Source organism: Chanodichthys erythropterus, chromosome 1 (assembly GCF_024489055.1).
Source record: "Chanodichthys erythropterus isolate Z2021 chromosome 1, ASM2448905v1, whole genome shotgun sequence".
NCBI lineage: Eukaryota > Metazoa > Chordata > Actinopteri > Cypriniformes > Xenocyprididae > Chanodichthys > Chanodichthys erythropterus.
This window is the reverse complement of record NC_090221.1, coordinates 2,202,781-2,305,992: the sequence shown is the minus strand read 5'-3', so window position 1 is coordinate 2,305,992 and position 103,212 is coordinate 2,202,781. Positions and strand designations below refer to the sequence as shown.

Sequence of the window (103,212 nt, the reverse complement as noted above, 5' to 3'; positions counted from 1 at the left end):
AACTCACAATTAAATTACATATTTGAAATCAGCAACTAAATCTGACATGAACTGACCCATAAATGTTGTTTCTTATGCTCAAATAGCGTTAATAAAAAGCTTATTTGGTGGACAACATGACGCCGCTTCCTTCCATTGTAATGAACTGAATGTAAAACGTTCGATGATGGGCGTTGACATGTTACGCAGAAACGTCAGTTTGGAGCCGGGGCATGTGCAGAAGAAATCGTCAGTGGAGCCGGAGGCGGAGTCGCGGTATCAAACTTCCGCCCAGACGACTGCGTCATCATTGATGTATTTTAAATAGGCTATATAATTATACACAATTTAAAATTCTACCTATAAAATAATAAGCTATTCTATTTCTAGACCAATAATATTTTTTAAACTCAAAAATTCAGTAGATAAACTCAATATTATATGCCACTAAACAATTCTAAAATGTCAGAAACGGTCCTGCCATTTTAAATAAAGTTAAACTAACGTACTAACGTAACTTATTTTGTCAGTGTGAAATAACATAGAAATAGAAAATTAATAGTTAGTTATATCTCCTCTCGAAGCTCCGACAGTCCTCAGAGAAGCTGTCAATCACAACTGTCAATCATGACGACACGCCCCGTTTCTATAACATCAAATTGCTGGCTAAAATCAAACTTATCACAAAAACGAACAATTGAATATATATCAGCGTGATAACAACTACCTAAAATGACCAAAACCATCTTTCGGAAAATTTTATTTGAAGCATAATTTTTTTGTTTTGACTCAAGTCCCATTCGTTTGCATGGAGAGGGCAAGTTTTATGACCTGTACTGCATCCAGCCACCAGGGGGCGATCAAAGAGCCCACAGCTTCACTTTTCAGGACGTATGAGGCAAACCCTGGTGCAGTCCTAAGCGGGAATCTCAGGTTTCTAAAGGCAGCTGCAGTGACGCAACGACTTTATCAATCTGCGATTGGCTCTTTTACTTAGAAGGCGGGACGTATTCCGCCATATTACGCGTTGCAGTTCTTTATTTCAAAGACTATAGAATAACACAAGACGCATCGCTCAAATTGTTTTGAATGTGAGAAAGTGCAACGCGCAAAATGGCGGAATAAGTCCCGCCTTCTAAATAAGAACCAATCACCGATTGGTAAAGTCATCGCGTCACTGCAGCGGCCGTTAGAAGCTCCGGTTTCTATAGAAACAGTCAGACGCGCGCCTCCGAAATGAGGTACAAGAGACGCGCATTTAGGACTGCGCATGCGCATTAGCTTGATCCAGCCTGAAAAATACAGTTTTTTGTCACGATTTGAGCGTTTAGAAACAAAATGTATGAGACAGTTGTCAGATTTCATTGGTGATTTCAAATATGAAATTGAATCGAAAGCTTTGCAAACAGCTTTCAAAGATGGCCGCCGAGTGAAATGACTCGTCTTAAAGGAACACAAAATAGGCTTATTTTCCAACTCCCCTAGAGTTTTACCGTTTTCGAATCCATTCAGCCAATCTCTGGGTCTAGCGGTAGCACTTTTAGCATAGCTTAGCATAGTTTATTGAATCTGATTAGACCATTAGCATCTCGTTCAAAAATGACTAAAGCGTTTCGATATTTTTCACATTTAAAATGACTCTTCTGTACTTCGCATCATGTACTAAGACCGACGGAAAATTAAAAGTTGCAATTTTCTATGCGCTACGTAATATCATTGCGCCTGCTGCACTCATGGTACGGCAGCAAAGCTCCTTGATTATTACGCCGGAATGAGAGTATAGTTCCTAGCCATATCGGCCTAGAAAATTGCAACTTCCGTCGGTCTTAGTACACGATGTAACTACAGAAGAGTCAAGTTTTAAATTTGAAATATATCAAAACTCTTTGGTCATTTTTGAGCAGGATGCTAACGGTCTAATTGGATTCAATCAACTATGCTAAGCTATGCTAAAAGTGGTACCGCCAGACCCGGAGATCAGCTGAATGAATCGAAAACGGTAAAACTCAACTGTTTAACTCTAGGGGAGTTGAGCCTATTTTCAAAAAAAAGTGGAGTGTTCCTTTAAAGGGACTTTGTTTAGATATCTAGTCTATTTTGCTTTTCCTAACCACTATTTAAATAGATTTATTGCCAGAGCAATATAAAGTTTTATAAATGCACATAAACAATAAAGTAATGTCAACATAATTACATAAGCCTTTATATTTAAACACCTACACAAACACATACACCGACTGCCTCTATTATTCCCAACCGTTCCCAACATATTTGTTTACCTCCTCTCCCATACACTAGATGTCGCACTTGATCAGTGCTGCCACAGCGTTCCGCTGCAGAAGAAGACACTGAGAGATATTGCCAGAATGTATGAGAAATATATCCAGCTTCTGCACTGTTATTGCGACTGATGTTTGTTTTCATGAGAGGCCTCTGAGACGAGCAGTATGTCAGTGCACTTCGAGGAGAGGAGTGGCGTGATCCCGTGTGAAACCGCTTGGGGCTCCTGGTATCAGACTATGGAGGAGGTTTTCATCGAAGTCAATGTTCCTCCTGGAACTTCAGCCAAAGAGATCAAGTGTAACATCGAGAGCAAACACATAGAGCTTCGTGTAAAAGATCAACAGATCTTCAAGGTATGGATATGAGCATCGAGTCCTACTGGGAAGTCCGTATTTACGAGTTGGGAAGTCGTGTTTACGACGTCAGGTGCGTTCAGGATGGCGGTGTACATTTTAATTAACTACACAAAAATACAGAAAGGTGTTTGAAATCTAGAAAAAATGAAAAACAAATAATGTGCATCAGGTGTGTTTTGCTTTTTAAAGGGTTAGTTCACCAAAAATGAAAATAATGTCATTAATTGCTCACCCTCATGCCGTTTTACATCCGTTAATCTTCGGAACGCAAATTAAGATATTTTTGATGAAATCCGATGGCTCAGTGAGGCCTGCATAGGCAGCGATGACATTTCATCTCCCAAGAACCATTAATGTACCAAAAACATATTTAAATCATTTAAATATTAATATTATAAAGTGACGAGAATATTTTTGGTGCGCCAAAAAAACAAAATAACGACTTATATAGTGATAGCCGATTTCAAAACACTGCTTCAGGAAGCTTCGGGAGCGTTATGAATCTTTTGTGTTGAATCATGATTCGGATCGCGTGTCAAACCGCCAAACTACTGAAATCACGTGACTTTGGCGCTCCGAACAGCTGATTCGACACGCTGATTCATAACGCTCCGAAGCTTTATATTTGGCCGATAAATCTAAATCAAAACTTTTATATCATTTTTGAGAGCCTGATTACAAAAACAAAAGTCTCACCATTAAAAGCCATGTCCCAAACACACGATTACAATGTTCTCATTATAATATTATGTAGCTTATATGGCAGACTGTATTTTCCTTTTTTAAGTGATTGCAATCATATCTCAAGCAATTCAGAGCCATCATGGTGAACAGTGCACATCTGAAGGAAACATCCATTATTTATCAGCATTAATATATCAGCCAAATTTTCTTATCTGGCCGATAACATTAAAGATGAACATATATCGGCCAATACCAATATGGTGGCCGATATATCGTGCATCATTAGTGGTTTTGATAGTCAAACAGCCAAATGGTTTCTCAGAGAATGCAGCAAAAATCAAATGTGCTCTGTGAAATTAAAATGAAATTGGGATTAAAATCATTTTTAAAAATCTGTAATCGCAAACAACTGGAAAGGCATTGAAATAGTCATGGAAATTCATTGTTTCAGAATATGTGGTCCTGCCATAGGTAACTTGATTGGAGTGTAGGAGTATAGTTGTTTGTAAACTCTATGACTAGAAGGAATATTTTGTCGTTGGACGACTTCCTGTCATGTAAACACAATGCATTATCACATTTCAGCCTGGATAAGAAACATCCCACTGAGGTACAAGTTGCTAGTGATGCTGATGGAAACTGTCAGCTACTTCTAAATTTTAAATTCAGTTTTCTGTCGTCTCACAGGGGAAGCTGTTTGGATCTACAGTCAGCGATGAAGCAACGTGGACGTTAGGTAAGACTAAAAGCCATTTACATATTCATGTTAGAGTAAATAGTGCATGTATCTTACTTTAACTTAAAAAATATATCTCTGGAAAAATTTTGCCTTTGTTGTGCCATTCAGAGGACAAAAAATTGATCCAGATAGTTCTTATGAAGACGAACCGAGAGGCTGGGAACTGCTGGCAGTCTCTTCTGGAGGGAGAGTACGCGGCTGACCTATGGGTGCAGGATCAGATGCAGAGGAAGCTCACGCTGGAGAGGTTCCAGAGAGAGGTGCGGCACTATTTCACTGCACCCTGCTGGGCGCACACTTCAGTCATGTGTACTTGAAGGTCAACCTCCTGAATTAAAACATTTAAAAAAAAAGTCAAACTACATTTCAAAAGTTTGGTGTCGGTAAGATTTTAGAGAAAAAAAAGGTTCTTAGGGGCCGTTTACACGACACCGTTTCCAACACATTTTATATGTCTTGGCCATTCATTTTCTTGACAACGGTGTTTTGGGGTAGCCTGGTAATACCAGACTCTGCTACTTCACTTTGCTTCGTAGACAGAGTCTGGAATGGCATAATAGAGAAGTGTTTTCTCTCTCGCCAGTAAGCCAATCAGATACGTTTAGTTATGACGTATGTTATGTGCCTGTACAGCCGCATCGAAGCACAGACATCATGCATCGAACTCAAATCTATGATTGAACTTCCACTGTAAACCTGTTGTAAACACATGATAAAACAAATGTTTATCAAACACTCTTCTTGTTCTGGCTTCAGTTTGAAAAAGAGTTGAATGTTCTCCATAACAGAGCGAATTGCATCCCGTGTCTCGTTTCCCATTTCCGCGGTCGGAATGTAAAACTCGGCGCTTAGCATCTACGTCACGACTCTCAGCCCGCCCTCTGTTCGTTGATTGGCCCGGCTGTTTCCAGACCGGTGGTAAACAGAAAGCTCTGACGCTGTCTCAGACTGAGTACAGAAGCGAAATGAAATTGAGCGGAAGTAGGAAGTCTGACGTAGTCAGGCTAGTTTTGGGGGCCTGAAAATGCAAACTTTTGAAAGTGGGTTTCGAAGTGCAAGTAATTGAAAACTATACCGTTGTCTCCATGTAAACTACGAAAACACAAAACGGTGACGCCACGCGCATGTGTGTTATGTGTTCAGTCTATAAGTGTTTCTTTACAAAGTGACATCGCCATCTACTGGCCTGGCGTGAATAATGCAGCGTTTTTAAATGTTTTGAGGATCCATGTGGACAGAGATCGTTTTGACAATGTTTTTATCTGTACGTGAAAAACAAAGGAAAATGTTTAAGTTTTTAGTACATCTTTGTTGCATAAACGCACCTTTATCTTCACTAAAAATGTAATCTTTTGAAAATGGGTTTTGAAGTGCAAGTTTTTGAAAACTATACTGTTGTTGTCTCCGCGTAAACTACAAAAACACAAAGCGGTGACACCACGCGCATGCGTGTTACATGTTAAGTCTATAGGCGCATAGTGTTTCTTTACAAAGTGACATCGCCATCTACTGGCCTGGTGTGAGTAGACTTGTGCCGATATTCGGTAATGCAATAAATTGGGATAATGAATATGCACGATATTGTAATCGTCGGCACTTCAGAATACTGTAAATAATAATTTATTACCAATTATTATTTTTTTTATAAGGCATTTAAGAATACTTTACCCATCAATCGTATAAAATGCTTAACCACGCTGTATTCTGCGTCAAAAGGACACGCGCTCAGATGTAAACAATCCCAACGTGCACGAGAAGCACATGGCGGAACCAGTGAAGGAGACGAGCTGAATGAAAGTGCGTGTTCACTCTCTGACAGCAGAGGGCGCTGATGGAACAGCAGAAATGCAGCGGTTACCACGGAAACCGTGCAAACAAGTTAACTGCGCTAGTGAAGATTTTAAAATGCTTCAAACAGCCATTCATTTCAGTGTTGTTCAACACAGCACCAAATACTGAATACTTAAAAAAGACTTAAAAGAATATTTATTTTCAAACCTAAACATTTTTATATTTTAATCAAATGTTCTGATTATTTGTTATTGTTCAGTAAAACTTTGAAAACATACAGCTTCATTAGTTAACATGTTACTTCATTATCACTAAACTGAAAATAAAAATACTTATAAAGTATTAATTATTATTAATTAATGTTAATTTCTTAGTTACTATTTAATAACATTAGTAAAATCAAAATAACTTATTTAATGGACCTGAGATAAAACTAACAATGATCAGTTGTGTTTCTAAATTAAAATTAACAAAAAAAAAAAACACTTTCTGTAACAAATGTAGCTATTGCTCTTAGTTAATGCATTAAATAGAGTAAAGTGTATCTGTTGTTCTTTATAGCCTAATTCTTTTGCATTTTAATCTGTTTGAAAATTTCAGTTGTTTTTGTTTTATTACAAAAAGAGTTCTTAAACCTGTTAAAATATGACAAAAATAGTTTTGCAACTTATTTTAATATCGTGATAATACCGTATACCGTGATAAAAGCTTCATCAATTAATCGCAACATGAAAATTTGATACCGTCACATGCTTAGGTGTGAGTAATACAGCATTTTTAAATGTTTTTGCGGATACGTGTGGACGGAGATTGTTTTGGCAATGTTTTTGTCTCTATGCGAAAAACAGAAAGGAATATGTTTAAGTTTTTTAGTACATCTTTGTTGCGTAAACGTACCCTTATGTTCACGGTTCACCAAAAACAAACGTTTGAAAATGGTTTTCGAAATGCACGTTTTTCATAATGATACCATTATCATCTCAGTGTAAACTACAAAAACGTGAATTTGTGAAAACCATGACGCCATGTGCATGCGTGTTACTCGTTCAGTCTATCCACCTGTTTCCGCGGGGCGCTACTGTAAAAGAGAACATGGGTACAACTTCCAGTGAGGCGGCGGAAGCAGCATACCAATGGTATTTTGTGTGTTAATTAGCGAAGAGGCTAAGTGTTTTTTGGATCATTGTTTACTTTGTAAAGTTGCAAATCTTTATGAGAGATGTCGTTACGGTGCTCAGGGACAACATGTCAGTTTACTACATTAATATCACAATACAATAAACAGTTTTCGTGCCCTTAATTGCTCTTTACTTTACTGACCTTCCACAAAAGTGCTGCTGCATGACTAAAGCATCCTGACCCTGCAATACACGAACAACCCGCTGTCTGTACTTCACCGGTCACTGATGCACCAAAGCCTAACGTGTCGTGCGTGCCAGAGCCAGTCGCGTTTCCACAGTATGCGATGCTAAAGGCTACTTATGTTAACCATTGCAATAAATACACACGTTTATGGAAAATATCAGAGACTGCTTGAGGAAAGAAGACAATTCTTATATGATTATAATCGTGTATTTATTTGGTTTAATGTTTTATCTGTCATTGTTCAAATATTGATGCCGGAATCTTAAATCTTTAAGTAAAAAACAAACGTTCGCAATTTTGGATCGTTAAATCTTGAATGACTGTTAACTGTTGAATGAGTGTCACGTCCAGCTTGTTTACTTCGACCCGGAAGACGCTCCCACGTTTGACGCAAGGCCTCATGGGGCGTAGGAAACTTGTGGATAGGTGCGTAGTGTTTCTTTACAAAAATGACATCGCCATCTACTGGTCTGGTGTGAATAATACAGCGTTTTAAAATGTTTTTGCGTATACATGTGAACGGAGATCGTTAAAACACAAAGGAAAAACATTTGCATTTTTTTAGTACATTTTTGTTGTGTAAATTAATGTACCCTTATGCTAACCAAAAACGCAAACTTTTGAAAATGGGTTTCGAAATGCATGTTTTTGATTACGCAGAGATAACGTATCGATAACTACAAAAACGGAAATTTGTGAAAATGGTGATACCACGCGTACGTGTTCAATCTATAGATGCGTAGTGTTTCTTTACAAAGTGACATCGCCATCTACTGGCCTGGCGTGAAGAATGCAGCGTTTTAAAATGTTTTTGCAGATCCGTGTGAACGGAGATCATTTTGACGTTTTCTTCTGTATGCAAAAAACACAAAGGAAAAACATTTGCATTTTTTAGTACATTTTTGTTGTGTACATGTACCCTTATGCTAACCAAAACTGCAAACTTTTGAAAATGGGTTTCGAAATGCACATTTGATAACGATGCCATCATCTCAGTGTAAATTGTGAAAATGGTGATGCCATGTGTATTCAGTATATAGGTGCTTAGTGGTCCTTTACAAAGTGACATCGCCATCTACTGGCCTGGCATGAATAATGTTTGTTGCAGAAAAGATATACATTTTTGTGGAAACTGATGCATTTCTTTTGGATTATTTGCTGCATAAAGTCCAAAAGAAACAACATCTTTCTAAAAATACCTAACTTTGGATTAATTTAATGCATCTTTGCTGAAACGTTTGAACAGTAGCATATATCCATTTTATAATTTTCTTTCCCATCTGTTTCAAACAGAACCCTGGATTTGACTTCAGCGGGGCAGAGATCTCTGGGAATTTTCATGGTGGTGGACCAGATTTCTCCAACTTGAAATAAAAGGACTATTTGTTACTGCATTTGATGTGGTCTTACCAAATTGCATCAGTGAATTCCCCTCATGGAGAACATGTTCTCTTTTTTTTCCCTTTGGAGATATAGGGAGCATATCCCAACAATGTCCATCAATTGATAGAAAGCCATAGTCTAATCACAAGCAGCCTTTATGGTGGTTTTAATTTACAAATGCCAAGTTTTGTAATTGCCACCACAGTGGTTTTAGAAGACTGTTGACTCAGTTATCCTTTGAATTTCAATAAATAATGTTCAAGCACTTATTAAATGCCTCAAACACCACAAAACAAGCAAGGGTATTTCACATTTCAATACGTTTTTATTGAAAGGTTCAACTACATAAATTCTGCAAAATGCTGCTCTTGACTTCCAGATTAGAGCCAAAACAAAAGGAGCCACTTGCATTCAATTCAATCCATTTCAACAGTTTTATTTGTACCACTCAATTTGTTAAGTGTAACTTATACCAGGTATAAAACAAATGGTCATGGTTACATAAGTTTGTAGTATTAACCAAATGTAAAATAAGCTTCAGCCTGGTCAGTTAGTAATTAGTAGTTTTCTTCCTATTACAGGCATGTTATATAAAGTTAAAACCTGCATTTCCATCAACATCCAGATTTCATCATGCCACATTAGAAAGCAGAATGCCAAAAATAAAGAAAAAAAACCAAAAAAAAAAAAATCTCGTTTATCACCTTGGGTAGGAGTGTGCATTACAACAGCGGACAACCTAGGGTGGGAGTTAAGGGTTTTGGGCCTGATCTCTTGGTTCTGATGTTGTCGTGAATCTCAAAACCCTTCTCCCTCCTCTTCCACACAGTGGACTGAGGACCTAGGCGGTTCTATACTTCATTGCTTTAAACAACCAGCGATTCTTGCGCCGATTCAAATGAACATACTGTACATGTGCAAGCCTTACCAGTGAAACCCATCTGATAGACTTGCTCAAACCCACCCTTGACTAGTAATCAAGATTGAGCCAGTGCGGATGTGAAATAAATACAATCATTGCAGGTGTTAAAGAGAAACAAAGACTGAGGAAGGAATTAAAGTTAGCACAATTAGTGTTGGGTGCCCATAGCATAAATATTGAACCATTCACACGGTTTTCCATAGGACTGAATTAAGTTGTTCGGTTATGGGCGCACAACACTAACTGTCTTAACAAGCATATTCAGGAATCGTGGGTAGATGGGCAATCTTGTAGTAACTATGCTTGAGTTGTCTGGCGGTTCTACCCGAAATCATCCAACGCAGTCTCTGGCCATTTGGCTTCAGGCACTTGGTGGTGGCGTATTCAGCCAGGCATTTAGCAACAAGCTCCCTCACGCAAACCAGGTCTCCAGATTTAACCTGAAATGCAAAAGTCACAAAACCACCATTTACCTCCTAATGTTTAATTGAGATTTAAAAAAAAAAAAACAGACTTTTCTCTGGTGACATATGCAGGACTTCTCCAATCTTTTGCCTCCGCTTAATAACTTTTGTAATTTTAAGCATTAAATGGTTCAGTCAAGAACAGTGGGTGATTTTCAGTCTTTTGTTCTTTGATTAACATGACCGACAGCAGCAGGTTTATTAGGCTACTGTCACTTTAAGAGCTTAGGCAGGGATCAAATATACCGTTACACAACATGCGTTCTCTCAACTATTTACATTCCAAAACTGACCGCATTTACCTCAATACTCGCCAAGATGGGCATTTTGACAATTCTGTGTGTATTTGATTGTTTAAGCTCAATAAGCAACAAAAAGGAGCTCAATTTGGTACGAGATGCAGCTTTATGAGAGCGACACTTCTATAGATCAGCGGTTCGCATGTTTGGTGTGAGTGCGACACCTGTGGGAATGACTAAAATTATGCACAACACAAGCACTATACAACCAGAGCGAATGAGTGTGAGGCGGGTGTGTCAATTCATCGGAGAGAAGAGAGCGAATGCACAGTTGATACTGCAGAATAGTATTGGAGCAGTTTCAGATATTTCAGTATCAATGCATATTGAAATAATATTTTTGACAACACAACATCAGCCTGAATTTGGCACCATCCATTTGACGTAGGGTGTCGTGGCGATTCGTAAAGAATCGGCGTCTGGAAGAAAGAATCAGGAATCGTAGCGGACGACAACAGACACCGCGTATGCAATGCTTCATGACAGAAAAACTAGCATGTTTCATTTTGTTTTTCCCTTCATGGCGGGTTCTGTCACATCTGTGACATGGATCAATCGAGCACAGAATCTCTTCATTAGCGCATTTACAGAAGTCAGTCACTAGTTTCTCCTTATCAAATGACATCACGCTTGTCGTTAAAGGCGACAAGCAATGATTGGTCGGGACGCAGTGTGTAGTCCAACAGGTTTCTTGTCCATGACACAGATTTAGAAGTCCAACTGCATAATCTGACAGTGACCATCTTAACAGACTAAAATATTGTGTAGTCTGAACCTAGCATAACTGGTTGCGCAAAAACTCGCCCATTTCTCCACCCATTTTCCCAACCAAGTAAACCCTTTAAAGGATTGGTTCACTTCAGAATTAATTTCCTGATAATTTACTCCATGTCATCCAAGATGTTTATGCCTTTCTTCAGTCGAAAAACGAAGGTTTTTGAGGAAAACATTCCAGGATTTTTCTCCATATAGTGGACTTCACTGGGGTTCAACGGGTTGAAGGTCCAAATGTCAGTTTCAGTGCAGCTTCAAAGAGCTCTACATGATCCCAGACGAGGAATAAGAGTCTGATGTAGAGAAACCGCTCATTTTCTAGAATATAATTTATATACTTTAACCACAAATGCTTGTCTTGCACTGCTCTGATGCTCAAACATGCTTTCCAACATGATTACGTCATGCGTGGAGCATCACAGAGCAGTGCAAGACGAGCATTTGTGGTTAAAGTATATAAATTATATTTGTTTTTTAGAAAATGAGCGATGGTTTCTCTAGATAAGACTCTTATTCCTCGTCTGGTATCATTTAAAACCCTTTGAAGCTGCACTGAAACTGTAATTTTGAACTTCAACCATTTGGTGCCCATTGAAGTCCACTATAAAGGAGAATCCTCCTGTAATGTTTTCCTCAAAAACCTTCATTTCTTTTCAACTGAAGAAAGAAAAACATCTTGGATGACATGAGGGTGAGAAAAATCATCATGAAATTTTAATTCTGAACTGAACTAATCCTTTAAGCACAAGCCGTTTGTTGAAATCAGTAAATCTGCTTTAATCCAAGTAAACTCACAGACAAACTCTCCTGTAGTCCATCCAGAGCCTCTTTCAGAGCCGGAACTGGCTCACACTCGTGCCGATCCTCGATCTCCAGGGCCAGAAGGGACAAAGCAAGCAGTGAAGGCTGCAGGAACAGAATTATAGTCAAACTCCAAACATACTTCGTTTCGAAATCAAACTGCAGAACGGTCCAAAACCGCTTACCTTCATTTTAGTGAAAGTAAAGGAGCAATGGCAAGCCTTCAACTGAGCCTCAAGCCTCTCAATGTTCAGAATCCTCTTACTGAAAAGAAAGATTGGATTATTAAATGTATTAAATAATCAATCCTAAACTTTTGAATAGTAGTATACATAAAAAGTTGTGCCGCTCACCTTTCTGTGTCCACCTTCTCTTGAATGCAAGAGTGAAAGAATCTGAGGAAGTGAAGGGCAGTTGGAGCCTTGACCTTCCAATAGAGCTTTTCCAGAACGATCTTCTCCATCCTCATCATGTCATGCACCGTGAAGCGATTCTGACTGATCCTGATGAGGTCACTGGCCAAAGGAACATTCTTCTCTTCTTCTGAAGTCTTCACAGCGATGTAGAAGCAGCAGAGACCGACGCAGGACAGATGCTTGGGTTGAATCTGAAGAAAAATCACTCATCAGGGACTCATATTCAGAAGGTCAAATACGAAGATGCTATAATAAATTAGTCTGAAAAGCTCACACACCTTCACCACAGCCAGGAATCGATCGAGAAGGTTCACAGCGAGGGAGAAAGTCTCCGCACAGAAGCCAAAGAATCGTGTCAGGGAGAGAAGTTCTCGCACTTGAAAGTCTCTCAACTTGACGGTCATTCTTAGACCGTTATCCTGAGCAGACTCGATGACACGGAGTCCACTGAGTTTGGGCTGATATCTGGCCTCTTGGTCCAGAAGAGCTTTGAGCTGGACTGCGAAAGGCAAAGCCCCTGCTCCGGTAACCTGGTCAATCATCTGAAATTATAACACAAGGGTCAATGATGCAACAGGTCATTTTTTTGTCCAAAGGCCTTAATAATAATAATAATAAAACGAAGATATGACATCCAAAGTGTAAGGTAGTACAACTAGATCTCGTTTATTGAATCCAAAAGATTTTAAATTATATTTTCCTACAGATAAAAAGGTATTTTAAAAGATTTTGAAGTGTTAAAAAGGCCAATACAGCCATTTCATTTGTGATTAAAATATCTTAAAATGTAATAAATGTATATAATTTTTATTCTGGCATGATTTTATAACATCATATATCAACATAGTGCAAAATGGTGTTAAAATTATGTGTAGAAGTCGTTATTTTATTATGAGAAGATGTCCAGAAAAATGAATTTCATTGATGTCATTTGGAGTAACCAATATAAAGAGACAGTTTTGGATTGAGTCATGCGGTCAGTATCATGTGACAGGATGTGACATCATTCAGACACCTACAAAGGACCACATGGTCATGAAGCAAAGTAACGAACTCTCTCAACTATTTGAAAAATTCACGTTTTCACTTGATCATACGCATGTCCCGAAACATCAGGTCATTCGGTGCAACCGCTATAAAACATGGAAAATGTTGTAATATTTTAAAAACTTGTACTAAAGAAAATGTTTGATTGTCCTTTTGCTAGATATCAGCCCGTTAGTATTGTTTGAAAATATTGTCATTCAGTAAAACCAAAATTTTGGTTAAACTGAATGACTTTCTTGGGAACAAATTGTCGATCTTGTAAAAAAAAAAAAAAAAAGACAAAAAGCAGTGTTAATTGATTATAAAAACCACAATCTCATTGTCAACACTTAACTTCAAAAATCATTTAATCTCCATTATGTTTCTTTTTACCCCTTTAAAAACCTTATTTGTCAATGACCCATATTAAACTAAAGAACTATTAAAGGGTTAGTTCACGGAAAAGCAAAAACATTGTTAAAATAGTCATGTGACTGCAGTGGTTCAACCTTAATGTTATGAAGCGATGAGAATACTTTGTGCGCAAAAAGGAAAAAATACTTTATTCAACAAATTTGTCTGTCATTCTGCTATTCCGTTTTCATTGCAGTGCTTCCAGGTTCTGGACGTTGATCACGTGTGCAGTGTGACGCGGCGTTCGAACGTAAACACGGAAGCGCTGAACTGCGTTCACTACCGCAACTGCGTACGAGACGATTTTGCTTAAATTGCGCACAAAAGTATTCTTGTCACTTCATAACATTACGGTTAAACCACTGCGGTCACGTTGACGAGGTTACTACTTTTCTAGACCTTGAATGTGGTAATTTCGTTGTTTTCCTTTGAAGATTAAAAAAAAATATATATATTGATTTCATCAAATATATCTTAATTTCTGTTCCGAAGATGAACGAACATTTTAAGGGTTTGAAACGACATGAGGTAATTACAGAAAATTTATTTTTTGGGCCAACTAACACTTTAAAAGACAGCGAAATTGTTCAATGATTTTCCATATAACGTTAGACAAATTAACTATGGATGCAAACACACATGACCTTTGCACTACGATAAAGTGAATTATGTAATCAAGATACACCTTTTAGAGCATATGTAACAAGTGTTCCCAAAATCTCTAATTTCAGATTATTAAAATAAATGATTTCACACTGTTTTAAGGACACCAAGTGATAGTTAAGCTAAAACAAGTGTCCATCTTGAAAACGAGGGTCTGAATACATGCCCGGGCATGTCCCAGCTTATGAAACTGTCAAATCACTTCAATATATACACATAAACAACATACCCCAATCAATATTGCTCATGTTTACAATGTTTTCTTTATTTGCGTAGCGCAAATGGTGAAGAGCTCGAGACTAACGTACAGATTCATGGGTTTATTGTGCACGAGCAGCTGGTCATGTCCGGGCATGTCCGCTAACAAGCGCGTTCACGATGTTTACTCTCCATTGAAGCTTTTTAACAGTATTTGGCTGTTTCATTTGACTTTAGATTACACTTTAAATCAAAATATTAAACCGAACTTCATATATTTTACGTTTAGCGTACGAACATGGAGTATATTTTGTTGTTTTCGGGTGGTGGAGAACATTTGTAGGCCTGATCAACCATCAGCTCAAAAGAAACATCTAGAGCTTAACATTGAGAGTGATAATTACAAAACACAATCTGAAATATTAATAAATTAATTTATTGCTTACCTTTTGTTGTTTTGATGATCCGATTAAAAAAAAAAGTATATAAATCTTTGATTTTATGAAATAAAACACAAAATAAAGTTACTAAAAATAAAAGAAAGTTTAAAGTATGTAAGTTTAAAGCAAGATTACTTCTGCGCCTTGCACACCCCAACCCTTGGCGTCAGGCAGTGACGCGCACGCGTCTTCCATCTTATATACGCTGAGAAAGTCCATATCCAAACATAGGATCACCTTATTGGGCAGTGCTGACACAGAGCTCCGTCTTTCTGAATGCCTATTGGTCCGGGTTTGTCTGTGCGCTTTGACCACGCCCCCACAGACTGACAGAGGCGGGGTTTAGTCGCTTGTGAACTCATTGTGCTGCTGTGACTTGCAAAGCTCTAAAAACACACAGAATAGCGTTAAAGCGTTGAGAAAAAGACAAAAAATGTATTTAAAGTATTAAATCACCATCATAACTGCATGAAAAACCCTCAAAACATCAACATGAGCGCATTCATTCTTATTCAATAAATAAAAAATGAATGGATGATTAAAAACACATTAAGAAAAATACTGCTAAATAAAATTAAAGAATGATTACATTTGGTTTCATGAAAACACACACACACATATAGTCAGAAGTTTGGAAACATTACTATTTTTAATGTTTTTGAACAATATTATTTCATAATAAATACAGAAAAAGCAATAATATTGTGAAATATTATTGCAATTTAAAATGATGGTTTTCTATTTTAATATTCTTTAAAAAGCTGAATTTTCAGCAGCATTACTCCAGTCTTCAGTGTCACATGATCCTTCAGAAATCATTCTAATATGATGATTTATTATCAGTGTTGGAAACAGTTAATATTAACCTGTGATACTTTTTCCGGATTATTTGATGAATAAAAAGTTTAAAAATATCAGCATTTATTTAAAATAGAAATCTTTTGTAACAATATACACTACCGTTCAAAAGTTTGGGGTCGGTAATTTTTTTCTTTCTGTTTTTTTTTTAAAGAAATTAATACTTTTATTCAGCACGGATGTGTTAAATTGATAAAAAGTGATAGTAAAGATTTATATTGTTAGAAAAGATTTATATTTTGAATAAATGCTGTTCTTTTTAACCTTTTATTCATCAATGAATCCTAAAAAAAAGTATCACAGGTTCCAAAAAAAATTGTTTTCAACATTTATAATAACTGAGTATCAAATCAGCATATCAGAATGATTTCTGAAGGATCATGTGACACTGAAGACTGGAGTAATGATGCTGAAAATTCAGCTTTGATCACAGAAATAAATTACATTTAAGAGTGTTTTAAAATAGAAAACCATAATTTTAAATTGTAATAATATTTCACAATATTATTGTTTTTCTGTATTTATTATGATATAAATGCAGCCTTAATGAGACTTTGTTCAAAAACATTAAAAATAGTAATGTTTCCAAACTTTTGACTGGTATATATATATATATATATATATATATAAAGGCCTATATTATATTCAAACAAAACCCACCAAATTTGTCAATTCAATACCTCTTTCTATTCCTATTGTCTTTGAGACTTTTCACATCCTAGAATGTTCTAGAAGGTTCCAGGGGTTACAACATAAAACAACAACAACAACAACATAAAACAACAACAGTTAGCCAAAACAAACAAAACATCTGAACATAAATATGCACTGTGACTCTAATTGTCAAGCAAACAATCAAATACATAATAAAAGAAACACAAGTTACATAAACATAGTCTTAATTTATAAACACATGCTCCAAATTCACAGACAAAATATTCATATAAGATAAGTCAGCTGAAAAAGAAAACAAGAAATATGTGAATTAATTCATATCTGTATTGATATAAAATAAATTTACTAACTTGTATTGCTTAATGTTTCAGTACCAGAAGATGGCGCCAAACATAACTGCAAAAACCCTCACACCAAAAGCCAAGGATGAAATCGACATTTTCTGCATTTATATGCATCATACAAGCATGCTAAGATGTTTTAAAGCATTTCTTATAAACATGGATAATCCGACTGCCTCTTAACCCTCCTCACAGCTATTTCTAGAATTAGATGACATGACAGTCTGACAGCTCTGACAGCACTCGATTTATTCCCAGAGAGATCCCCCAGAGCCAAGGGTTAGACCGGCCTTTTTCACAAGCTTTCCCTAGAGATCCTTTTAACCCAGTGCCTAGTTACAAAACCAAGCTTTAGCGAGAAGGAGGGGTTTGTTGTCATTGTATGTGATGTGGAAGTCGGTCTAGCTTGTGGAGGAAAACGGCATTTGCTTTCTATCTCTTCACCTCGACAAACATTTTCATGCATATACGTACACCGATCAGGCATAACGTTATCTTAATATTGTGTTGATCCCCCTTTTGCTGACCCGTCGAGGCATGGACTCCTCTAGACCCCTGAAGGTGTGCATCTGTAGATGTTAGCAGCAGATCCTTTAAATCCTGTAAGTTGTGAGGTGGATCCTCCATGGATCGGACTTGTTTGTGATTGATTGGATTGAGATCTGGGGAATTTGGAGGCCAAGTCAACACCTCAAACTCAATATTGTGCTCCTCAAACCATTCCTGAAACATTTTTGCATAATTATTAGGGCTGGATACTGACACAATTTTCACAATTCGATTCAATTTGATTATTTTGGATGTAGTATTTCAGTTTCAGCACATGGCAAATTTTCTAGAGGAAAAAAATTTCTCAACTAATGCTGTAATCTACACATGAGAGTCAGCTGGTGCTACTATAATAATATTGAAGATTAAATTAACTTATTTATACAAACACTTAAATTACACTCAATGATGTTTTTATTATAGATAAAGTTTAGAATTACATAATCATATTTCTACTCCAATTCGTTTTTTTAAATATAAACATTTAAATCGCGGCTGATTTATTCAAACATGCATTAAATATTGAAGAACATTAAAAATTATAATGAATATGTAACGGTGCATAGCTATATTTCTCTTTCTAGAGTTCACTTTTCTAGCTGACTAATGAGTTTATGGTCACTGAATGTGTTTTTCTGAGGTAAATGTGACGTCACGTGACATTGAAGCTGTTTTATTGAGGTTGAAGCACTGATTGAGCGATTACACGAGACATGATACAGATTTCAGTAAGTTGTACTGTATATTTTAACATACCTTCAGATGTTCATGTTTATTTCGCTGTAACTGGTATTAAAGCGGAGGAGAGGATGATCACATGCTTCTCTTTAACTGAGGCGCTAAAGCGATCCGTCACGCCACATTAAACAGCGCCAAAACGACATTTATTTTTTGAATCTCATAATAAGATGGACGTCATTTGAAATCTGAGACTTTGCTTCATATCAAAAGTAACAAAGATTATTGCGATTTATTGGATGGGAGGAGCTACATATTCTGCTCATTCATCAACTGAAAACAGACTAGACTAATCGATTCTTGAGATTTAAGAATCGATATCAGTTCGTAAAAATGAGAATCGATTAAAATCGAGAAATCAATATTTTTTACCCAGCCCTAATAATTATAGGATCCTACTGTATTCTGCTCTTGGCTCGGTGTACTGTATCCTGCAGAGCACGGCTGATCAATATGCTTATCGGATGAAGGGCTGATTTGAGAATGCTTAATTGTTTCCTGCTGATTGAATATTCAGATATTTAAATAATCCTCTACTATAAAATGGGGCAGCACACTTTAAGCCCCCTGTTGCCTTGTTTGGGTGGCAAAGCAAGCATACTCACAGTCACAGCTTGAACAGGAGACCATACGAGAATCCTGCTGTTTGGAGCACATGGCTCATTATTGAGATTCATCTGTAGCCCTCTTTCTGCTGGAAAGCTTGGCAAAATGACATTAAGACTCCAGGCCATGGCTGAACTGAAAGTGCTTGACATAAACATGGCTGATCTGATTGCACCTGACAGTGTACATAGTGAGGGAAGCTAAGCAGGTACACCTGAGTGATTCTGGCCTTCCCAGCTGACAAGGAACGGCCTCAGAACTTTAGGTAATGCAAAGATATTTTCTTTTAAAGAATTTTCTGCAATAAACGGCTGGTAGGGACTACAACGAGATTCTTCCCAGGTTTGTGACATCACAAACCCTACAATTTACATAAACCACGCCCCCCACAACACACAACAAAGGGGGCGGGGCCATGTTGGGCTGCTTTAGAGAAGAGGAAGAGTTGTTGTAGAAGAGTGTTGTTGTCATACCGTCATTTTACGCCAAACTAGGGTCAATTCAACACAAAAGATGAACATGACGGCACATGCTAGTGGATGAGTTGAATCAACTCCACAGCAACTACATCAATTTATCCACTAACCATTCAGAAACGTCTAAAAGTTGTAACTTCTTCCTGAGTCTCTCCATCAGTGTCGACTCCGGTTTGAACAATGTAAGGCTGAACACTTTCCTCATTTTGGCTGCGTGAGATTCTCCAGCTTTGTTGTTGTTGAGCTGTTAAAGCTCCGCCCTCTTCTGGAGCAGCAGCTCATTTGCATTTAAAGGGACACACAAAATGGAGTGTTTTTGCTCACACCCAAATAGGGGCAAATTTAACAAGCTATAATAAATGATCTGTGGGGGATTTTGAGCTGAAACTTCACACACACATTCTGGAGACACCAGAGACTTATAGTACATCTGGTGAAAGGGGCGTTATTTAACAATGTTCTCAAAACGTTAGCACAAAAAATGTTAATATCCTTAATCATCCAATCAGATCAGACACTTTTAGAGTTGTAAATATGCACCACACTCCATGTCCAAATGTAAGGAAAGAGCCCTTTATAAATGCCCTAATTTCTTTTCGATGCACTTGGCTCCTAGATGACATTTAGAATATGGCATCATACTGTGAAGGATTTCCGAACATTTTCCGCTGATGTTGTTGCCATCCTGCAGCCGGAACGGAAGTCTAGCAGCACTCCTTTTTTCCAAAAGGGTGACAGGCCCCCCCGAGTGGAGTGTCATAGAGGCCGGCTCTGATCCGCACAGCAGGCAGTGCCAGCCATTCGCCAAGTGAAGGTCTGCTGTGTCAGCCTCAATCTGTCTCTCTGTCCTCGGCCGTGCCAACACACTGTCTGCCAGGTGCCATAATGCTACAGTATTGGAGCACACTTACTCCAGGCATCAGAGACAAACAGGAGCAGCCGACGAGAGCAAATAATAGGACTCACAAAGATTCACATGTCAATAGAATGAGAGAGAATGACACATATTGGCCCATATACAGTACATAAACAGAGACTAATACAGATGGGCTCGGACAAGAAGGATTTTTGTCTTTTTTGAAGCTGTGCACAGTATATTTATATATATATACACATACAGTGGGTACGGAAAGTATTCAGACCCCCTTAAATTTTTCACTCTTTGTTATATTGCAGCCATTTGCTAAAATCATTTAAGTTCATTTTTTTCCTCATTAATGTACACACAGCACCCCATATTGACAGAAAAACTGAATTGTTGACATTTTTGCAGATTTATTAAAAAAGAAAAACTGAAATATCACATGGTCCTAAGTATTCAGACCCTTTGCTCAGTATTTAGCAGAAGCACCCTTTTGATCTAATACAACCATGAGTCTTTTTGGGAAAGATGCAACAAGTTTTTCACACCTGGATTTGGGGATCCTCTGCCATTTCTCCTTGCAGATCCTCTCCAGTTCTGTCAGGTTGGATGGTAAACGTTGGTGGACAGCCATTTTTAGGTCTCTCCAGAGATGCTCAATTGGGTTTAAGTCAGGGCTCTGGCTGGGCCATTCAAGAACAGTCACGGAGTTGATGTGAAGCCACTCCTTCATTATTTTAGCTGTGTGCTTAGGGTCATTGTCTTGTTGGAAGGTAAACCTTCGGCCCAGTCTGAGGTCCTGAGCGCTCTGGAGAAGGATTTCGTCCTGGATATCCCTGTACTTGGCCGCATTCATCTTTCCCTCGATTGCAACCAGTCGTCCTGTCCCTGCAGCTGAAAAACACCCCCACAGCATGATGCTGCCGCCACCATGCTTCACTGTTGGGACTGTACTGGACAGGTGATGAGCAGTGCCTGGTTTTCTCCACATATACCGCTTACAATTAAGGCCAAAAAGTTCTATCTTGGTCTCATCAGACCAGAGAATCTTAATTCTCACCATCTTAGCAAACTCCACACGGGCTTTCATGTGTCTTGCACTGAGGAGAGGCTTCTGTCGGGCCACTCTGCCATAAAGCCCCGACTGGTGGAGGGCTGCAGTGATGGTTGACTTTCTACAACTTTCTCCCATGTCCCGACTGCATCTCTGGAGCTCAGCCACAGTGATCTTTGGGTTCTTCTTTACCTCTCTCACCAAGGCTCTTCTCTTCTCCAAGGTTTTTCTGTCAATATGGGGTGCTGTGTGAACATTAATGAGGGAAACTTAAATGATTTTAGCAAATGGCTGCAATATAACAAAGAGTGAAAAATTTAAGGGGGTCTGAATACTTTCCGTACCCACTGTATATATATATATATATATATATATATATATATATATATATATATATATATATACATACATACATATATGTCTAAAAACACTGAGTTACACAAAAACTACCCAAACACTGGGTTGTTACGTCTGACCCAGGATCTGGGTAACACAAAAACTACCCAAACGCTGGGTTGTTACGTCTGACCCAGGATCTGGGTAACACAAAAACTACCCAAACGCTGGGTTGTTACGTCTGACCCAGGATCTGGGCAACACAAAAACTACCCAAACGCTGGGTTGTTACGTCTGACCCAGGATCTGGGTAACACAAAAACTACCCAAACGCTGGGTTGTTACGTCTGACCCAGGATCTGGGTAACACAAAAACTACCCAAACGCTGGGTTGTTACGTCTGACCCAGGATCTGGGCAACACAAAAACTACCCAAACGCTGGGTTGTTACGTCTGACCCAGGATCTGGGTAACACAAAAACTACCCAAACGCTGGGTTGTTACGTCTGACCCAGGATCTGGGCAACACAAAAACTACCCAAACGCTGGGTTGTTACGTCTGACCCAGGATCTGGGTAACACAAAAACTACCCAAACGCTGGGTTGTTACGTCTGACCCAGGATCTGGGCAACACAAAAACTACCCAAACGCTGGGTTGTTACGTCTGACCCAGGATCTGGGTAACACAAAAACTACCCAAACACTGGGTTGTTACGTCTGACCCAGGATCTGGGTAACACAAAAACTACCCAAACGCTGGGTTGTTACGTCTGACCCAGGATCTGGGTAACACAAAAACTACCCAAACGCTGGGTTGTTACGTCTGACCCAGGATCTGGGTAACACAAAAACTACCCAAACGCTGGGTTGTTACGTCTGACCCAGGATCTGGGTAACACAAAAACTACCCAAACGCTGGGTTGTTACGTCTGACCCAGGATCTGGGTAACACAAAAACTACCCAAACGCTGGGTTGTTACGTCTGACCCAGGATCTGGGTAACACAAAAACTACCCAAACACTGGGTTGTTACGTCTGACCCAGGATCTGGGTAACACAAAAACTACCCAAACGCTGGGTTGTTACGTCTGACCCAGGATCTGGCTAACACAAAAACTACCCAAACGCTGGGTTGTTACGTCTGACCCAGGATCTGGCTAACACAAAAACTACCCAAACGCTGGGTTGTTACGTCTGACCCAGGATCTGGCTAACACAAAAACTACCCAAACGCTGGGTTGTTACGTCTGACCCAGGATCTGGGTAACGCAAAAACTACCCAAACACTGGCATGAAACTCAGCACCAGTCATTTCATCACATACCAAAAACATGTCTAATTATTTTTCAAGGTTAATAAAGATGCCGTTTGTAAGCACTAGAGCTTTGATTGTGTTATCAACATTAAAGTTCATCACTGAAATCTTCTTAAATGAATTTCTGTTGATTGGATTTGCTGCTCAATTAAAACGGACAGTTCACCCAAAAATTCATATTGGGTTTTGAAAAACGCGAGTATGAATAAATGATGACAGCATGTTCATTTTCGGGGTAATATCAGTATGAATAACTAATGCTCGCACAAACATGATTTACTCAGCAGTTTTAAAACTTTCAACCTCAAAGGCAAATGTAGCATAAAATAAAGTATAAAAGACTCTGAGTCAGGAGTGTTCAACCAAGCCCAAGAACTCCTTGGTGGATTGAGAGATGAATCAAGGACGTGCTGTTTGTAAAACTGACACTTGCATTTTATACCTGGCCTCTAAAATGCATATAATCTTCATGCATTTACATAGTTTATAATGCTGACATCATATAATCAGGGACAGAATGAAATATTTAGATTTTTATTGGTGGAAGTTTGTTTAAAGCCTAATATTTTTTTTAGATCAAACGTAATTGCCAACTCCCCTGCAATACCACCCTAACTTAAGAGTTTAAAAATGATTTGTGAACTAAAATGAAAGTCGCAGTCAAGATTAACAGGAAAAGTGAGACATTTAGATATGTTGCACTGTTCAGTTCATCTGTTCAGACAGCGAACATTATGTGTTGAGTTCATGATACTGAGTAATTAATTTTCAGCTCTGTGTCTTATTTGTCTTTTTTGCTCTCTGGTTCCTCCTCCTCCTCCTCCTCCTCATGTGGGCCAACTGGCTCCTCTTCTTCAGGAACCTCCTGCAGGAGTGTCTTTAGTTCCTCAGGCTTCTCTCCCTTCTTGAGTTTCTTGCATTTTTGGAATATCTCATTTAGATTGAACTCTTGAATGATACTTTCCTGTAAAACACACAAAAACGAACATCTCAGAGAGGAACAACCAATTGAGAGCTTGAGAGCGTTTTAGACTTTTTACCTCAGTGAAATTCCACCCAATGGCCCTTCCCTTCTTGTCCACTAGAGGGCGTCGTATGAATTCCCGACCACCCTGCAACAGTAAAAGGGAAGGCAGCTGCTTGCAGAGAGGGGAGGGGTTTATCTTATACCTGTAATGAGAGCACAGTGCTGTCATTCAACAAATTTAAAGGGGTGATTGATTATGATTTCACTTTTTTAACTTTTAACACTTTTTTAAACAGTTAGTGTGTAATGTTGCTGTTTGAGTCATGTTACACCGGACTGCTTCACAAATGAGGATCAATTCCACACTGGATTTGCACAAAAGATGAACATGACGGCATAAGTTTATCCACTAACCATTCAGAAACGTCTAAAAGTTGTAACTTCTCCCTGAGTCTCTCCATCAGTGTCGACTCCGGTTTGAACAATGTAATGGTGCGTTCACACCAGACGCGAATGAAGCGTTAAGCTTGAGTGATTTACATGTTAATCAATGCAAAGACGTGAATAGACGTAAAAAAAAGATGGACGACGCGACGCCGCTTCCTTCCATTGTATTGAACTGAAGCCAAAATGGGCTGATGAATGGGCGCTGACACGTTACGCAATACGTCAAAAAAAAAAAGCCTGGGCATGCGCAGAAGGAATCGTCAGTTGAGCCGGAGGCGGAGTCGCGATATCAAACTTCCGCCCAGACGACTGCGTCATCATTCATGTATTTTAAATAGACTATAAAAATTATACACAATTTAAAAGTCTACCTATAAAATAATAGGCTATTCTGTTTCTAGAGCAATAATATTTTTGAAACAGCAAATTCAGTAGATAAAATCAATATAATATGCCACTAGAAACAACTCTAAATCGTCAGAAACGGTCCTGCCATTTTAAATCAAGTTCAACTAACGTTACAGGAGATCGATTGCGGTAATTAGAGTAAGCTATCATTAGTTTTGTCCTGCTAATTATTATTTTATACCCATAAAAATAATAAGTAACTGCCAGATAACGATCACCTGCTTTTTCCCGACATGGTTAACATTAGGTGTGTTATCTTAACTAATAACATTTATTAATTAGCTTATAACACCCACATTTAATGTTACAGAAAAAGGTTCAGTGATCCGTCAGATCCTGTAGGTCGGTTAGTACAGTTTACTGCTGAACAACTCATTTTGTTGGTGTTAAATAATAAAGAAATCGAAAATTAACAGTTAGTTAATACATCTTCAATCTCCCCTCGAAGCTCCGACAGTCCTCAGACAACCTGTCAATCAACTTCGAATCATTACGACACGCCCCGTTTCTATAGCATCAAATTGCTAGCTAAAATCTAAATCATCACAAAAACGAACAATTGAATATATATCAGCGTGACAACAACTACCTTAAATGACCAAAACCATCTTTCAGAAAGTTTTATTTGAAGCAGAATTTATTTTTAAGTTTTCACTGAAGTCTCATTCGACTGCATTGAGAGGGCGGGGTTTATGACCTGTACTGCATCCAGCCTCCAGGGGGCGATCAAAGAGCCTGTGGCTTCACTTTTCAGAACGTATGAGACACACCCGGAATAGACATCCTGCGCAAATGAAGCGGCGCGAATGACGCGATTCACGCGAATGATTCACATGTTAAGTCAATGGAATAGACAGCCTGCAGCATGAATTGAGCGTTTCGGGCGTTTGAAATTGAAAAATCTGAATTTTGGTGAACATTTGCGTGAAAAAATATATTTATTTATATATTTGGTGAAAAAAAATATATTTATTCGCTCAAGTTGCGTCTTGTGTGAACACCCCATTAAAGGCAGGGTAGGAAAAAAATTTTGTTCCAAATTTGTTTAAACTTTCTATATATATCCATGCATAATTAAAATGTAAGAACTCTGATAAAAAGAGTATAAAAATCGAGTGACTCTAGACCGTTTAATCTGTATTAAACACAGCTCATTATTTCCATCCGGGACGAAACATAGGATTGGCTGAGGCGGCTGTCACTCTCTCGCAACCATGGCAACCACCCTTTTGACACACATGACCTGCCCACTTGCGCGCGCACGTTTGATTTGGGGAATTCAAGAGGCATGGATCCTAGGAATACCAAAACAATGGCAGAGAAACAGCAAGCAAAATTCACAGTACCGGCCTATGCAGTTAGTGAAGGCAAACCAGGCAAAAAAAGGAAGACAGTAACAGTACACGAAAAGGCAATGAACAAAAAGTCTTTGGATAAACAAAGAAATAAAACGCGAGTTAATATAGGCGTGGCTTTCCAGCGATGGCGAGAACTGAGAGCAGGATTGTGCACAGTTTGCACGCATGCATCAATCGGCATTTATCATATATGCATCATATAACAGTGGCAGGTCCCGAGGCAGGCGCGCATAACCGTGGCAGGTCCAGTGGCAGCTCCCCCTGCCACGCAAAGATTTTACTCCCTCTCAACTGAGGGAACTCAAGGGGCTGAAAAGTGACTCCTTGATGGCTTTATTTCTACTGGACAGGTCAATCTTTTCTTTTTGTATTTTGATCATACATATTTTTTTGTTTATTTTTTCATGAAGCATGTGTCATTAGCACATGTAGCTGCGTAATATAGCTAACATAACATTACTTAGCGAGCCGTAGTAGAGACGATAAATAATCTATAGGCCTAGCTCAAGATGATAGCTATAGTGTTGAATTGTGCATAATTTTGCTTTAGATAACTAAATACATGTTTAACAGATAGTAGGCCTAACGTTACTCCGCATCTAGGAACTTTTCTTAGAACTATATTTACCCTCTGTCTAACTCTTTTACCATGTTCACCTGTAAGTTTACCTGCACGTTTTTTTCGCCTTTGTTTTGTTTTTATATTCTCTACCTATGTTTACTGATGTCTTTATCTTGTATCTGTGTGTGTCGTACACACTTTGTTGTATGTGTGTGTTATTATTTTGTGTCTGCAATGCAGTTGTGAGTTGATATTTGAGTGTATGTTACTCTGTTTATCTGTAGAACAACGTATATGTTATGAATCTTACACGAAATTCATCTTCATCACAGTGTAAATGATGGTAATGGAAAAACGTGTATCATGCAACCTGTTTTTAGCTTTGCCTTATAGATAACTAGCTCATTAGCGAATCAAAAAATTTATATTTTAAACTTTACCAATATCAGCTAGCTTGATAGTGAGTACTAAAATACATCTTGTTTGTTTATCTTCATAATTATAAAGTTATTTTTATTACATGTGATTCTGACATGATGTCACTACATGCACTGTGCTCCTTCCTCTCCGCTCGTCTCAGGTAAATAATGCGTCTTCCAGCTCAGTGGTCGGAGTCGCGCGTTCATGCGTTTTGGGGGCGTGGCTTTGGAAGGAGCCCAGAAGGGAGGGGGTGGAGTGAATGGAAATAATGAGCTGTCTTTAAAACAGTCGTGAGAGGTCTACAGACACTCGATTTTTATACTTTATTTTTCAGAGTACTTACATTTTAATTATGTATTGATATATAAATAAAGTTTAAACAAATTTTGAAAAAAAAATTTTTTATACATTTTTTACCTACCCTGCCTTTAAGCATTTTGGGCATTTGACGTGCGTAATGCATGATTTGCGCGAATCGCGCAAGTTGAAAAATCAGAATTTTGGCGAAAATTGAAAATTCGCACCGCGTTAACCAATCAGGAGCTTGCTCTAGTAGTGACGTGATTACGAGCAAAGGCAAAATCATCGTCGCTGTACGATACATCTTCATACTTTTATAGAAACAGGAATAAAAAGGATCTTGCTAGGAAGAAAGTGAGTGAGGAGGACAGACAATCTGGTAAGTTGTAAAAAACGCTCTTTACTCAATTTGAGCTATATATATACATATTGCAACTACAAGCTAGCTAAAGCTGGCAAATTGAGCTTATTCGTCGTATTTTACAACTACTTTCCCACTGACGAGTTGTTTATTCAGAGGAAGAGTGCAGAAACGAGACTGGAGCCGCCTGGCAGAAGCCCCTGTCATGACGCAAATTTGCGTCTGTTGTGAAGTGAATTTTACGCACGAATGAAGTGAGTAAACTCAAAATGTTCAAGCGTCCAACTACACGCGAATAGCGTGATTTATTTGCGCAAGTCACGTCTGGTGTGAGCACGCCATAAGGCTGAACACTTTCCTCATTTTGGCTGCGTGAGATTCTCCAGCTTTGTTGTTGTTGAGCTGTTAAAGCTCCACCCTCTTCTGGAAAGGGGGCGGGAGCAGCAGCTCATTTGCATTCACACCCAAATAGGGGCAAATTTGACAAGCGATAATAAATGATCTGTGGGGTATTTTGAGCTGAAACTTCACATACACATTCTGGAGACACCAGAGACTTATATTACATCCTGTCACTCACATGAGATCCACCAATAGCAAACCACAACCATCCAATCAATTCCCCACAGACAAAGTCAATCCCTGTCATTCATTTGTTCTCTTTTGAGAAGCTTGAATATACGTCACAATAGGGTAGAAAATTCTGTTTCATTGGCTTTACCTCTCAGCAACTGCTCCATATTGTCCAATATCCACTTTTCCAAATTTGAGGCCTAAACAGCTATACCTGGTAAACACAGTCAAAGTTATTAAGTGTGAGAGTAAATGTAGAGTAGATGTTGGTAGTGTGACTTACTTAAGTGACAGGTCAGCAAAAATGGGGGCAAATGACTGACACTCTGGAGACCAGTTGGCATAAAACTCAACAATCCATGTCACACGACCGTCCCTCTGCAGTTCATCCTGACATTGTGTAGAATAATGTGACATTAGTTTCGGTTCATGACATTAAATAATGTGAAATAAATATAACATAGTTCATAATACAATGTATTGTAAGATGACACATCTATCCACAAAAGTCTGAATTTCACCCACATCTATAGTTGAGTCACTGAAGTATGTGATGTACTCAGGGCCCATGTGGATTGGTGGTTTACATGTGATCAAAAACACTGTATAGAGAAGGCACAGTATTATACATCACAGAATTATGTAGTGTTTTTATTTCCCAAGTGGATCACGTGTTCATTTATTTACCCACACACAGCGTGAGATAGAGAAGGCCGAGTCTCAGGTCCACTCGAAAGAACAGCACCACGTTCGCCGCCTTACTGAAGAGAAATATATTCCCTACGTGCTGCTCCAGTGTTACTGAGAGACACAGAGATCAAATACAGCACCATCGATGTACATATTATTCATGAATATCTAGTTTGATGATGTGTGTAATCTGATGAGACATTTAAACTTACTGGCTCTGCGGTTCTTCATCATGACAATGGCACTGAGAAACATTAAAATCTCCACCTCCCTCTATACGGAGCAATTATACAGGTTATACACATAACGAAACACATTTTAGAAACACATATTTTATATATATGGGTCAAAAATACAGAAAAAAAACAATTTAAAGTAATGGTTTTCTATTTTAATATACATTAAAATATAATTTATTGCCGTGATGCAAAGCTGAATTACTCCAGTCTTCAGTGTCACATGATCCTTCAGAAATCAATGTTGGAAACCGTTGTGCTGCTTAATATTATTTTGGGAACCATTTCAGGATTCTTTGAATAAAAAGAACAGCATTTGTTTAACTCGTTCAAAAGTATTTTGTTCTTTTTTGAAATAAATTAATACTTTTATTCAGCAAGGATGTGTTAAATTAATAAAAAGTGATAGTAAAGACTTCTATTGTTAAAAAAGATTTATATATTAAGCAGCACAATTGTTTCCAACATTGATAATAAATCAGCATATTAGAATGATTTCTGAAGGATCATGTGACACCGATTGGAGTCATGGTGATCAGCTTTGCATCACAGAAATAAATTATGTTTTAAAGTATTTTCTAATTAAAATAGAAAACCATTATTTTAAATTGTAATAATATATCACAATATTACTGTTTTTTCTATATTTTTGATCAAATAAATGCAGACTTCAGATGTCTTTCAAAAACAGTGACTTTTGACCGGAACTGTATAACAAGAATACACTTAAATATTTTGTTTTATTTTATTTACAGGATCAGGAATCTATGCAAGCCCGTTTCCGCCACTAAATAAAAAAATAAAAAGAGTAATTGCGACTTTTTATCTCAGACTTCTGACTTTTTATCTCGCAATTCTGAATTTTTTTTCTTGCAATTGCGAGTTTATAACACATAATTCTGACTTTGGGCAATTCCAGCGTTATGGACGTGACATTTGGAGTCAAAACTTGAAATATAAACGCTCAAAGAATGCATTTAATAGTAACATATTGAACCGTCTATTTATATATTCATAATCCCTTACTAAAGGAGTCCAGACATTAGAAAAATGTCAGTCTATTCAACTGTTTTATATTTTAGATGAGGGAAATATACAGCGTTACGGACGTGACAAAAAAAGTCACTAAGATTTGGGTGACAACATATTTTTTAAGAATTCTGTGAATTACATTGAGCAAACCAAAAGTAATACTGCCCACTGAATGAAGAAGGGTTGGCTCTCCACAGAGCATAAAATAATAATTTTATTTAATTTTTCATGTTCGCATTAATGAGGAAAAAACAATGTTACGGATGTGACAGTTTTCCGTTACGGATGTGACCGGTCTGAAAGCGGCACAAAAGACTTGGTTTAAAACTGCTTTAAAACTTTCACAGAGACCTCAAGCAAGCATTTAAACCACCAAATACTGAAATCTGGGATACCAGTATGGTAAGACTCCACAATTTATCAAGTTTTTACTAAACTTTATACAAATGTAACGTTATACTCTGTAGTGCAAAAGGTTATGGATTAGACCTATTTCTCATGTTGACCAGCATGTGCGTTGTTCAAGAATCAATTTAGAGACCATGATTTTCCTTCTTACAGAACTGCTTGCTAAAATACATTGACAAATATTTATGTTTATCATAAAGCAGTTTAAAATCGCATGTTTTCCCCACAGTCAGGTGAACCGATTGACACTATTGCCAATCGCAATCATGTCAGTTTTATGTTTTGTGTCTAAATGACCACACGGTTTTTCGTCTAGTTTTCAGAGTTTAAAGCGGAGTCTTGAGTCAAAATGATCAAACTTTATTTCAAGTCAAAATTATTGCAATCTTATTATTTTCATTTTGTCAGCTTGATCGCGCGGATTGTGATCAATATAGGCTAGGCTATTCATTTTTAACCAACCGGTAACGCGACATCCCAATTCTCGAGGGAAGTGTCCTATGAGACACAATGCTCTTCTATAAGTTGTACTGTATCATATAGGCCTACCTTTTGATGTTCATATTTCGTTCTCTGGCAAGAGGAAGAGAAGATCGGTTCATGTGCACCTGATCCGCCGCTTACAGGCGCTGCAGTAGCTAATCTGTCACGCGCCGTAGGCTATTAAAGAGCGACATCTATTGTTTAAATTTTGTTATAAAATCGACTGAATTTGAAAGTTAAACCTTTTTCATATTAAAACTAACAAAGCACAAAGAGTATTGCGATTATTGGATATGTTCTGATATGGTAAGCCTGAAACAGATGATAGCAATATAAAGAAGCAAACTCATAGGATTTAATATGAAGCGTCCGTAACGGTCACGTCCGTAACGCTTATTATGGTTGTTCAGAGCAACGTAGTGAAATGAATTGTTGATCCTAATAAGCATAAACATAATTTAGCTTTGCATATAAAGTTTCAAGTTATTTGCATTTATAATTGTTATATGACATAAACTTAATCTTTAAAACGTTACGGACGTGACAGAGTTCTGAAGCGTCCTGACCTCTTTATTCTAGCTCTTATAAATTCATCAGGCAGTGCTGTTATGACTAAATGAGTGTATTTATTTCTCAGGCATGCCTCCATCTTTCTACACAATGCTTACTGCTAAAATAAAGTTTAAAAAATGGGGTCTTTGATCCCTTTTTTGAAAGCATGAAATATGGTTGGTTGAAAATTTAATTTAAGCATTGTTGCTTACCACATATATTGTGGATAAACAAGGCAATTTTCTTAAAATTTCTGTTAGAGCACATTAATACAGTATATTACAGACCTAAATGGACAATTTAAAAAGGGTTTTGTTCTTTTGGTTAAAACTTTTTTTTTTCATGGTAAAGATGACCTTTGCGTGGAATTGCCCCTTTATAACTCGCAATTGTGAGAAAAAAAGTCAGAATTGCCAGAAAAGTCAGAATTGTGACTTTATATCACACAATTGTGACAAAAAAGTCAGAATTGTGAGGAAAAAAGGTCAGAATTCTAAGATATAGTCGCAATTGCGAGAAAAAACAGTCAGAATTGCGAGAAAAATAGTCAGAATTCTGAGATACAAAGTCAGAATTACGAAAATTCAGAATTGCGAGAAAAAAAGTCAGAATTGTGACTTTATATCACGCAATTGCGACTTTATATCTCAGAATTGTGATTTTATATCTCAGAATTGTGAATTCGCAATTGTGAGAAAAAAAAGTCAGAATTGCAAGAAAAATAGTCCAAATTCTGAGATATAGTCGCAATTGCAAAAAAAGTCAGAATTGCGAGAAAATACAGTCAGAATTCTGAGACATAAAGTTGCAATTGTGAGGAAAAAGTCACAATTGCGAAAAAAATGTCCGAATTGCGACTTTATATCACGCAATTGTGACTATATCTCAGAATTGTGATTTTATAACTCGCAATTGCGAGAGAAAAAAGTCAGAATTGCGAGAAAAATAGTCTGAATTGTGAGATATAAAGTCGCAATTGTGAGAAAAAAGTCACAATTGCGAAAAAATTTCCGAATTGCGAGAAAAAAAGTCCGAATTGTGACTGTATATCACGCAATTGTGAGTTTATATCTCAGAATTGTGACTTTATAACTCGCAATTGTGAGATAAAAAGTCGCAATTACTCTTTTTATTGATTTATTTAGTGGCGGAAACGGCCTTCCATAGGAAAAACATGTCAGTCTCATGCTACTTTTCTACTAGTGCAAGTATAAAGTGTTATTAAGCTGCAATAAAGTTAGGTTATAGTAAAATAATTCATAAGAGCATTTTCCAGGTGAGTTTGTGTGAGCTGCACTGACCCAGTCGAAGGCGCATGAGTCAGCGTCTTCTCTCTGAGACGGTAAATTCTCGCACAGTCCCGGGCAATTGCGCACGAGCGGAAACGCCAGAGTCATCAGCAGAGACAGCAGATAATAGGGCCGATAAAACCATTTATAAATCTTAGGAATATGGTATAGAGTAGAAACAAGCCCTCTAATTAAACTCATTGCTGCAGACGTAGTAGAAACCCAGTCCCATGTGGTGAAGGAAAGAGAAGGGAGGGTAGAAATAGATCAGACAGCTGAGGGTCAGTGCGGTAATATGAACCGATAAACGCGTTTCCAGAAAACCACTTGAACTAGCAGCTGCTCGCTTTCCGTAGCGTGACGCGCTTCTTTTGGCGGGCACTTTTGTAAACATCAACATCAACATGGAGGAGTCCGAATCCGTTTCTGCGAAGAATAATGCGGATAAAGTCGATGTTTCCTCCCGTCAATCCTCTCAGACTAAACCGAGACTCAAACTCTTTAATAAGGTGATGGAGAAGAGTCTACAGTGGCTGCTGGACAACGCCAGGTAACTCAATAAAATACTGTTTTTCACTGAATTCGCGTTAAAACGAGTGGTTTTTGTTGTCTGTTACTAAATAGCGTCACTTTTTAAGTTTAGTTGCACTCTTTATGTCAGTTTCGACAGGTTTTCTCACTATTTCCAGCCACTGTCAAAGCAAAACCCTCAACTGACTGAAGCCATGCACAAACAGTTCATCAGCCAACTGCAGACTTTAGTACAGGTAAAGTATATTACATATCATCATTATTATTATTATTATTATTATTATTATTATATATAAGGGTCAATGATGCCACGTGACGGGTATTTGTTTGTCTTAATAATAATAAAAAGCAAAGATATGACATCCAAAGTATGTAAGGTAGTACAACTAGATTTATTTTATTGAATCCAAAAGGTTTTAATTATATTTTGATACATTATTATTTTAAAGATTTTGAAGCGTCAAAAGGTCATTCGGTTTAACCGTCCATTTGTGATTAAAATATCTTAAAATGTAATAAATGTATATATTTTTTATTCTGGCATGATTTTATAACATCATATATCAACATGATGATGATGCAAAATGGTGTTAAAATTATGTGTAGTAGTCGTTGCTTTGTTATGAGAAAGAATGTCCGGAAAAATGAATTTCATTAGTGTCATTCGGAGTAACCGATATAAAGGGACCGTTTTGGATCAAGTCATGTGATCAATATCATGTGACATCATTCAGACACGTGCAAAGGACCACATGGTCTTGAAGCAAAGTAACTAACTCTCTTAACTATTTGATAAATTCATGTTTTCACTTGATCATACGCATGTCCCGAAACATCAGGTCATTCGGTGCAACCGCTATAAAACATGGAAAATGTTGTAATATTTTAAAAACTTGTACTAAATATAAAATGTTTGATTGTCCTTTTGCTAGATATCAGCCTGTTAGCATTGATTGAAAATATCATCATTCAGTAAAACCGAAATTTTAGATAAACTGAATGACTTTTTTAGTGACAAATTTTGTCCATCTTGTAAAAAATAACAAAATCAGTTGTAAAATATTATAAAAACACAATCTCATTGTTAACACTTAATAAAACTTCAAAATTAGTTATATTTCCATTGTTTTTGTTACACTTTTTGTCAAAAACCCATCTATTTTTTTTCTTCAGTACATTACAATGGGTTTCTTTATTTGTCATGAAAATAAAATTAAATCTTAATGGTCCTAAAATTGGCTTAATTTTGTACTTTCTTCAAGCAAAATCTGACTTAATCGCCCCGACACATTCTTGACAGTCTGAAAGGGTTAGTTCACCCAAAAATGAAAATAATGTCATTAATTACTCACCCTCATGCCGTTCCACACCCTTTGTTAATCTTCAGAACGCAAATTAAGATATTTTTGATGAAATCTGCATAGCCAGCAATGACATTTCCTCTCTCAAGATCCATTAATGTACTAAAAACATATTTAAATCGACCATCACTATATAAGTCGTTATTTTGTTTTTTTGGTGCACCAAAAATATTCTTGTGGCTTTATAATATTAATATTGAACCACTGTACTCACATGAACTGATTTAAATATGTTTTTAGTACATTAATGGATCTTGAGAGAGGAAATGTCATTGCTGGCTATGCAGATTTCATCAAAAATATCTCAATTTGTGTTCTGAAGATTAACAGAGGAGGTGGAACGACATGAGGGTGAGTAATTAATGACATTAATTTTTGGGTGAACTAACCCTTTAAGTCACATTATCTCACAACAGACACTCAAACTACACGTGGGTAATGCGATGGATTGAGCCGTGTAACGTTCATCAGTTTAGATGATCACAATGTTGTTGTTTTATCTGTTTTAGTAGTGTTCATTCTGATCATATGTTTTGTGGTGGTGATGATGATGTGTTTAGAAGGAAATTGCGACTGTGATTGAGGAGGGCGATCTGCAGGTGAGGCTTGAAGAGTTGGACAAACTGCAGGAGCTCGCTAAAGACACGCCACACGCTGCATGGTGAGGTCACATGACGCTCTCCTGACTCCATTGTTTTTACAATACATACAATTAGGGATGAATGATATATCGGCTACAATATCGGTATCAGCCGATATATGTTCATTTTCAATGTTAATGTTATCGGCCAGATAAGAAAATTTGGCTGATATATTAACGCTGATAAATAATGGATTATTTCCTTCAGATGTGCACTGTTCACCATGATGATTTTAAATCCCTGGAAATATTATTGAAATCACTTCAAAATTTAAAAATACATTTAAGTTCAACATGTACAGCTCATAAGCTACATAATATTATAATAAGAACATTATAATTGTGTGTTTGGGACATGGATTTTTATGCTGAAACTTTTTTTTTGTAATCAGGCTCTAAAAAATGCTGTAAACATTTGGATTTAGATTTATCAGCTAATATATCGGTTATCGGCTTTCAAATATAAAGAATTATCGGTATCGGCCAAAATGTTCATATCAGTGCATCCCTACATACAATAAAACGGTAACATTAATATTACCTCATGTACAGTGTACAGATATGCATAATGTATAAAAATGGAGGAAACAATACCTACATTTCTTTAACAGCAACTATGTAAAACACAATATGTGGAGCTAATTCCTTATAACTCTTAACCAAACAAACTTTTTTTTTTTGGTCCAGAAATCCTACACTGCAAAAAATGCTGTTCTTACTTAGAGCTTTTGTCTTGTGTCCAGTCCAAATATCTAAAAATTATTAAATCAAGAAGCATTTTCTTGACAAGTAAAAATTATTTTCTTGTTTTCAGGAAAAATAAGTCAAAATTAAGTGAGTTTTTCCTTAAAACAATAAAAATAATCTTAATCCAAACTGAAAACAAGATTATATCTTATTTTTGGTTTGAAATGAGATTATTTTGCTTGCCCCATTGGCAGATTATTTTGCTTGTTTTAAGGAAAAACTTTTTAATTTTGACTTATTTTTCCTGAAAACAAGAAAATAATTTTCACTTTTCAAGAAAATGCTTCTTGATTTAAGAACTTTAAGATACTAAGATACAAAAACTAAGAACAGCATTTTTTTGCAGTGTATATCAGTCTATTATGATAAAATATTCTTTTAAATTTATGCAGAATTTAAATATTTATTTACCTCTAAATTATTGAATTTTATTTTAAATAAGCATATTTTTGTACATTGTTTCACAAGCGACTCATTCCAGTCCAATCCTAGTGAAAGCCTCTTAAAATATAAAATCATGCATTCAGTCATGTGTGTCTCTGCTGACCTCTTGTGGGAAAAAGATGACATTAATCTGTATTTTATGATAACTGCCACCAGAGGGAGCTATAGTTTCTCTATGGAGGTTCTATATAGAGAAAATAAACTGGAATAGGAGAACAAAAGTCCAAACTGAAACTTGAATTTGCTTTTGTGCGTTCAGATATATATCTAGAAATAAAAAATTAAATTAATTTAAATGTTTCTGCATTGGGGATATTCTATAGTCTCATCCCTTCATTATTCTGGATTGTGCCACATTTTTAAAAAAAATTGAAACTGAACAGTTTTTGCTTTGTTTTGACCCTGTATATCGCAGGCGTCCGACTGGTGTTCCGGAGCAGGATGTGTGCAGTGATCTAGTGTCGTATTATAAGAAGCAGGAGGAGTACATGCGGATACAGCTGAAGAAGCTCCAGAAGGAGAACGCTGGTCTGGCTCAGAAGGTGCAGGCCGGCCGAGAGAACATCACACACACGGAGCAGCGCATCGCCTCAGGAGTGGAAGAATGGAGGGTACGAGAGAAACAGTTCATTGAGATTGACATTTTCATTACCATGTTACCTCAAATTCAGCTTGACCTCTTGTTCTCCACCTGCAGGCCTCTCTTGAAGATCTGGAAGCATTTGTTTCGACTCTTTCCCCATCTGAGAACTTCGAGTCTCTCTAAAATCCATCCATCTTTTTTTGTTGTTGTTGATTAAGTGAAGCTTGAATATGATCTTATTGTGCATCTGTTCATTGTGTGTTATAATAATGTCATTAGTATGTGTGCTCTATTCATTAAACATTCCTTGCACTTAGTCTGTTTAAAGAATAAATAAATGAAAAAGACTAATTTTGCTGTTTCTGTAGCACTCGAAGCATCATATTAACTAGTTATTGTTGCTATTGTAATATCAAAATATATTAATACAGGACCTCCTTTCACATTATAAGAAGCATCTGATTTTTTTATTTAATTTTGTTTTATTAATATTAATGTATTTATAAAGAGCTGTAATATTTACCATGATATATTTGTGCAAGGGAAACTTATGAAACTGCTTATTATTTAATAATGCAGACCTTATAAACATGATACAGTCTTTAAAAATAAATACATTTGAAGCTTGTATTTTTGTTTTAACAAACAAGGGTTTTTCTTTTTATAAGTTTTTATAAGTCATCTTCCTGCCAAATTCAACAAGTTATACCAAAGTGAAGACATATCGATCTTCTGATCAGGTCAGAGGACTTCATCAAACTCGGACTTTGGATCACAGCAATCTAGCTATCTGACAATATAACAAATAATGCAATTATAAATGCTAAACAAGATGCAAAATAAAGCATGTAACAAAAATAAGCAATCAATCTAAGTATATTTATCATTTTGACAATTAACAATGTAACAATCTGCAATAATCAGCAAACTACAGGCTATAACATGTGACAAATTGCCTGTAGTTAAACAGATGCAGGTTGGACATCTTATAAAGAGACGCCCCCTTTACCTAATGTCATATATATATATATATATATATATATATATATATATATATATATATATATATATATATATAGGATAAAGACGTGCTCCTCAAATTTATACAATTGTAACTATAAACTAGATAAAAAAGTTTGAGGACAAACTTTAAGTTGGCTTGAAAAAGCATAGCCAGAAAGTTTGAAGAAGTTTTAAAAGTTTGAAGTTTGAAAGTTTAAGTTTTATTAGATAGATAGATAGATAGATAGATAGATTGGTAATTGTCACAGATGGATACTATGGAGTTTTTATAGAGTTATTAGCATGTTCTTAGCCCACTTTAGCACTTAGCTAATCACTATTAGCATGTAGCTATTCACTGCTAGCATGTTGAAGTCCAGATTGCTAGCATGAGTCAAAAGAGCCAACCGCCATGTCTCTACGATGTACTGATGCAGAGATATAGATTTTGCAAAACGGTTGCTAGGGTACTCTGTTTGGTTGCTAGGGAGTGGCTTGGCAGCTACCAGTGATGATACTCCAAAGGCTGCTTGACAATATAAACCAACCCCCATGTCTGGAAGATGTTCTGATGCAGAGATACAGATTTTGCAAAATGGTTACTAGGGTACTGTTTGGTTGCTAGGGAGTGACTTGGCAGCTACCAGTGATGATACTCCAAAGGCTGCTTGACAATATAAACCAACCCCCATGTCTGTACGATGTTCTGATGCAGAGATATAGATTTTGCAAATTGGTTGCTAGGGCACTCTGTTTGGTTGCTATGGTGTTGCTATGCAGTTGCTAGGGTACTCGGGGTGGTTGCTAAGGTGTTGCTATGCGGTTGCTAGGGTACTCGGGGTGGTTGCTAGGGTGTTGCTATGCGGTTGCTAGGGTACTCGGGTGGTTGTTAAGGTGTTGCTATGCGGTTGCTAGGATACTCGGGGTGGTTGCTAGGGTGTTGCTATGCGGTTGCTATGGTACTCGGGGTGGATGCTAAGGTGTTGCTATGCGGTTGCTAGGGTACTCGGGGTGGTTGCTAGGGTGTTGCTATGCAGTTGCTAGGGTACTCGGGGTGGTTGCTATGCGGTTGCTAGGGTACTCGGGGTGGTTGCTAGGGTGTTGCTATGCGGTTGCTAGGGTACTCGGGGTGGTTGCTAGGGTGTTGCTATGCGGTTGCTAGGGTACTCGGGGTGGTTGCTAGGGTGTTGCTATGCGGTTGCTAGGGTACTCGGGGTGGTTGCCATGGTGTTGCTATGCGGTTGCTATTGTATCCAGGCTGGTTGCTAGGATGATGCCAGGGTGATTTGTGTGGTTGCTATGCAGTTGCCATGGTGTTCTGGGTGGTTGCTAGGTTGTTTTGGGTGGTTGCTAGGTTGTTTTGGGTGGTTGCTATGAGAGTTGATCATAGATAGATAGATAGAGTTTATGAATTTGAATGAGTTGATAGATAGATGATAGATAGAGAGATAGATGAGAAGTGATAGATGAGAAGAGAGATAGATGAGAAGTGATAGATGAGAAGATAGATAGATTGATAGATGAGAAGTGATAGATAGATAGAGAAATAGCTAGATTTAGTTTGATAGATAGATAGATTAGAAAGAGAAATAGATAGATTTAGTTTGATATAGATTAGAAAAAGAAATAGATAGATAGATAGATTTAGTTTGATAGATAGATAGATTAGAAAGAGAAATAGATAGATAGATTTAGTTTGATAGATAGATAGATAGATTTAGTTTGATAGATAGATAGATAGATTTAGTTTGATAGATAGATAGATAGATAGATAGATAGATAGATAGATAGATAGATAAGACATATTAGATAGAATGGAAGTTTGAATGAGTCTCAATGGATTAGAAATAGTACATAGAATGGCAGCTAATGGAGTCTGATGAGCCTCTCCAACTGTCAAAATTTGAATTTTGACAGTTGGAGTTTGAATAGTCTTGGCTCATTTGAACATTCCGTCAATGAAAGTCAATGGGATTTTTCCAAGTTTTGATCAGCTTTTTTAGGAAAACCGTAAGTCTGATCAGTCTGAAAAGATATAGCACACTAAGTCAGAATAGTCTGAAGGTCTGGTCCGAGTTTGGTGGTTGTAGCTTGAACAGTCTAGGAGGAGATGCATTTAGAAATTTAGTCTAAGAAGAATAATAATAACTAGATAAAAAAGTTTGAGGACAAACTTTAAGTTGGCTTGAAAAAGCATAGCCAGAAAGTTTGAGAAGTTTTAAAAGTTTGAAGTTTGAAAGTTTAAGTTTTATTAGATAGATAGATAGTCACAGATGGATACTATGGAGTTTTTATAGAGTTATTAGCATGTTCTTAGCCCACTTTAGCACTTAGCTAATCACTATTAGCATTCACTGCTAGCATGTTGGAAGTCCAGATTGCTAGCATGAGTCAAAAAGCCAACCCCCATGTCTCTACGATGTACTGATGCAGAGATATAGATTTTGCAAAACGGTTGCTAGGGTACTCTGTTTGGTTGCTAGGGAGTGGCTTGGCAGCTACCAGTGATGATACTCCAAAGGCTGCTTGACAATATAAACCAACCCCCATGTCTGTACGATGTTCTGATGCAGAGATATAGATTTTGCAAAACGGTTGCTAGGGTACTCTGTTTGGTTGCTAGGGAGTGGCTTGCCAGCTACCAGTGATGATACTCCAAAGGCTGCTTGACAATATAAACCAACCCCCATGTCTGGACGATGTTCTGATGCAGAGATACAGATTTTGCAAAACGGTTACTAGGGTACTGTTTGGTTGCTAGGAATTGACTTGCCAGCTACCAATGATGATACTGCAAAGGCTGCTTGACAATATAAACCAACCCCCATGTCTGGACGATGTTCTGATGCAGAGATACAGATTTTGCAAAACGGTTACTAGGGTACTGTTTGGTTGCTAGGAATTGACTTGCCAGCTACCAATGATGATACTCCAAAGGCTGCTTGACAATATAAACCAACCCCCATGTCTGTACGATGTTCTGATGCAGAGATATAGATTTTGCAAAATGGTTGCTAGGGTACTCTGTTTGGTTACTACGGTGTTGCTATGTGGTTGCTAGGGTACTCGGGGTGGTTGCTAAGGTGTTGCTATGCGGTTGCTAGGGTACTCGGGGTGGTTGCTAGGGTGTTGCTATGCGGTTGCTAGGGTACTCGGGTGGTTGTTAAGGTGTTGCTATGCGGTTGCTAGGGTACTCGGGGTGGTTGCTAGGGTGTTGCTATGCGGTTGCTAGGGTACTCGGGGTGGTTGCTAGGGTGTTGCTATGCGGTTGCTAGGGTACTCGGGGTGGTTGCTAGGGTGTTGCTATGCGGTTGCTAGGGTACTCGGGGTGGTTGCCATGGTGTTGCTATGCGGTTGCTAGGGTACTCGGGGTGGTTGCCATGGTGTTGCTATGCGGTTGCTATTGTATCCAGGCTGGTTGCTAGGATGATGCCAGGGTGATTTGTGTGGTTGCTATGCAGTTGCCATGGTGTTCTGGGTGGTTGCTAGGTTGTTTTGGGTGGTTGCTAGGTTGTTTTGGGTGGTTGCTATGAGAGTTGATCATAGATAGATAGATAGAGTTTATGAATTTGAATGAGTTGATAGATAGATGATAGATAGAGAGATAGATGAGAAGTGATAGATGAGAAGAGAGATAGATGAGAAGTGATAGATGAGAAGATAGATAGATTGATAGATGAGAAGTGATAGATAGATAGAGAAATAGCTAGATTTAGTTTGATAGATAGATAGATTAGAAAGAGAAATAGATAGATTTAGTTTGATATAGATTAGAAAAAGAAATAGATAGATAGATAGATTTAGTTTGATAGATAGATAGATTAGAAAGAGAAATAGATAGATAGATTTAGTTTGATAGATAGATAGATAGATTTAGTTTGATAGATAGATAGATAGATTTAGTTTGATAGATAGATAGATTTAGTTTGATAGATAGATAGATAGATAGATAGATAGATAGATAAGACATATTAGATAGAATGGAAGTTTGAATGAGTCTCAATGGATTAGAAATAGTACATAGAATGGCAGCTAATGGAGTCTGATGAGCCTCTCCAACTGTCAAAATTTGAATTTTGACAGTTGGAGTTTGAATAGTCTTGGCTCATTTGAACATTCCGTCAATGAAAGTCAATGGGATTTTTCCAAGTTTTGATCAGCTTTTTTAGGAAAACCGTAAGTCTGATCAGTCTGAAAAGATATAGCACACTAAGTCAGAATAGTCTGAAGGTCTGGTCCGAGTTTGGTGGTTGTAGCTTGAACAGTCTAGGAGGAGATGCATTTAGAAATTTAGTCTAAGAAGAATAATAATAATAATAACCTTAAGTAGTAGATCAGTAAGTTGGCTTTTTCAAGCCAACTTAACTAGATAAAAAAGTTTGAGGACAAACTTTAAGTTGGCTTGAAAAAGCATAGCCAGAAAGTTTGAAGAAGTTTTAAAAGTTTGAAGTTTGAAAGTTTAAGTTTTATTAGATAGATAGATAGATAGATAGATAGATAGATAGATTGGTAATTGTCACAGATGGATACTATGGAGTTTTTATAGAGTTATTAGCATGTTCTTAGCCCACTTTAGCACTTAGCTAATCACTATTAGCATGTAGCTATTCACTGCTAGCATGTTGAAGTCCAGATTGCTAGCATGAGTCAAAAGAGCCAACCGCCATGTCTCTACGATGTACTGATGCAGAGATATAGATTTTGCAAAACGGTTGCTAGGGTACTCTGTTTGGTTGCTAGGGAGTGGCTTGGCAGCTACCAGTGATGATACTCCAAAGGCTGCTTGACAATATAAACCAACCCCCATGTCTGGAAGATGTTCTGATGCAGAGATACAGATTTTGCAAAATGGTTACTAGGGTACTGTTTGGTTGCTAGGGAGTGACTTGGCAGCTACCAGTGATGATACTCCAAAGGCTGCTTGACAATATAAACCAATCCCCATGTCTGTACGATGTTCTGATGCAGAGATATAGATTTTGCAAATTGGTTGCTAGGGCACTCTGTTTGGTTGCTATGGTGTTGCTATGCAGTTGCTAGGGTACTCGGGGTGGTTGCTAAGGTGTTGCTATGCGGTTGCTAGGGTACTCGGGGTGGTTGCTAGGGTGTTGCTATGCGGTTGCTAGGGTACTCGGGTGGTTGTTAAGGTGTTGCTATGCGGTTGCTAGGATACTCGGGGTGGTTGCTAGGGTGTTGCTATGCGGTTGCTATGGTACTCGGGGTGGATGCTAAGGTGTTGCTATGCGGTTGCTAGGGTACTCGGGGTGGTTGCTAGGGTGTTGCTATGCAGTTGCTAGGGTACTCGGGGTGGTTGCTATGGTGTTGCTATGCGGTTGCTAGGGTACTCGGGGTGGTTGCTAGGGTGTTGCTATGCGGTTGCTAGGGTACTCGGGGTGGTTGCTAGGGTGTTGCTATGCGGTTGCTAGGGTACTCGGGGTGGTTGCTAGGGTGTTGCTATGCGGTTGCTAGGGTACTCGGGGTGGTTGCCATGGTGTTGCTATGCGGTTGCTATTGTATCCAGGCTGGTTGCTAGGATGATGCCAGGGTGATTTGTGTGGTCGCTATGCAGTTGCCATGGTGTTCTGGGTGGTTGCTAGGTTGTTTTGGGTGGTTGCTAGGTTGTTTTGGGTGGTTGCTATGAGAGTTGATCATAGATAGATAGATAGAGTTTATGAATTTGAATGAGTTGATAGATAGATGATAGATAGAGAGATAGATGAGAAGTGATAGATGAGAAGAGAGATAGATGAGAAGTGATAGATGAGAAGATAGATAGATTGATAGATGAGAAGTGATAGATAGATAGAGAAATAGCTAGATTTAGTTTGATAGATAGATTAGAAAGAGAAATAGATAGATTTAGTTTGATATAGATTAGAAAAAGAAATAGATAGATAGATAGATTTAGTTTGATAGATAGATAGATTAGAAAGAGAAATAGATAGATAGATTTAGTTTGATAGATAGATAGATAGATTTAGTTTGATAGATAGATAGATAGATTTAGTTTGATAGATAGATAGATAGATAGATAAGACATATTAGATAGAATGGAAGTTTGAATGAGTCTCAATGGATTAGAAATAGTACATAGAATGGCAGCTAATGGAGTCTGATGAGCCTCTCCAACTGTCAAAATTTGAATTTTGACAGTTGGAGTTTGAATAGTCTTGGCTCATTTGAACATTCCGTCAATGAAAGTCAATGGGATTTTTCCAAGTTTTGATCAGCTTTTTTAGGAAAACCGTAAGTCTGATCAGTCTGAAAAGATATAGCACACTAAGTCAGAATAGTCTGAAGGTCTGGTCCGAGTTTGGTGGTTGTAGCTTGAACAGTCTAGGAGGAGATGCATTTAGAAATTTAGTCTAAGAAGAATAATAATAATAACTAGATAAAAAAGTTTGAAGACAAACTTTAAGTTGGCTTGAAAAAGCCAGTCCAGAAAGTTTTAAATAGTTTTAAAAGTTTTCAGTTTGAAGTTTTCAGTTTGAAGTTTTCAGTTTGAAGTTTGAAACTTTGAAGTTTGAAAGTTTAAGTTTAGTAGTTTAGATAGATAGATAGATAGATAGATAGTTGTCACAGATGGTTACTATGGAGTTTTATAGAGTTATTAGCATGTTCTTAGCCTACTTTAGCACTTAGCTAATAGATGTTAGCATGTAGCTATTCACTGCTAGCATGTGTAGCATGTTGGAAGTAGAGATTGCTAGCATGAGTCAAAAGAGCCAACCGCCATGTCTCTACAATGTTCTGATGCAGAGATATAGATCTTACAAAACGGTTGCTAGGGTACTGTTTGGTTGCTAGGGAGTGGCATGGCAGCTACCAATGATAATACTCCAAAGATTGCTTGACAATATAAACCAAACCCCATGTCTCTACGATGTTTTGATGCAGAGATATAAATCTTGCAAAACGGTTGCTAGGGTACAGTTTGGTTGCTAGGGAGTGGCTTGGCAGCTACCAATGATAATACTCCAAAAACTGCTTGACAATATAAACCAAACCCCATGTCTCTACGATGTTTTGATGCAGAGATATAGATCTTGCAAAACGGTTGCTAGGGTACTCTGTTTGGTTGCTAGGGAGTGGCTCGGCAGCTACCAATGATGATACTCCAAAGGCTACTTGACAATATAAACCAACCCCCATGTCTGTACGATGTTCTGATGCAGAGATATAGATCTTGCAAAACGGTTGCTAGGGTACTGTTTGGTTGCTAGGGAGTGGCTTGGCAGCTACCAATGATGATACTCCAAAGGCTGCTTGACAATATAAACCAACCCCCATGTCTGTACGATGTTCTGATGCAGAGATATAGATCTTGCAAAACGGTTGTTAGGGTACTGTTTGGTTGCTAGGGAGTGGCTCGGCAGCTACCAATGATGATACTCCAAAGGCTGCTTGACAATATAAACCAACCCCCATGTCTTTACAATGTTCTGATGCAGAGATATAGATCTTGCAAAACGGTTGCTAGGGTACTGTTTGGTTGCTAGGCACTGGCTTGGCAGCTACCAGTGATGCTACTCCAAAGGCTGCTTGACAATATAAAACAACCCCCATGTCTGTACGATGTTCTGATGCAGAGATATAGATCTTGCAAAACGGTTGCTAGGGTACTTTGTTTGGTTGCTAGGGAGTGGCTTGTCGGCTACCAATGATGATACTCCAAAGGCTGCTTGACAATATAAACCAACCCCCATGTCTGTACGATGTTCTGATGCAGAGATATAGATCTTGCAAAACGGTTGCTAGGGTACTCTGTTTGGTTGCTAGGGAGTGGCTTGGCAGCTACCAATGATGATACTCCAAAGGCTGCTTGACAATATAAACCAACCCCCATGTCTCTACGATGTTCTGATGCAGAGATATAGAATTTGCATAATGGTTGCTAGGTACTCTGTTTGGTTGCTAGGGAGTGGCTTGGCAGCTACCAATGATGATACTCCAAAGGCTGCTTGACAATATAAACCAACCCTCATGTCTGTATGATGTTCTGATGCAGAGATATATATCTTGCAAAACGGTTGCTAGGGTACTGTTTGGTTGCTAGGGAGTGGCTTGGCGGCTACCAATGATGATACTCCAAAGGCTGCTTGACAATATAAACCAACCCCCATGTCTGTACGATGTTCTGATGCAGAGATATAGATCTTGCAAAACGGTTGCTAGGGTACTCTGTTTGGTTGCTAGGGAGTGACTTGGCGGCTACCAATGATGATACTCCAAAGGCTGCTTGACAATATAAACCAACCCCCATGTCTGTACGATGTTCTGATGCAGAGATATAGATCTTGCAAAACGGTTGCTAGGGTACTCTGTTTGGTTGCTAGGGAGTGGCTTGGCAGCTACCAATGATGATACTCCAAAGGCTGTTTGACAATATAAACCAATCCCCATGTCTGTACGATGTTCTGATTTGAAGATAGATAGATAGATAGATAGATAGATAGATAGATAGATAGATAGATAGATAGATAGATAGATAGATAGATAGATTTAGTTTGATAGATAGATAGATAGATCGATAGATAGATGAGTTTGAATGAGTTAGATAGATAGATAGATAGATAGATAGATAGATATATAGATAGATAGATAGATAGAGTTTGATAGATAGATAGATAGATAGATTTAGTTTGATAGATAGATAGATAGATGAGTTTGAATGAGTTAGATAGATAGATAGATAGATAGATAGATATATAGATAGATAGATAGATAGATTTAGTTTGATAGATAGATTGATTGATGAGTTTTAATGAGATAGATAGATAGATAGATAGATAGATATATAGATAGATAGATAGATAGAGTTTGATAGATAGATAGATAGATAGATTTAGTTTGATAGATAGATAGATAGATGAGTTTGAATGAGTTAGATAGATAGATAGATAGATAGATAGATAGATGAGTTTGAATGAGTTAGACAGACAGATAGATAGATAGATAGATAGATAGATAGATAGATAGATAGATAGATAGATAGATAGATAGAGTTTAATGAGTTTCAATGGATTAGAAATAGTACATAGAATGGCACTTGAGTCTAATTGAGTTTTTGAGTCTAATGGGCTTCCGTAGTTTGAATTTGAATTTTGACAGTTGGAATTTGAAAGTCTTGGCTCATTTGAACATTCCGTCAATGAAAGTCAATGGGATTTTTCCGAGCTTTAATTGTCATTTTTAGGAAAACCGTAAGTCGGATCAGTTAGAAAAGATATAGCACACCAAGTCAGAACAGTCTGAAGGTCTGACCCGAGTTTGGAGTTTGTGGAGTTAAAGCTCTAGGAGGAGTTAGTCTTGGAAATTCAAGTAAGAAGAAGAATAATAATAATAATAATAATAAGTTTAAATAGGATTACAGTAAGTTGGCTTTTTCAAGCCAACTTAATAAGCTTAAGTAGTAGATCAGTAAGTTGGCTTTTTCAAGCCAACTTAATAATAAGCTTAAGTAGTAGATCAGTAAGTTGGCTTTTTCAAGCCAACTTAATAAATTTGCCTACCTTTGATGTCGCTGATGGTGAGGCAGAAGCATTCACTCATAGAACACTCCCAACTTTTACTAATAAAGCACCGATTGCTCGTGACGTCACAGTAGCGACAGCACTGCGCCAGAATTCCTGAGCATGTCACTAAAACTATGATAAACCTAAAACATTTCAATACTTCATTGAAAATGATTTCTATCAATTGTTTTATTTACACCAGACTGCACAGTAATAAAGCATCTGATAATGTTTAATCAAAGGTTAGTGCTTCCCAAAGAGAACAGTTTCAGTAAAGGAAATGCTTGAAATGAAACAAGGTGAAATATGATGTGAAGAAAACAGTAAATTAAAAAAAAAAAAAAGGTAAAATTCACGTTTAAAGATATGTTTATTCTGTATCTTTCCATCAATTATACAGGCTAAAACCCCCAAAATATTATTTGTATTTAATATTAGTGATCGACCGATGTATCGGTTTACCGATATTTTTCCCGATATTTAAGCATTTTTCCATAATCGGGTATCGGTTTTGTAATATCGGATTCGCCGATTTACGGCGCCATCTTGTGGCCGTTTTGAGACTTCCTCCGTCTGAGGAGATCAGTCAACAACAACTCAGTGCACAGGTAAAGTATATGTTCTACTTGGTTTGCTTTAATTAATCAACTTTATTTAACATAACAGACATGCACAAATGAGATCGACATAAATTCCTGATGTAGTTAATTTATGCAGCTTGTTTCTAAACAATTGAGACGAACTCATTGAGTCACGTAGTGTAATTCGTCATGTCCTGCCCCAATAAAGACGTAACTTTACATGACTTAAATAAAACAGACGTGAATGAGTGCATGTTGAAAATAAAAGCGCTGAATTTAATTCTCTATCTGTTGTATTTGCTCACCATTAGTCTAGAAGAAAAAGTTTGTTCATATTGCTTAGCAACTGACGGATGATCAGGAGGCTTAAGCACGGCCACTGAATAAACAAGATAATCTTGTCAAAAGTTTTAAACACCCTAGATTATATTATCATTTACTACATAACAATTATTTCGCTAATACACATAAATATAGCCTACCGCTTTGTGGAAATTAATTATTTATTATCTCCATGCGCGATCGCGGTTGATTAAGTTATAGTCAAACAGCACTTTGTCAGTTGGCATTTCATGATTTAACGTTAGATTAAATTTAGATCATATGCCAACTGACAAGTGCTGTTTAACTTTATTAGATTATATAATCATTTGATTTACTACATAACCATTATTTAGTTAATACAAATCTAAATAAATGCAGCTCTGTGGAAATTATTTAGTATCTCCACACGCGATCGCGGTTGAGTAGCCCAATTTATAGTTTTGTGTAAATGCATAGATAAGTTACAGCACTTTGTCAGAAAGCATTTCATGATCTAGACCGACAAAACATAATAATTAATAACACTAGTTGGAAAATGCAATGATGTATGCTGTTTTGTTTACTTTCCTGAAAATGTTATATATTCCAGCTAATATTATTCAGTAAAGTTTTTTTTTTTTTTTGTATTTTGTATGCAAGGAGGGAGTGATTGTTATAAATAAAATGCTTGTTCAGCTCATTTGTGTTGTAATAATTGTCAAAAACAGAAGTATAACAGTAAATAAAGCGGTTCTGCTTATCGGTTATCGGGTACATAAACATGCAAATAATCGGTATCAGTTATAAAAAAAAAAAAAATCAATATCGGTCGATCACTATTTAATATTATAAAATATTGTTTGTATACACATTAGCCTTGTATACACCTCATTCTGAAAATGTTTAAAATGTCTTGACCCCAATTATAAAATATGTTCGCCCAACTAGTTTCATAGTTCATTCAACTGAAATATTCTATTTATTCCAACATGTACAGCACTTTGTTCAACCTTGTTTTTATATGTGCTTTATAAATAACTAACATTTAGAAATCTAATGTGAAGATTGTCAATTACAACTTTATAGTTGTCATATGACATGGAATAAATTTAATAATTGTGGAATTACATAGTAAATTATATACTGAGGCTGCTAACAAAGTTTCTTGAGGGAACTGAAAATGTTTTGTGAGAACGCAAAGTTTCTTGGTGGAACTGAAAACATTTTGCAATAAAATTAAGTTTGGCGAACGAAAAACCTTTTGCAAGAGAATGCAAAGTTTCTTTGGCGAACGGAAAACGTTTTGCGAGAGAACGTAGAGTTTTGTGGGGGAATAAACATTTTGCGAGAGAACGAAGTTTCTTTGGCGAACGGAAAACATTTTGTGAGAAAGTTTCTTTAGCGAATGGAAAACATTTTGCGAGAGAACGTAGTTTCGTGGGGGAATAGAAAACGTTTTGCGAGAGAATAAAGTTTCTTTAGCGAACAGAAAATGTTCTGCGAGAGAACGAAGTTTCTTTAGCGAACGGAAAACGTTCTGCGAGAGAACGCAAAGTTTCGTGGGGGAATAGCAAGCGTTTTGCAAGAGAACGCAAAGTTTCTTTGGTGAACCGAAAACGTTCTTCGAGAGAACGAAGTTTCTTTGGCGAACGGAAAACATTTTGCGAGAGAACGCAAAGTTTCTTTGCTGGACGGAAAACATTTTGCGAGAGAACGCAAAGTTTCTTTGGCGAACGGAAAACGTTTTGTGAGAGAATGCAAAGTTTCGTGGGGGAATAGAAAACGTTTTGCGAGAGAACGAAGTTTCTTTAGCGAACGGAAAACGTTCTGCGAGAGAACGAAGTTTCTTTGGCGAACGGAAAACATTTTGCGAGAGAACGCAAAATTTCTTTGGCGAACGGAAAACATTTTGCAAGAGAACGCAAAGTTTCTTTGGCAAACGGAAAACGTTTTGTGAGAGAACGCAAAGTTTAGTGGGGGAATAGAAAACGTTTTGCGAGAGAATGAAGTTTCTTTAGCGAACGGAAAACGGTTTGCGAGAGAACGCAAAAGCTTCTTTGGCGAACGGAAAACATTTTGCGAGAGAACGCAAAGTTACTTGGGGGAATGGAAAATGTTTTGCAGGAGAATGAAGTTTCTTTAGCGAACAGAAAACATTTTGCGAGAGAATGAAGTTTCTTTGGTGAACAGAAAATGTTCTGCAAGAGAACGTAAAGTTTCTTGGGGAAACGGAAAACGTTTTGTGAAAGAATGCAAAATCAATTGCATATAATTTTGTACTCCCGTCTCACTTTTTTCCCCCCATCACCACATTCCTTTAGAGGCTCCGTAATAAAAAGGCTGCTGCCCTTCTAGCCCAATGTGAATGATCTCAGACAGGCCACACAACCCAAGTGTAGAAACATCTTTAGCATTTCTTTATTGAACTAAACTGAATACAGCGATCAAATTTACAATGGGTGCACATCACAGTTCAGTCAGCAACAGCGTAACAGCAATATAGATCACAATAACCAGTATGTTACTATTGTTAGTTCCATTATGCGTTGGCTCCTAAAAGGAACGGAAGAACAAACGAAAAACAAAGTATGTGCAACTCTCTTCAAGGTTTGCCACTTCTCTTTATTTCAGTTTATGTAAAGAGCCTTGCAGAATCGACACTGACAGAGCATAAATAAAACGCGTTAATAGGAAGACAGTGTACAAAACCACATACTTACCTACACCTTTCCTGGTAAAACCATAAAAAAAAAATAAAGAAAAATCAGGAGTCAACACTTGAGCAGTTTGCAGGCCATTTGTCAGTGTGTAATAAGACACTCCTCTGTTTAGCGTGTTCACATAGCATGTTTTCAAAAACAAAGAGGAATTATTTTCTATTGACAGCATACGGAAACAACGTTGGCATTCGTTTGGGATGATCCGAGGTATGCATCCGTCACCCAGGTTTAGGTCATGACAGAAAGCTAAAATAGGTCAAAAAGCACATAACCTAACTAAAAAAAAAGACCCTATCTGTGCTGATTATTTTACGGTTACATTTTCTGGATTATTTCCTTGTCGTTTCGCATTTTAGACCCCGTTATCCACCTTTTCAGAAAGTCCACTTCAATAACAGGAAAGTCTTATAGAAGCAGAAAAACAAACAAAACAAAATCAGTGTAGCCAACAAACATCAAATCCGTCAGACGATGGGAAAGGGGGCAGCTTTGTGTCCAGCCGTCCACTCCGGCTCATGGGATCATAGTGACGGTGCTCACCTGTAGGCTCCATAGAGTCTCTGTGACTGACACATGAGGGGGAGGGGGGGGCATGCAATGACGAGCCCAACTTAGGAGCTCTCGCTGCTCTCCAGAGACTGCACTTTGACCAGGTGGTCAGGTTTGCCTCCAGCAGCGTGATGCTCCCACATCTGCAGGTAGAGTCTCTCCAGGTCCGTGGTGTACTGTTTGGTGTTGAAGAGCGGGCTGCAGATGCGCTGCTTCCAGACGCGGGAGCGGACCTTCTTCAGGCTGTGCGGGATGAAGGAAGAGCGTGTTTTAATCTTAAACAGGTCTAGTTTTGAAAGTGGATATTGACGAAAGGAGCTTACAATTCCATATCAGTGCCAAGCTTCACAGCAACATCTTCATACTCCTGACGGCTCTGGGCGATGAGTTCAGGACAGCCGAGACAGGTCAGCTGAGAGGCGGCCACACGTGAAGCCAGCGTCTCTCCTGCAGGAAACAAGCATTTTAGGTAAACATTTAAATGGTGGCCATCATAATCATGGCATCATGGCCTTTAAATGCAAAGGAGCTCTGCTTTCCAGAAGAGGGCGGAGCTTTAACAGCTCAACAACAACAAAGCTGGAGAATCTCACGCAGCCAAAATGAGGAAAGTGTTCAGTCTTACATTGTTCAAACCGGAGTCAACACTGATGGAGAGACTCAGGAAGAAGTTACAACTTTTAGACGTTTCTGAATGGTTAGTGGATAAATTGATGTAGTTGCTGTGGAGTTGATTCAACTCATCCACTAGCATGTGCCGTCATGCTCATCTTTTGTGTTGAATTGACCCTCGTTTGGCGTAAAATGACAGCATGACAAAAACACTACTACAACAACTCTTCCTCTTCTCTGAAGCAGCCCAACATGGCCCCGCCCCCTTTGTTATGTGTTCTCGGGGGCGGGTTTATGTTAATTTTAGAGTTATTGATGTCTGTGACCAGACATTTGTTGTAGTCCTTAAAGTGATTTCTGTAAAAGAAAATATCTCCTTTGCATTGAACTTTGAGTGTCGTAACTTTGCAGATGTTGTTTATGATCAAACAGCAACATTACACACTAACTAAAGTTAAAAAAGTGAAATCACAATCAACCACCCCTTTAAAAATGAATGAAATTAATATTTAGCAAAATGCTTCTCCCTAGAGTTAATTTTTCTAGCTGACTTTCAGCAGTTGAAACACTGATTGTGCGATTACACGAGATATGATTCAGATTTCAGCAAGTTGTACTTTTAACATACCTTCAGTTTTCAGAAGTTTTTTTTGCACTGTAACTAGTATTAAAGCGGAGGAGATGATAAGTTCACGTTGAGGTGAGGTGCTGCAGCGGTCGGTCACGCCACATTAAACAGCCCCAAAGTGGTTTATTTTTTGAGTTTCATAATAAAATGGGCAGAATTAGAAATCTGAGACTTTGTTTCATATGAAAAGTAACAAAGCTCACTGCAATTTATTGGATGGGAAGTGCGCTACATGTTCCATCCATTCAACAACTAAAAACAGGATAGACTAACTTATTCTTAGGATTTAAGAATCAATATCAGTTCGTAAAAATGAGAATCTTTTAAAATCGAGAAATCAATATTTTTTTTACCCATTTTTTATCATGTGCTCCAAGCTTGTATTACCTGGCATCGTAACCATGGGTGTCCCAGCCCACAGCACATCCATGCCCGTGGTGTGGCCGTTACAGAGCGGGGTGTCCAGGCACACGTCAGCCAACTGTCCACGTCGTACATGCTCCTCCTTTGGAGCCACCGGCGAGAAGATGATGCGAGAGGCGGGCAGGCCTAGGTTCTGAGCGTACTGCTGGATGTTGGGCTCGCCCACGGCCGGGAAGCGCAGCAGCCAGAGCACGCTGTTAGGCACACGCTTCAGGATCTACACAATGGAGAGCACAGTGAGTAGAGCTGCCAGAGAGTCAGTTTTATAATGAGCACATACTGTTCAAAACATGATGATTTCAAGTTACTTTGATTTGAGTCATTGGTCTAAACATGTTCACAGAAGTCTCTGTAGCTGTGTTTCCATCCAAAGTTGTGACATTAACTGGGAATATGGCATGAAACATTTGCAAATAAAGCAGCGTTTCCATCGCATGTGTTCAAGAGATCGAAATCATCAATTCCTGGGAAAATGGCGCAAAATATCAGTAATAAAAATAGGCTCTTTTTTCCTCCATCATAAATGAGTTGGTCTCAGAACGTCAGACGAAACACAATAAACGCTGTCATGTGATCTTGCGTTCGTGTGAGATGCTTCTGGAGGAATTAAACCAAATCATTCTGATGACAGACTTTGACTCAGACGTTTCAGAACCAACATTTGAGATGCTGCGATGTGATTGGTCCGCTGGTTAATCCAGTTTCCCAATCACAGCCTCTGCTGAGGCAAACCTGAGGGTTTTTGTTGCACATCAAGGGATTTATTCAGTAAATGTGTTTCCATCGTAGTTTATGTCTTTTTAATGGACAAAGTTATCCGCCTCAATCGAGCGCTTAAATTTGTTTCCATCTACCATTTTTTTATGCAATATACCAAAATTGTGTGTCATCCAACTCTAGCGCTTTAGATAAAACTACAGTTTGAACTTCTGCAGTGTTGTATTCTTGCCCGTGGACAGTTGGAGACATATGGACAGCACCAAAATCAAAAGTGCTTTATAAGAGTTTTTGTCAAAAGGGAACGCCACAGCTCTGTCTATTTTCTCTAGTCATGTAGCATCAATTCCCTTCTTTGTGTGTGTTTCTACTACGAAGGCAGCCAAGTGTTCCCATCTTTCAGCAGTGAATCCCCACTTTAAATCTTACATTGGCCCACATCTGCAGGGTGGGAGGGTCAATCTTATAGAGCTGGTTGAAGTTGCAATAGACAATGGAGTCTTCAGGGAGGCCATATTGAGAGCGGGTGGTCACCACAATCGTTCTGGGAACTTCTTCTCCTGTTGCCGCCTTGTTGTTAATCTAAACAGAAAGGTTAAAGAACACATGAGTTACAAGTTTAGGTACTGAAAAGACAAGCATGTTCCCTAAAAGTGTCGCCCATCCCTACAAGCTGTTCAACTTCTCCGCCACCATGTTTGTGCCACCTACAGCAGTGGTGTGAAGGCCCAAGTGAAGGGAAAAATGCCTATTGCACATCCTGTCTCAAAGCGTGCTATTCTCAGCCAGCTCGAGTGTGCCATACCTGCAAGGCTACAGTCCCAGATACTACAACCTCCTCCAATGTAAAAATCTGAAAAACAACAACATGAGGTAATATTCCGTCTCTGGCTACTTTTAGCCAGATCTTCTCTTATAGGAGGAGTCAATCAGGAGATGATCGAAGGAGGAAACTGATCTGAGATGATTCGAATCATTTCATCACCAATCTGAGTGAAATCAAGGCGAATACAAATGCAACCGTGTTTGATAAGAACACCTCCACGCTGCTTAATCGCCATAATGAATTACACACCAACAATGTGGGCTTGACTGAGGTGTCAGCAACCATGTTTACAATTACATACAAAGCAACATTCAGAATTGTATCATTTTATATTCCGATTGTGAGGATGATTTACAATTTAATTACACAAAATACAAGAGGTGAGAATTGTGTCACCATATTCGACCACATTCGATTATAACCACGCTCGTCCAAACAAAATGAAAAGAAAGAATGGAATCCCTCTTCATGAAGGATTTACAAGAAAAAATTATGTGCATATAAACGTGGTCAATTATCCACAGATCAGTCATGCTGAGAATGAAGGACAGAACTAAATCAGCAAGCCAGGACCCTCACAGCCAGGAAGAAGCAGTGAAATCAGTGTTGAGATCAACACTGCGGGCCGTACCTGAGTGGTGGCCAGGCCGTTGCTGACGGTAAAGCCGTTGATGGTGACCTGGATCTGGCCTTGGTTGATCATGTTAATGATGGCCTCAGCAGCCGTGTTCATAGGGATGACGGGCATGGAGAGGGCGCCGTTACTGTCCGCCACCTCTTGACCGTCACATTCCATCTGAAAGCAGGAAACATTAGCATGTCTGTTTAACAGGTTAATGGAATGAGAGGTATATTTCAAGCAGCAATTTCTTCACTAACCTTCACAACTTTGACATCCGGCAGGCTTTCCAGAAAGGCTTTCAGATCGATGCCATTCAGCACAATGCGATTGTCAAAAATGTGGCCATTTGACTTGAAGTCTATCACTGCCTTTTTCTATTGGGTAAAAAGGAAAACATGAACCTTTTCTGTAATAGATAAAAAATAAAATCATGCGATTAGAGACTGAATCTTACTTTGAGGTGAGGGAACATGTTAGCATGATCTCCAATGAAGAAAGTGTTGGGCATGTAGGCCAGTTTCTCAGAGTATTGCTCAGCAACCTCAATGGGCGACGTCTCCTTATCGCTGATGATGTAGTCCATGAACGGAGCTCCACTGGTGCCTGGGTATCCAAGCCACATGGCCTAAGGACGGATTGGAAAAAATACAATTATTATTTAACTACATATTTATATATTATCTGATATATACTATACAGTTCAAAAGTTTGGGTCAGTAAGATTTTTTTTTTGTTTGTTTATTTTTAAGAAATACTTTTATTCTGTAAGGACACATTTAATTGATCAAGAGTGTCAGTAAAGACATTGATAATGTTACCAAAGATTTCAAATAAATGCTGTTTCTATTCAATCAGAAATGTTTCTTGAGCATCAAATCAGCATATTAGGATCATGTGACACTGAAGAATGGAGTAATACCCCTTTTCCATTCCCGATACTGATTCCGATACCTAAGCTTAGGGTATCGGCCAATACCGAGTACCGATCCGATACCTGGGTGTGTGTATATATATATATATATATACACACACACACACACACACACACTACTAGCCCTGTATGAATTGATAGAATTATTTATGGTGTGCTTCAGACTTATCCCTTAATAAAACAAGAACAAAAACATACAGTGAACTAGAGTATTTTTATTATCTGACATACATTTGTCAGTTATATTATTTATTTATTTTAAGTGAAAAAGAACTTCAAATGCAGCCACAAATTTAACACTGTAAACTGAAAAAGGTATATTAGTTTTACAATATAACTATAAAAACAGTGCAACAAATAAATCTAGGAATATAATTAGGCTATATAAGAAAATAATCTCTTTAAAACTTGAAGTCCAGAAAAAATTTTGTTAAATAAGAATCTCACGTTTTCGACAACTGACAGCAGCTGGTCATCCAGAACAATAAACCCGACAATTTTGTCGGTTATCTTTATTTGTCTTTTGAAAACTTTTCTCTTTGTTTGAATGAAGCTGGCACACCTCATCCTTCTCCATCTTAAGCGCGTCAAACGCCCGAATCGCTCAATTCGCACCGCGTCATTCACGCGAATCACGCCGCAGAGAGTCAATTTGCGTCTTTGCATTGACTTAACATGTAAATCACTCGCGCTTATCGCTTCATTCGCGTCTGGTGTGAACGCAGCATTAGCCTTTATGTAACCATCGTGTTGCGCGGGGTGACGCGTCGTCAAATGCTTTATTAAGTTATTTGTGTTAAAGTTGCTAATACTTGTGCCACTCGAAATTGCAGCACTGCATATGAGACATGTCGCCGTTTTACTGGTCTGAAATACTGCCAAACAGCAGACATACTGCTAGCGCGTTTTCACTTCTCCGCTGCTCTAAACAGTGGTTGCTTGTGGCAACACAGCACAACTTCCTGTGTTTGCATTCTGAGCCGCGAAGAAGAATTGATTTCCGATTTGCTGCGTTAAGCAAAGATAGCGGGCACAACTAGGTATTGTTTAAGAAAATGATATCGGATCGGTACGTGAGTTTAAATACTCGCCGATACCGTTGCCAGAAATTTTTGTGGTATCGGTGGTATTTCCGATACTATTATCGGAATCGGAACAACCCTAGAAAATTCAGCTTTGATCACAGGAATAAATTACATTTTTACATATATTCCGATAAAAACAGCTATTGTAATGGTAATGGTACAATGATGTGATGGGTCATTTTTTGTCCAAAGGCCTTAATAATAATAATAATAATAAAAAACTAAGTGATGACATCCAAAGTATGTAAGGTAGTACAACCAGATCTCTTTTATTGAATCCAAAGGTTTTAATTATATTTTTCTACATATAAAGGTATTTTAAAGATTTTGAAGTGTCAAAAGGTCATTTGGTTTAACCGTCCAAAGGCCAATACAGTCATTTAATTTGTGATTAAAATATCTTAAAATGTAATAAATGTATATATTTTTTATTCTGGCATGATTTTATAACATCATATATCAACATGATGATGATGCAAAATGGTGTTAAAATTATGTGTAGAAGTCGTTGCTTTGTTATGAGAAAGAATGTCCGGAAAAATGAATTTCATTGATGTCATTCGGAGTAACTGATATAAAGGGACCATTTTGGATCAAGTCATGTGATCAATATCATGTGACATCATTCAGACACCTGCAAAGGACCACATGGTCGTGAAGTAAAGTAACTAACTCTCTCTTAACTATTTGATAAATTCATGTTTTCACTTGATCATACGCATGTCCCGAAACATCAGGTCATTCGGTGCAACCGCTATAAAACATGGAAAATGTTGTAATATTTTAAAAACTTGTACTAAATATAAAATATTTGATTGTCCTTTTGCTAGATATCAGCCTGTTAGCATTGTTTGGAAATACCGTCATTCAGTATAACCAAAAGTGTAATTCGGTAAAACTGAAATTTTGGTTAAACCGAATGATTTTTTTGGGTGAAATTTTTTGTCCATCTTATAAAAAAAATTACAAAAGTAGTGTTAATTGATTATAAAAACACAATCTCATTGTTAACACTTAATAAAACTTCAAAATTAATTATATCTCCATTATGTTATTTAAAAAAAAACACAAACATGCTAATTGTTCTGGCTGCCTCAATGATTTTCTGAACCAAGATAATGTTTATTATAATTTTAAGAAAATTATCACCAAGTTTTTTTTTTTAATTTAAGGAATTTGTTGCAAATGGCTGCTCTAAATATGATCCAGGTCTCTCCATCAATGCAAGTCTATTCCTGTCCAATCGCATATGCACACATTATATTAACGTAACAAAATTAACACAGATGACATTCTGTAAGCTGAACTCTCAAATGCCAACCTGAATGGGTGCTGGGCGCAAAGCGAACAGCTCATTGCGTGCTCCTTTAGTATAACCATTCATGTTGACCAGGATGTGGACTCCATCTTGATGGATCCTGTCTGCTGCTTTTCCATTACAGGGGATCTATGGAGACAACAAGATGAAATCAAAACATACCCCCTGAAAGGAAGATGATGTACCTTGAATAAGCCCTCGATACGAATACTCACCTGTGAGAGGTCGATGAAGTGATGAGTCTCTGCCATGACTTTAACTCTGAAGTTGGTGCTGTCATCAGGGCTGAGAGCATAGCAGAACACCTGCACAAAATACAACAGTATGAGATCGCCAGAACATGCTCAACAGAAAGATCTATCCTGTGTTACAGACTCTTCACCTCGAACTTCTCAGAGTTGTGCATGCCAGGGATTGACTGCATCAGGTGAGAAGTGGGATGGTTGCCGAAATCTGAGCTGACGTAACCCACACGCAAACGTCCTGCACTGGCCTTCAGGTCCTTTGGATGCTCATAGGCAGGTTTGTGAAGAGCATTGATCTATAAAACACGAAGTGCATTACATTGAAACTACACGTGATAAATCAAAAAATATAGCAGAATAAATACTGTCAGTGTGATATACGCACCTTATCCAGACACAAGTTGCCATGTCTCTCTGCGATGGCCTTGCGGAAACCGTGAGAGAGAGGGTACAGCATGCTGTGATGGGGATGAACGGACGGCAGGCGGTTCTTCTCCAGCTGATCAGCCACAATGCTCACCAGCTTCTTCATGCGCTCATCATAGTCGGTCCAGTCACATACAATCTGAAGTACAACACGGCGTCATTTAAATACTCCCACCTGAGTCCGGATGTACACATTAGTGTTCTTTACACACCTGTAGACAGTGAGCCAGATTACAATAAGCATCAGGGAAGTCAGGCTTGAGTTTCAGGGCAGTGCGATAAGATGCAATCGCCTCCGGAATGTTCCCAGAATCCTTTAAAAGGGGAGAAGGTTGCCATTTGAATTCAAAATAACATTGAAAACATGTGTATTATTCTTCTTCATGGCCATAGATTCATACCTTGTGTATGGAAGCCAAGTTACTGTGAGCATCTGCAAAAGCAGGGTTGATTTGAATGGCTCGAGTGTAGCACTGCAGCGCCCCCTGAACGTCCTGCATCTCTTTAAGAGTGTTGCCCATGTTGGAGTATGCATCCGCAAATGTGGGGCTGATTCTGTTCATTGAGTACAAACACAGAATGAGACTTTGAAAGACACCAATACTAAACAACATAAGCGTGTAGCTTAAACAAGAACATGCCTGATGGCCTCCTTATAGTGCATGAGAGCTTCTTGAAGTTTCCCCTGCTGCTGCAGGACACTGGCCAGGTTTGAATGGGCAGCGGCAAATTCAGGGAAAACCTTTGCAACAAAGGAAACCAAGACATGTGATTCAAACTCTATCACTTTAAAGGATTTTTTTAAACACATAATAATAGATGCATGTTTTCATTGGACCTTATTGGTCCCTCACCTCCAGCGCTTTCCTGTAGAGCTGCACAGCCTCCTCAATGTTGCCCTGCTCACGCTTGATGTTGGCCAGGTTGTTGAGGGAGTCAGCATGAGTCGGGCATAGACGCAGAGCAGTGTTGTAACACTCCTCAGCTTCAGAAACCTAACAGGAAGCATGCAAGTTAGCGATTGACTGTAAAGGCACGGTCATATGTACCGCTGTTCGTCAAACTTTCATGCTCAAAATCATTTCAAGAGGAGTCTGTGCATTTGGGAATTTTGGGATTTACCCTTACAGATTTTAATATGCAAACAAAACTGGCTTAATGTTAAGCAAGAAGTCTTATTTTCCTGCAGTCTGCCATTTTTGGCCTTTTGTCTGAAAACATTTCTTGTTAAAAAGGTATAGTTCACCCAAAAATGAAAATTTTGTCATTTACTCACCCTCAAGGAGTTCAAAAACTTTAAAAATGTCTTTGTTCTGCTGAACACGAATATGGGTAGCCAAACAGTTGGAAAAAAATACTATGGAAGTCAATGGGGTCCTTCAACTGTTTGGTTACTAACATTCTTCAAAATATCTTCCTTTGTATTCAGAAGAAGAAAGAAAGGTTTGGAACAACTTGAGGGTGAGTAATTGATGACAGTTTTCATTTTTGGGTGAGCTATTGCTTTAAGGTTTGTATTTTGTTTGCCCTGTATGGAACATTTTCTTCCTTTGTCAGTCACATGCCTGTTTAAAGGGTTAGTTCACCCAAAAATGAAATTACTCACCCTCGTGTCATTCCATAAGACCTTTGTTCATCTTCGGAACACAAATTAAGATATTTTTTGATGAAATCCGTGAGCTTTCTGGCCTGATAGACTGCAATGTTATTATGACTTTCAAGGCCCAGAAATGTAATAAAGACATTGTTAAAATAGTCCATGTGACTCCAGTGGTTCAACCTTAATGTTATTAAGCGACGAGAATACTTTTTGTGCACACAAAACAATCAACAGTCAACCAGAGGTCAGAAAGCTCTCAGATTTCAAAAATATCTTAATTTGTGTTCTGAAGATGAACGAAGGTCTTACGGGTTTGGAATGACATGAGGGCGAGTAATTTTATTTTTGGGGTGAACTAACCCTTTAAGTGATGAACTGCACTATATGTGGTTGTTTTCAGAGATGGTAACAGATGTTTATACTTGCGCTACACTTGTGTGGCCTGTGTTACAAAACTTTCAACCTCTGTAGCACCAGTGTTATGTGCGAAAAAAAGTAACGTACAGCCCTGGTGTAGGTTCTTACATTGCCCTTCTCCTTCAGTGCATTAGCGAGATTACAGTATGCATCAGGAAAGTGTGGCTGCAGCTCAATGGCACGACGGTAGGTGTCAATGGCCAGGTCGATCAAACCCTGCTCGTAGTACACACAAGCCAAGTTTCCGTGGACAACAGCATGGTTAGGGCTCAAGCTGAGGGCACGCAGATAACCAGCAACAGCTCTGTAGGTGGGAGAAAAAAAAAAAGATGTATAAGATTGGCTGAAAAGGGCTGAGGCAAACTGTAATGACAGAGGAAGTGACCGTTTACCTGTCAAAGATACGAGCCTCTTTCAGAACGTTGCCCAAGTTGATGTAAGCATCCAAAAAGTTTGGGTCCAGGGTCACCGCCTGTAAAGCCATTCAACAGCCCATGTGAAAATTATGTTCATGCTTGGAGTACCCCCTGAAGGGGCAATCAGGAAAGATGCCCCTTTAATTTAGGGGACAATATTTGCCCCCTAAATCGATTTTCCAGTGCATTTTTCCTTTTACCTTTATGAATAACTTTATAAAAATTAATAATGTTTTAAATAAAAAATGTTCAATAGAGAAATATGCAATGATGGTAAAACTAAGTAAATTATTAAACTAAAACCGCCAGTAGGTGGCAGCAAGTCAGTTTTTATGAGCGAGTCATTGAATCATTCATTCAGTAACGAAGCAAGTGGCTGTGAATGAATCATTGAATCATTGACTCACGATTCGTTCAAGGCCGCAGAATTGTTCGCGAAACACAGATGTGTGTTGAAGTTCTGCTGTGGTTTTTGTTAGAAATATTATGTAATTGCAAAATAGGTCAAAAAATAAAACGTACATTTTAAACACAGTACTGTCAGTATTTACTCTGTCACATTTGCAGTCATGTGGATGTTTGGGAACAATTGCGTTCTTGCTCGTTATCATCATTAAATACAAGAACTCACACAAGGTATGTTTTTGTATCGGAGAAAGTTTGATTCGTAAATCGAAATTAATCCATTATCTTTGTCTATATTTGTTCTTCATGCGAGTAAGTGCCAAATCCCCACTTTTACAAAGGTGCATTGTCGAGAACTACAGTAATTTAGCACGATTTAAGGCAGCAGATTCTGCACGCAATCTATCATATGAATGCTGCTTGTGTGGATAGTCATTTCTGACTGCAAATGAAGAGGTAATTTGATTACATGTACTGGATTTACGACATTTTGGCAGTTAGAAATACATGCTCGATTGTAATATTATTTTAAGGTAGAATTAAATGAACTACTCAGCATTTTGTTTGTGTACCCTCTAGGGCTGTCAAAAAAAAAAAAAAAAAAAAAAAAACGAATTTCGAATATTCGTCGAATTAAAAAAAAAAAAAAAAGGCACATTCGAATGTAAAACCCGTGCATTCGAATTTTTGCATAGCAGACAATAAAGTACTTTTTTCCTCTAACATTAAGTAATGCCTTTAGAATTCTAATTTTGCAAATATTTCAGAAAGAATTTCGAATTTAGCTTTTCAGACATTTTGACCAAAGAGGGACTTTCAAACACAACCAACCTTCTCAAAATGATGAATGGCCAGCCAGATCTCTCCCTGGGCGTTGAACACGCAGCCCAGGTTACTCCATGCCACGGCGAAGTTTGGCTGCGTTTCAATTGCTTTCAGGTAACAAGCCTTGAACAGGTTAACAGTAAAAAAACAGGAGGAAGAGGAGGTAGAGAGGGGAGGGGTTGTAAAAGAAAAAATAAACCAAAAGATCAAATAAAAAGGAAGAAAAAACAAAAAGGGCAGACAGAAAGAGAGTTAGTATCTATTCCCACAAAAAGCAAAAAGTGAGTCTACAGCATGGGCTCGCGTGCGCGAAATTCTGCCGCGCTAAGCTGCACACTTTTCCTACGCTGCGCAAATCCAACCAACACCTATACTCCGACTTACATTCTTCAGTTATGCAGTTTCAAATTAACTTTATAATTATGCACTTAAGACTACGAAACACACACACTGAGTGCAGAAATGGCATTACATAATCTCCATAAATTCCACAACCTTAAATGCAAGTGCGGTGTGCAGGTAGAGGTCCCTGTAATGCAAGCGCAAAAAGCCACGCGGGCAACCCGCACTGTGATTGCCGCTTGCGCCGTTTCCGCTAGCGCCCGCATTCGCCTGCGCTAACGCCAGCTCAGGGTGAAGACTGCAGACCTGGAGCGATCTGACCAGACTGGCACACGAAACTATGAAACTCTTTACCCTTTGGGGCGTTCAGCTGGAGTTAGTTCCCACGGCCAAATCCATTAATACCTTAGTTTGAGAGTAATGATCATTGCTGACAGAGTCATGTTTAGGGCTGTGAAGCCACCAGGTGCCATGCTAGCAGGGAGGGCGTGCAGATCTGCAACCCGCAAGCCGGGGGTCGAGGGAAGGGGGAGTGCGGTTCAAGCGCGCGCCTTTTGGTCGCGGTTTTGTCGCTGCGCAGCCCTTGCGCCGCTGCAGACTCACAGCGCTTCATCTGCTCAGCAGAACGCTGCAACTCCAAATAAAAGGAGAAAAAATAAATCATAATCCAAATGAACAGGAAAAAAATAATCAACAAGTAAGAGAGTTAGAGGGTTCTTACTGTGCTTTTGTTTTGCTTACAGCATCCAATCAATTTTCTCTTTAATAAAACTTGGGCATTACGCTTTTTTCTTTTTGCTTTCATTTACTGTGGTTTTATTTTTCCTTGTTTTTGTTCTTCAAAGGAAGCCACAAGACAGAAGAACTCAGGCATTGGAGTAAGGTGTTTTTCTTTCTGTTTTGTTACAAACCCGTTACCATATTTTTGGACTTTGTCTGGGGGGGGCGGCCGCAGCTGGAAGAGGAGAAGACTGATGCTGCCCTAGTGTTCCTGTCCACCGGACCGCACCTACGCAGGAATAGTGTCACCCACCTGAAACCTTCTAAATAACAATATCAGTGGTGGAAAACCAAAAGAGACAAAATAAGAAAACAAGAGCGTTAGTAAAAGTTTGACATTTCATATCGATATCAAAACTTGTATTGACAAAGCAAAACAAGTAAGACAAAAAAGGAGAAAAAGAAATATAAAAATGACCTGACATCAGTTTAAAACCCATGCAATGAAAAGGATTTTACACTTTCAGAAACAGGAATATGTTCGCAAGGGGTCGAGAGTGAAGAAAGGCTTCGAGTTGAGATTTACACACAGACTCAAACTTTTCATTACCGTGTCACATTTTCAAATACAGGTAAAAGAGGGAAGCGAACTGGCTTGATCTTACCCAAATGAACTGATCACATTGCTCTGGGAATATTATTAATAATCAGAACATACAAGGGGGAAGAAATATAGTCCATGATATTTTTCTTTTCCTTTGTTGTTTTGTTTGTTTTCATGGTTTAATACCTTGTTTGCTTTATCCTTTCCTGCCTTCTTGACTCCTGGCCAATGGATAAGGAAAAAAGCCTGGGGTTTAAGAACTTCATAATCATCTAGAAGCCTCCACAGCTCTGAAATAAAGAGGTCATCGCTTGTGTCGCGCGTGTATAATTCTCTCTCTCTATCATGGTATCTGACGCGTGCAGTGGAGTGCAAATAGCGATCTGTCTGCCTGGCACAGCCCAGGGCTGGCACACAGCGTTGTTGGGAACACATAAACCCTCCCGAACCCAGTTAGCCATATTTTAAGGGGGTCGTGATGTAGTATTGGGGGGAAAACGAGGGCCGAAAGCATACAAATGCACTGTGGAGCCCTTGAGGAGCATCTGATGGCTTGACTGAGGGGTCAGGCAGACAGTTCAAAGCGCGCACGCTCCACGGGCCCTAAGCGAGCGCGCGGGGGGTTAGGAGCGACAGAGCAGGTGGGGGGCCGCTGGCGCCCTCGTACTCTTCCCCACTCCGCCCCCCTGAGGCACCAAATAAGAGGGCTTCTAACCAACAGGAGGAGAACTCTCTCTACAACATCAAGTCAAACTCCCAAAGACCCACCGACCGAAACCACAAACGGCCACGCTGCCTCAAAGAAAGCGTAATGCTGGAGAAGCAAATCTGCTCTTCGACTTTTTAAGGCAGTGATTGGTTTTGAATAGCGCAAATTACTAGAATTACATGCTTTAGGGTTAGAAGCCATCTTATTTTTTGCACAGCAAAGATCACTACCTTCATCAGTCCATTTATTTCCCCAAGACCGAGCCAGCGAAATCCCTCTGAGAGACTACAGGGAAGAAAAGCATGCCAAAACTGCAGCATGTGTTTTAGGACCCCCATTTGGTGAGACACAGAAGAGCCCAGCCTTTCTTCCTTTGTGTGGGGGCGAGTGGGGGCTGAAGCAGTGTTTAGACTGAGAAAAGCATTGGAGTGAGAGAGGGCAAAAAGAAGGGGTGGACAGAGGGGGCGTCTCTAATCTAGCCATCCAAATGAACAATGAAACAAAACAAAAAACAAGTGAGAAGAGGGTAAAGGGGTCTTAACCTTGTTGAATAATAAAAAAGAAAAAAAGAAAGAAATAGTTTTTTTGACTATGTTGGTGAGATGCAGGTGACTTTGGTACACTCTGCTCTACTCGAATGCTGAGGCTAGGCCTGTAGGATGGTAAAGAGTGCTGACGTGGGGAAATTAAATGAGCAGCACACTCTTAAATGCGCTGACAAGAACTTATTGGAGGAAAAAAGAAAAAAAAAAGCCTTGCACTCACTCCCAAAGTACAAGAACGGCTAGGTGTCTGACAGGGGATTATGGTCTAGAGCTATGAGTTCATAATAAGAAAACAAAACAAAACCTTATGTAAACGTGCAAGGGCCGACATATTTAAACATACCTTTGCCTCTTCAAGGCGCCCGAGCGCCTTAAGCAGGTTACCCAAGTCACTGCGTACACAATACAGATCCTGTAATAAGAGAGATAAATAAATCAATCAACTAATACATACAAAACACATTAGGGCTGGACGATATATAGAATATTTACGATGTATTTTTCTTATAATGAAGCAACTGTGTGAACACTTTGATAATTTTAGTGCTCCTTTTACTGTTCAATTTGAAACTTGGCAAACTACCTTAAATGTTTTAAAATATTTTATAATAATAATAATAATAATAATAATAATTAGAGATGCACCGATATATCGGCCAATAATTGGTATCGGTTGATACATTTTCACACTATCAGCTATCGACCAAGTTTAAAAACAGCCGATAGTCCGGGATATATCTTGTCAATCAGAAGAGGGCAGGAAAATGCACTGAATTTGTGCTTTGTGTAAAGAAAATGCTAAGAAACCAGTTTGAAGTTCAATATTATTAGCTATTATATGAATTAATAACATTCAGAAAGTTAATTTAATCTTCAGAATTTAGTTAATGTGTGTTAATATTAGTTTGAGTAATGTGTTTTTTTATAACTGATACCAGTTACTCTGAAACAAGTTGATGAAATGAATAGAAGTTTTTAATTTGCATTTCTTTCAAGATTTAATGATTATTAATTATAAGGTATAAAAGGAAGAACCCCCAAAATATCGGTATCGGCAGATATCACTGAATAATTGCCTACTGTATTGGTGGAGAAATTTAATATCAGTGCATCTCTAATAATATATAAGTGATAGTGAAATGGTTCAATATCATTCTTTGTTTATTCAGTGAAAAACAGATGACTATAATTTTAATTAAAGGTGCACTAGAACCAGTTTTCACAAGATGTAATATAAGTCTAAGGTGTCCCTGAATGTGTCTGTGATGTTTCAGCTCAAAATACCACATAGATTTTTTTTAATAAATTTTTTTAACTGCCTATTTTGGGGCATCATTAACTATGCACCGATTCAGTGTGCTTCCCCTTTAAATCGTGCACTCCCTGCTCCTTGAGCTCTCGACTATAAAACACACAGCTAATATAACCCTCAAATGGATCTTTACAAGAGGTTCGTCATGCATACTGCATACATGTGTCGGATCATGTGAGTATAGTATTTATTTTGATGTTTACATTTGAATCTGAATGAGTTTGATAGTGCTCCGTGGCTAAAGCTAACATTACACACTGTTGGAGAGATTTATAAAGAATGAAGTTGTGTTTATGAATTATACAGACTGCAAATGTTTAAAAATGAAAATAGCGACGGCTCTTGTCTCCGTGAATACAGTAAGAAATGATGGTAACTTTAACCACATTTAACAGTACATTAGCAACATGCAAAACATTTATAAAGACAATTTATAAATATCACTAAAAATATCATGATATCATGGATCATGTCAGTTATTATTGCTCCATCTGACATTTTTCACTGTTGTTCTTGCTTGCTTACCTAGTCTGATGATTCAGCTGTGCACAGATCCAGACGTTAATACTGGCTGCCCTTGTCTAATGCTTGAACATGGGCTGGCATATGCAAATATTGGGGGCGAACATATTAATGATCCCGACTGTTACGTAACAGTCGGTGTTATGCTGGGATTCGCCTGTTCTTCGGAGGTCTTTTAAACAAATGAGATTTATATAAGGAGGAGGAAACAATGGAGTTTGAGACTCACTGTGTGTCATTTCCATGTAATGAACTCTTGTTATTCAACTATGCCAAGGTAAATTCAATTTTTGATTCTAGGGCACCTTTAAGACTAAGGATCAAGGTTAGTTTTTAGGTTTCTCTCATTTAACATGCATTTTGAAATGGGGGTTACACTATAAAATGTGGAGACTGCGTATCATCAAAAGGCTGAAAACACAGAGATAATTTCTAGCTACATCACTCAGTCTGAACTCACAGGGTTGTACTGGAGAGCGGAGACATATGCTTGAACTGCTCCCTCCATGTCCCCTGCTGCCACCAAAGCTGCTGCCAGGTTGATGTATCCATCGATGAAGTCCGGTTTGAGACGGAGTGCGTGGCGGTAGTGCTCGATGGCCTCCTGTAATTGACCCCGTTCCTTATAAACATTGCCCAGGTTAGAGTAAGCTTCAGCCAGCATTGGGTTCTGCTTGATGGCCAGAGTGCTAAAGTGGGCCGACCTGCAGACCGAGCCAAAATTAAGAGAATGAGACTGGACATATTCCAATTATGTCCAAAAAAAACAAATCCCCCTACACTGTTCTCTTAAAGAACCGTTCCAGGTTATTTCTGGACACGTTATCAATTACAGCTCTTTAAAGAGTGGAAAGTGGGTCATATTTACAGATTTTAAACAGTTTTTCACAACGCTGCCCACTTGTTTCTACTGCAAATGTTACTTCAAATGCACTGTATCCTGTTAATACCTTTCTGGACCTCAAAGGGTGCAATGACGTTGCTGCCTATGTGTGGTTCAGAAACCTCTCTATCTTAATTTGTGTTCTGAAGATGAACGAAGGTCTCACGGGTTTGAAATGACATGAGGGTGAGTAATAAATGACTTAGGTGAACTAACACAAGTATGGAAATGCAAAGATCGTGCTTTTCCACAACTTGGGACTGCGAAACGTCTTGTAATTCTCAGAAGCATCTCTATCATTTTGTTGCCGATTAATCCTGTGTTTGCGTCGGTCTCATATTTACTACTATATGACATGCACGAATCGGTGGGCAGGGCTAAAGAGGCGATGGCACTGATCTTCTTCTGCAGAGGCCGTCTTTCGTCGCAGTATGACATAATAATCGGACAAAATCCAAAACTAGTTGTTTGAAGAGCTTGGTTTCAATAAAAGAAGTGATGACGAGTTCTGAAACTTACAGGATATTGTTATAGTACAATGACCTCCTATATGTGAAAAGATCAAGGACAATTTGATTTCTCAATTCATGACCCCTTTAAAACCCCAATCAATAGACCTCTACCACCACACCTCCACCATTCCTTCTTCCCAAAGAGAAGCCGTGAAGACCCACAGACCGAGCTCCATGAAGACAGAGCAAAGACGCCCATCTCACCTGTCAAGCCTGCGACACTGGAAGTGGATGGAGGAGAGCAGCAGCAGTACACCAGTATTATCTGGCTCCTGCCTCCACAGCTGCATACAGTGGCGCTCTGCCGCCTCAAAATCTCCCGACTGATATTCCCGGTGCGCCAACTCTGCCAACCCTTGGAAGGAAAGCATACGTTTGGTTGGTTCTGGAGCACCAACGCAACCCAGAGGAGGGGGAAACAACATGTTAGAAGAAATGGAAATGAGGTCAAATTAAAAAAAAATAATAAAAAAAAGATAAGAACAGTGGTGCTGTTTTAAAAAAATAAAATAACACTATAGTGTGGAACCATTTTTATGCTGTGTTTTGTGCATAAAACTGCAAATTTTCTAAAACTTGCATTGATGGTTCCTGTAATGATGAAAGCACTTTTAATGTACTGCCATCAAAAAAATAAATAAAAAAAATAAAAATCAAAGACAAATTATCAAAGAAACTCAGCGACTAAAAATAATGATTTAATTATGTTTTTTAAATCATTAATGAAATTAATAACTGAAATAAAAGTCATATGTAATTCATATATAAAAGGACTAAAAAGGAATGAATTGGGATGAAAATGAAAAACAGATGAGGTTTGGTAATGAAGGAGTATGATGTGATATGAACGTGCAAAGGACAGATTAACATATGGGTGTGATCAAGAGTTGGGCAAACTGGCTTCCTTTCAATTCATTAGTGTGACAGAAAGAGGATCTTCCTTACAGTTTAAACTAAATCAACAATCACAAACTGAGAAATTTCATTAACCCAAAAAATTTTATTTTGATGCAATTATTCTTTGGTATGTATATGTTTGGCTCCTTTTAAAATGAAGGCATTCTGAGAAACGAGGTATGCACCATGGCCCATAAAATTAAACTTTAAATATATTATTATTTTAAATGTATTATACAAATATATTTATATTTAAAGGGTTAGTTCACCTAAAAATGAAAAGTCTGTCATTAATTACTCACCCTCATGTCGTTCCACACCCGTAAGACCTTCGTTCATCTTCAGAACACAAATTAAGATATTTTTGATGAAATCCGATGGCTCAGTGAGGCCTGCATAGCCAGCAATGACATTTCCTCTCTCAAGATCCATTAATGTACTAAAAACATATTTAAATCAGTTCATGTGAGTACAGTGGTTCAATATTAATATTATAAAGCCACGAGAATATTTTTGGTGCGCCAAAAAAACAAAATAACGACTTATATAGTGATGGCCGATTTCAAAACACTGCTTCAGGAAGCTTCGGACCGTTATGAATCAGTGTGTCGAATCATGATTCAGATCGATGGTCAAACTGCTCAAATCACATGACTTTGGCACTCCGAATCGCTGATTCGACGCACTCTGAATCTTCCTGAAACAGTGTTTTGAAATCGGCCATCACTATATAAGTCGTTATTTTGTTTTTTTGGCGCACCAAACATATTCTCGTGGCTTTATAATATTAATATTGAACCACTGTACTCACATGAACTGATTTAAATGTTTTTAGTACATTAATGGATCTTGAGAGGAAATGTCATTGCTCAGGCCTCACTGAGGCACCGGATTTCATCAAAAATATCTTAATTTGTGTTCTGAAGATTAACGAAGGTCTTACGGGTGTGAAACGACATGAGGCTGAGTTATAAATTACATTTTTAGGTGAACTTACCTTTTAAATATAATTAAAAATATACACAAGAGGAACAAAAATGTTCCATTTCAAACACTAAATATTAACATTTAATGTTTCTAAATGTTGTATATTGTAACATCTTTAAGGGTTTTCACTAGAGATGCACCGATACGAAATTTCTCCACCGATACCGATAGTTTGGGGGTTCTGCCTTTTATACCTTCTTTTAAATGAATAATAATTTCATTATAATTAATAATTATATTCTAAAAAGAAATGCAAATAAAAACTGGTATCAGTTATAAACAAACACATTACTCAAATTAATATTAACACACATTAACTAAATTCTGAAGATTAAATTAACTTTCTACATATATAATTACTATTAATACTGAACATCAAACTGGTTTCTTAGCATTTTCTTTACACAAAGCACAAATTCAGTGCATTTCCCTGCCCTCTTGATTGACAAGAAATATCGGCCCTGACTATCAGCTGTTTAAATAGTCTGAAAAGTTGCTTTTATCAGCCAATTCCGATTATTGGCCGATATATTGGCGCATCTCTAGTTCACACACTGAAAAATGAAATACTTATAACTACAATACACTTAGAGTAGTTGCATCAATTTCTTTCCATTTCAATGATTTATTAACTCCAATCTATTGTCCTATTTTCTAACCTCTATTTACATTTTGGAGTCATTTTCAATTTCTAATGAAACAATACTGGTTTACTCACTGCAAATACTGAATATTAGGGATTCACAATATATCGGCCACCATATCGGCTGATATGTGTTCATTTTTAATGTCATCGCTTTCAGCCCAATAAGAAAATTTGTCCAACATATTATTAAAGCCAATAAATAATGGACTATTTTACACTTCAGATGCTCACTGTTCACCATGATGATTTTAAATCCCTGTAAATATGACTGAAACCACTTTAAAAAGAAAAATACAGTTAAGTACAATATGTGCAGTCTTTGTAAGCTACATAATATTATAATGAGAACATGCTTAAGACATATTTTAATGCTAAAACTTTTGTTTTTGTAATCAGGCTCTCAAAAATTATATAAAAATTAGGATTTAGATTTATTGGCCAATATATCGGTTATTACAAAATTTCGGTGCATCCCGACTATTATCAAATGTTATTACTAAAAAAAAAACAGTACAGGAGATGGAGGAGGCAGGAGCTGGACATTCAATGACACCTGATTATAATGAGTTAGTTGGCTGTTTTGCCCAACTACGTTAATCTTAATGAGGAAAGAAAACACTAATTTCACTAATGCTGCTGAAATAATTTAAAACTAACGTTACCATTCATATCACACATTAATCTATTTTGACAAACTACGTTACTTGACAGTTTAATCATGGCACGCATGCAAAGAGGTCAGTATTACAGAGTTATTAAACAAACAAGTCTTCAAAAATGAATAAAAGCGACCGATTATTATCATCATCACGAGGCAAACGGCCGTTATTGTCATGGTTACCTGTGCTATCAGCCACGTTCCCCACCGAGCTCGCCATCTCTCCTTCACTCTTCACCGGATCCTGTGCAGCGGCGGACAGTGTCGCGATTTAATAGAGGATGTAAAATATTAAAGGTCTCGAATTAATTTAATATTTTTAAAAACTAGATTCAGATTCTATAGTGAAACCTTCGATAAACAGCCTGCGGTCTTCTTGCTGCTAAGCTAACACACTAAACCGGACAAATTCACGGAATCTGATGCGCACAGCGAACGGCTTAAATCGTTTTTCTCGACGGTACTTGTTGTATGAACATATATCTATTAATCTAAGACCTCAATTATAGTAGGCTGGTTAAATAGGCGAGTTTATGTTCGATACTTTCACCATGGCGAAATTTCTAGATAACAATGGCTTTCCAGTCTCCAGCGAAATGGCGGATGTGACCGGAACTTATTTTTCGAGGAGGAGGGGCGTGAATATGAGAAAAGTAGAGCCATTGCGCGCGATTCTAACAGAACTAACATGAAAGTAAATAACAATAATTATGCGTTAGCACATGTAACAGATATAGAAGACTAATATGATTAATCATCTGTATCCGATTTTTACTATTTGTTTATGTGAAAATGTACTGCACTTTGTATCATTGCGTGCGCAGCACTACAGGTCAAATAGCGGTGGATTAAAAATGGCCGCACTCAAACAAGGGTGTGGGTGAACAACACCGTTTAGGCGGGAATTGTTTCCCTCACACAATGTTTGTTCATATTGAAGCAAGGTGAATAAGGTAAACATTTAAATGATAGATATTACCATACTTCCCCAGTTGATTAATCACACTTATAGGGCCTTTGGGGTCTTTTTGGACCCTAAACGACGTTTGCTACAATAAAAAAAATGTTCTCTTTGTCCAAATGACATGAAACTTTGTAGTAGTTTCTAGATCTACAAATAAAAAATGGAGTGATGTCTTGTTTTTATGTTAGTGTAAAAAATAAAAAAAATCATACTCACTCACTTTGGAGTCTCCAGAGACCCCAGGCAACAAAATAATTGTTTTTTAAAACAAATGTAATTTTTAGGGCTGGGTATTGACACAATTTTCACTATTCGATTCGATTAATATTCACATGCTTTCGATTTGATTACGATTTCGATTCAATTATTTTGGATGTAGTATTTCAGTTACAGTACATGGCAAATATACTAGAGGAAAAAATCAACTAATGAGAGTCAGCTGGTACTACTATAATAATATTGAAGGTTAAATTAACTTATTTATATACAAACACTTAAATTACACTCAATTATGTTTTAATTATAAATAAAATTTAGAATTACATTATCATATTTCTACTCCAATTCGTTTTTTTGAAATATAAACATTTAAATTACGGCTGTCATAACTGATTTATTCAAACATGAGAGATTTATTTAATTTGTATTATTTATCTATTTAATTATTTGATTTAGGATCTGTTTTAAAATTTCCATTTAGTTTTGTTAAAAAGATTTTGTAATTTCACAAAGAAATATGCAGCATTTTGTCTGAGAAATAATTTAAAAAAAAAAATTATTTAAAAAAAAAAAAAAATTGTGAGAAAAATCTAATCGTGAAACCAGTATCGTGAATCATATGAAATCGTGAGTGAATCGTTACATCCTTAGAATTACCAAAACAAATTAATTCAAGTACTTTACTTTAGCATGGTTCAAAAACATAAATTACTATAGTATTTTTGCATTTTTCAATGTTTGGGTGAACTATCCCTTTAATATTCAGCAATGTTATTGATTTGACTGAACTCAACTTAGCTGGGCGATGACATTACAATTTTGCAGAGCTCAACTGAACTCATTTTCATAATTGATAAACTTTACAGTTACTGAAACTGAATTAAACCAACACTGAACTGATTTCAACTAAATAATGACTGTTTACTATTGTCTTTTTAGAGCTGCTTTACTGCATCATTGAATTGTTATTTCACTGTTTATACCAAAGCTGCTTTGAAACAATCTTTATTGTATAAAGCGCTATATAAATAAAGGTGACTTAACTTGACAGTACACTGTTAAGTTTTCTGAAATGTTATGCAAATGAGGCATTGCTTAATTAAATATACACTAGTTTGCATTAATTTCCAGAACAGAAAGCAAGCCAGGTTCAAAATTCTTGTTTCATTTTATTGACATATATAGTTTTTTTACAGAGGGGATTTCTCTTCATAGATCAGGAACTGGACCAGTTTAACTGGTGTGGCAACTGTCATCCTGAGAAAAAGCATTTGGTTAAATAGACGGAAAAGTTTAAAAGACAAACTTTATGCTTTTTAGTTTGTTTTAACGATAATGACCCTGGGCCGCATCCAGACTTTCACACCTCTGTTAAAAACTCAAACATTGTTTGCAAACTGATCATTTCGGCATTTATTTGATTCAGCGTTTTTTTACACTTAAACTTGATGCACTAAAACTTGTGTTTGACTTTTGAAAGGTCAGAGACATTTAGAAGGTGTTGATTTGTTTAATATAGAGTTTCTTGACTTGGTGAACTTGATTTTGACATTTGATTTACATTTAATTATTTTTAAAAACAGTAGATGATTTCAATAGCCTCACATATTCATGGACACAATTGTGGATGTCAGGCTAAAAATCAAGAACTATTGTTTGGTGCCACAACAAAGTAATTTTTATATAATCACAAACGATGAGTAGAAGTTGGTAATTCGCCAATCTAAACTTGTTTACCTGTCTCAAAGGTAAATTCTGAGGGCCAGTAATAATGGCAACAGTCAGCAGAGGGCACTGATGTACACACAAGTTCATCTGCATACAGAGCAGAAAGCTTTGTGCAGGCAGGGTCAATTTGATCAGATCTTATTTTAAACGTTTTTCAGTCAATCTACCATGTTGCTTTGCCCCTATACATTTTGTGTGGGTAAGTTGACCCAGTGCCCATGTCGCTCACAAAGCTTTATATCTTCCAAAAGCAAGGGAAGTAAACATAGCCCAATCAATGCCGCCTTACATCCTGCCCCAGCCTCTCTGACTGATTGACGTGTCTAAAGGGCCGAGCCTGTGATGTGAGGCTCATTAACTTTTCTCTCTCAAGAGTCTGTATGGGAAAGGGTTGACATCATTGCTCGACAGGCTGCTTCAGAGCGTGTTGAGCGTTCAGTGTGCGAGTTTGCCCCATTTACCCTGCCATAGCGCTTGGCTGTTGCCTTGGGAAAAGCTGCCGCGCTCGAGTGATGTCATGGCCGTGTTTTCGGCGATTGCATCTGACATCTTTTATCTTTGTGCATGACCAGCTCTGGCCGAGGCAGGTTAGATCTCCTGTTAAAGGGTCCGGTGTCATTTATCCACAGGCTTTCACACAGCCTCTTGCTATTTTAGGCAACACGTGAATGAAAGAGGGTCACTCGTGAGTCGTCTATCAAAGCAGCTCACCGAAAGCGGAGTTTTGGGAAAGCAGCAAGCCGTTTTGCAGCATTTGTTTTGCCTTGGTCTTCTCTCAGATCAGGCGACCCACATATTTCAGGTCGTATCAGCTCAATGTGCCCATAAAACAATGACCATGTCTATTTCAGTTCTGGACTTTTAAACAAGCCCCCACTTTTTATTGTGCTTTAGTGGGGTGAGGTAAACTGTTGATTTAGTTTGATATTTGCATTGTCATGGTTACTACTGTGTGAGCAGAGCAAATGTGTGCTACCAAAACAGACCGTTTCTCACCCTTATATCTCCAGACCTCAGCTTAAACTACTGTGTGCTTTAGCTCTTCTTGCATAATGCTGCACATGTTTGCATAGCCTACACTGTGAAACATTTTTCTGTAAAATAACGGTAAAATACTGGCAGCAGAGATGCCAGCAATATACTGTAATTCTACGATATAATACTGTGAAATTGCTTTACAGCATGTTACGGTAAAAAGTAAATTTTTGTAAGTATTTTCTGTATTTTTCAATTTACAGTAAAACACTTGCAGCAGAGACACAGCAATACTGTAAATCTATGGAATTAATACTGTGAAATTACAGATGTTTACTGTAAAAAAATATATGCAGTACATTTCTGTGATATTTTAATTAGCAGTAAATGTTTGTAAAGTAATGTCTGTAAAAATTTCTGCCAGTATTTTACTGTAAATTGAAAAATACAGAAAATACTGTAATTCTATGTTATGAATGCTGTGAAATTGCTTTACAGCATGTTACGGTAAAAACTAAATACAGTATTTTCTGTATTTTTCAATTTACAGTAAAATATTGGCAGCAGAGACAGCAATATACTGTAATTCTACATTATTAATACTGTGAAATTATTTAGAGACGTTTACTGTAAAAAAAAACTAACGTATTTTCTGTATTTTTCAGTTTACAGTAAAATACTGGCAGCAGAGACACAGCAATATACTGTAAGTCTATGGTATTAATACTGTGAAATTATTTTACAGACATTTACTGTAAAAAAAACTAACTACAGTATTTTCTGAATTTTTCAATTTACAGTAAAATACTGGCAGCAGAGACACAACAATATACTGTAATTCTACATTATTGATACTGTGAAATTACGTTTCAGATTTTTACTGTAAAAACTGTATTTTTACAGTATTTTCTGTATTGTTTTAATTTACAGTAAAATACTGGCAGCAGAGACACAACAATTTACTGTAATTATACTTTATTAATACTGTGAAATTACTTTTTTACTGTAAACAAAATATGCAGTTTATTTCTTTGATTATTTCGATTTCAAATTACAGTAAATGACTGTAAAGTGTAAATACTGCTGCCAGTTTTTTACTGTAAATTGAAAAATACAGAAAATACTGTAATTCTACAGTATGAATACTGTGAAATTGCTTTTCAGCATGTTACCATAAAAAAAATGCAGTATTTTCTGTATTTTTCAGTTTACAGTAAAATATTGGCAGCAGACACACAGCAATATACTGTAATTCTACAGTATTAATACTGTGAAATTACTTTACAGACGTTTACTGTAAAAAATATATGCAGTACATTTCTGTGATTATTTCAATTTACAGTACACTGGCTCAAGAGGGCAACCTAAAAAAGGTTAGAAATAAAAATCAAACAGAGAATTACAGTAAAAACACATGGTAATATGCTAATAAAAAGGTGAACATTTATTTATATGCAAGAACACACAAAAATATATGCAAAAGTAAAAACAACATAAACATTTGTGAGTAAGAAAAAAGTGCAGAAATGAATGAAAACTCAAAAGTTATACTGCAGTATTAAAGGTTTAATATGTTTAAGAACACATTTAACTAGTTATTTTGTGTATTTTTCTCGTAATGTTTAATCAGAATGTCACAGCTGGATCTTCCGGTTAAGCTTCAGACTTCTCTCTGGTGATGTATGCAGGTTTTCTCCAATCACCTTCAGCCTCCACTGTAGAGAGCCATGCCTACATTTCAACATCCAATCAACAACCAACACACAGAACCAAGACCTGCCCTACATTTTTTTTTTTTCAATAATGAATGATGACATGAATAATACGTTGAATCATTTGGTTTGTTCAGTTGAGATGTGCTATTATTTTTAAGTGACCGGACTTGATTTTCACCTGACATGCAATAAAATGGGTGAAAAAATCTTTAGAGTTCAGAGAAAATGTCAAAATCTAGTATGATATTAGGTATCTCTGGTTATTCTGAAGATCCTCTGATTCAGCTGTTTGCAGTGGCGTCTACTGAACGAAACCTGTTATTAAAGAGCGTTCCATTCCTTGCATGCATTTTTGGTTTTGGCACCAACTGGACTATTGAACAGACCCATAATAATCCTTTGTTCCCCAACCGAATCTACAGTCTCAATGAAATCTATTATAGTGTACCACAATAATTCTGCTGTGGGCATTTTACAAAATAGCATATGGATCTGTTAACAAACTGTTTAACCCCAAACACTTATTTATGCAGTTATCTACTAGCCTTAGTCAAGTTCACATCAGGACATTGTGGTCTCTAGATCATATGACTCAAAGTAAATTTTGCAAACGAAGGCATGAATGGTACTGAGATTGGAGTCTGTTCAAACCCCACTAATAAAACGTTTCCGTATGACTTCATGCTGAAGTGATGTTACTCTCAGAGTCTTGGGAATGTGTCCCCCTCCCAACAGGCTCTTTCATACTGTCCTTATAATGGATAACCATCAAGAAACCAGATGGAAGGATTATACTTAACAGTGTAAAACCATTTCGCCTATCATTACAACCATTTCATTGTGTAAAAATCTCAGCTTCAACATTGATTATATGGAAAGCACAATGGCCTGTTCTCTTCTCATTATGGTAATGTTTACACCACAGACAACTTGAACTTGTTCATTAGCGCGACTCGCAGTCAGCTAAAGGTCATAGTTATAATTCAGCCATCATGCTTTGACTTGACACATCACATTATATCTGCGCTCACTGTGCCAAACAGTTACTGGAGGAGGAAGAAATTAAGCAAAACCACAGCAGCTGCCAGCTGTGAGCTCTTAAATATCAGGTGCTCTGTGTTTGATTCATGCCTGTGGCCTCTAGTTAATGTACTTGTCAGGCGGTCTACTCGTTTTATAGCCTTATATTTTGTGGTCGGATTTTGTTTGCCCGAACAGCACAAGTATGTGGAAAAGGCAACCTTTTAAATTCAAGCTTCTCTGAAGCCCCCATACTTTTGGGAATGGGAAACTGTGTGATGTTTCTCTTGGATTCACAGGTTGTAATATACATTTGCCTCAAGCAGTTGTTCAAGCATTTATGTGTGTCTAGACTCTAGATGTCTTTTTAGGTGAACCTCTGCTCCAATAGGACTGATTAGTGTAAGAACGATCAAATGTCTGTTCACCAACATGATTTGGACCCTTGATACTGCTTTGCATGAAGTCAAGTAAATAAGCTCAGTCCATTTTCTCTATTTTTACTCAAACTGTAGTGTTCATTGCATTTATAAAAGCTCAACTCTGTTACCAATGTTACTGCAAGAAAAATAACCAAAGATGGAAAAAAGCATAAATATAACTGCAAGCAGCAATTATTGGGGTTCAAGCTCTTTAAAAGCATTAAACGTTATGATGTTTTATTTAGGAAGCCTGTAACCATCTAGATCATAGATGGGCAATTTACCATTAACAGGCAATTTACTAAGGAAATATTTGTTTTTTAAAGCAGTTATAGCGCCACCTATGGTCCGATCTCCATAAAATTTGGCATGCTTGTTTAGAATCATATGTCGCATGTTTTCACCAAATGTCATGAAGTTTTGAGTTTTCATTTAGGATTTATAGGCTTTTGGGTATATTTGCCCACACCCATTTTCTAAATGAGCCTGTTAATGGTATCCGAAGGGAAAAGTTCAATACTTTTTTGATGCTTATTGACCTTGAGAGTCCAGAGAATTGTACTGCAGTGGTTTTATTGAGGTTAAGTGAAAAACCTTGGTATAGTTCACAAAAGTAGGTTTTTTAAATATTCTCTAATATTTAATGAACGGCTTGATTGACAGCAGTAGTTCTTGAGGCAAAGTTGTTCAGAATGAGGAGATCTAACATACGATATGAATATCATGTGTATTTGCTAAACGTTGCATGATATATAAGGCGTAAAACGTGATATCGCCCCCCGGTGGCCGGTCATGTGGCCAGTCGCTGTGTCCTTTTTCATACGTCCATAGACTGAGCCCATACATAGGTGTACCAAGTTTGATAAAAATGATCTCATTACATTCAAGAGTGATAGCCATTTTAGTAAAACTGACCACGCCCACTTCAAACGTTTTAGAGTCCCATCAAAGATGTGGATCGAAATTTTGTCTTTTTTTCAATAATTATTGACAATCAGACTCCAGGGAATCTTTCTGCACACGTTTGGTTCCGATCAGGTGAAAAACATAAAACATAAGTTTTTCAAAAAATCCAAAATATCCGAAAATTTTGGTCAAATGAGGATCGAATCCGAGATGTGCATTTTGTTCGTCTTGAGCCAAGGATTACAACTTAGCCTACGACTAAGTTATGAGTTATGAGCGATTTAGGAGTTATGAGTGATTTCGTACTTTTGATGACTGTAGCGCCACCATCAGGTCGATTGGGGTGAGTCTTGGTGACGTTGTAGACGGGGTGGTATTACTACTAAGTTTCAGGTGTCTATGACTTACAGTTTAGTCTGACCGATCACTTATATGTCAGAATGCTGATCTTTGAAAATCCTAACAATTACAATAAGGTTTAATTTTAATATTTAGTTTATTATGAGTTTTGAGTGCTTTTTTGTACTTTTTTGTGGAAAGTATCCAAGCTGAAAACACTTCAGCGATTGCCAGAAGTAAAAGATTCTCAGTCATCTCCTAACTGACCCTCTGATCCTCCTTCATTACACCTTGCACCCGTGGACAAAACTTATCAAGGTGTCAGAGATGTAGGGTGTTTACTCTCCGAGTTACATAACCCATCTCCACCCTATCGTAATGGCTTCATTGCAATCATAGATGTATTCGCCACTCCTCTACCTCAGGGAAAACTGTTAGGGCATCGAATTTGTCAGGTTTAGATAGGAACATAATGTTTATGCCAAAGATCTCCACAATTGCAGAGTTGCATAACAAATCATTAAAACACTAATCTTTCTATTTAATTTCAGTCAGGTAAAGACTGTAATATGCACTGCAAGTTTTCTCCTCCCGCTCTTTTTGTCTGCATCTCTGTTGTTTTTGTGAGAAGCTTTGTGAGATATTTGTCTTTCTGTGAGGTTGAGAAATACTGTCTGTTTCACCTGACGTGTTTTCAAATGAAAAACTCCTCTGATCCTGGCTTCGCCACGTCTCATTTGAAGCGGCGTGACGGGTGAACTGCAGTGAAAGCACAGAGAGATGTGAAGTCTGTTCAGACAGGATTACAAGTGCTGACTAGAGCTTTCAGCGTTTCTACTGACACCTCCGTAGACATTTCCTGAATGATCAATACTGTTTCATTATAGTCCTAAATCATTTCAGGTAAAGTTTTAAGAAGAGACTGGGCAAAAGGTTCTTTTAGAAATAAAAATGACCAGTTTACTCTTGCTGTTAAATCTGCTGTTTTGAAAGAAGGTAAATATTGTTGGTCACACTTTAGTTTAGGGTCCAATTCCCACTATTAACTATGACTTTTGCCTCAATAATTACTGCTTATTAATAGTTAGTAAGGTAGTTAAGTTTAGGTATTGGGTGTAGAATATGGTCATGCAGAATAAGGCATTAATATGTGCTTTAGTATCAGCCAATATCCTAGTAATATTCATGTTAATAAGCAACTAGTTAATAGTGAGAATTGGACCTTAAACTAAAGTGTTACCATATTGTAACCCCACATGTGTTTGGCTGATTTTCTCCACCTATACCACTAATAATTATGTATATATATTATGTCTTCAAAAATGATTTCAGAACATGTGGCACCATATTGGCTGTTATAATCACAAGTGTATTCTGTTTCCTCCACCAGCAGGAGTCATGGCATATTTGAGCCATGTCCAATTCTGGGCAAACAAGTCAATGGTGTGCCTCATTCCCATCAGAAAGTCATTCACTTTGCCCCTCTTCCAGAAAAAATGGAGCAGTACCCTTGTCCTCGGCCCCCCTCTTCAATGCAGTTACATAACCAGCCCACCTTGAAAGGCAGGAGCAGTTGAACAATGTGTTCAGTCAGCGGCTCATCCCAATACCGCCTGAGTGCAGAAATCACCCTGTTTATTTGCCCAAAGACAATACTGTGCTGTTCAGTCTGTTCAGGCGCTAATTATCTCCACTTATCACATCATTTGGTAGCAGTTTTGGAGTGTTGCAAGAACTGTAAGAGATGCCCTACTACTTACTTCAGTAGCCCCCTTTGAAAACTTTGTAAACTTTGTTGTTGTGACTGTCATGCTCACGATGGCTTTCTCTGTTTCTGAACGTGGCGACTGACATGTTGATTTAGTTTGCAGTTGATGTAAGTTATTATGGCCCAAGCCCTGAAAGGGCGAATTGTTTTTTCCTTTGATTCTTCTTCTTCTTCCAATTATTCTTTTTGGTCAAGGTTTTGGGGGATTTTGGGGCCCATAAGATGCTCAAAAATTTGCACACAGGTCAGAATCCGCGGCCATTAGGGCTGGGCCAAAACCGGTACACAGGTGTGGCAGGGGGGCTCTACGGCGCCCCCTAGAATGGAATACAATCTTGGATACATACTAGCACATATTTGTATGAAACTCAGTACACATATAGATCTCATCTGGATGAATTCTATACTTTGTAACAAAAACGTATGCTCTGGAATTTGATATACTCCGAGGGGATTCATCCAATCTTTTTTTTTTTTTTTTTTTTTTAAGTTATATTTATGGACATTGGTGCCGCAGAGAGGAAAGCACTAGACAGAGAAAAGGGGCAGGATCGGCAAAGGACCTCGAGACTGGAATCGAACTCAGGTCGCCGTGAACGCATTTGCACCATATGTCGGCGCACTAACCACTAGGCTATCGGCACCAACGGATTCATCCAATCTTGACCAAACTAGGTCAGCATGAAGTCAAGACGTTGAGGATGCTAAATTGTGAGCAGATTTTTGAAATCTTGAACGGTTTGCCACCAACTGGCAGCAGGAAGTGTCACTTTTCAAAATGCTTAAAATCACCCTCGTATTTTTACCCTTCAAACTTCATCTGTATAATGACAAAACACGGCAGATGTAAACTGTGAAAGTACTCTTGATATCTTAAATACTGTTGGCATGGCAACATATCAAATTTTTATAATCTTTTTGGGTGTTGTTGAGATTCTTAGCATGCTTCAAATTACATGAAACTCGACACACCCATCAGAGATGTCATCCAGTAGACATGGGCAAAGCCTTATAAACGGCAAGGGAGGATGGGCTCTATAGCGCCACCTTTTGACAAAAGTGGGAAGGGGGTTACTTATGTCTACAGTCACCAAACTCGTTACACATACTGATCTCATCGAGTTGGACAACTTTCTAATTTACAGTCATTAACTAATGTTCGTTGGAACTATAGTTTCGGAAAATGCAAATTGAATGTTGTTAGGGTTACGGTAGACCATAGTTGGCTGCTTTTGGCAAATGCATCCCAGAACACCATTGGCAATGCCCACAACAACCAAGCAACAACTCTTGCACAAGCAAGCTCCACAAAATGTTTATTTAAAGAGTAAAAATTAAGTTGAGTGCATCTAATATTTTTTCATGTAATGCATGTTTAAATCCAATGTCAAGGATGATATAGTTTACCTTAGGGTCCAACCCTTTTCCTCCATAGGTATCCTGTTTATGTTCCTCAACACTGTAGAAATATCAGGAAATAGCATCAGATTTACAACAGCCAATACAGGCAGTAACCTATTGTCAGCAGATGGAACACTAATAGACCAAGTCCATTTTAATTATGGGTAAAGAAATTAAAACACAGAGCTTTTAACCACAACAGTGTGACCAGTGGCATAGAAATCTCGTTCCCGTCCACTACTCCACTGAATGGGACCAGTATCAGTTTCCTTCTGAGGATGGTTCTTGAGTCTGTGTGGCATCTGACTGATGTTCTCTGTGTATTGTCTAGATTCACAGCACAACTGTGGCCTGGTTTCAGGAGCCTATGAGAACAGAAGAAAGAGGAAATCGGGTTGGCTGAAGGCAACCGTGGAAGTGCCTGGAAAGGAAGCCAAAGGAAAGGGCGTTATAACAGCTCCATCACAGAATACAATTAAACCCCCAGGCAGGTTCATATTCCCTCATAAATCTGCCAAACATCGATCTTTAGTCTTTAGTACAGACATATGACTTAGACTGTGTAATACAACAAAATCTTGTTGTGCATAACATCTGTTATACAGTGGCTTCAAATGTGGCTCATTCATTCAGATTTTAGAATGAGAACTATTTGTTTGATAGATAGATAGATAGATAGATAGATAGATAGATAGATAGATAGATAGATAGATAGATAGATAGATAGATAGATAGATAGATAGATAGATAGATAGATAGATAGATAGCAAATGCACTCGTGCCCATCTGTTCGCCCATGGACGTGCTGGTCTGAAAACATGGTGTGTTCAGATGCATTGTTGGCGTGTTGCTATTTTGAGGAAACTGAAAACGACTGCGCCATTGACCAACAAAAACCTGCTCTAAAGTCAATGGCGCAAATTTTTTTTGTTATTTAAAGAGCACATTAGTGATACGTGCCTATAGCCGGATGCACAATGCATGTACACTCTGCTTTGCCGTATATTTTTTCTGTCTTTAAACCAGCAAAATTCACCCCTGTACAGTAGAGGGCGCAGCTCAAACAAACCTTTCAGCTGTGCTGCCGTTCTTCGCAGAAGAACTTGCATTACTTGTTTGAAAAAGTAACTCAGATAATTTGTTGTAAATTTAAAAGTAATGCATTACTTTAATCGTTACTTGAAAAAAAGTAATCTGATTACTTAACTTGTGTTACCACAATAGTGTACACTCTAAAAAATGCTGGGTTAAAAACAACCCAAGTTGGGTTGAAAATGGACAAACCGAGTGATTAGGTTGTCTTAACCCAGCTGTTGGGTTAAATGCTTGACCTAACCTGCTGGGTAGTTTCATTTAACCCAACTATTTTTTAAAAATTACTATATTGCTCGCTTAAAATGAATCCAAAATAGGTTGGAAATTAACATTTATTAATAAGTTTAATGAATAATACACTCAAAAAAAATGCTGGATTAAAAACAAGCCAAGTTGGGTTGAAAATGGACAAACCCAGCAGTTGGGTTGTTTTAACCCAGTGGTAGAGTTAAATGTTTGCCCAACCTGCTGGGTAGTTTTATTTAACTCAACTATTGTTTAACAATTACTGTATTGCTTAATTAAAATGTTGGAAATGAACATTTATTAATGAATAATTATTAAAAAATAAACATTTATTAAATTGCTAATTAATAAAAATTTACATTAATAAACTATTAAACTATTAAATTTATATTAATAAAATATTAAAGCTTATTAATAAACATTCACTTTTTGTCTATTATTGTTGCCTCTAATTGCATCTGGTTTTTTATTTCCCAACTATTTTGGGTTCATTTTAAGCTAGCCATATAGCAATTTTTAAATAATAGTTGGTTTAAATAAAACTACCCAGCAGGTTGGGCAAACATTTAACCCAACCGCTGGGTTAAAACAACCCAGTTGCTGGATTTGTTTATTTTCAACCCAACTTGTATTGTTTTTAACCCAGCATTTTTTAGAGTGCAGATAGATAAATAGGTAAGAGTTGGTCATGCTATTAGTGGGGTTCTCTTGAGAAATGGGTGGTACCGAGCAGTTCAGCAGCTGTGTCAGATACCATCATCACTCTCACTGCAGGTCAGCTCTACTTAGTTTGCTCCTATTTTTATGCATCTTTGAATTCCAAACAGTACAAGCTGAGTACTTTTTTATAGAGGGGTCATGACATTTTTTATTATTATTTTAATATGGGTGGGCGGGGCCTATGGTGCAATGATATACAATTATTTGTCGGTGTCTTGCTCTGGAGGAAGTCATATGCAAATGTATTTGCCCGTGTCACAAATCCTACAATATCAGCCTAACTGTACTGAGGATGTTTCAAGCTACAAAGCTTGCAGGATGGTCTCTTATATGTCAAGGAAAATGTGGTTTCTCATGTCATGACCCCTTTAAAATCCCATTATCCATGCTATCATTTAGATCACTAATTGTGAGAGGGTGGGGGGGGGTCGTTTGGGAACAAGACCAAGAAAAGTGGCATTTTGTGTAGTACACGTCTATTTCATAACTACAAATACTGAGCTAAATGCAAAGCATTTATGGATAACTAAGTGAAATAAAAGCTGCACAATTTATAAGTGTTGTTGAAACAGGATCATAAAGCAGTTCATAATTGTTTGGGTGGGTGTGAACTCTGTCAGAGGAAACTGGTAGGATTTTATCTCAGGGCTGATGGGTGCTTTCCTTTAGGTCTTAATGGGTACTTTCACTACTCTTTCATGATTGCAACATCATATCAATAGACAAAACAACACTTGCTGTCAATCATGAAACACCAATTAGCCACTGAATGTTTTATGTCAGCTCTGATCTTCATTTTGCATTGCCGGTCTGCGTCCAGTCATTTGACCACAGCTTTAGGGGGAACCAGGGAGATCCTAAGCGATCTCTGGACCGTCCAGGGGTCAAAGAAGCAGCAGGAGGTCATGATCTTTAACTTATCGAGTATCAGTTTAGCAGACAGTGTGTCTGAACTGTAATAGCCATTTGGTGGTATTACTCTCCTTCTATTAATCAATTTCTGCAATCATTTTTGAGGTTTGATATTTGGCCGTGGCTAGTTTTAGGCTGTTTTTGATTGGCCATTGGGCTAGTTTTGTTATGTAGACCTTGCAACCATTATAAGTGACATGCAAATAACACAACAAAAGTCTTTCTCCAGAACAGAGAGATCAAGACCCCCTGCTGAAGCGGACCCTCTTCACTTGCTTTGGTTTAATTGCAGGCTTGTTAAATGAACCTGTCCCATTGTCTGAGGTCCCAGTGGTCTTAGAGAGGGTCTTTGATGTGCACTGAATGAATAAAAATGAAGAGGTCCATCCAGAGAAGTATTCATTCAAGTGAAATGTTATTCACCTCATTAATCAGGATTTATTCTGTTACTGACTGCAGCTTTTACAGGAGGTATTGCACAGATAATAAATGAATCTTGGCTTACCTTTGACTGAGGAGGGAACTTCTTCCTGTTCACTGAAAAAACAATGAGGGTCACAAGTTAGGGTTGGGTGGCAGACATATGCTGTTTAGATTTGTATGTCCTCTGTGTTTTGCGGAATGATTAGATTTACATTGAAAGAGAATAAGAAATAGACACTTGAGAGTGGACTCTGAGTCAGCAAGCAACCATCCAAAACACCCTACACCCTAAAAATGCTGGGCTGTTTCAACCCATGTTTGCGTGAAATATGGACAAACCCAACCGTTGGTTTAAATTTTTAACCCAATAATTGGGTTTGTCCATATTTGACCCAAATTTGGGTTGAAACAACCCAACACTCTAAAAAATGCTGGGTTAAAAACAACCCAAATTGGGTTGAAAATGGGTTAAATGTTTGCCCAATCTGCTGGTCAGTTTTATTTAACTCAACTATTGTTTAAAATTGTTTAAAATGAACCCAAAATATGTTGGAAATTAAAAATCAGACACATAATTACTACAGGCAACAATAATAATCAAAAGGTGAACATTTATTAATGAGCAATTTAATAAATGTTTATTGTTTAATTATTATTGGACAAACCCAACCGTTCATTTACATTCTTAAATTGCATTTTTAACCCAATGGTTGGGTTTGTCCATATCTGACCCAAACATGGGTTGAAAAAATTAGGTCATTAAGTTAAAAGAGTCTACACTCTAAAAAATGCTGGGTTAAAAACAACCCAAGTTGGGTTGAAAATGGACCAACCCAGCGATTGGGTTATTTTTACCCTGCGGTTGTTTGCCCAACATGTTGGGTATTTTTATTTAACTATTGTTTAAAAAACAATATTGGCTAAAGAAAATAGGTTGGAAATTGAACTTTAACTTTAAATTTATTAATAAATGTTCATTTATTAAACATTAATTAAATAAATCTTAATTTCCAACTGTGGACGGCCCCATGACCCATTTTTTTAAACAATGTTTGGGTCAAATGTAAAAATTTAAACCAATGGTTGGGTTTGTCCATATTTGACCCAAACATGGGTTGAAACAATCCAACATTTTACTGCCTGCTTTGACCCGCACTCAAAGAACAGTTGGGTAAGTCATGTCACTATGTTATGAAGACTACACTCTAAAAAATGCTGGGTTAAAAACAACCCAAGTTGGGTTGAAAATGGACAAACCCAGCGATTGGCTTGTTTTAACCCAACTGTTGGGTTAAATGTTTGCCAAACCTGCTGGGTAGTTTTATTTAACCCAACTATTGTTTGAAAATTACTATGGCTGACTTAAAATGAATCTAAAATGAAATTAAATTGTTCATTTATTAAACATATTAATAAATGTTAATTTTCAAGATATTTTGGGTTCATTTTAAGTAAGCAATACTGTAATTTTTACCCAGCAGGTTGGGCAAACATTTAACCCATTTTCAACCCAATTTGGGTTGTTTTTAACGCAGCATTTTTTAGAGTGTATTTAAAAAAATTGTATGGACTTCCGCTATGACGCCAGAGTTACCATAGATATCACTGTTTACAGCTGCTCATGAATAATCAGGAGCTGAAACACGATTATGAAAAATAACCGTTACATTTCCAACACTCGCTAAATGCTAATGGTAAATATGGGCAGTTTAAGACACTATAAATAACCTGATGGCTCTAGATGACTTGTGTCACATCTGTTGTATTTCTTGTGCAATGACAGAGCAACGATCCTCCCCAACACCACATGGCTCTTATTCATAAAGGCCACATGAGGGGTTTATTCATGTGGAACTGGTCCAGCATGTGCCCATGTGCAGCGCCTGACATTGTTCTGTGTTTTCTGCAATCTGTAGTCAGTGCAGCTTAAAAACGCTCCATTTTAAGCACTCTTGTCTATTTTGTGTACATACTGCTATACTTCATTAAAGCCCCAGGGGATTTTTGCTGCCAGTTTTTCAGTATGCCCTGTGACAAATGTTAAAATAACAAAAGTCATGCTTAAATGTTATGATTAGCAGTCTTCCTGTTGTGAATCTAATGTTAGTTTTATATGCACACCAGAGCACATAGAAATATTGTATTTAGGAATCAGGGACATCAATTTAAAAAAGACAGCATTAAAGCTGACCATGTTTACCTTTTTAGTGCACATTGGTGTTTTGTGTATAATTCATTGTGTATTCTGACACCTTTCTATCAGAACCAGCATTAACTTCTTGAGCAATTTGAGCTACAGTAGCTTGTACAGTATAGGTTTATGAGCGTTCTGTTCACATTATGATAGTTAGGCGTCAGGATCAAAGAGCCACGGCAGAGACGGAGTTCATAGATCTTGTGCTCAATCTGTGCTCCATGTGAATGAACTCATTAAGACTGAGTTATATGGGGTAATCAAGCATAGCCTGGTTAAATGAAGGCCTCAAGCATGACATCAGTGTCCTGTAAGTGTGTGTGTGTTATTGGTTGAGTGGAGATGACTGTATGACCCAAGCAAACCACACAAAGAGACGTTTCAGCCCAGCTCTCTCTTCACACTGCTCTCATTCTCCCAGTCAGAGATCCTCACACTGTTAATGTCTGGAGTCTTCTTTCAAAAACATTTGAACATCTTACAGACTTTTCTCCATATAGTGGACTTCACTGGGGTTCAACGGGTTGAAGGTCCAAATGTCAGTTTCAATGTCAGAGCTCTACATGATCCCAGACGAGGAATAAGAGTCTGATCTAGAGAAACCATCAGCCATTTTCTAAAAAAAATAAAAAATTATATACTTTTTAACCACAAATGCTCATCTTGCACTGCTCTGTGATGCTCCACGCATTACATAATCATGTTGGAAAGGTCACGCGTGACGTAGAAAACTCCATCTCATTTTCTCCTCCAACTTCAAAATCATCCAACATCGTTGTTTTACCTTTTTTACCTGTAAAGGCCGTTTGTCTTATAGTCTTTGCACATTCGCTTTGTAAACACTGGATTGGCTTTCCAACCTTTCCAACATGATTACGTCATGCGTGGAGCATCACAGAAAACACTGTACTCATTTAAACACCAGTTCTTTATTTACAATTGCATTGCAAACAAGCAGAAACGTTACAGAGCAAGATGAGCATTTGTGGTTAAAAAGTATATAATTTTTTATTTTTTTTAGAAAAAGACTCTTATTCCTCGTCTGGGATCATGTAGAGCTCTTTGAAGCTGCACTGAAACTGACATTTGGACCTTCAACCCGTTGAACCCCAGTGAAGTCCACTATATGGAGAAACATCCTGGAGTGTTTTCCTCAAAAACCTTCATTTCTTCTCAAGACAAATACATCTTGGATGACATGAGGGTGAGTAAATTATCAGGACATTTTCATTCTGAAGTGAACTAATCCTTTAAGGCCAGAAACTGGATTTGGAAAAAGTTGGAAAAGTATGTTTTTTTTTTTTTGTCAAGCCAGTGTAATGAAGGTGAAATGAAAAGGCTCATCAGGATCCGTCACTGCCGTGGACACACTCATCACTTCCTTATACAGTGACTCATTCATTAAGCCCAGAGTAAACATCAACCCCACTAATGTCCTGAACAGTCTCTTAGATGACCCCAAAAACAACAGACAGGTGTGGACCATCAACAACAGGATGACAGACCTCAACACCTCCCCGCTCCCTGCTGATTTCCTACTCCCAACCCATCCACAAAGCCTCCCGCCGGGACAGATGGAGGAGAGGGAGGGGGACAGAGCCGAGCACGTCTGTTTCTGTTTCAAACACACTGTTTACATAGCTGCACCCACAGAACCAAGAGCTGAAGTTGATCTAAAGTTACCCATGATAACCTAAAGCTTGCCGGATTAACCTTCATGCTGAAGCTCTGGATCGAGTGGGAGTGTAAGGCCAGAGCAGAGGCTTTCCGAAAGCTTCTTTATTTATTTATTTTTCTTCCTGACTGTGGGGGTTTAGATTTGCTGAATGATGGTCATTTAATCTGCCTGTATTTGAGTTGTGGACCAACGCTGAATTTTCACATCAGATAGTGAGGGGAGGATGGTGTGTGTGTGAGATGTAAACAAGGACACATGGCTCACATTTAACACATTTCAGCTGTCTTTTCACCTAGAACGCGCCAGTCTCCTATGAAAAAAATGGCAACAAATAAATAGTTTTATTGCTAAGTTTACTTTTGCCAGATTAGTGGTAACAGCAAAAGAAGAAAAATTACAGATCTTTTTTATTATCTCAGTTGTTTTGTCAAGAGACTCTGAACAAATGGAGGCAGTTTTCACACTTTGAACTTTCACACCATCCACACAGAACGCATCTTTGGGTCTAGAAACGCAGCGCTCAGGAATAGATTAAAAAAGTGAGGGTCTTGAAACCTTTTTAGAGATGTGATGCAATAATGGAAGTAAAATAAATAGCTATTATTTATTATAGCTATAGTAATTTAGCTGCTATTTTTGACATGGAAAAAAGAAAATAATCATACTGGCTCTACTGACATTGATAAGTGATTGATGCATGTAAAAGTTACAATTCTTTTAACTTGAGTCTTAAAGGCGAGAAGCTGCAAAAGACGGGAGATGCAAGTGCAAAAAACAATGGAAAAGTAGTGCATTGGAATGGAAAAACATGTCAACTTACACAATCAACTTAATATAGACGGGAACTGATAAAACAACTGAAAATGAGGGCTATAAATATGCAGACTCAAGGGAGAAAACAAGGAACAGGTGGGGTTAATCAATCCACAAATGAGTAACCATGGAAACAAATGACAACTAATGAAGAAGAACTATTGGTTCTGTTTACATGACACCCTTTTCGACTAAAAACTATTCATTTATGCAAAATCAGCGTTTTGGGGGCCTGAAAATGCATAAAACTATTGAAAACGGGTTTCGAAGTGCACGTGTTTGAAAATGATACTGTTGTCATCTCTGTGTAAACTACAAAAACGCACATTTTTGAAAAGTGTGACATCATGTGCATGCATATTAAGTGTTAATAAGTGTTAATAGTAACACTCTATAGGTGCGTAGTGTTTCTTTCCAAAGTGATGTCGCCATCTACTGGCCTGGCAGCAGAATACAGCGATTTTAGTCCATGTGAAGAGGGAACGATGTCATCTGTACATGAAAAAGGCGAAGGAAAAACTTCCGTTTTTAGTACGATGTGTAAACGTGCCCTAACACAGATAAAACAGAAACCTCGTGTGACATAAAGTGGCTATATTGTGTTAAATTGGGTTATATAGATTTTATTTAACATGTATAATATAATTAAATACATATACATATTTCATTATATTTTAAGAAAAAGTTCTGTACTCCAACTTCGTTGTTACAATGATGGATGTCACACATTTTCACACGTTTGACTTAATGTGTTCAACTTTAAAGGTGCCATCGAACGTTTTTTTACAAGATGTAATATAAGTTTAAGGTGTCCCCTGAATGTGTCTGTGAAGTTTCAGCTCAAAATACCCCATAGATTTTTTTTAATTCATTTTTTTAACTGCCTATTTTGGGGCATCATTAACTATGCACCGATTCAGGCTGCGGCCCCTTTAAATATCGTGCTCCACATCCCAAGAGCTCGCGCTTGCCTTGAACAGCATAAACAAAGTTCACACAGCTAATATAACCCTCAAAATGGATCTTTACAAAGTGTTCGTCATGCAGCATGTCTAATCGCGTAAGTACAGTGTTTATTTGGGTGTTTACATTTAATTCTGAATGAGTTTGATAGTGCTCCGTGGCTAAAGCTAACATTACACACTGTTGAAGAGATTTATAAAGAATGAAGATGTGTTTACGAATTATACAGACTGCAAGTGTTTAAAAATGAAAATAGCGCCGGCTCTCGTCTCCGTGAATACAGTAAGAAACGATGGTAACTTTATCCACATTTAACAGTACATTAGCAACATGCTAACGAAACATTTAGAAAGACAATTTACAAATATCACTAAAAATATCATGTTATCATGGATCATGTCAGTTATTATTGCTCCATCTGACATTTTTCGCTGTTGTTCTTGCTTGCTTACCTAGTCTGATGATTCAGCTGTGCACAGATCCAGACGTTAATACTGGCTGCCCTTGTGTAATGCCTTGAACATGGGCTGGCATATGCAAATATTTGGGGTCGTACATATTAATGATCCCGACTGTTACGTAATAGTCAGTGTTATGTTGAGATTCGCCTGTTCTTCGGAGGTCTTTTAAACAAATGAGATTTATCTAAGAAGGAGGAAACAATGGAGTTTGAAACTCACTGTATGTCATTTCCATGAACTGAACTCTTGTTATTGAACTGTACCAAAGAAAAATTCTATTTTTAATTCTAGGGCACCTTTAAATTCTGTGATGTTACACTGATAACTTGTATTTTGTCTAAATTGTGATAAAAACAGTCTAATATTTACAAAATATCTCAACTATTATGATGGCTTCCATCTTACTGAATATACAATATTAAACAAAGTTTACATATATAGCAATAAATATTATTATTTACAAAAAAAAAAAAAAAAAATTCTACCTCTTCTTTTTTATTTATGCTGAGGAATTTTAGGAGAAACATCTGAGACAAAGCTATTGAAACATCTCCAAACTCTATTAAAGCAGCCTGTTTGCATTAAAGTGTTGAACCAACATGGCCTTTTTCAATACAGGAGCACTGAAGGGTCAAGTGGAATGGGCAAAAACACAGTGATAGTGGACAGAGGAAGTGTTGAACTGTTTTCACTGGCTCCGTCCTGCAGGGTTCAGTCAAAGTCTCTTCATTTTAGCACATTTTCCACCATGAGAGGTCAAACAAAGAGAGCCAGGCAGGAGGCTGGTTATTGTTGTTAATAATGCTAATTAGCATTGATTGCTGCCTTTACTGTCTACAGCGCTTTACTGCTTCAACTACAGCTTAGTCTCTTCTGTGTGCTCAGCCTGACAAAACAGCTTGGCAATGATAAATTGAGTCTCCCCTCATCTCTGTGCAGACCACCCTTCACTGGCCACGGCTCCCTTTGTGCTCTTTTCTGGCCAAACACACTGCAGCTCTTTGGTCTGTTGGTGAGATCAGTGTGAAGAAGCTCGACATAAACACATGGACTGTAATGCGACATAAACAGAGTCCTTTCATTTGGAAGAATTCACTAAAATGTTTTTAATTAATTAATTAATTTATTTGCTACCTGATTTTATGCAGATCAGACATTGTGCTTTACTGATCATCACAATGGTACAGAAAATCTTTTCAAATCATTTTAGAGTACCAGTGCAATGATAATCACATGAGGCAAATTTGGAGAATAAGGTGCAATCTGTAATAATCCTAATTTATGTAAAAAGAAGGCATGTGAAAATTATGACAATTGGCATTGATCAATGTTTATATGTTATTAAAAGCCGGAATTAACCCTCCTCACATGGCGGTCAAAAATAACCAATTTTTATATTATTTATTTCAATTAAATACATGTACGTGTAACTGTTTTAATTCAATATTTTGTATTTGTAGAGGATTTTATGGCACTAAATTATATTTATACAATCCATTTATTTGAGCATAAACCTGAATATGAAATTTCCAACTTAAAATCTTGAATGGATCATAAATCTTTGGAGCATAGACTTCAGTTTAGTCTCTTTTTAAAGATGACATTTGGCAGATTTTTGCGTATTGTAAAAAAAAAAAAAATGCACAAAAATACTGTTTTCAATTTTTATATGAAATATATGTATTTTCCAAAACATGTTCATCAAAGTCATAAATCTAAACAAGATGTGTTTCTAAATTTGAGGTTGATATCTCAAAAAATGAGCTTTCAGTAAGATTTTGTTTGGGCGCAGTACCAAACGCTTCCACTAGATTTATACATTCATTTCCAGTGCTCTTCATTTTTTTCAGGACCATTTAACCTATTTGAATCATGTCCATGATTTTTTTTTCACATAGCAAGTGCCAAAACCTTTACAAAGTTTTCCACTATTAATTAACCTTTACAAATAAACAATCTAAAAAAAAACAAAATGTTAAAATTTTCAGTCAAAAATAACTAAAGAGCACCAAAGGGTTAAATCTTATGGAAGAGGATTAGGGCCAAGCAATAATAAAAAAATAAAACCATCTTGAGATTAAAGTTGTTAAATTTTGAGAATAAACTTGTTAAATTACGAGAACAAATTCGTTAAATTATGAGAAAAATGTTGTTAAATTTCGAGAAAAAATTACGAATTTGTTCTCATAATTTAACGACTTTTTTCTCATAATTTAATGAGTTTATTCTCAACATTTTATCTCGAAATTTAACAACTATAATCTCGACATGGTTTAATTTTTTTATTATTGCTTGGCACTTATCCTCTTCCGTAAAATCTGAAGTGATCGTGTCTCTTCAGAAGACTTGGATTAAAACACTTGATTTATATGGATTACTTTTACAGTGTCTTTATGAACTTTCTGAAGCTTTATTGACATTTAATTGGATTGATGTATGGATTGTTAGGATAGGACAATATTTGGCTGAGATACAACTATTTGAAAATCTGGAATGCAAAAAAATGTAAATATTGAGAAAATCACCTTTAAAGTTGATCAGATGAAGTCCTTAGTAATGCATATCCACTCACAAAAATACATTTTTGAAATATTTACGGTAGGAAATTTACAAAATATCTTCATGGAACATGATCTTTACTTATAATTTTTGGCATAAAAGAAAAATTGCTAATTTTGACCCGTACAATATATTGTTGGATATTGCTACAAATATACCCATGCAACAGGACTAGTTTTGTGATCCAGGGTCACATATGTCTTAATTTGTGTGTCCACTGAAACTCTTATGCTGTAACGACACGAGGGCGAGTAAATGATGACAGAATGTTCATTTTTTTGTGTAAACAAACCCTTCAAATTCAGCTTTCTACTTGTCCGGTGTGTGTTTCTCTCAGTTTTTTGAGCCTGACAGCCTCTGGTCATTTGCTAGGCTTTTGTGTTTTACAGAAGAAAAAAGGTTGAGCCAACAATGACGCAATTTTCATTTTTGGGTGAACTATGCGGGCGAGCAATTGTTTCAGTGTCATCGGATATCCGCAAAGGTGATGTTTCTGGGAATTCAAGCAGAAAGCCGACACCAGTTCGTCAAAGGTGCAACAGCGTCATGTTTAACCAACATCTTAGCAGTCTGTGCAGAAGGTGGACTGCATTGTTATGCGACAGTTTAGTGCTGATGAATAGAAGGCCGGGGAAAGACTGGCGATCCGCAGACCCTGGAGGCAGGGGAAGGGGTGGACATAATGGAGGGTTAATCCCAAAAGCAGTTCCTCCGATGCCCGCCTCCCAGACCCAGCATGTCTCCCATTCAGATCTAAACACAGAGGACCTACCCGGGGTAAAAAGAGCCTCCAGTTTTGTTGAGCTGGGATGGATGCACTTTCTGATGGGAGCGCTAATCTTCCGGGCCCTCAGCTCCAGGGGCCAAGCGAGCCTATACCCTGCCCTATAGGGCACCTTGCCAGCGGCTCCATGAGGATGACATCATCAGCTGGCAGGGCAGAACTGGGAGAGGGGTGTAATGAGGTTGATACGGACACAACAGAGGGCGCACAAATGAGTGTGTGTTGCCTGAATAAACAGAGTGTGTCAGCACGAGTAATAAGGGTTTACACGACACAAACCACGTACACTTGTTCCCACCTCTAAAATTAGGAGCTTGTTTGTTTCTGCTGTTTGTCATGTCGATTGTCCGATCGTATGGCGGCAGTATGGCACAGAACATACCGATTCGCATTCCTACAGCACTGAAAAGAATTTTAATAAGCCCAACGTGGAAAACGTGCACGCATTTGAAATACAATACGACAGTGAGCTAATGAGACTGAATAATGCGTTCAGATGCAAAATTGATGGGTTTGCGCTCATCAGTCTTAAGGGATTAGTTCACTTCAGAATGAACATTTCCTGATAATTCACTCACCCTCATGTCATCTAAGATGTTCATGTCTTTCTTTCTTCAGTTGAGAAGAAATGAAGGTTTTTGAGGAAAACATTCCAGGATTTTTCTCCATATAGTGGACTTCACTGGGGTTCAACCGGTTGAAGGTCCAAATGTCAGTTTCAGTGCAGCTTCAAAGAGCTCTACATGATCCCAGACGAGGAATAAGAGTCTTATCTAGAGAAAACATCAGCCATTTTATGAAAAAAGTAAAAATAATATACTTTTTAACCACAAATGCTCGTCTTGCACTGCTCTGAGATGCTCCACGCATGACGTAATCATGTTGGAAAGGTCACGTGTGACGTAGGCGAAAGTACCGATCCAGTGTTTACAAAGAGAACGTGCAAAAAAAAGGTAAAACAACAATGTTGGACGATTTTGAAAATGTTTTTCGCCCTACCGCGGTACTTCCACCTACGTCACACGTGACCTTTCCAACATGATTACGTCATGTGTGGAGCATCACAGAGCAGTGCAAGACGAGCATTTGTGGTTAAAAAGTATATTATTTTTACTTTTTTCATAAAATGGCTGATGTTTTCTCTAGATAAGACTCTTATTCCTCGTCTGGGATCATGTAGAGCTCTTTGAAGCTGCACTGAAACTGACATTTGGACCTTCAACCCGTTGAACCCCAGTGAAGTCCACTATATGGAGAATAATCCTGGAATGTTTTCCTCAAAAACCTTCATTTCTTTTCCACTGAAGAAAGAAAGACACGGAAATCTAGGATGATATGAGGGTGAGTAAATTACCTTTAAACTTCTACCAGCTCATAGTAAGTAGAAAGACACCTAACATAAAGTGAGACCAAAAATTGTAAATTAAAGTAATTTGAAAGAAACAAATAATAACATAATCAATTCACCAAATGCACAGAATGACTGGTTGACGTTGCTCTGTTCACGTAGAGTTCAGTGAGTGTTTTCTGATTTGGAGTTGAGGGTGGGAGGGACAGCGTCTATGCAAATGACTGTCTATACATGATCACCCTCCACGGTCCTCCCCGTCCCTGCTCTATACATCGCCTATTTAGTCATGTCCCTTTGTGTGCCGGCTACGCTTTGTCAGAGACTTTAAAAGACTTCCTTTACAAGGCATTGGTCTTTGAATATTAACTGTGTGATCACTGTTGCCACACAAGGAGTATTCTTCAAACCTTCTGTAAAAACAGGTGAGAGTCTCTTCTCTACCCATTTAATTATACAGAGACCCTTGAATTTGCCCAGTGGTCCACAGCAAAACTCTGGTTTTCTGCCATGGCTGAAATGGCTTCAAAATGCATTGTAAGATAGCTCACACATACTGTCTAATGGCTTCGGCCTTAAAGGATTAGTTCACTTTCAAATTAAAATTTCCTGATAATTTACTCACCCCCATGTCATCCAAGATGTTTGTGTCTTTCTTTCTTCAGTCGAAAAGAAATTAACGTTTTTGAAAACATTCCAGGATTTTTCTCCTTAAAGTGGACTTCAATGGTCTCCAAACGGTTGAAGGTCAAAATTATAGTTTCAGTGCAGCTTCACCGGGCTTTAAACAATACCAGATGAGGAATAAGAGTCTTATCTAGAGAAACAACACTCATTTTCTTAAAAACAATTTAATATTTAAACATTTTAACCATAAATGTTTATCTTGAACTAGCTCTCTTCTTTTTTTTCTCTATTAAAATTCCGGCAGTGAAGACACTGCTAAGTGTATTACTGCCCTCCACAGGTCAAAGTTTGAACTAATTGTTATATACTTGCACTAGCATATTGTATATGACAATTTAGTTCAAACTTTGACCTGTAGAGGGCAGTAATACACTTAGCAGTGTCTACACTGCCGGAATTTTAATAGAGAAAAAAAAGAAGAGAGCTAGTTCAAGATGAGCATTTATGGTTAAAATGTATAACATTTTTAAAAAAATTTTTGAAAATGAGCAATAGTTTCTCTCGATCAGACCCTTATTCCTCGTCTGGGATCATGTAGAATGCTTTGAAGCTGCACTGAAACTGTAATTTTGACCTTCAACTGTTTGGAGGCCATTGAAGTCCACTAAATGGAGAAAAATCCTGGAATGTTTTCATTCTTTAACTGAAGAAAGAAAGGATCTTGGATGTCATGGGGGTGAGTAAATGATCAGGAAATGTTAATTTGAAAGTGAATTACTCCTTTAAAGGAACACTCCACTTTTTTTGAAAATAGGCTCATTTTCCAACTCCCCTAGAGTTAAATAGTTGAGTTTTACCGTTTTCGAATCCATTCAGCCGATCTCCGGTTCTGGCGGTACCACTTTTAGCATAGCTTAGCATAGTTCATTGAATCTGATTAGACTGTTTGCATCGCGCTTAAAAATGACCAAAGAGTTTTGATATTTTTCCTATTTAAAACTTGACTCTTCTGTAGTTAAATTATGTACTAAGACCGACGGAAAATGAAAAGTTGTGATTCTCTAGGCTGATATGGCTAGGAACTATACTCTCATTCAGGCGTAATAATCAAGGAACTTTGCTGCCGTATCATGGCTGCAGCAGTGCAATGATATTACGCAGCGTCTCTCATAAACGTCTCCATGGTTGCAAGGCACGTTCCCTGTGCAAGCAGGGGCTCACGGGCGCTGCGTAATATCATTGCACTGCTGCAGCCATGATACGGCAGCAAAGTTCCTTGATTATTACGCCTGAATGAGAGTATAGTTCCTAGCCATATCAGCCTAGAGAATCACAACTTTTCATTTTCCGTCGGTCTTAGTACACGATTTAACTACAGAAGAGTCAAGTTTTAAATAGGAAAAATATCAAAACTCTTTGGTCATTTTTAAGCGTGATGCTAACGGTCTAATCAGATTCAATGAACTATGCTAAGCTATGCTAAAAGTGGTACCGCCAGAACCGGAGATCGGCTGAATGGATTCGAAAACGGTAAAACTCAACTGTTTAACTCTAGGGGAGTTGGAAAATGAGTGTTCCTTTAAGTAACTAATAAATCTTTTGTGCCTGGACTTTTCTGCTGCCCCCTCCATCACAGCAATACCAACAACTAAATGTTACGTTCTAACCCTAGACCTTTAAAAGTTCGTAACACTTAATGGGGGCTCGTCCGGGATGTTACGTGCTGCGTGTGATTTGGATGTTTCTTTTGTGTTTTTTCTTTTTTGGACATACAAATTGATAATATGACTTGTGCGTCTTTCCTAGGGGATGATGAAAACCAAACATTCCCATTGACTTACATTGATGGAGGCTCCTGACCACCCATATTTATATTTATTAAAGAGATAGTTCACCCAAATATGAAAATTCTGGCATCACTTTTTGATTGGTTGACAGAGAATAATCACTTGCGCGTTCTAAAATGGGAAATGACAACACAAGCAGTGTTTCAAGTCCTCGGTTTGGGCTACTTTTACACTGTTTTTCCAGGGGAATCCCACCAAAAATGTGGATTTTACCCCCCAGAATGCAATTTTTCCCTGGGGACCCTCCTTAAAAACACGATTGGGCTAGTTTTAGCTAATTTTGAGTAACAATTGGGCAGGTTTTGTTGTGAAAACCTGGCAACCCTCAACACAAGAGCTTTTGATGCCAAGAAGCAAGAACAAAATCTGCTGTATGTTGTTTACTGTGTTGCACAAGAAGGGCATACACCATGCCTATCAAGTAAGGGTACTGTTGGCGGTGGAAACACAAGCCGGATCAGGGTTTACCATCCCGGATCATACTGTACTGTACCGTACTGTACAGCTTGGTGGAAATGAGCCATTATACCGCATGTGCGTCACAGGAGTGCATTTATAGTCATTTTATAACGGCTTCAGGCACAGCTCCCCCAATCAGAACACAGAGTCTGTTTTATAAATCTAGTTTCACATGTCTTTATGTGCTTAGATAAAGGTGTAATTAAATTGAGACGGGGTAATTGTGTACATGGGTGTGATCTAATAACACGGTGTGGTACAAAGCCATGACTGCACTGGGAACAAGGTGAATTTAACAGGTGTGTGTACAGGAATAATCCCTTAATGAAATCCCACATGGAGTCAGAATATGTGTGTCCACACATGAATAATCAGACCTCCCATGAGCACATGCATCACACCCAAAAGGTCAAGCAGAGTGAGGACAAAAATATTGTGTTTGTTTCACTGGCCTTCGCCTACAACATGCATTCATATTTTTTGCTTCACTATCTGAGAGAAACAAGAACATACTTGCTTTGGCAGATCAGGATCTGACGATTCACAGCGCACTGCTTTATTATGTGGGAAATGCGGGATACAATGCCTTCACAATAGAGAGGAAAATAGGAACTCTCTTTTTTATCAGCTCCCATTTCCCAGGCTTCAGTCCAAGAACAGCTTTTTCAAACAGAAGTGTATGAAAAAATCCGATAAACTAACTTGACTCACTTCACAGGTCTGTAATGATCTGCCTATATTTAGATCTCTGTCTCAGAATCTGTTTCACTGTTTTCTCTTCAGTGATGTTTCTCGTCCTCAGTGCATCACCTGTTTAATTGTGAGCCCATTTCCGCTGGTTCTTTGTCTTGTTTTTCCATGAATGCTGCCTCTGGCTTCCTATAGGGACACCTGGGTTCCATTAAAACTCTGTCTGTGATCAAATGCAGGTGTGTCTCTGGCCCATTTCATCAGTCTTCAAACACTTCCAAGAAAACATACATACAAAGAACAAATGCTATGCCAGTTATTGTATAACATTGACTTGTAAACTCCCATTTGCAGTTAGCAATTCACGTAGGTTTATAAAAGGATACGCTTGTGTCGGCGACTTAAACATGAGTAACAGACGATACATTATTAGTGTGTGTTTTGTTGTTGGGCCGTTTGGCAAAGAGGGGCAAAATGAAATGGGATACTTTTCACGTAATGACACAGAGGACTTTTTTGTGCAAATATAGTGTCCGTTCACAGTGCCTGCTGCACAGTGCATGCAAAACGCCAAGAATCCAGTCTGACTGGAAGGCTGCTCTGCAGGAGTTAGGCTGTGTGAAAACACCTTGCTGTGGACGTCATTGCTCCGTGGTCCAGTTCTGATGCTCATGTGTCCACTGTTGGCTCTTTCTGTGGACAGGGATCAGCATGGGCACCCTGACTGGTCAGCAGCTATGCAGCTCCATTTGTGTGTATTCTGACACCTTTCTATCAGAACCAGCATTAACTTCTTGAGCAATTTGAGCTACAGTGGCTCGTCTGTTGGATCAGACCACACAGGCCAGCCTTCACCGGTTCACCACTTTTCCTTCCTTGGAGTTCTTTTGATAGATACTGACCACTGCAGACCAGGAACAACCACAAGAGCTGCAGTTTTGGAGATGCTCTGACAGCAAAATTGCAGACTTGAAGTTGACTGGCGATTGTTTCAGTTCCATGAAGTCAAGAAGACGGGGTACCCCAGGGTTCAGTTCTTGGACCCCTTTTCTTCTCCATATACACTACATCACTGGGTCCCATCATGCACATGGTTTCTCCTACCATTGCTATGCTGGTGACATGCAGCACTTCCTTTCATTTCATCCAGATGATCCCACAATAGCTGCACAAATCTCAAGCTGTCTGCATTATTATTGTCACAATACTATGTGAAACTCTTACTGTGGTTGG

The 103,212-nt window shown here is 37.9% G+C and overlaps 5 protein-coding genes across 13 annotated transcripts; 2 read left to right on the top strand and 3 right to left on the bottom strand.

The window, feature by feature from the left end:
* Positions 1-2,285: 2,285 nt before the first annotated feature.
* On the top strand, positions 2,286-8,750 carry nudcd2 (NudC domain containing 2). The gene is made up of 4 exons (XM_067384990.1): positions 2,286-2,615; positions 3,990-4,038; positions 4,150-4,301; positions 8,491-8,750. Exons 1-4 carry the CDS (start codon positions 2,427-2,429, stop codon positions 8,569-8,571), a joined length of 471 nt encoding a protein of 156 aa, XP_067241091.1. The 5' UTR covers positions 2,286-2,426; the 3' UTR covers positions 8,572-8,750.
* Positions 8,751-8,948: 198 nt separating this feature from the next.
* Positions 8,949-15,182, bottom strand: ccng1 (cyclin G1). Its single transcript, XM_067384989.1, has 6 exons — positions 15,004-15,182; positions 12,535-12,798; positions 12,194-12,447; positions 12,026-12,104; positions 11,835-11,945; positions 8,949-9,942 (listed from the first exon to the last, which is right to left on the bottom strand). The coding sequence occupies exons 2-6, from the start codon at positions 12,796-12,798 to the stop codon at positions 9,751-9,753; spliced, it is 900 nt and encodes a 299-aa protein (XP_067241090.1). The 5' UTR covers positions 15,004-15,182; the 3' UTR covers positions 8,949-9,750.
* Positions 15,183-23,343: 8,161 nt separating this feature from the next.
* tmx2a (thioredoxin-related transmembrane protein 2a) lies at positions 23,344-33,200 on the bottom strand. The gene is made up of 8 exons (XM_067363898.1): positions 32,907-33,200; positions 29,107-29,167; positions 28,892-29,005; positions 28,730-28,806; positions 28,488-28,594; positions 28,353-28,418; positions 23,849-23,978; positions 23,344-23,772 (listed from the first exon to the last, which is right to left on the bottom strand). The coding sequence occupies exons 1-8, from the start codon at positions 33,093-33,095 to the stop codon at positions 23,590-23,592; spliced, it is 927 nt and encodes a 308-aa protein (XP_067219999.1). The 5' UTR covers positions 33,096-33,200; the 3' UTR covers positions 23,344-23,589.
* On the top strand, positions 33,149-37,739 carry si:dkey-6i22.5 (polyamine-modulated factor 1). Its single transcript, XM_067364024.1, has 5 exons — positions 33,149-33,444; positions 33,556-33,661; positions 35,347-35,447; positions 37,033-37,228; positions 37,315-37,739. Exons 1-5 carry the CDS (start codon positions 33,299-33,301, stop codon positions 37,381-37,383), a joined length of 618 nt encoding a protein of 205 aa, XP_067220125.1. The 5' UTR covers positions 33,149-33,298; the 3' UTR covers positions 37,384-37,739.
* Positions 37,740-50,996: 13,257 nt separating this feature from the next.
* On the bottom strand, positions 50,997-73,225 carry ogt.1 (O-linked N-acetylglucosamine (GlcNAc) transferase, tandem duplicate 1). 9 transcript variants are annotated; one of them, XM_067384928.1, is made up of 23 exons: positions 72,887-73,225; positions 69,720-69,900; positions 68,581-68,824; positions 66,630-66,698; positions 63,373-63,489; positions 62,113-62,192; positions 61,829-62,024; positions 60,558-60,698; positions 60,345-60,445; positions 60,105-60,258; positions 59,916-60,017; positions 59,663-59,842; positions 59,415-59,573; positions 59,248-59,337; positions 59,036-59,161; positions 56,153-56,323; positions 55,956-56,072; positions 55,708-55,872; positions 55,056-55,103; positions 54,680-54,832; positions 53,498-53,750; positions 52,194-52,317; positions 50,997-52,113 (listed from the first exon to the last, which is right to left on the bottom strand). In XM_067384928.1, the coding sequence occupies exons 1-23, from the start codon at positions 72,921-72,923 to the stop codon at positions 51,933-51,935; spliced, it is 3,189 nt and encodes a 1,062-aa protein (XP_067241029.1). In that variant the 5' UTR covers positions 72,924-73,225; the 3' UTR covers positions 50,997-51,932. The 9 variants fall into 9 exon arrangements, with proteins under 9 accessions (XP_067241029.1, XP_067241019.1, XP_067241038.1 ...); XM_067384918.1 differs by having other exon boundaries at positions 50,998-52,113; positions 61,808-62,024; XM_067384937.1 differs by having other exon boundaries at positions 50,998-52,113; positions 61,808-62,024; positions 69,720-69,870.
* Between the last annotated feature and the right edge of the window lie 29,987 nt (positions 73,226-103,212).

Bases quoted from the DNA above. Each gene is read 5' to 3' on its own strand.
- nudcd2 (XM_067384990.1), top strand. From the start codon at position 2,427: ATGTCAGTGCACTTCGAGGAGAGGAGTGGCGTGATCCCGTGTGAAACC. The intron at 2,616-3,989 runs GTATGGATATGA...GTCGTCTCACAG, and splicing joins AAGATCAACAGATCTTCAAG to GGGAAGCTGTTTGGATCTAC. The intron at 4,039-4,149 runs GTAAGACTAAAA...TGTGCCATTCAG, and splicing joins TGAAGCAACGTGGACGTTAG to AGGACAAAAAATTGATCCAG.
- ccng1 (XM_067384989.1), bottom strand. From the start codon at position 12,798: ATGATTGACCAGGTTACCGGAGCAGGGGCTTTGCCTTTCGCAGTCCAG. The intron at 12,105-12,193 runs GTGAGCGGCACA...CTTTCTTTTCAG, and splicing joins GAGAAGGTGGACACAGAAAG to TAAGAGGATTCTGAACATTG. The intron at 11,946-12,025 runs GTAAGCGGTTTT...CTGTTCCTGCAG, and splicing joins TTACTTTCACTAAAATGAAG to CCTTCACTGCTTGCTTTGTC.
- tmx2a (XM_067363898.1), bottom strand. From the start codon at position 33,095: ATGAGTTTAATTAGAGGGCTTGTTTCTACTCTATACCATATTCCTAAG. The intron at 29,168-32,906 runs GTCAGTGCAGCT...TGCTCCGTATAG, and splicing joins ACTCATGCGCCTTCGACTGG to AGGGAGGTGGAGATTTTAAT. The intron at 28,419-28,487 runs GTAAGTCACACT...TGTGTTTACCAG, and splicing joins TTTGCTGACCTGTCACTTAA to GTATAGCTGTTTAGGCCTCA.
- si:dkey-6i22.5 (XM_067364024.1), top strand. From the start codon at position 33,299: ATGGAGGAGTCCGAATCCGTTTCTGCGAAGAATAATGCGGATAAAGTC. The intron at 33,662-35,346 runs GTAAAGTATATT...TGATGTGTTTAG, and splicing joins AACTGCAGACTTTAGTACAG to AAGGAAATTGCGACTGTGAT. The intron at 35,448-37,032 runs GTGAGGTCACAT...TGTATATCGCAG, and splicing joins GACACGCCACACGCTGCATG to GCGTCCGACTGGTGTTCCGG.
- ogt.1 (XM_067384918.1), bottom strand. From the start codon at position 72,923: ATGGCGAGCTCGGTGGGGAACGTGGCTGATAGCACAG. The intron at 59,162-59,247 runs GTGAGTATTCGT...TTGTCTCCATAG, and splicing joins ACTTCATCGACCTCTCACAG to ATCCCCTGTAATGGAAAAGC. The intron at 55,104-55,707 runs GTACGGCCCGCA...GTTGTTTTTCAG, and splicing joins ACGGCCTGGCCACCACTCAG to ATTTTTACATTGGAGGAGGT.